Genomic DNA, 144,179 nt, shown 5'->3' with positions numbered 1-144,179 from the left:
CACTCCATCCACCACTGATGCACAGTGGCAGGAGTGTGTCTCATCTGGAAGACAACTTGCCAAGGCTCCTTCGTCAGCCACTTCCAAAGCCGCGACCTCTACCATCCAGAAGGACAAGGGCAAGCAGATGAATGGGAACCCCACTACCTGCAAATTGCCCTCCAAGTTACTCACCATCCAGACTTGGAAATACATTGGCCGTTCATTCAATGCCGCTGGGTCAGAATCCTGGAACTCCCCACCACTAACAGCACTGAGGTTGTACCTACACAACATGGACTGCAACGGTTCAAGAGGGCAGCTTACCTTCTCAAAGGCAATTAGGGATGGGCAATAATGCTGACTTTGGCTTTTCTTCCCCACGAACTGTTCCCTCTCCCCTGACTTCTCTGCCCTCAAGTCCAACATCAATTGTGAGGGGCTCATCGTCTTCTTTCTCATGAAGATTAAGGCCGCACGTTTCACTTCCTTCCCTTAACCGACCAGGATAAATTTCACCCCCTGCCATAACCCTGAACTCACATTCTTGATATTCTTTCTCTCCTTTTTCTTCTCATGTCCTCCCCGAGGGCATTTTGACCATTCGGCCCCTCTTCCCATGACCTTACAATCACTGAACTGCTGTTCACCTAATTTGCCTTGCTGGCATCAGATGCTTTCAGACCATAAAACTGTAAGACCATAAGACATAGGAGCAGAATTAAACCACTCGGCCCATCGAGTCTGCTCCACCATTCAATCATGGCTGATATGTTTCTCATCCCCATTCTCCTGCCTTCTCCCCATAACCCCTGATGCCCTTATTAATCAAAACCTATCTATCTCTGTCTTAAAGACACTCAGGATTTGGCCTCCACAGCCTTTTGCGGCAAAGAATTCTACAGATTCACCACCCTCTGGCTGAAGGAATTCCTCCTCATCTCTGTTTTAAAGGATCGTCCCTTCAATCCGAGATGGTGTCCTCTGGTTCTAATTTTTCCTACTAGTGGAAACATCCTCTCCACATCCACCCTATCCAGGCCTCTCAGTATTCTATGTTTCAATAAGATCCCCCCCTCATACTTCTAAACTCCAACGCGTACAGACCCAGAATCCTCAATCGTTCCTCATACGACAAGCTCTTCATTCCAGGAATTATTTATGTGAGCCTCCTCTGGACCATTTCCAAGGCCAGCACATCCTTCCTTAGATACGGGGCCCACAACTGCTCACAATACTCCAAATGGATCCCCCTCCCCTTTAAGTCTGCCATCACCTTCTCAAAAAAGCAACCTTGATCCCGCTGTTCTTTCAAAATACTGTCTGAGTAGATAGAGGAGACCCAGTCGATGTTGTATATTTGGATTCAAAAGGCATTTGAGAAGGTGCCGCACAAAAGGTCACTACGCAAGCTAGGAGCTCATTTTCTGGGAGGTAATATTCTGGCATGGATAGAGGATTGCTGATGAACAGGAAGCAGCGAGTAGCGCTAAGGGGGTCTTTCTCTGGTTGGAGGGCAGTAACCAGTGGAGTGTCACAGGGATCAGCACTGAGGCCGCAGTTCTCCATAATCTATATTAATGATTTGGAGGAAGAAACAGAGTGAACAGTGGCCAAATCTTTGGATGACACAAAGGTGGGAGGGAAGACAGGATGTGAAGAGGATATAAATAGTTTAGAGAGAGGTAGTGACAGGTTAAGTGAGTGGGCAGAAAATGGCAAATGGAATTCAATGTGGGAAAATGTTGATTTTGGAAGAAAGAATGAGAGAGCAGATTATTATTTAAATAGAGAGAGTCTGCAGCAAGCTGTAACACAAATGGACTTGGGGGCCGTTGTCTATGAAACACACAAAGCCAGCACACAGGAGCAGAATGTGATAGGGAAGGCAAATGGAATGCTGGCTTTTATTTCAAGGGGGCTGGAGTGTAAAAGTAAAGAGGTGTTGCAGCAACTGTACAGGGTACTAGTGAGGCCACATTTAGAATACTGTGCACAGTTCTGGTCTCCTTATTTAAGGAAAGATATATTATCAATGGAGGCAGTACAGAGGAGGTTTATAGAACATAGAACAGTACAGCACAGAACAGGCCCTTCGGCCCTCGATGTTGTGCCGAGCATTGACCGAAACCAAGATCAAGCTATCCCACTCCCTGTCATTCTGGTGTGCTCCATGTGCCTATCCAATAACCGCTTGAAAGTTCCTAAAGTGTCTGACTCCACTATCACAGCAGGCAGCTACCTCGGATATCCCTCCTATATCTCCCACCCTGAATCTTATAGTTATGCCCCCTTGTAACAGCTACATCCACCCGAGGAAATAGTCTCTGAACGTCCCCCTATCTATCCCCCTCATCATCTTATAAACCTCTATTAAGTCGCCTCTCATCCTCCTCTGCTCCAAAGAGAAAAGCCCTAGCTCCCTCAACCTTTCCTCATAAGACCTACCCTCCAAACCAGGCAGCATCCTGGCGAATCTCCTTTGCACCCTTTCCAATGCTTCCACATCCTTCCTATAGTGAGGTGACCAGAACTGCACACGATACTCCAAATGTGGTCTCACCAGTGTCATGTATAGTTGCAGCATAACCCCGCGGCTCAAGTCCCCTGTTAATAAAGGCTAACACACTATAGGCCTTCTTCACGGCTCTATCCACTTGAGTGGCAACCTTCTGTGGACATGAGCCCCAAGATCTCTCTGTTCCTCCACATTCCTTAGAACCCTGCCGTTGACCCTGTAATCCGCATTCAAATTTGCCCTACCAAAATGAATCACCTCGCACTTATCAGGGTTAAACTCCATCTGCCATTTACCAGGATGATCCCGGGTATGGAGGGTCTGCCATATGAGGAAAGACTAAACAGGTTGGGTCTATACTCCTTGAGAGGTGATATGATTGAAACATATAAGATTCTTAGGGGGTTAGACAGGGAAATATTGGGAGGATGTTTCCACTCGTGGGAGAGGGTAGGACCAGAGGGCAGAATAAGGAGGTGCTCATTAAGACAGATTTGAGGAAGAATTTCTTCTCTCAGATAGTGGGGAATCTTCGGAATTCCTTACCCCAGGAAGCTGTGGAGGCAGAGTCCTTGAACATTGTCAAGGCCAAGATCAATAGGTTTTTAATCAATGGGGGATTAAGGGTTACGGAGAGAAGGCAGGAAAGTGGATTTATTGGCTTAGATCAGCTGTGATCTTATTAAATGGTGGAGCAAGCTCACAGAGCTGAATAGCCTACTCCTGTTCCTACCTCTTATGATCTTATGGCCCCGCTCTACAACCCTATGTATTGTCTCCAAAGTACGTGACTGTACCTTCCACCTTCATGGCCATCTTTCCTGAAAGTACATGTCCGAACCTCTCCATTCAGGATATTGCCCTGTGACAGCCCTGAAAAGGTTCTTATCAAAGTCACAACTGACATTCCCTGTGTCTGTGTGAATGGTGCCCCATCACTTTTCATCAACCCTTCACCTGTCTGCGTCCATTGGCACGCTTTAACTGAACATCCTCCTCTAAAGATTCACCATCAGTCACCTGGGTGCCAGAGACCTTTTTCGGCATTGGCTTATTTTCCTACTCCCCAATCTTTGGGTCCCCCAAAGATCTACCCTTGGCCCCCTTCCTAGATCTCAACCATCTACTGGCCCTTGGTGACACCCATAAATAACACAAGATTCCACATATACACTGATGACACCCAACTCGACCTTATCATATTTCTCTCAACCCCTCCATTATTTTGTCAGATTGCTTGATGGACGTGGAGTCCGACATCAGCCACAATTTGCTCCAATTTTTGACATTGACGAGACTAAAATCATCGTCCTCAGTCCCCATCTCAAATTCCATTCTCTCATTGATTCTACTCCCGTCCCTGACTGAACCAAACGGTTCTCAACCTCAGCATTCTATTTGGCCCACAGACTTTGAATCCCTTATCCTCTCCGTCACAAAGTGCGCCTACTTCCTCCTTTGTGACAGCGTCCATTTCTGTCCCCACCTCAGCACATCTGAAAACCTCTTCTGTTAACCCCAGATTCGACAATTCCAACCCCACTCTGGCCACCCTCCCATTGTCCAGCCCCATGACTCCGAGCTCATTCAAAATTCTTTCTGATAGCCTAACTTTTTCATTCACCACCCCATGCAAGGGGAGGCAGTGGCGTGATGGTATGATCACTGATCGAGGAATCTAACGGCACAGGGTAATACTCTGGGGACTACGGTTCAAATCCCACCATGGCAGGCACCGAAATTTGAGCTCAATAATTTTAAAATGTGGAATGCACGGTAGCACAGTGGTTAGCACTGTAGCTTCACAGTCCCTGGTTCGATTCCCGGCTTGGGTCACAGTCTGTGCGGGGTCTGCACATCCTCCCCGTGTCCGCATGGGTTTCCTCCGGGTGCTCTGGTTTCCTCCCACAAGTCCTTGTTAGGTTCACTGGACGATCTGAATTCTCCCTCAGTGTACCCGAACAGGCGCCGGAGTGTGGCGACTAGGGGCTTTTCACAGTAACTTCATTGCAGTGTTAATGTAAGCCTACTCGTGACAATAAAGATTAATATTGTTAGTACAAAACCATTGTCAATTGTTCTAAAAACCTATCACCGACATCCTTTAGGTAGGGAAGGAAATCTGCCAACCGTACATGTGACTACAAGCCCACAGCAGCGTTCAAGGGCAATTAGGGATGGGCAATAAATGCCACTCCCCAGCCCACATCCAATAAATGAATAAACAGAAAGTGCCACATTGGATGCCAATACTTGATTTTAAAATTCTGTTAATTGTTTTTCACGGCGACCGCCGATTCTCCGACCCGGATGGGCCGAGCGGCCTGCCGTTCGTGACCGGTTCACGACGGCGGCAACCACACCTGGTCGCTGCCGTCGTGAAATCGCCATGAGATGCCCGTTTTGGGGCTTGTAGGGGGCCTGATGGGGAATGGGCACCACGACTGTGCTCGGGAGGGGACAGGCCCGCGATCGGTGCCCACCGATCGTCGGGCCGGCATCACAATCAGACGCACTATTTCCCCTCCGCTTGCGGGGCGGCTGAGGGGAAAGACGGCCACCGCGCATGCGCGGGTTCGAGCCGTCAGCCGTCGTGACGTCAGCCGCACATGCGCGGGTTGGAGCCGGCCAACCTGCGCATGCGCGGCTGACGTCACATAGGCGCCGCCGTCGCGTCATTCTCGGCGTGCCACCTTGGCGCCAGCGTCAAGGCCCGGCGGCCGAGAATAACGGAGCTCCGCTCCTAGCCCCTGGGTGGGGGTGAATTCGGTGAGAGGAGCGGGATCCGAGACCGTCGTGAAACTCGGCCGAGTTCACGATGGCCTTCACAATTTTTCCCGGGAGCGGAGAATCGCGCCCTACGTTTTTATGTTACCCAGGTCCAAAATCCAGTGACCCACTCCCTAAACCTCCACCTCCCTCTCCGTCTCAAAAGGTATCAATCAAGCATTTCTTTAACCACCAATTCTAATACCACCTTCTCAGAGTAGTTGAAAACCACAACATAAACACAGGTTCTGACTGATTTGAAGAAAGTCCGTCATGTGTAAATTCAGCAATGTGTTGACTTCCCTCGGGGAGCTTTTTAGTCTTCGGTGAACATAACTCTCGCTTTGCTGACGGCAACATGTGCGGGTTAGGTGGATTGGCCAAGCTAAATTGCCCGTAGTGTCCTAAAAAAGTAAGGTTAAGGGGGGTTCTTGGGTTACGGGTATAGGGTGGATACGTGGGTTTGAGTAGGGTGATCATTGCTCGGCACAACATCGAGGGTCGAAGGGCCTGTTCTGTGTTGTACTGTTCTATGTTCTATGTTCTAACACAAACTAACTTGATTTCGAAAAGGTATTGGACAATCGGCAATCAAAACAAAACCGGCACTTAGGGATCTCCGGGGAAGATGATATTCAGACTTTGAACATGTTCTCCTGAAGGGCTGCAGAGAAACATCCAATGAAACCCTGGCAGCTTAGACCTGCCGCCCACAGGGACAGCACATGTTGCATTGCCGCACTGCACCTCCCACTGTGAAGGTGCAACTTTGTTGGTCGATACATCTTCCTCACAGATTGGAAAATGGCAAAAGAAATGAAACATTTGTGGATATTTTGTCAAGTAAATTGTCACTTGCATTGTTTCAATTTCAGCATCTATCACTTTTTGGGCCAAATGAGGAAGCAAACATAGAACAGAAAAAGAGGCAGATTAAATTTAAAAAGCTGAATTTATTGAGTGCCTTTGGTGACCCCAGGATGTCCCAATGTGTTTTACTGTCAGTTAAGCACTGTTAGGTGTGGTTAGTGTTGTACTGTGAGATACACAAAGAACAAAGAACAAAGAAAATTACAGCACAGGAACAGGCCCTTCAGCCCTCCCAGCCTGCGCCGATCCAGATCCTTTATCTAAACCTGTCTCCTATTTTCCAAGGTCTACTTCCCTCTGTTGCCGCCCGTTCATATATCTGTCCAGATGCATCTTAAATGATGCTATCGTGCCCGCCTCTACCACCTCCGCTGGTAAAGCGTTCCAGGCACCCACCACCCTCTGCGTAAAAATTTTTCCACGCACATCTCCCTTAAACTTTCCCCCTCTCACCTTGAAATCATGACCCCTTGCAACTGATACCCCCACTCTTGGAAAAAGCTTGTTGCTATCCACCCTGTCCATACCTCTCATAATTTTGTATACCTCAATCAGATCCCCCCTCAACCTCCGTCTTTCCAACGAAAACAATCCTAATCTACTCAACCTTTCTTCATAGCTAGCACCCTCCATACCAGGCAACATCCTGGTGAACCTCCTCTGCACCCTCTCCAAAGCATCCACATCCTTCTGGTAATGTGGCGACCAGAACTGCACGCAGTATTCCAAATGTGGCCGAACCAAAGTCCTATACAACTGTAACATGACCTGCCTACTCTTGTACTCAATACCCTTCCCGATGAAGGCAAGCATGCTGTATGCCTTCTTGACCACTCTATCAACCTGCGTTGCCACCTTCAGGGCACAATGGACCTGAACTCCCAGATCTCTCTGTACATCAAGTTTCCCCAAGACCCTTCCATTGACCATATAGTCCGCTCTTGAATTTGGTCTTCCAAAATGCATCACCTCACATTTGCCTGGATCGAACTCCATCTGCCATTTCTCTGCCCAACTCTCCAATCTATCTATATTTTGTTGTATTCTCTGACAGTCCTCCTCACTATCTGCAACTCCACCAATCTTAGTATCACTGCAAACTTGGTAATCAGACCACCTATACCTTCCTCCAGGTCATTTATGTAGATCACAAACAACAGTGGTCCGAGCACAGATCCCTGTGGAACACCACTGGTCACCCTTCTCCATTTTGAGACACGCCCTTCCACCACTACTCTCTGTCTCCTGTTGCCCAGCCAGTTCTTTATCCATCTAGCTAGTACACCCTGAACCCCATACAACTTCACTTTTGCCATCAACCTGCCATGGGAAACCTTATCAAACGCCTTACTAAAGTCCATGTATATGAAATCTACAGCCCTTCCCTCATCAATTAACTTTGTCACTTCCTCAAAGAATTCTATTAGGTTTGTAAGACATGACCTTCCCTGCACAAAACCATGCTGCTTATCACTGATAAGTCTATTTTCTTCCAGATGTGAATAGATCCTATCCCTCAGTATCTTCTCCAACAGTTTGCCTACCACTGACGTCAAGCTCACAGTTCTGTAATTCCCTGGATTTTCCCTGCTACTCTTCTTAAACAAAGGGACAACATTAGCAATTCTCCAGTCCTCCGGGACCTCACCCGTGCTCAAGGATGCTGCAAAGATATCTGTTAAGGCCCCAGCTATTTCGACCCTCGCTTCCCTCAGTAACCTGGGATAAATCCCATCCGGTCCTGGGGACTTGTCCACCTTAATGTCTTTTAGAATACCCAAAACTTCCCCTTTCCGTATGACAACTTGACCTAGAGTATTTAAACACCCATCCCTAGCCTCAACATCGGTCTTGTCCCTCTCCTTTGTGAATACCGATGCAAAGTACTCATTAAGAATCTCACCCATTTCCTCTGAGTCCACGCATAAATTCCCTCTCTTGTCTTTGAGTGGGCCAATCCTTTCCCTAGTTACCCTCTTGCTCCTTACATACGAATAAAAGGCTTTGGGATTTTCCTTAACCCTGTTAGCCAAAGATATTTCATGACCCCTTTTAGCCCTTTTTATTGCGCGTTTGAGATTCGTCCTACTTTCCCGATATTCCTCCAAAGCTTCATCAGTTTTGAGTCGCCTCGATCTTACATATGCTTCCTTTTTCATCTTAGCTAGTCTCACAATTTCACTGGTCATCCATGGTTCCCTAATCTTGCCATTTCTGTCTCTCATTTTCACAAGAACATGTCTGTCCTGCACTCTAATCAACCTTTCCTTAAAAGACTCCCACATTTCAAATGTGGATTTACCTTAAACAGCTGCTCCCAATCCACATTCCCTAGCTCCTGCCGAATTTTATTATACTCTGCCTTTCCCCAATTTAGCATTCTTCCTTTCGGACCCCTCTTGTCCTTGTCTATGAGTTTCTAAAACTTACGGAATTGTGATCGCTATTCCCAAAGTAATCACCGACTGAAACATCAACCACCTGGCCGGGATCATTCCCTAATACCAGGTCCAGTATGGCCCCTTCCCGAGTTGGACTATTTACATACTGCTCTAAAAAACTCTCCTGGATGTTCCTTACAAACTCTGCTCCATCTACGCCTCCAACACTACACGAATCCCATTCAATGTTGGGGAAGTTAAAATCTCCCATCACAACCACCCTATTGCTCCTACATTTTTCTATTATCTGTCTGCATATTTGTACCTCTACTTCATTCTAAGTTTTGGGAGGCCTGTAGTAAAGTCCCAACAATGTTACTGCACCCTTCCTATTTCTTAGCTCCACCCATATTGCCTCAGTGCTCAAATCCTCTATTGTGTCCTCCTTATTCACAGTTGTGATCTCTGACGAGTAATGCAACTCCTCCACCCCTTCTACCTCCCTCTCTATCCCTCCTGAAGCATCTATACCCTGGGATATTAAGTTGCCAGTCCTGCCCTTCCCTCAACCAAGTCTCAGTAATACCAATAACATCATATTCCCAGGTACTGATCCAAGCCCTAAATTAATCTGCCTTACCTGCTACACTTCTCGCATTAAAACAAATGCACCTCAGACCACCTGTCCCTTTGCGTTCATCATCTCTTCCCTGTCGACTCTGCCCCTTAGTCACATGGAGTATATTATCTCGTACCTTACCGGCTTTAGTTGCTGCTTCTTTACTGACCTCTAACTTCCTAATCTGGTTCCCACAACACCCAATGTACACACAGCACAGTGATAATGGTCATTCTGTTTCTTAATGTTGGCTGTGGGCTGCATATTGACCAGGACACTAGGGAGAACCACCCCTCCCCCTCCCTCCAACCAGCCACCATTCTTCTTTGAAATGATGCCATGGGGTTCTTGCATCATCCAGTCCACTATCGACAGTGTCTCTGCTCAACATCTGATCGGAAATATGGCCCCTCCAGCAGCTTGTCACCCTATGAGTACTACTGCACTCAGACATCAGCTTGGGCTTTGTGCTCAGGTCTCTGGAGTGTCAATCCAGGTCTGCCTGACTCTGAGACAAGGGGGGTAATACTGAGCAGTGAGAGAGAGAGAGAGCGAGAGAGAGAGTCTGTAAGAGTGAGGGCACGAGAGAGAGAGCCTGTAAGAGTGAGAGCCAGAGCGAGAGACAAAGAGACTGAAAGAATGAGAGCACGAGAGATAGATAGATAGATAGATAGATAGATAGATAGATAGATAGATAGATAGATAGATAGATAGATAGATAGATAGATAGATAGATAGATAGATAGATAGATAGATAGATAGATAGATAGATAGATAGATAGATAGATAGATAGATAGATAGATAGATAGATAGATAGAATAGATAGATAAGAGAGAGATGGAGACAGACAGACAGACAGACAGAGATATAGACAGAGACAAACTGAGATATATAGGTAGATAGATAGATAGATAGATAGATAGATAGATAGATAGATAGATAAGAGAGAGACGGAGATGGAGACAGACAGACAGACAGAGACATAGACAGAGACAGACTGAGATAGATAGACAGACAGACAGACAGACAGACAGACAGATAGATAGATAGATAGATAGATAGATAGATAGATAGAAACTCAGAACTTTCGGTCAGTGATACATTATGGGTATGTGAGGATACGTTTACCCCATTTACAATTGCAGAAAGTTATGAGTGAAAGGTGATTAAGTATTAAGCACAGAAAACTCACAAATCCAATCCTTCACATTATTATTGTCAGTATCTGAGCTTGTTAAGATCATAGTCGCACCATAGGGTAGACATTGCATTTAGCTCCACTGATTGAACAGGTGCAAAATTGTTGCACATTTAATGACTCAACCTCATTAAAACTCCAGAATGCACATAAAATATTTAAATTAAAGACATAACAAAACATCCCAGCGTCTATGCCAACAGTGTGCATTCTGCGTTTTCGAACATTTTAAGCGCTGCTCCATTGGTGACAAAGTTCTGAAAGGAAATTACACTTTCGATCTTTATTAGTGTGATATTTATAGCACACTTTTAGGATTGTGTTGTGCCTACCGCACATTTCCAATGCTTCTAAAACGATATCGACGCGCAGATTTGGAACAATTTCTATTTTACCCACCGAGAAAGATTCTTTTTTTAACATCTGAAAATGTCATTTGTTGTCGCCCAGTGCCAGCTTTGGCTCCCTCTCATCTCTGAGTCAGACGTCAGGAGTTCAAGTTCCCCTCTGGAGACGTTGGTACATAATCGTGGGTGACACCTCGGTACCGAGGGAGTGCTGTGGGGCTTGGCTTGTTGTCTTCCGCGCTAACGCACATGGAATTTTAAGGAACTGTAAGATGTCGGACCAGAGAATCGAGTAGGCCATTCACTTCCTCAGGGCCCCTCTGCCATTCAGTTGGGCGATGACGGATCTGCCACTTTATTTTGTTGCTTCTGTTCCATATTCTTTAATAATCTCACCTAACAAAAGTCCGTCAATCTGGGATCCAAAAGCTCTAATTCTCCCAACATCCACAGATTTCTTGCTGGGGAGTGGTGGGGGGGAGTTCGTGGTTTCTACAATATCTCCTGCGGCCAAGTGCTTCCTAATTCTGCTCACCGGGGTTCCTTCGGCAGCCCCTTCCCAACCTACCACCGCGACCATCTAGAAGGAGAAGGAGCTGCGGAACCCCACCACCTGGAGGGTCCCCTCCAAGTCACTCACCACCCCGACTTGGAAATATATCGGCCGTTGCCTCCCTGTCGCTGGGTCAAGAAACAAGGATTCACACCCTGACAGCACTGTGGGTGTACCTACACCCCAGGGCTTGCAGCAGGTTCAAGAAGACAACTCACCACCCTCTTCTGAAGGGCAACTAGGGATGGGCAATAAATGCCTGCCTAACTAGCGACAGAATGGCGGACAGCACTCCCAGTGCCCTTAATGTCACCACTGCGTCAATCTTTATGCGTTGGATCCCTTCCTAGGTTATGAGTCTGTTCGCTAGGCGCTTGTAGGTGTCCCAAGGCGATGCACCCATCAGGAAACAGGGTCAGCATGAGAACATAGAACAGTACAGCACAGAACAGGCCCTTCGGCCCTCGATGTTGTGCCGAGCAATGATCACCCTACTCAAACCCACATATCCACCCTATACCCGTAACCCAACAACCCCCCCCTTAACCTTACTTTTTAGGACACTACGGGCAATTTATCATGGGCAATCCACCTAACCCGCACATCTTTGGACTGTGGGAGGAAACCGGAGCACCCGGAGGAAACCCACGCACACAGGGGGAGGACGTGCAGACTCCACACAGACAGTGACCCAGCCGGGAATCGAACCTGGGACCCTGGAGCTGTGAAGCATTTATGCTAACCACCATGCTACCATGCTGCCCTACTAATAACAACAAAGTACGGGGACAACATCATTCTAAAAAAAACCAAGCAGATTCCCAGGCTGTCATCGGGTGTACCCACATTCAATTCAACTCCTGGTGCACAACATTACGGCCCACATGAGCTAAAGAGGGATTGTGTTCGTACAGGTGTCAGCATTGCCTCACTGGGCAAGGTAGAGGATTGGGTCCCACAGATTCTGGGCTGGCACTCCAGTGCAGTACTGAGGAAGTGCCACACTGTCAGCGATGCTGTCGTTCAGATGAGATGTTAGAATCAAAAGACGCACAGAGGAATTCTCATTCGGGGTCCGTGTCAAACCCTCCACCAACAGCACAGTTTGGTTTGTGGGACCTTGGCTCCCATGTTACCGATATAAAAAATGGTAGCCCTGAGAATATTATTATAGAAGTGGTTGTTGTAAAGGGAATACTAGAGCTGGGGCTTTTAGCAATAGGTTATTCTCTCTGTCTATGTCTCTCTGACACCCACTGCAAGGAATTCTCCAGCAGACTGATAGATACAGATAGATTAGGTTTTGTAAGTGAAAGACGCGACTCAAGCACATACCTTGGTAACAGGCATTCTGAAACCTGATAAGGTGGGTTTCATTCCGACATCCTAACAAATTGTCTTGAGTAAGGTTGATTTGATGTTCTAACAAGAGATGTGAAGTAGGGGGACCCCTGTGGGCTAAAGTCTGGGGTTGGGGAAAATGAGACCCTCTGGGAATAAGGTACGTAAAAAGCACTTAGGAGGGAAAAGATATATCAAAGAATGTTCTGCGAGTTGGATACAAGTTGGGGACTTTGGTCTAACCCCCTGGGTTAGTTGGAGAAGGTGGAGGGCAGAATAGACTGAGAGTTGAGGAGATCAGCATCACTGCTTCAAAGGGCAGCACGGTAGCATTGTGGATAGCACAATTGCTTCACAGCTCCAGGGTCCCAGGTTCGATTCCGGCTTGGGTCACTGTCTGTGCGGAATGTAGCTACCTGGGGTGACCACTGCCCAACACAAAATGGAAGATTGCAAGGAATGCAGGGAAAATGGACATGTTGTAAAAAGCAAGCAGCTTGCAAAGCGCTTGTATATTCAGACTACTGCAGAAACCAGTTTTGACTACTGCAGAAACCGGACAGCACTATGAAAAGAAACAAGTTAACATATTAATGAGGCGATACCAGGCGATCCCCAGGCACAATAGAAACAAGTTAACACTAATCGATACATTCAATGGAAGGCCAGACTTTTCGGCGCCAAAGAAGCCCAAATCAATAAGTCCCAAGAACCGCCCCAGTGATCGAGATACTGTCCCGTTATTGGGGAATTCAAATCAATCGATTGGGAAGAGACCCAATCGATCGCGAGAGTATAGAGGGTCCGCCCAGGTGGGCGCAAGACCCTGAGAGGAGTACAAGACAGAGACCCCGACCCCAGCTCACTCTCTCTGTCAGCCTCTCCTTGACCAGCCAGCCCTCCCAACAGAACACCGTTGCAGCAGAAGAACCTTGATAAGGAGAGGTCTGGACAGCAGCTGCCAACAAGTAAGACACAACGCACGCTACGAGAGTAGACACTCCTGACCCCCTGTAGTCCATAACTACTGGAAGCCTGCAGACCCAGGACAAAGCTAGAAGCCGTTGTTCCCTGATCCGGCAGTCCCCTTATCCAGATAAGTATTTGGCCTATTAGTGGTAGGATTAGCCTAGTCTTATAGTTTTATATGCATGATTAGTGGATTACTGTAATAGAATAAACATGTCTTGTTTGAACTTACTAATTGGTGTATGGTTTTATTGCTTTGAACTTGACCTTGAAACTTGTGGCGGTATCTTAACGATACCTTGCGACTCTAGAGCTAAGGAACGAAACAGAGCCAAATTGAGTGTTAAGCACACTCACCCAGAACGAGCAACAGGAGTCTGCACGTTCTCCCCGTGTGTGCGTGGGTTTCCTCCGGGTGCTCTGGTTTCCTCCCACAGTTTGGGTAGGGTGCTCTTTCCAAGAGCCGGTGCAGACTCGATGGGCCGAATGGCCTCCTTCTGCACTTTAAATTGTATGGTAATCTGTCTGAGCTGGCATTGGTAAACTACTTCCACCTGTACGAGCTGTGGGTCGATTCTGCCTATTCTGCTTTGTTAAAAACTGCATTTAAACTTGCTTCTTAACAAACTGCTTCAAACCACTTGTGATCTCAACATCCCTCACGTTCCCAAACAGACACCCCTCTGTGACCCCCAGCTCAAAACACACACCCTAAATTGCAACAAGGATTGACAATGGTGTCGTGGGATTGTTATTGGATCAATAATCCAGAGACCCAGGATAATTCTCTGGTGGACCATGGCTCGAATCCCCACCTGACAGATGGTGAAATTTGAATTCAATAAAAATCTGGACTTAAAAGTCTAACGCTGACCATTGCCATAAAAAGCCATCTGGGACACTAATCGTCCTTTAGGGCAGGAAATCTGCCGTCCTTACCCGGTCTGGCCTACATGTGACTCCAGAGTCACTGCAATGTAGTTGACTCTGATATGTCCTCTGAAGTGGCCCAGCAAACCACCCAGTTCAGGGCAATAAGGGATTGACACCGAATGTTGAACTGCCTGCATCCCGTGCATGAATAAGAAAAACATCCGATGTATACGATTGGCTGTAAAGTGCTTTGCAACATTCTGGAGAGTGTGAATGGGCTCGTACCAACGAATGTTCTTTAATAAACCTTTTTGTTCTCTCAATAACCAATAGAGTGGCAATGAGCAGCTCTCACAATGGATGATTTGAAGTTTGGAAAAGCTGTACAAAGGCTTCAGAAAGTTCAAGGCACTCCTCTGCTGCCCGTAGCTCATAGCAACCATGCACCAATCACCAAACAGGAGCAGAGCGCAGCTAAATCTAGCTCACCCTACACCCAGAATTATTACTCACTCTTTGAATCCTTCCAATCAGGTTTCCACTCCTCGCTGCTGTACCAAAGCAGCTCCCATCAGAGTCACAAATGGTACTCCTTGATGCGACCATCAATTCACTCGAGACATGAGTAGAAGTAAACCGTGGCTTTAATCAACTTAGAACAGTGCCTGCCTGTGACTGATCCCATGCTGAGAACCGCCTACAGGTCGACTGCTCTTTATACCTCCCTTCAAGGGGAGGAGCCATGGGCGGCGCCCATACATGCCCCAACATGTTCCCCTATGGATAATGCCATACAATGGCCCATAGGAGAAGCCCACAAGGGCAACAGCACAGATAGATACAATGGTGGATTATTGGCATAATACATTCACCACACTCCTTGACTGTGACCATGGCAAACCATCATTGCCCACCCTTCTCCGCCTGTCCGCTAGCTGCCTGGCCCCTCCATTGTCGACCAGCTGGGTGGGACTGCATTCATTCTTACCCATCTATGGGGGAGGGGGTGGAGGGGGGGGAGGCATAGATGCGGGCAGGTTGTTTCCACTGGCGGGTGAAAGCAGAACTAGGGGGCACAGCCTCAAAATAAGGGGAAGTAGATTTAGGACTGAGTTTAGGAGGAACGTCTTCACCTGAAGGGTTGTGAATCCATGGAATTCCTTGCCCAGTGAAGCAGTTGAGGCTCCTTCATTAAATGTTTTTAAGGTAAAGATAGATAGTTTTATGAAGAACAAAGGGATTAAGGGTTATGGTGTTCGGGCCGAAAAGTGGAGCTGAGTCCAAAAAAGATCAGCCATGATCTAATTGAATGGTGGAGCAGGCTTGAGGGGCCAAATGGCCTACTCCTGCTCCTCGTTCTTATGTTCTTTTGTCATAGATTTCATAGAATTTACAGTGCAGAAGGAGGAAATTCGGCCCATTGAGTCTGCACCGGCTCTTGGAAAGAGCACCCTACCCAACCCCACACCTTCACCCTGTCCCCATAATCCAGTAACCCCACCCAACACTACGGGCAATTTATCATGGCCAATCCACCAAACCTACACATCTTTTGGACTGTGGGAGGAAACCGGAGTACCCGGAGGAAACCCACGCACACACGGGGAAGATGTGCAGACTCCACACAGACAGTGACACAAGCCAGGAATCGAACCTGGGACTCTGGAGCTGTGAAGAAATTGTGCTAACCACTGTGCTATCGTGCTGCCTGAGGGCTCTATGAGTGAAATATGGCATTTGCATTCACCTCGACCCACGTATAAGATTAAATACATTTAATACACGCCAAATATTTCATAAACAGTTACAGAAGATGCTTGAATAAACATGCATATATTAAGAGAACTGTTATCAACTTCAATTGGCAAAAACAAATGTAATATTTACACTTTGCAATTCAGTGCGTTTGATTGTTTCTTCTTGGTTTTTCAACCCAGCAAATAAAACATCTGCAGGTTCAATGATGAATTATTTCGCTAATTAGCCATCGGAGAATAGAATTCCATTTTTTTGCAGGTAACCAAGCAATTCGAAAGCTCGCCAAAGCCACTGCATCACTCCCAATTATGTTTGTCTAAATATCACCCTCTGTGTTTCCATGGTTTCCTCCAGATTTGAAAGTGTTGGGCACGTTGGGAAGATCTTGCTGGAAACTTTTTCTGCTATTTCTTCCTCGGCAATTTTTGGTTTTGCACTTGACTCTCCTTCCTCACTGCGCCACGTCAACACAAAACCGGCCGCGAGGCAGAAACAAAGTGGAAACGCACAAACAATCAACAACAAGAAGGGCAACCATGCGCATCTGCTTTGACACAGAACATCAACTCATAGCCCCTCATCCTGGCATCAACTCATAGCTCCTCATCCTGGCATCAACTCATAGCGCCTCATCCTGGCATCAACTCATAACAGCGCATCCTGGCATCAACTCATAGCCCCTCATCCTGGCATCAACTCATAGCCCCTCATCCTGGCATCAACTCATAGCCCCTCATCCTGGCATCAACTCATAGCCCCTCATCCTGGCATCAACTCATAGCCCCTCATCCTGGCATCAACTCATAGCTCCTCATCCTGGCATCAACTCATAGCGCCTCATCCTGGCATCAACTCATAACAGCGCATCCTGGCATCAACTCATAGCCCCTCATCCTGGCATCAACTCATAGCCCCTCATCCTGGCATCAACTCATAGCCCCTCATCCTGGCATCAACTCATAGCCCCTCATCCTGGCATCAACTCATAGCCCCTCATCCTGGCATCAACTCATAGCAGCGCATCCTGGCATCAATGCATAGCAGCGCATCCTGGCATCAACGCATAGCAGCGCATCCTGGCATCAACACATAGCAGCACATCCTGGCATCAACTCACAGCAGCGCATCCTGGCATCAACACATAGCCCCTCATCCTGGCATCAACTCATAGCAGCGCATCCTGGCATCAATGCATAGCAGCGCATCCTGGCATCAACGCATAGCAGCGCATCCTGGCATCAACTCATAGCCCCTCATCCTGGCATCAACTCATAGCAGCGCATCCTGGCATCAACTCATAGCCCCTCATCCTGGCATCAACACATAGCAGCGCAGCCTGGCATCAACTCATAGCCCCTCATCCTGGCATCAACACATAGCAGCGCAGCCTGGCATCAACTCATAGCCCCTCATCCTGGCATCAACACATAGCAGTGCATCCTGGCATCAACTCATGAGGAAGTGAGCAAACGAATATGATGGACAGTAGGACCCTGAAGGTAATGAGTTCACAGACAGAGAACAAAGGGATGAGCACAGCATGGCTAGGAAGGGGGAGGGGAGCTTTGCCTCGTGGAGAATAGTGAAAAGGATGCTGGGTAACAAGAGGCCAGGATTGGGAAAATGCAAAGTGAGCCAATTAGGATATATGACCAGGTCAGGAGGTGTGTAAAATGACCAATGGGAAGTTTGTATGCGAATCTTGATGTAATTTGAAGTATATCTCCAGTGTTCCTTTGTCCTGAGGTTCTCATTATCCTGGGCTCTCAGAAGACAGTGTGTGTGTCTTGAGGTCCTATGGATTGAGTCAGCCTTGCATGTTAGTTATAATTAAATGATATGATACCTGCAAATCCATCTCAGATTTTATTGAGTCCAGACCGGCCACAAAGAATCAGGAATTAACATTTGGTGCCGAAACCCGGGAGTCTCTATTGGGAGTGAAGGGGCTAGGTACATACGCCCTCCACCATTGCAGACTATCATACTGTGAGTGGGAATTATCCCGAGGAAGGGGAAGGCGAATAGCTGGTGGGGCCGATCCCGGATCGTAAGGAAGAGTAACTTGCTCGGGCGGTGGCTCGGAACTCTGACAATTAGCCACCGTTTCGGGGAGTTCCCCAAAGTGGTGAGACGGAAAATAACCTAGACACCGATACGGGGTTTGGGTAGCAGACAACCGGATCCTGGCCATTCATGTGGTGGTAGATTTGGTAGAAGAGATTCATGCTGCCCAGGTTCCCTTTGTTCTGGGTCCTAAGTGAAGTAAGTATACCTCCTGATAACCTGCGTTCTGGTGGTGCCTCCCTTCTTACTCGTTCCGTCCTCTTGCTATTCCTCCTCTCTCCCCTACAACCTCCCCCCCCCCCCATTCCCCCCCCCCCCTCCCCCCCCAACACAGTCTGATTTTACCTTTATGGCACGAGTCTTATCACATCCAAAAGCAAATGTACATTTACTCCAAAAACAAGGCAATGTCCATGCAATGTTCCCGTCCCAACGCCGGGACTGATATAAGTGTTTCATGAGCTCTTCATTGTCCTTTAACTTGATAACCTGCCATGAGTCGATACTGTGCCCTCGTACATGGGGGCATCGGAGAACGTCACCTCTGCAAAAGTGAAATGTCCGTGTAGTTTGGTCGGGATTACAGGTACTGACGGTGTTCCAAGTGAGGCGAAGCTGAAGACAGCACAATCCGTCATGCTCCACACCTGTAAAATAGCGCTGGGGAAGGGAGGCAGGTTAGTGACCGACGTTCTTACAGTGGTGGAGGTGGACCCAAGCACTCTGCCCCTCCACTTTAACTGCAGTGGGGGTGGTAAGGAGAACTTGGAAAGGCCCCTTCCATCGTGGCTCTGACCCTTTCCGAGTCCAATTTTTGACCATGACGTAACTACCAGGCTGCACTGAAAGCGAGCTATAAGAACATAAGAACTAGGAGCAGGAGTAGGCCATCTGGCCCCTCGAGCCTGCTCCGCCATTCAATTAGATCATGGCTGATCTTTTGTGGACTCAGCTCCACTTTCCGGCCCAAACACCATAACCCTTAATCCCTTTATTCTTCAAAAAACTATCTATCTTTACCTTAAAAACATTTAATGAAGGAGCCTCAACTGCTTCACTGGGCAAGGAATTCCATAGATTCACAACCCTTTGGATGAAGAAGTTCCTCCTAAACTCAGTCCTAAATCTACTTCCCCTTATTTTGAGGCTATGTCCCCTAGTTCTGCTGTCACCCTCCAGTGGAAACAACCTGCCCGCATCTATCCTATCTATTCCCTTCATAATTTTAAATGTTTCTATAAGATCCCCCTATGTGATAGGGGTGTTGATGGATGAGCTGCTCGGACCTGGCCATGGAGCTCCTTGAGGGCGCTAGTGAGGGCTAGAACATAGTTAGTCCTTTCTTTAGTCAGATGGTGAAACTGGACCAATCTGGGAACATGCAGGTTCTAGGGTGTTCTAATGGGCCTGCCGTAAAAGACTCGGCAGGAGAGAGCCAGGCCGATCCTGCAGGCGTTACCTACAGCTGAATGAGGGCAACAGGGAGCAACTTCAGCCATGTCAGTCCCCTGTCCGCTCTTAATTTAGCCAATTTAGTTTTGAGAGTCTGATTGTGTCTCTCAACCAACCCGGCCGCCTGCGGTCTGTGCGCACAGTCTAACTGCTGGCGTATGCCCAACTGGGAGCAGAACTCCTTGTTAATCTGTCCAATAAAATGAGGCCCGTTATCAGAACTTAACTGAGCCGGTATTCCGTACATAAACACCTCATCACATTTTTACAGCCTCTGGCTCTCCGTCCTCTTCCGTCTGGTGTGATGGTCACCAGTAACGAGATGTCATCTTTGGTGAATAATGATGGGCCAAGCCTATCGGCAGCATCCAAGCCCTAGCCAGCGTACAGCACATATTAAGGCATCCAATGATTATGTAGTATACAATTATAATAACAAGTATTATCAATCCATGCATCAGATAAAACCCAATGACCGAGCCATGAGAGAACACTGAGCTGAATCCGACAAGATAGATAGCCATCCTCAATGCTACCGTGTTGCCCTTAGGATTTATATCCTTCTTATATTTATACGGACTAGCAACTTTCCCTCAGCCTTGTCATTCGTATGTACACTCATAGCTATTCATCCTGGCATCAACTCATAACATCGCATCCTTGCATCAACGCACAGCAGCGCTTCCTGGCATCAACGCATCGCAGCGCATCCTGGCATCAACTCATAACAGCGCATCCTGGCATCAACGCATAACAGCGCATCCTGGCATCAACTCATAACAGCGCCTCCTGGCATCAACGCATAGCAGCGCATCCTGGCATCAACTCATAGCAGCGCATCCTGGCATCAACGCATAGCAGCACATCCTGGCATCAACGCATAGCAGCGCATCCTGGCATCAACGCATAGCCCCTCATCCTGGCATCAACTCATAACAGCGCATCCTGGCATCAACACATAGCAGCTCATCCTAGCATCGACGCATAACAGCGCATCCCGGCATCAACGCATTGCAGCGCATCCTGGCATCAACGCATAACAGCGCATCCTGGCATCAACGCATAACAACGCATCCTGGCATCAAGGCATAGCAGCGCATCCTCCAATCAACGCATAACAGCGCATCCTGGCATCAACGCATAACAACGCATACTGGCATCAACGCATAACAGCGCATCCTCCAATCAACGCATAGCAGCGCATCCTGGCATCAACACAGAACCCCTCATCCTGGCATCAACACATAACAGCGCATCCTCCAATCAACGCACAGCAGCACATACTGGCATCAACGCATAGCAGCGCATCCTGGCATCAACATATAACCCCTCATCCTGGCATCAACACATAACAGCGCATCCTGGCATCAATGCATAACAGCGCATCCTGGCATCAATGCATAACAGCGCATCCCAGCATCAACGCATAACAGCGCATCCTGGCATCAACTCATAGCCCCTCATCCTGGCATCAACTCATAGCAACGCATCCTGGCATCAACTCATAGCCCCTCATCCTGGCATCAACGCATAACAGCGCATCCTGGCATCAACTCATAGCAACGCATCCTGGCATCAACTCATAGCCCCTCATCCTAGCATCAACACATAGCAACACATCCTGGCATCAACACATAGCAGCGCATCCTGGCATCAACACATAGCAGCACACCCTGGCATCAACACATAACAGCGCATCCTGGCATCAACACATAGCAGCTCATCCTGGCATCAACGCATAACAGCGCATCCCGGCATCAACGCATTGCTGCGCATCCTGGCATCAACACATAGCAGCTCATCCTGGCATCAACGCATAACAGCGCATCCTGGCATCAATGCATAACAGCGCATCCCGGCATCAACGCATAACAGCGCATCCTGGCATCAACTCACAGCAGCGCATCCCGGCATCAACGCATTGCAGCGCATCCTGGCATCAACGCATAGCAGCGCATCCTTCAATCAACGCATAACAACGCATCCTGGCATCAACGCATAACAGCGCATCCTGGCATCAACGCATAACAACGCATCCTGGCATCAACGCATAGCAGCGCATCCTTCAATCAACGCATAACAACGCATCCTGGCATCAACGCATAACAGCGCATCCTGGCATCAACACAGAACCCCTCATCCTGGCATCAACACATAACAGCGCATCCTCCAATCAACGCATAGCAGCACATCCTCCAATCAACGCATAACAGCGCATCCTGGCATCAACGCATAGCAGCACATCCTGGCATCAACGCATAACAGCGCATCCTGACATCAACGCATAACAGCGCATCCTGGCATCAATGCATAACAGCGCATCCCAGCATCAACGCATAACAGCGCATCCTGGCATCAACTCCTAGCCCCTCATCCTGGCATCAACGCATAACAGCGCATCCTGGCATCAACTCATAGCAGCGCATCCTGGCATCAACTCATAACAGCGCACCCTGGCATCAACACATAACAGCGCATCCTGGCATCAACACATAGCAGCGCATCCTGGCATCAACACATAACAGCGCATCCTGGCATCAACACATAACAGCTCATCCTGGCATCAACACATAGCAGCTCATCCTGGCATCAACACATAGCAGCGCATCCTGGCATCAACACATAACAGCGCATCCTGGCATCAACACATAACAGCTCATCCTGGCATCAACACATAACAGCTCATCCTGGCATCAACTCCTAACAGCGCATCCTGGCATCAACTCATAGCAGCGCATCCTGGCATCAACTCATAGCCCCTCATCCTAGCATCAACACATAGCAGCTCATCCTGGCATCAACTCATAGCAGCGCATCCTGGCATCAACTCATAGCAGCGCATCCTGGCATCAACACATAGCAGCGCATCCTGGCATCAACACATAGCAGCTCATCCTGGCATCAACTCCTAACAGCACATCCTGGCATCAACACATAGCAGCGCATCCTGGCATCAACTCATAGCAGCGCATCCTGGCATCAACGCATAACAGCGCATCCTGGCATCAATGCATAACAGCGCATCCCAGGCATCAACGCATAACAGCGCATCCTTGCATCAACGCATAACAGCGCATCCTGGCATCAATGCCTAACAACGCATCCCAGCATCAATGCATAACAGCGCATCCTGGCATCAATGCATAACAGCGCATCCTGGCATCAATGCATAACAGCGCATCCTGGCATCAATGCATAACAGCGCATCCCGGCATCAATTAATAACAACGCATCCCAGCATCAATGCGTAACAGCGCATCCTGGCATCAATGCATAACAGCGCATCCCAGCATCAATGCATAACAGCGCATCCCAGCATCAATGCATAACAGCGCATCCTGGCATCAATGCATAACAGCGCATCCCAGCATCAATGCATAACAGCGCATCCCGGCATCAACTCGTAGCAGCACATCCTGGCATCAACTCATAGCAACGCATCCCGGCATCAACACATAGCAGCGCATCCTGGCATCACACATACCAGCGCATCCTGGCATCAACTCACAGGAGCACATCCTGGCATCAACGCATAACAGCACATCCTGGAATCAACGCATAACAGCGCATCCTGCCATCAACTCATAGCAGCGTTTCCTGGCATCAACTCACAGGAGCACATCCTGCCATCAACTCATAGCAGCGCATCCTGGCATCAACACATAACAGCGCATCCTGGCATCAACGCATAACAGCGCATCCTGGCATCAATGCATAACAGTGCATCCCAGCATCAATGCATAACAGCACATCCTGGCATCAATGCATAACAGCGCATCCTGGCATCAACACATAGCAGCGCATCCTGGCATCACACATACCAGCGCATCCTGGCATCAACTCACAGGAGCACATCCTGCCATCAACTCATAGCAGCGCATCCTGGCATCAACGCATAGCAGCGCATCCTGCCATCAACTCACAGGAGCACATCCTGCCATCAACTCATAGCAGCGCATCCTGGCATCAACACATAACAGCGCATCCTGGCATCAACGCATAACAGCGCATCCTGGCATCAATGCATAACAGTGCATCCCAGCATCAATGCATAACAGCGCATCCTGGCATCAATGCATAACAGCGCATCCTGGCATCAACACATAGCAGCGCATCCTGGCATCAACACATACCAGCGCATCCTGGCATCAACTCACAGGAGCACATCCTGCCATCAACTCATAGCAGCGCATCCTGGCATCAACGCATAGCAGCACATCCTGCCATCAACTCATAGCAGCGCATCCTGGCATCAACACATAACAGCGTATCCTGGCATCAACGCATAACAGCGCATCCTGGCATCAATGCATAACAGTGCATCCCAGCATCAATGCATAACAGCGCATCCTGGCATCAATGCATAACAGCGCATCCTGGCATCATTGCATAACAGCGCATCCCGGCATCAATTAATAACAGCGCATCCTGGCATCAATGCATAACAGCGCATCCTGGCATCAACGCATTACAGCGCATCCTGGCATCAATGCATAACAGCGCATCCCAGCATCAATGCATAACAGCGCATCCTGGCATCAATGCATAACAGCGCATCCCAGTATCAATGCATAACAGCGCATCCCAGCATCAATGCATAACAGCGCATCCTGGCATCAATGCATAACAGCGCATCCCAGCATCAATGCATAACAGCGCATCCTGGCATCAATGCATAACAGCGCATCCTGGCATCAATGCATAACAGCGCATCCCAGCATCAATGCATAACAGCGCATCCTGGCATCAACTCATAGCAGCGCATCCTGGCATCAACACATAGCAGCAAATCGTGGCATCAACACACAGCAGCAAATCGTGGCATCAACACACAGCAGCACAGCCTGGCATCAACTCATAGCAGCACATCCTGGCATCAACACATAGCAGCGCATCCTGGCATCAATGCATAACAGCGCATCCCAGCATCAATGCATAACAGCGCATCCTGGCATCAATGCATAACAGCGCATCCCAGCATCCATGCATAACAGCGCATCCCAGCATCAATGCATAACAGCGCATCCTGGCATCAATGCATAACAGCGCATCCCAGCATCCATGCATAACAGCGCATCCCAGCATCAATGCATAACAGCGCATCCTGGCATCAATGCATAACAGCGCATCCCAGCATCAATGCATAACAGCGCATCCTGGCATAAACTCATAGCCCCTCATCCTGGCATCAACACATAGCAGCGCATCCTGGCATCAACACATAGCAGCGCATCCTGGCATCAACACATAGCAGCGCATCCTGGCATCAACACATAGCAGCACAGCCTGGCATCAACACATAACAGCGCATCCTGGCATCAACACATAACAGCTCATCCTGGCATCAACTCCTAACAGCGCATCCTGGCATCAACTCATAGCAGCGCATCCTGGCATCAACACATAGCAGCTCATCCTGGCATCAACTCCTAACAGCACATCCTGGCATCAACTCATAGCAGCGCATCCTGGCATCAACGCATAACAGCGCATCCTGGCATCAATGCATAACAGCGCATCCCAGGCATCAACGCATAGCAGCGCATCCTTGCATCAACGCATAGCAGCGCATCCTTGCATCAACGCATAGCAGCGCATCCTTGCATCAACGCATAACAGCGCATCCTTGCATCAACGCATAACAGCGCATCCTGGCATCAATGCCTAACAACGCATCCTAGCATCAATGCATAACAGCGCATCCTGGCATCAATGCATAACAGCGCATCCTGGCATCAATGCATAACAGCGCATCCTGGCATCAATGCATAACAGCGCATCCCGGCATCAATTAATAACAACGCATCCCAGCATCAATGCGTAACAGCGCATCCTGGCATCAATGCATAACAGCGCATCCCAGCATCAATGCATAACAGCGCATCCCAGCATCAATGCATAACAGCGCATCCTGGCATCAATGCATAACAGCGCATCCCAGCATCAATGCATAACAGCGCATCCCGGCATCAACTCGTAGCAGCACATCCTGGCATCAACACATAGCAGCGCATCCTGGCATCAACTCACAGGAGCACATCCTGCCATCAACTCATAGCAGCACATCCTGGCATCAACGCATAGCAGCTCATCCTGGCATCAACACATAGCAGCGCATCCTGCCATCAACTCATAGCAGCGTTTCCTGGCATCAACTCACAGGAGCACATCCTGCCATCAACTCATAGCAGCGCATCCTGGAATCAACGCATAACAGCGCATCCTGGCATCAACTCATAGCAGCGTTTCCTGGCATCAACTCACAGGAGCACATCCTGCCATCAACTCATAGCAGCGCATCCTGGCATCAACACATAACAGCGCATCCTGGCATCAACGCATAACAGCGCATCCTGGCATCAATGCATAACAGTGCATCCCAGCATCAATGCATAACAGCACATCCTGGCATCAATGCATAACAGCGCATCCTGGCATCAACACATAGCAGCGCATCCTGGCATCACACATACCAGCGCATCCTGGCATCAACTCACAGGAGCACATCCTGCCATCAACTCATAGCAGCGCATCCTGGCATCAACGCATAGCAGCGCATCCTGGCATCACACATACCAGCGCATCCTGGCATCAACACATAGCAGCGCATCCTGGCATCACACATACCAGCGCATCCTGGCATCAACTCACAGGAGCACATCCTGCCATCAACTCATAGCAGCGCATCCTGCCATCAACTCATAGCAGCGCATCCTGGCATCAACGCATAACAGTGCATCCTGGCATCAACACATAACAGCGCATCCTGGCATCAACGCATAACAGCGCATCCTGGCATCAATGCATAACAGTGCATCCCAGCATCAATGCATAACAGCGCATCCTGGCATCAATGCATAACAGCGCATCCTGGCATCAACACATAGCAGCGCATCCTGGCATCAACACATACCAGCGCATCCTGGCATCAACTCACAGGAGCACATCCTGCCATCAACTCATAGCAGCGCATCCTGGCATCAACGCATAGCAGCACATCCTGCCATCAACTCATAGCAGCGCATCCTGGCATCAACACATAACAGCGTATCCTGGCATCAACGCATAACAGCGCATCCTGGCATCAATGCATAACAGTGCATCCCAGCATCAATGCATAACAGCGCATCCTGGCATCAATGCATAACAGCGCATCCTGGCATCATTGCATAACAGCGCATCCCGGCATCAATTAATAACAGCGCATCCTGGCATCAATGCATAACAGCGCATCCTGGCATCAACGCATTACAGCGCATCCTGGCATCAATGCATAACAGCGCATCCCAGCATCAATGCATAACAGCGCATCCTGGCATCAATGCATAACAGCGCATCCCAGTATCAATGCATAACAGCGCATCCCAGCATCAATGCATAACAGCGCATCCTGGCATCAATGCATAACAGCGCATCCCAGCATCAATGCATAACAGCGCATCCTGGCATCAATGCATAACAGCGCATCCTGGCATCAATGCATAACAGCGCATCCCAGCATCAATGCATAACAGCGCATCCTGGCATCAACTCATAGCAGCGCATCCTGGCATCAACACATAGCAGCAAATCGTGGCATCAACACACAGCAGCACAGCCTGGCATCAACTCATAGCAGCGCATCCTGGCATCAACACATAACAGCGCATCCTGGCATCAATGCATAACAGCGCATCCCAGCATCAATGCATAACAGCGCATCCTGGCATCAATGCATAACAGCGCATCCCAGCATCAATGCATAACAGCGCATCCTGGCATCAATGCATAACAGCGCATCCTGGCATCAATGCATAACAGCGCATCCCAGCATCAATGCATAACAGCGCATCCTGGCATCAACTCATAGCAGCGCATCCTGGCATCAACTCATAGCAGCGCATCCTGGCATCAACACATAGCAGCAAATCGTGGCATCAACACACAGCAGCACAGCCTGGCATCAACTCATAGCAGCGCATCCTGGCATCAACACATAACAGCGCATCCTGGCATCAATGCATAACAGCGCATCCCAGCATCAATGCATAACAGCGCATCCTGGCATCAATGCATAACAGCGCATCCCAGCATCAATGCATAACAGCGCATCCCAGCATCAATGCATAACAGCGCATCCTGGCATCAATGCATAACAGCGCATCCCAGCATCAATGCATAACAGCGCATCCTGGCATAAACTCATAGCCCCTCATCCTGGCATCAACACATAGCAGCGCATCCTGGCATCAACACATAGCAGCACAGCCTGGCATCAACACATAGCAGCGCATCCTGGCATCAACACATAGCAGCACAGCCTGGCATCAACTCATAGCAGCGCATCCTGGCATCAACGCATAACAGCGCATCCCAGCATCAATGCATAACAGCGCATCCCAGCATCAATGCATAACAGCGCATCCTGGCATCAATGCATAACAGCGCATCCCAGCATCAATGCATAACAGCGCATCCTGGCATAAACTCATAGCCCCTCATCCTGGCATCAACACATAGCAGCGCATCCTGGCATCAACACATAGCAGCACAGCCTGGCATCAACTCATAGCAGCACAGCCTGGCATCAACACGTAACAGTGCGTCTTGGCCTAAATTCATAGCAGCGGGATCACATACCTGGAATGAACTGAAGCAGCGTGATTTCTCTGCACCATGGGCTCAGTTAATGGGCTGTACTCAGAGCCCTGGTGGGCCACATGTGACCCATGGGTGGCAGAGTGCTCACCATTGGTTTAGACTGGTCCCTAAACAGATAGAAACCCTCATGTAGAGTAAAGGGCAGATAGAGACCAGAAAGTGAAAGGATTACATGGATTGCTGAGTAAAAAGTCTTACAACAGCAGGTTAAAGTCCAAAAGGTTTATTTGGAATCACTAGCATTCAGGTGATGAAGGAGCTGTGCTCCGAAAGCTAGTGATTCCAAATAAACCTGTTGGACTTTAACCTGGTGTTGTAAGGCCTCTTACTGAGCCCACCCCAGTCCATTGCCGGCATCTCCACATCATGGCTACCATTGACACCGGAAGCCGCCGGCTCAAAATGGAGAGGATCTCCAAGAAGATCGCGCATATAGACACTGACATTAAGTTTCTACAAAGATGCAAGAAAGCAGACAAGAACCTGAAAGGACTACAGATCACAAACCCACTCAACACAGACTACGCTGAGAGACTCTGCTGCCGCACCTCTCTCACACTCCGCAACCACCTCGTACACCAGCTCTACAGCACACACCGCAACCTGGAAACCCAGGTAGGGCGGGATTCTCCGAGCCAAAATCGCGATCGGCGAGTGGGCGGAGAATGGGCGTCAAACCCGGGACCGTCCCCGGAGAATCGCCGCCAATCGCGTGTGTGCGGTCGACGCGGCAACAGTCGAGGGCCATTCAAAGAGGCCCCCGCGGCGATTCACCGAGTGCAGCTGGCCGAGTTCCTGACGGCATGGTTCTCTCATGGCTCCACCCACCGGGAACTTGGCGCCCTGGTGGGGGGGGGGGGTCGCGGGGGTCATTCACGGGGGGAGGGGGGAGGCCTCCAGGACAGCCAGGCTACCGATCGGAGGCGACCGATCCGTGGGCGCGCGCGATCTGGGGAGGGGGGCCTATCTTTTTGGTGCCGGTCCACGGTGTGCGTTGGCCGTGTCGCGCTGGGCGGCCGACGCAGGAAGCTGCCGTGTGCTTGCGCGGACTCCCCGACTGGAAATGCAAGGCCTCGTATCGGCAGCAGGACTGCAAGGAGTAGTCCAGGGCCCTGCTAGTCCCCTGCAAATCGGAGAATCACCCTGGACTTTTTCCAGGTAAGTTCAGAGTGATTCGCGCAAGTTTTTTCACGGGCGTGGGGACAAAGCCCCTTTCTTGGAGAATCTCGCCCAGTAATCTCAACTTGCGCTCAGGATGCAGCAGACCAGCTGCGGGACACCGCCAAGCAGATGAGATAACGGCACGACGCCACCTCTATGTACACAAAGAACAGGAAGCTTGAGAAACTCGGCTTCACCACCGGCAGCAACCAAGCCTCTCCCGGTACCAGTGTGGAAAACAATACAGGGAAATCTATTGTCAACTTGTCGGACTTCAACCAGACCAAATCAGAGGGCTCAATTTCTGCACCCCCTCCAAAATGGACGCCATCAGTCTCGCGGCAGACACGGAGGAATTCACTCACTTATGAAGGAGCAGTGCTCCGAAAGCTAGTGATTCCAAACAAACCTGTTGGACTTTAACCTGTTGTTGTAAGACTTCTTACTGAGCCCACCCCAGTCCAACGCTGGCATCTCCACATCATGCATTGCTAAATAAGCAGCTTTGATAATTAAGCCATATCGTAACAAGCTCAATCTAATTTGCTATTATAGATTTTAATGACCATTTGGATAAGATTTTCAGTTTCATTGCACATATCAGTTAATGTGCAGAAACTGAAAAGAATCATAGAGTCCCAGATTAATGTCGTACAGAAGGAGGCTATTCGGCCCCATTTCATCGGGCTATCTAATGAATTCCACTGCCTTCCTCTTTCCTCCTAGTCCTGTAAATGGTTTGCCTTTGATCGAATCCTCTTTTGATCGTTACAACTGAGTCCCTTCAGGCAGTGCATTCACGATCACAACTCTCCATCCCAAAAAAATTGTTTCCGCTTGTCACCGCGTTTTTTTTTTTGCGGAATCACCTTCAACCTGTGACCTCGGTGACCTCTGTTTGCCGACCCCCCCATCACTGGAACACTTTCTGCTTATTTACTCGATCACAAAGCATTCGTAACTTCTAACGACTCTCTCAAATCTCCTCTTTACCTCCCCTGTGCCGTGGAGAACAATCACATCTTCTCCGAGGTGTGCGAGGCTGCAGGATTCTTAAAGTGCATTCTTGAAAATTAATTTTAGCCAGTATGTGGCAAGACAGGGAACGGGCAATTCTGGATTTAGCTGTAGGAAGTGAAACTCGTCAGGGAGAGGCAGCGGTGCAGTGGAATTGCCACTGGGCTACTAATCCAGGGTATTGTAAGGAATAATGGCACCACAGTCCCAGAGGAGTTTAGAATCCTCTCCCCTTTGAGAGCTGACTGGTGGTGATTTAACCTGAGGGTCGCCACACCCCAGGCGAGGGCCAAGGTTCAGAAGCTTCGTGGATGACCTCAGCCGGTACAGGGATCGAACGCGCGCTGTTGGCGTCGCTCTGCATCACCAACCAACCGTCCAGCCCACTGAGCCAGCGACACCGACAACTCATGAATGAAGACAAAAGGTGAAGTGGTGAAAAGGTGGGAAAGCGGTTTGATGATCGTGATCATAATGCAGGTAGCTTTCGTGCTGTTATGCGATGGATTGAAGTTTTAAATGAAGGCGAGATGCAATTTGGCAAAACGGGACTGGGGACAGCTACTTGAAGGTCAGAGCGGTGGGCGGCATTTAACATAGAACATAGAACAGTACAGCACAGAACAGGCCCTTCGGCCCTCGATGTTGTGCCGAGCCATGATCACCCTACTCAAACCCACGTATCCACCCTATACCCGTAACCCAACAACCCCCCCCTTAACCTTACATTTTTTAGGACACTACGGGCAATTTAGCATGGCCAATCCACCTAACCCGCACATCTTTGGACTGTGGGAGGAAACCGGAGCACCCGGAGGAAACCCACGCACACACGGGAAGGACGTGCAGACTCCACACAGACAGTGACCCAGCCGGGAATCGAACCTGGGACCCTGGAGCTGTGAAGCATTTATGCTAACCACCATGCTACCGTGCTGCCCAAAGGAGGAGCCAAGGAGGGTTAAGAACAAATATGTTTCCGCGAAGAAAAAAGAATGGGACTCGTGGATGTCAAAGGGTCGGAGACGGCAAAAAGAAGGCATTTCTCAGATGCCAGCATATCAAAACTGGAAAAAGCTGAGAGTCACATGGAAGGTACAAGGGTGAAATGAATAAGGAGATTGGGGAAGTCGCGAGCGGGCATGAATAAAATATTGGCAAGTAAAATCAAAGAAGACCCAAATCTATTTTATCAATGCATAAAAAGCAAGAGAAAAACTAAATTAAGAAGGAGTAGGGCTGACTAGAGGTCGAAAATATAACTTGTGTGGATCCAGAAGATGGTTGTTAATGAGTAACTTTCATCACTAGTCTCTATATTGTAGATTTAATAGGGTTGGTCTCTATCCTGTATATCCTACATGAATGGCCTCTATACGGTACATTCTATAAGGCGAGTCTTTATACTGTACATTGTAAAGGGCTGGACGTTATACTGTATATCCTACACCACTGGTCAGGGCCGCATAGGGGCACAGTGGTTAGCACTGATGCCTCACAGCTCCAGGGACCCAGGTTCAATTACAGCCTTTGGGTCACTGTCTGTGTGGAGTTTGCACTTGCTCCCCGAGTCTGCGTGGGTTTCCTCCGGGTGCTCCGGTTTCCTCCCACAGTCCAAAGATGTGCAGGTTATGTGCATTGGCCATGTTAAATTGACCCTTAGTGCCCAAGGATGTGCAGGTTAGGTGGTTACAGGGATGGAGTAGGGAAAGTAGGCCTGTGTGGGGTACTCTTTCGGAGGGTTGGTGCAGACTCGATGGGCCAAATAGCCTCCTTCTGCATTGTAGGGAATCTATAAACTGTACATTCTTTCGGGTTGATCTCTATCATGTACATTCAACACATTCTACAAGAGTATGAGGGTCATGGACAGAGTGGATAGTCACAAGCTTTTTCCCAGAGTGGAAGAGTTAATTACTCGGGGACATAGGTTTAAGGTGCGAGGGGCAAAGTTCAGAGGGGATGTGCGAGGGAAGTGTTTTTTTTACACAGAGGGTAGTGGGTGCCTGGAACTCGCTGCCAGAGGAGGTGGTGGAAGCAGGGACGATAGTGACGTTTAATGGGCGTCTTGAAAAATACATCAATAAATGAAATGAATGAAATGAAAATTGCTTATTGTCACGAGTAGGCTTCAAATGAAGTTACTGTGAAAAGCCCCTAGTCGCCACATTCCGGCGCCTGTTCGGGGGGGCAGGCTGGTTCGGGAATATGATGGGAATAGAGGGATACGGACCCCGGAAGTGTAGAAGATTTTAGTTTAGGCGGGCAGCATGGTCGGCGCAGGCTTGGAGGGCCGAAGGGCCTGTTCCTGTGCTGTACTTTTCTTTGTTATTTGTCTTAACAAAAGAAGGGGAACAAAGCAGTGTTGCAGGTAAGGTGGAGGAATGTAGTGATGGCCGGGGGGGGGGGGGGGGGGGGGGGGGGGGGGGGTAGAAGTTTTAAACTGTTTAGTATCAATAAAAGTGGACAAACCTCCAGGCCCAGGTTAAATGTAGCCCAGGCTTCTAAGGAAAGGAAGAAATAGAGACGCTGACCATCATTTTCAATCCTCCCTGGCGGCAAGTAAGATAGCTGGAGGACAGCTGTGATTGCTTAAAAATGTAGGAAGGGCAAGATCGCGTAATTACAGGCCAGCCAGCTTAATGGTGGGCAGGTTATTGGAAACAAAGATTTAAGGGACAGAATTAATCATCATTTAGAAGACATTGCATTAATCAAGGCCAGTCAGTATGGGTTCAGATAGTTTATGACTAACGTGACTGAGTTTTTAAAGCATTAATTCCTGGGATGTAGGCCTCAGTGGCTGAGCCAGCATCTATTGCCCATCCCCTAATTGCCCTTGAACTGAGTGGCTTGCCAGGCCATTTCAGAGAGCCTTTAAGATGTCAACTGCATTGTTGTGGGCCTGGAGTCACATGTAGGCCACACAGGGGGCAATAAAGACGGCAGATTTGTCTGCCCAAGGGACCCAGGTAGGGTTTTATGACAATCGACAATGGTCACCATCAGACTGTCAATTCCAGATTTTTAGCGCATTCAATTTTCACCATCCTCCGTGGTGGGATTCGAACCAGGGTCTGCCAAGGCATTTCTGGATTGCTCGTAAAGTGACAACACCATTGCGCCACCGCCTCCCCATTTTGTGAGAAGGTAACAAGGAGGGTCGACCAGGGTAAGTTGCCTGATGTAATCTACCTGGATTTCAGCAAGGGTTTCGACAAGGTCAAAAAAATTAAAAGTCCATGGGATTCAACGGAAAGTGGGTAATACTGAGGAAGAAAGCTGCAGGCGCCAGAGAACTATTAAAGGCCGGGGCAGTTGGAAAAACAAGTGGCAAATACAGTGAAATGTGTTTGGGAAAGAAAAGCAAGACCAGGGAATACACAATGAATGGCAGAATTCCGGGATATGCAGAGCAACAGAGGGACTTCGGAGGGCATGTCCTCAGATCAGTGAAGGCAGCAGGGCAGGTAGATGAGGCGTGAAGAAGGTTGATGGGATAATTTAAGCCAATATAAATAAAATACTGCAGATGCTGGAATCTGAAGCAAGAACAGAAAATGCTGCAAAAAAAACTCTCTGCAGGTCTGGCGGAATCTGCAGGGAGAGAGAGTTAATGTCTCGAGTCCTTTGGCTCTTCATCAGAACTCAAGAGAGGGAGAAATGTGTTGTGATTGCAACAAAAGGTAGCAACTTTAAAAAAAAGATAGGTGTGTGAGGGGAAGAGGGAAGGGAGGCTTATTGCATTGAGACAATAAATGTATGGTATATTTAATAAAAGATTTAAGATGGAGGAGAAATATCTTAGCCTAAAGTTGTTGAACTCAGTGTTATGGTGTCATGTGAGAGTACCTTGAAGAAATGGGTGCTTAAGAAATGTACCTTTAAGAATTGGGCGTTTATCAGTGATGTCAGAGTGTGGGTGGAGCTGGGCTGTCTATCAGCTTTTTACTTTTGTTTTAGGCTGTTTGCTGCAGGGTGTGTTTTAGTTTCGTTTTCAGTGTTGGAGCTGAAGCCAGACCAAGCAGGTGTACTGCTGTTCTCTCTGCCATCAAAAGACTATCTCTTGATCATTTGGTGAATTAAGAATCATAAATGTTCTCCGTAGTGAATGTAAACCTGATGTGCTTCTGTTAAAAGGTGTTTCTTTTGCCTTCTGGATGTTGTTTTGGAAGTTATTAAGGATTACTTAGTGTTGTATTCTTTGGGGGTTGTATTTGCATTGATGGTTGCTAAGATGTTCACTGAATGTTTTAAAAAGGTTAACTTGAGTTCATAGAATAAACATTGTTTTGCTTTAAAAAATACTTGTCCATTTCTGCTGTACCACATCTGTAGAGTGGGCCGTGTGCTCCCCATACCACAAGCTATTAAAGGTTGTGGGTCAGGTGAACTCCATGATACACTTTGGAGTTCTCTAAACCCTGGCCCATAACAATGGGTAACTTATCGGTCAAGTGCCTGCAAGGGTAGTAGAGACAAATGTCCTCAGAGCATTTGACAAAGGGTTGGATGTGCACTTGAGACACCGAACGGGATTCACCGGATGATTGCTGCCGTTGGGATTCTCCGGTCCCACCAGTGGATCACCTCTGCTAGTGGATTTCCCAGCGGCGTGGAGTGGTTTCAATGGGAAATCCCATTGACAAGCGGTGGGAAGAGAGAATCCCGCCGTTAGCGAACAGCGTGGCCTAATTCTCCATCCTCACTCACAGCGGTAAAGGTGGCGGACCCACAATGGAGTATCCCGGCCACATGATCCCCACAGGGCTACCAATCAAGAACTGGAAGTTGCCATCATCTCTTTGCCACACAACACATACGCAAAGGCATTCTTCCATACCATGAACCTTTCTTCGATGTGTATATACACCCACGGAACCTCCCAGTTCCAGCAGAGGGCAGCAGAGCGGAGCTACTGATTGGCTGTTCCGGGGAGATTTGCATACGTGCAGTGCGGTCAGTGTAACTTGAAGGTGTACCTGTGCAAGAGACCCGAGGTGTTCGAGTGAAGGCAAGCATCCAGCAGAGGGCAGCAGAGCGGAGCTACTGATTGGCTGTTCCGGGGAGATTTGCATACGTGCAGTGCAGTCAGCGTAATTTGAAGGTGTACCTGTGCGAGAGACCCGAGGTGTTTGAGTGAAGGCAAGCATCCAGCAGAGGGCAGCAGAGCGGAGCTACTGATTGGCTGTTCCGGGGAGATTTGCATACGTGCAGTGCAGTCAGCGTAATTTGAAGGTGTACCTGTGCAAGAGACCCGAGGTGTTCGAGTGAAGGCAAGCATCTAGCAGAGGGCAGCAGAGCGGAGCTACTGATTGGCTGTTCCGGGGAGATTTGCATACGTGCAGTGCGGTCAGCGTAATTTGAAGGTGGTTTGTGAAGGGGCTGTTGTCAAGTGACAGTTAAACCCGAAACACTTCCTCAGTGTTTCCCTCCCTACCCCCTCCTCTAACCAAACAAAAACAACCGTGGTTGTCGGGAAGGTACGTTTATCTCTTTAAAAACTTACCTTGAAGGGTGACATCACAGCAAAGCAGTGACCTGATTGGCTGGCAAGGAAAGTGCTCCAATTAGCAGTTGCTGGGAGAAATTTAACTCTTCGTGTGTTGGTAAGTATTGTGATTGGTAAGTAAAATCTTTATTCCTTTCACTTATTAATTATTTGATCCTATATTTGTAATCAGTTAAGGTAAAGGGTAAAAATGGCAGGAGACCCCAGACCCATGTTATGCTCCTCGTGCGCAATGTGGGAGTTCAGGGACGCGGCCGATGCCCCTGACTCCTTCATGTGCAGGAAGTGTCATGTGCAGCTCCTGTGAAACCGCATGACGGCTCTGGAGCTGCGGATGGACTCACTTTGGAGCATCCGCAATGCTGAGGAGGCCGTGGATAGCACGTTTAGTGAGTTGGTCACACCGCAGATTAGAATTGGTGACGGAGACAGGGAAAGGGTGACCAAAAGGCAGAGAAAGAGCAGGAAGGCAGTGCAGATGTCCCCTGCGGTCATCTCCCTCCAAAACAGATATACCGCTTTGGATACTGTTGGGGGAGATGACTCACCAGGGGAAGGCAGTAGTAGCCAGGCTCATGGCACCGTGGCTGGCTCTGCTGCACAGAAGGGCGGGAAAAAGACTGGCAGGGCTATAGTCATAGGGGATTCAATTGTAAGGGGAGTAGACAGGCGTTTCTGTGGTCGAAAACGAGACTCCCGAATGATATAGAACATAGAACATAGAACAGTACAGCACAGAACAGGCCCTTCGGCCCTCGATGTTGTGCCGAGCAACGATCACCCTACTCAAACCCACATATACCCGTAACCCAACAACCCCCCCCCCCCCCAACCTTACTTTTTAGGACACTACGGGCAATTTAGCATGGCCAATCCACCTAACCCGCACATCTTTGGACTGTGGGAGGAAACCGGAGCACCCGGAGGAAACCTACGCACACACGGGGAGGACGTGCAGACTCCGCACAGATAGTGACCCATTCGGGAATCGAACCTGGGACCCTGGAGCTGTGAAGCATTTATGCTAACCACCATGCTACCGTACTGCCCTATGTTGCCTCCCGGGTGCTCGGGATGTCTCCGATCGGCTGCAGGACATACTGAAGGGGGAGGGTGAAAAGCCAGTTGTTGTGGTGCATATAGGCACCAACGATATAGGTAAAAAAAGGGATGAGGTCCTACAATCAGAATTTAGGGAGTTAGGAGATAAGTTAAAAAGTAGAACCTCAAAGGTAGTAATCTCAGGATTGCTACCAGTGCCACGGGGCAGTCAGAGTAGAAATTCAAGAATAGTCAGAATGAATACGTGGCTTGAGAGATGGTGCAGGAGGGAGGGGTTCAGATTTTTGGGACATTGGAACCGGTTCTGGGGTGGTGGGACCATTACAAATCGGATGGTCTACAGCTGGGCAGGACTGGAACCACTATCCTAGGGGGTGCTTTTGCTAACACTTTTGGGGAGGTTTTAAACTAATGTGGCAGGGTGGTGGGAACCAGATTAGGAAGTTAGAGGTCAGTAAAGAGGCAGCAACTAAAGCCAGTAAGGTACTAGATAATAAACTCATTGTGACTCAGGGGAATAGTAGACAGGGAAGAGATGATGAACGCAAAGGGACAGGTGGTCTGAGGTGCATTTGTTTTAATGCAAGAAGTGTAGCAGGTAAGGCAGATGAAATTAGGGCTTGGATCAGTACCTGGGAATATGATTTTATTGGTATTACTGAGACTTGGTTGAGGGAAGGGCAGGACTGACAACTGAATATCCCCAGGGTATAGATGCTTCAGGAGGGATAGAGAGGGAGGTAGAAGGGGTGGAGGAGTTGCATTGCTCGTCAGAGGTGATATCACAGCTGTGATTAAGGAGGGCACGATGGAGGATTCAAGCGCTCAGGCAATATGGGTGGAGCTGAGAAATAGGAAGGGTGCAGTAACATTGTTGGGACTTTACTACAGACCTCCCAAAAGCGAGCATGAAGTAGAGGTACAAATATGCAGACAGATAATAGAAAAATATAGGAGCAATAGGGTGGTTGTGATGGGAGATTTTAACTTCCCCAACATTGAATGGGATTCGTGTAGTGTTGGAGGCGTAGATGGAGCAGAGTTTGTAAGGAGCATCCAGGAGAGTTTTTTTAGAGCAGTATGTAAATAGTCCAACTCGGGAAGGGGCCATACTGGACGTGGTATTGGGGAATGATCCCGGCCAGGTGGTTGATGTTTCAGTCGGTGATTACTTTGGGAATAGCGATCACAATTCCGTAAGTTTTAGAATACTCATGGACAAGGACAAGAGTGGTCCGAAAGGAAGAGTGCTAAATTGGGGAAAGGCAGAGTATAACAAAATTCGTCAGGAGCTAGGGAATGTGGATTGGGAGCAGCTGTTTAAGGGTAAATCCACATTTGAAATGTGGGAGTCTTTTAAGGAAAGGTTGATTAGAGTGCAGGACAGACATGTTCCTGTGAAAATGAAAGATAGAAATGGCAAGATTAGGGAACCATGGATGACGGGTGAAATTGTGAGACTAGCTAAGATGAAAAATGAAGCAACTCAAAACTGATGAAGCTTTGGAGGAACATCGGGAAAGTAGGACGAATCTCAAAAGCGCAATAAAGAGGGCTAAAAGGGGTCATGAAATATCTTTGGCTAACAGGGTTAAGGCCTTTGGTTCGGCCACATTTGGAATACTGCGTGCAGTTCTGGTCACCACATTACCAGAAGGATGTGGATGCTTTGGAGAGGATGCAGAGGAGGTTCACCAGAATGTTGCCTGGAATGGAGCGTGCTAGCGATGAAGAAAGGTTGAGTAGATTAGGATTGTTTTCGTTGGAAAGACGGAGGTTGAGGGGGGACCTGATTGAGGTCTACAAAATTATGAGAGGTATGGACAGGGTGGATAGCAACAAGCTTTTTCCAAGAGTGGGGATGTCAATTACAAGGAGTCACGATTTCAAGGTGAGAGGGGGAAAGTTTAAGGGAGATGTGCGTGGGAAGTTTTTTACGCAGAGGGTGGTGGGTGCCTGGAACGCTTTACCAGCGGAGGTGGTAGAGGCGGGCACGATAGCATCATTTAAGATGCATCTGGACAGGTATATGAACGGGTGGGAACAGAGGGAAGTAGACCTTGGAAAATAGGAGACAGGTTTAGATAAATGATCTGGTTTGGCGCAGGCTGGGAGGGCCGAAGGGCCTGTTCCTGTGCTGTAATTTTTTTTGTTCTTTGTTCTTTATTCAGTTCCCGAATCCCGAATTGTATTTTGAATTTCTATTGCCTCTTTTTATGCTTTTCACCAAAATGCATCTCTTGACACTTCCCTCCGTGTCTGAATTTATTGCCCATCCCGAATTGCCCTTGAACTGAGTGGCTTGCTCGGCCATTTCAGAAGGGCAATCAGGGGCCAACCACATTGCTGTGGGCCTGGAGTCACGTGTAGGCCAGACCGGGGTAAGGAGGGGTAAGTGGGGTTTTACAATGATTATTGGCATGGCTGCCATCACTTTGATTAACCTCATTCACTCGTTGAGTTGCCATGATGGTATGTAAACCCAGTCCTGTGACCTTATCACCTCTCTGTGAATATCCCGCGACAGAATAAACAGTAAAAAGGGGGGAACGGGAATACTTGTCCAAACTGTTTTTTTCCTGTTGGGTCAGCAACAGTTCAGCGAATGGGTATTTTTTAATACAGAAAAGAGCTAAAAAATAACAACTTAGCAAAACATCCAAACCATTACCATATATCAAAAAGAGCAACTGTCCATGTACCAATCCCCATGAAGACATAATTCCAGAGTCGAGGGTTTTGTCTAATGAACGGAGATCGAGCAGTTTAGGTCCATACCCTCTCGAGTTTAGGAGACTGAGAAGGGATCTAATTGAGGTGTATAAGTTGGACAAAGTAGATGTGGAGCAGATCCTTCCTCTTGTGGGGCAATCTAGAATGAGAGGTCATCGTTTTAGGATAAGGGGGAGCAGATTTAGAACAGAGATGAGGGGAAGTTGCCTCTCTCGAAGGGTCTTGAATCGGTGGAATTCACTCCCCCAGAGTGTGGTGGATGCCGGGACAGAGAGTAAATTTAAGGAGGAGGTGGACAGATTTTGAATTAGTAATGGACTGAAGGGTTACGGAGAACGGGCAGGAAAGTGGAGTTGAGGCCGAGAGGAGATCAGCCGTGATAGTATTGAATGGCAGAATGGGCTCGAGCGGCTGAATGGCCCACTCCTGCTCCGATTTCTTCTGATCATTGAGTCTCTTGCCTTCCAAACTGAAAAAAAAACCATTCACCCCTGCTCTTCAACCCCATGGGTTTCAATTCTGGCAACAACTCTATTAAGCGGCACTTGAAAATGAAATGAAAATGAAAATCGCTTATTGTCACAAGTAGGCTTCAATGAAGTTACTGTGAAAAGCCCCTAGTCGCCACATTCCGGTGCCTTTTCGGGGAGGCTGGTACGGGAATTGAACCGTGCTGCTGGCCTGCTTGGTCTACTTTAAAAGCCAACGATTTAGCTGAGTGAGTCCTTTGAAAGGCCATATACACAACATTAAGAGGCACACTGTGTGAAATCCGTTTGAGGGCCGAGATCCAGGCAATGTCTCTGATTGCAGGACCTAGCCTTGTATAGAGCCAGGATTCACCATAACCCTCTCCAGTGAATTTCTGTGGCAGGCGCCATTTGCCCAATGATTGGATGTACTCAATTGAGAAACTTAGAAAATAGGAGCAGGTGGAGGCCATTCAGCCCTTCGAGCCTGGTCCGCCATTCATTGTGATTATGGCTGATCATCCAACTCGATAGAGTGATCCTGCCTCCCCTCCCCTCCCACATCCTCTGATCTCCTTCACCCCATGTGCGATATCGAACTGCTTCGGAGCAACGGGATTCTCCGCTGGTGGGATTCTCCGATGCGCCGGCAGCGAGTTTCCTGGTGGTGTGGGGTGGCCACAATGGGAAATACGATTGGCAGGTGGCAGGAACGGAGAATCCCGATGCCCGTGAGGGTGCGCCGCCCAGGAAAACACAGCTGACGGAGCAGAGAATGCCACCCATGGTATTTTGGCCTCAACTGTTTTCTGTGGTAGCAAATTCAACAGGCCGACTACTCTCTGGGTGAAGAAATCTCTCCTCGTCTCTGTCCTATATGGTCTATCCTGTAGCCTCAGACTGTCACCCGTGGTGCTGGACACCCCCACCGTCAGGAACATCCTTCCTGCATTCATCTAACAACACACATGACAGTTAAACAACCCACACGCTCGACTTGACCCAAAAGCAGTTCGAATCAAATTCAAGGGCATGTTTCGTCTTTGTGTCTTGACAAGACTCCTGCACAACTTATCACCCAGGTTAATTTTCCTCGTGGCTGCTTAATGGGACCCACACCCCCATCCCTTCAACCTTCATTTTGAGTTAATGTGATTGGCTCTTCCCTCTCCTCCTCAAGCCACACACACAAACTTTGCACAAAATACTCAGCCAACTGCCTGAACTGGCCCAGGCTCCTCCTCCCTCGGCGTCCTGCTTTTCCCTGGAATTGGTATAACGGGAGGCAGGGGAGTGCTGGAAAGGATGAGTGTTCACAGTGTCAGGAAACTGACTCAGTGTCCACAGGAATCCAACTGCACCGGGAGCGAGGGATCCATGGCTTCCCCGAATGAATCTGGAGTGACCGACTTGCCCCAACTCACATCCACGGTAGGAATCCAGTCCTCACCTCCCCATGTGGTGTACATTCCACATTCCCTCCCTGCATATTTTCATGTGCATCTGTGCGATTTCACCAGATTTGTCTTTTTCATTTTCACCTCGCGCCTTGTACAGACTTGTTTCCCCCATCCTTTCCCATGTTATTCCCTTCTGTGCCTGCCCCTTATTCAACCCTGACTCCAGCGTGTGCTACTTTTGCAAGTCACCGCAAAATGTTGCAAATGGGGATCAGACACAGAAAATGCTACAGACGCCGCTTATTTAATTGACCCCCTCCTGTCCACAGAAACCCAGGGATCTGATTTGCACTCTCAGCGTTTCCGACTGGATAAATCTAACCCTAGCTAACAACTTTACACTTTAAAACAAAAACGTGACCGCCTGTGACCTCTGAATGTTTCAAACATTGAAATTGACTTACTTGCTCAATGCCTGTTTGTCGTGATCAGTGTATTTTCCATCCAGCGAGTATTTTTCGCCTCTCTTATTTGCTCGCAAGTCCATCTTTGCTCTGTGATTCTCTTAATTTCTGTTTGTCTTCGCCTCAATATCAAGCCCCCCCACCCTACACCGTGAAACACCTTTATTAACCTCAGTACCCTTCCCTGCTCCTCAACGCTCCACAGAGAGCACAATCGATTAGTGTGGATTTACCAGTGCAAAAACCATATCGACTTTCTGCTACTACCAGTCTATCCAGGACTTCACAATTTAGCCTCCGAGACGAGATGCGAATTGGCTCCTGACCTGCTGAGTTCCAACGCACACACACACACACACACACACAGCCCTGAAACCAGCTAAAAGATGAGGCAAACCCATCTCTCCAACTCTGCAGAGTTCAGACACTCTGGATGGACGCAGATGAAATATTCACAGCAATAAGAAGTAAGGGTGCACCGACCATTAAAAGTTTTAAAATCAGACAAACCACACGAGAGACGGGACACTTGATGTTGGTAGTTTTAAAACGCAAAATACATCTTACAAATAAGTTTAAAAGAATCTCGATTTGGAAGTGATAAATGCGTGGAGTAATCGACGAGGTAGAAACGGGGACGAAAATGTTCGTGCATTTGAAACAACGGCGGGAGGGTGTAGCAGAGAGAGAGGCTTGAACGTCAACGAGAGATTTCTCGGTTGGGTTGGCATCGACTGGTAAATGAAGGTACAGGACAGATGTACCTGAACAAAACGCTTAGTGTAACAGAGGGCTAGTGCGGGGGTGTAGGGACAACATTACAGATACTTGTTTCGATGGGAGAGACACTGTTGGAGGAATGGGGATCAATTAGAGAGCTGGGTTTTAATTGAAGTTACAGTCTCAGAGTTGATTTTTTAATTGGAGAGTTACAGGATTAGAGAGATGGGTTTTAGTTGGAAATTAACAGTGTATAGGTTTCATTGAGGAAGTTACTGTATTACAGATGGTTTTCAATGGGAGAGTTACAGTATTAGCAGATACGTAGAAATTAGAAGCAGCAGGAGGCTATTCGGCCCTTTGAACCTGTTCCGCTATTCATTATGATCATAGTAAGGAGTCTTACAACACCAGGTTAAAGTCCAACAGATTTGTTTCAAACACTAGCTTTCGGAGCACTGCTCCTTCCTCTGTCGTCTCCCCCATATCCCTTATTCCCTTTACCCCAAAGAGCTATATCTAATTCATTTTTGTTTTGGCACTCTGATGATACCATTGTATTTTTAATGTGATAAGTTTACACAGGCAGTTTCCATTATAATGGCAAAAGTTGACACAAAAGATTGATAAAACATGCCTAGTTTTGTAGTCAGGGAATGTGCATAGATATGACATGTAAGATGATGCCAATATTTTTTTTTTATCTGTCACAATTATTTATTATTTAAATATGGAGCATACAGTCTTCCAAAAGGTTCCGTGTGGAATTTCTGGAATTCTGTGTGGCTAAAGATCAACTTTTTTTTTTTGTAAATCTTTTTATTGGCTTTTCTCATTTAGAAAGTTATTGTGTACATACATTACATTTTTCTTGCCCGTGCTAATTTGCTTTATTTTACAGAGAGGTTTGTTTTGTCCTTCATTTGACTAACTGTACGTACATTTTGCTGCCCTCTGGATCGGTCTATGATATCTCCCCACCCCGCACCAACTGGTTTCAGCACCCTTCCTCTTCTCTTGTGGTTTCTCCATTCCCCCCAGGGTTATGCAGTCCTTTAGTTCTTTTTAAAAAAAAATCTAATTCTTTTTTGAAATTACACGTTTTGGTCTCGACTACTTTCTGTGGTCGCGAATTTCACAGATTCACCACTCTCTGGGTAAAGAAATTCCTCGTCACCTCAGATAAAAGGTTTATCCCTCACCCTATCCAAACTATGACCCCTAGTTCTGGACACCCCCACTATCGGGAACATTCTTTCTGAATCTACCCTGTCTAATCCTGTTAGAACTTTGCAAGTTTCTATGAGATCCCCTCTCACTCTTCTAAACTCCAATGAATATAATCCTAACCGATATAATGGAAACTGCCTGTGTAAACTTATCACATTAAAAATACAATGGTATCATCAGAGTGGCAAAACAAAAATGAATTAGATATAGCTCTTTGGGGTGACAGTCCCGCCATCCCAGGATTCAGGCTGGTAAAACTTCGCTGCACTCCCTCCATAGCAAGAACATCCTTCCTCAGATAAGGACACCAAAACTGCACACTATACTCCAGGTGTGGCCTCACCAACGCCCTATACAATTGCAGTAAAACATCCCAATTCCTAAACTCAAATCCTCTCGCTGTGAAGGTCAACATACCATATGCCTTCTTTACTGCCTGCTGTACCTGCACGCTTACTTTCAGCGACTGATGCACGAGGACACCAAGGTCTTGCTGATGTACCCCCTGTGGTAGTATGACTAGGGGTATTACGGTACCTGGAAGTAAGCTGCTATTGGTGCAGAGGACTCGCTGCCCATTGGCCTGGATAAGTCATGTGCCTCAGCCGATTGGCTGAGAGGTAGGTAGCTCCGCCTACAAGGCAGGATATAAGAACCCGTGTTCCCCGGCAGTCGGCCATTCTTCTGTACGTCTGCTGCCGGGCACACTTCTTGTGCATTAAAGCCTATCGTTCGGATTTCATCTACGTTTCGTGTCCATTGATTGTGCATCACCCCCTCTCTCAATTTACACCCATTCAAATAATAATCTGCCTTCCTATTTTTGCTACCGAAACAGATAACCTTCGGGGAGGCACAGTGGTTAGCACTGCTGCCTCACAGCGCCAGGGACCCGGATTCAATTCTGGCCTCGGGTGACTGTGTGGAGTTCGCACTTTCTCCCCATGTCTGCGTTGGCTTCCTCCCACAGTACTCCAAAGACTGGTTAAGTGGATTGGCCATGCTAAATTTCCCCTTCATGTCCAAAATGTTAAGTGTGGTTACTGGGATGCGGGGATAGGGTGGGGGTTTGGGCCTAGGTGGTTTGCTCTTTCCAGAGGTTGGTGCAGACTCAATGGGCTGAATGGCCTTATTCTGCGCTGGAGGGATTCTGTGAACCTCACATTTATCCACATTATACTGCAACTATCATACATATGCACACTCACTCAGATGAGTTTCCAATGGGGAAGTTACAGTACTAGAGACAAGGGTTTTAATTGGAGTGTTACAGTATGTAGAGATGGGTACAATGGGAGAGTCACTATATTAGAGAGATCAGTATTGATCGGAGAGTTATGGTATTAGGGAGATAGGTTTCAACAGGTTGGTTAGTGTTGAAGCATTGGTTTTCAATTGGAGAATTACAGCTTGAGAGATGGGTTTGAATTGGAGAGTTACTGTATGTGAGATGGATTTTCATGGGGGAGATTCAGTTGCTGAGAGATGTTGAGAAATCTCAGTGTGATAGTTACCGTATTATGGAGCGTTGGGATTCAATAGGGACATAACAGGATTAGAGACACGGGTTTCAATGGGAGAGATACAAAATTAAAGAAATGGGTTTTAATGGGGAAGTTACAATATTGAAGCATTTGTTTCCAATTGACGAGTTTCTGTATTAGAGAGATGGGTTTCAATGGGAGAGTTACTGTATTAGAGAGATGGGTTTCAATGGGGAATTACTGTATTAGAGAGATGGGTTTCAATGGGGAATTACTGTATTAGGGAGATGGGTTTCAATGGGGAATTACTGTATTAGTGAGATGGGTTTCAATGGGAGAGTTACAGTATTAGAGAGATGGGTTTCAATGGGGAATTACTGTATTAGGGAGATGGGTTTTAATGGGGAATTACTGTATTAGGGAGATGGGTTTCAATGGGGAATTACTGTATTAGGGAGATGGGTTTTAATGGGGAATTACTGTATTAGGGAGATGGGTTTCAATGGGAGAGTTACTGTATTAGGGAGATGGGTTTCAATGGGGAATTACTGTATTAGTGAGATGGAATTCAATGGGAGAGTTACAGTATTGGGAGATGGGTTTCAATGGGGAATTACTGTATTAGGGAGATGGGTTTCAATGGGGAATGACTGTATTAGTGAGATGGGATTCAATGGGAGAGTTACAGTATTGGGAGATGGGTTTCAATGGGCGAGTTACTGTATTGGTGAGATGGGAATGTGGGCTAGGCAGCTGGTTTGTGATGCAGAACAAGGCCAGCAGCACGGGTTCAATTCCTGTACCGGCTTACCCGAACAGGTACCGTACTGTGATGATTAGGGACTTTTCACAGTAACTTCATTCTTGTGACAATAAAAGGTTGTTGTTGTTGTTGTTGTTATTGTTATTATTATTAATGTTATTACTGTATTAGGGAGAGATGGGTTTTGATGGGAGCGTTACTGTATTAGAGAGATGGGTTTTGATGGGAGAGTTACTGTATTAGAGAGATGGGTTTTGATGGGAGGGTTACTGTATTAGAGAGATGGGACTTGATGGGAGAGTTATTGTATTAGAGAGATGGGAGTCGATGGGAGGGCTAATGTATTAGAGAGATGGGAGTCGATGGGAGGGTTACTGTATTAGAGAGATGGGTTTTGATGGGAGAGTTACTGTATTAGAGAGATGGGTTTCGATGGGAGGGTTACTGTATTAGAGAGATGGGACTTGATGGGAGAGTTATTGTATTAGAGAGATGGGAGTCGATGGGAGGGCTAATGTATTAGAGAGATGGGACTCGATGGGAGGGTTACTGTATTAGAGAGATGGGTTTTGATGGGAGTGTTACTGTATTAGAGAGATAGGACTCTGTTGGAGGGCATTCTGTGATACTGGACTATGATATAAGTTATAGGTGGCCATGTAACTATATTTGTGCTCCTATATTACTTTTGAATCGTTCTGATGAGACAAAAGGTACACATTGGCTTAGATGCCTGTTTAGAAGAGGCAATTTGTAGAAATAGATAGTGTATACACAATGCTGTTAATATCAGAAAAGACACAAAATGGCTGAACAAGCCACATTCCCTGTAAACTGTCTGATGAGAACCAACCGTAGGTATGTATAGCGAGTATCCCAACAGCCGCCGATAACAGCTTCACTGAGCAAGACATGCAATCCTTGATAAAGCTCAAGGTCCACAGCTGTAGACAGAACATATCCTTGTGTTAGTTTTGAATGACTTCTGTATGAAGTTAGGGGCAGGTAAGACAACACCTACTTAAACCATGTATGTGATAACTGGGATGCTAAGAAAATTGATTGACTGCATGTAATAAAGTGTGACGCGAATATAATTGATTGATTGTATGTAAATACGAATCCACCCCTTGAATCTGTATATTAACCCGTGTGAGCTTTAGCTCGGTGAGAAAAGGTGCTGTCAAAGGCTACAGAGTCCCAGGCCTTTCCGCCCAGAATTCTGATACAATAAACTGCTTTTTTTGTGTACTTTAATGTAATACTTTTTTACAATTTTACACCAGATCCTGAAATGAATGTAGAACAGTGTGTAATAATTTCACCAGAGTGTGCTCCTTCCTGACTTCCCATTTGCAAGACACCCAAAGCCATGCAAGGAGACATCATCAAAAAACAATGGTTCCCAGTTCCCTATTCTGAGGGTCATCACAAATGCTGCAACAAAATGAAGTTTGATTCCTATCAAGCAACTGCAGTCCCCCAATGAAAGTTAACTGGAATATTATTTTCTTTTGTGGAGACTGATAACTGCATTAACATCCCTCATTTATCTGAACAAGAGGTGAAGAGCAGTGAATGCATGGCACTCAACATTCATTTGTTCAGGCCAGGGCAATAAATGAAGCAGACTACAAATATTCTCCAGGCCATGTTTGAGGACAAGGTTACTTTAGATGGCCAAGTGGTCCCAGGTATTGATTCAACAGGAATTAATGTAGCACCTTTACCCTTCCTTGGATGAGACCATTTTGGGGGAGGGGAGGGGAGGGGGGGGAATCATGTAACATGGGAACACATCGTAGTCACTCCCGAGCAAATTGCCTTCGTACCGATGTTTCTCAGGGATACTCGCTATACATACCTACGGTTGGTTCTCATCAGACACTGGGGCCCAATCTTCAACCATCAACCAAGCAAAAACCCCAATACTAGCTGCACAAACTCCTTGACACCACCGGGGTGAAAAAGGTCCCTTGTATTGATAAACAGCATCATTGCTGCAGTGTCAGAAGGGTTGAACATGAACCTTGCAATGCTGAGCTCAATCCTTTGGAAGTATTCTGGGGAAAAACCTCAAATCTATTGGCAAGATGCCAAGGTCCCTCCCATCAAACAGTATTGCCAGCAACACCAAGTACAGTTACCTTTGTACACCAAAACAAGACAACCACAATCTACCTGTAAGTGATTGTGGCAGGATAACAGACAGGCAATTGCACTGTTGCAATCACAGCCCATGGGCTATCACCAAAAACGAATGCAATATCATTCCCAGATGTACAATCAGCCCCCAGTATAAGCAAGAACACATCACAAAGGAGCAGCATTTTACCGTCTCCAACAACGAATGCCATTCAGCAAACTAACAGCTAAACATTCAGTTCCGAGAACTGCACAGACTACCTATTCAATCCAAAATTCAAACTAGCCCCTATCTTTTTTACATAGAATTTACAGTGCAGAAGGAGGCCATTCGGCCCGTCGAGTCTGCACCGGCTCTTGGAAAGAGCACCCAACCCAAGGTCAACACCACCACCCTATCCCCATAACCCAGTAACCCCACCCAACACTAAGGGCAATTTTGGACACTAAAGGCAATTTATCATGTCCAATCCACCTAACCTGCACATCTTTGGACTGTGGGAGGAAACCGGAGCACCCGGAGGAAACCCACGCACACACGGGGAGGATGTGCAGACTCCGCACAGACAGTGACCCAAGCCGGAATCAAACCTGGGACCCTGGAGCTGTGAAGCGATTGTGCTATCCACAATGCTACCGTGCTGCCCTATCTGCATTATCCCAATGTAAAACCACTTGTTTGCATGGGCAGCAGGGTAGCATGGTGGTTAGCATAAATGCTTCACAGCTCCAGGGTCCCAGGTTCGATTCCCGGCTGGGTCACTGTCTGTGTGGAGTCTGCACGTCCTCCCCCTGTGTGCGTGGGTTTCCTCCAGGTGCTCCGGTTTCCTCCCACAGTCCAAAGATGTGCGGGTTAGGTGGATTGGCCATGCTAAATTGCCCGTAGTGTCCTAATTAAAGTAAGGTTAAGGGGGGGGGGGGTTGTTGGGTTACGGGTATAGGGTGGATACGTGGGTTTGAGTAGGGTGATCATGGCTCGGCACAACATCGAGGGCCGAAGGGCCTGTTCTGTGCTGTACTGTTCAATGTTCAAAAAAAAAAGAACAAAAAGCAACGAGTCCATAAACAAGTTAAGAATAGATGAATTAACAACGTCCCCCCAAAAAACGAACAGATTGATAATGTGAAAAACAGTGCATGAATAGGTAGTAGCTGCCAAGATGTACACTCCAGCTCGATGTACAAAAGATCAATAAAATTTACTTGGTGCAAGACTTCCTCCTGAGTTACCAATGGAATGACACAATATTGAGGAAGCATTTTTCCCAGTACATTGCTTTCAGTTGACTAGTACAAAATACTCTAGGAAATAGTCTGATAAAACCGAAGCATAATACAAAACAAAAAACATAACTCCAGTGCTTGAGGAGCAATGGGGATTTTCCATTTGCACCTCATGCGAATCACAATTGGAAACAGATCTGTTCCAATTTAGCTACGGTTTAATTTATTTTGAAGATTACAGTAAGGGCTTCCCTCCCAGTTGAACTACCCACCCTATTAAACTTTAGAAAATTGAATAAAAACAGTGAATACCACATGTTCCATTTGCACATTTTCACTCCTTAAAAGTCCATACCGTGACAATATCTGTAAAATATGTTATATTAAAAATAAGGTCCCGCTGTCCATTGAAATGAAAATGACAATCGCTTATTGTCGCGAGTAGGCTTCAATGAAGTTACTGTGAAAAGCCCCTAGTCGCCACATTCCGGCGCCTGTCCGGGGAGGCTGGTACGGGAATCGAACCGTGCTGCTGGCCTGCTTGGTCTGCTTTAAAAGACAGCGATTTAGCCGAGTGAGCTAAACCAGCCCCTGTTGATGGAATGAGCATTCTCCAATTAGGCTCTTTCGCCACGTATCCTGCGAGCTAGCTGAATATATTTGATATGATGGTGACTCGCTTGGCATGGATGGCGCACAAGTTTGTATCTTCAAAGAGACCGACCAGGTACGCCTCACTTGCTTCCTGTAGTGCGCCAATCGCTGCATTGTGGAATCTCAGATCAGGCTGGAAATCCTGTTCAATCTCACGCACCAGACGCTGGGGGGGGGGGGGGGGGGTTGGGGGGGCAGTTTGCGAATCAGCAACTTCAATATCGTCTAATTTTTCTCAGAGCAACAGTGCCAGGCCTGTAATGATGAGGCTTCTTCACTCCACTGCACTCTTTCATCCTGCTTTGGTTGCCAGCTGTTTCCTGGGTGCTTATCCTCCTGTAGATTCTGTTTTGTTTGAACCATGTTGCTTTAAGCTCCTCCAACAAACACACTCACCGCTCGAACTCGCTGAAGTCTAGGGACGTTTCACAGTAACTTCATACTTATGACAATAAAAGATTATTGTTATTATTGCATTAGGGAGAGATGGGACTCAATGGGAGAATTACTGTATTAGATATGGGATTCAATGGTATGAGAGAGATGGGTTCATGTATTAGAGAGATGGGATTCAATGGGAGAGTTACTGTATTAGAGATGGGATCCAATGGGCGAGTTACTGTATTAGAGATGGGATCCAATGGGCGAGTTACTGTATGAAAGAGATGGGTTCATGTATTAGAGAGATGGGATCCAATGGGAGAGTTACTGTATGAGAGATGGGATCCAATGGGATAGTTACTGTGTGAGAGAGATGGGTTCATGTATTAGAGAGATGGGATTCAATGGGAGAGTTACTGTATTAGAGATGGGATCCAATGGGAGAGTTACTGTATGAGAGAGATGGGTTCATGTATTAGAGAGATGGGATTCAATGGGAGAGTTACTGTATTAGAGATGGGATTCAATGGGAGAGTTACTGTATTAGAGATGGGATTCAATGGGAGAGTTACTGTATTATAGAGATGGGTTTCGATGGGCGAGTTACTGTATTAGAGATGGGTTTCGATGGGCGAGTTACAGTATTAGAGATGGGATTCAATGGGAGAGTTACTGTATTAGAGAGATGGGTTTCGATGGGCGAGTTACTGTATTAGAGATGGGATTCAATGGGAGAGTTACTGTATTAGAGATGGGATTCAATGGGAGAGTTACAGTATTAGAGATGGGATTCAATGGGAGAGTTACTGTATTAGAGATGGGATTCAATGGGAGAGTTACTGTATTATAGAGATGGGTTTCGATGGGCGAGTTACTGTATTAGAGATGGGATTCAATGGGAGAGTTACTGTATTAGAGATGGGATTCAATGGGAGAGTTACAGTATTAGAGATGGGATTCAATGGGAGAGTTACTGTATTAGAGATGGGATTCAATGGGAGAGTTACTGTATTATAGAGATGGGTTTCGATGGGCGAGTTACTGTATTAGAGATGGGATTCAATGGGAGAGTTACTGTATTAGAGATGGGATTCAATGGGAGAGTTACTGTATTGGAGAGATGGGTTTCGATGGGCGAGTTACAGTATTAGAGAGATGGGATTCAATGGGAGAGTTACTGTATTATAGAGATGGGTTTCGATGGGCGAGTTACAGTATTAGAGATGGGATTCAATGGGAGAGTTACTGTATTAGAGATGGGATCCAATGGGAGAGTTACTGTATGAGAGAGATGGGTTCATGTATTAGAGAGATGGGATTCAATGGGAGAGTTACTGTATTAGAGATGGGATTCAATGGGAGAGTTACTGTATTAGAGATGGGATTCAATGAGAGAGTTACTGTATTAGAGATGGGATTCAATGGGAGAGTTACTGTATTATAGAGATGGGTTTCGATGGGCGAGTTACTGTATTAGAGATGGGATTCAATGGGAGAGTTACTGTATTAGAGATGGGATTCAATGGGAGAGTTACTGTATTATAGAGATGGGTTTCGATGGGCGAGTTACTGTATTAGAGATGGGATTCAATGGGAGAGTTACTGTATTAGAGATGGGATTCAATGGGAGAGTTACTGTATTATAGAGATGGGTTTCGATGGGCGAGTTACAGTATTAGAGAGATGGGATTCAATGGGAGAGTTACTGTATGAGAGAAATGGGTTTCAGTGCGAGAATTACTGTGTTAGAGAGATGGGTTTCAGTGCGAGAGTTACTGTATTAGAAAAATGGGATTCAATTGGAGAGTTCCTGTAGTGATGTTCCTTAGTGCTGGGACCTTTGCTGTTCGTAGTATATAATCAATGATTTGGAGGAAAATGTAACTGGTCTGATTAGTAAGTTTGCAGACGACACAAAGGTTGGTGGAATTGCGGATAGCGATGAGGACTGTCAGAGGATACAGCAGGATTTAGATCGTTTGGAGACTTGGGCGGCGAGATGGCAGATGGAGTTTAATCCGGACAAATGTGAGGTGATGCATTTTGCAAGGTCTAATACAGGTACGGAATATACAGTGAATGGTAGAACCCTCAAGACTATTGACAGAGAGATCTAGGTGTACAGGTCCGCAGGTCACTGAAAGGGGCAACACAGGTGGAGAAGGTAGTCAAGAAGGCATACGGCATGCTTGCCTTTGTGGCCGGGACACTGAGTATAAAAATTGGCTAGTCATGTTGCAGCTGTATAGAACCTTAGTTAGGCCACACTTGGAATATAGTGTTCAATTCTGGTTGCCACACTACCAGAAGGATGTGGAGGCTTTAGAGAGGGCGCAGAAGAGATTTACCAGGATGTTGCCTGGTATGTAGGGCATTAGCTATGAAGAGAGGTTGAATAAACTTGGTTTGTTCTCACTGGAACGAAGGAGGTTGAGGGGCGACCTGATAGAGGTCTACAAAATTATGAGGGGCATAGACAGAGTGGATAGTCAGAGGCTTTTTCCCAGTGTAGAGGGGTCAATTACTAGTGGGCGTGGGTTTAAGGTGTGAGGAGCAAGGTTTAGAGGAGGTGTACGAGGCAGGTTTTCTTTTACAGAGCGGGTACTTTGTGCCTGGAACTCGCTGCCGGAGGTGATGGTGGAAGCAGGGACGATAGTGACGTTTAAGGGGCATTTTGACAAATACATGAATAGGATGGGAATAGAGGGATACGGAACCTGGAAGTGTAATATTTTAGTTTAGACAGGCAGCATGGTCGGCACAGGCTTGGAGGGCCGAAGGGCCTGTTCCTGTGCTGTATTCTTTGTTCTTTGTATTAGAGAGATGGGATTTAGAGAGATGGGTTTTAATGAGAGAGTGACTGTATTAGAGCGATGGGACTCTGGGAGAGTGACTGTATTAGAGAGATGGGATTGTGGGCTAGACAGCTGGTTTGTGATGCAGAACAAGGCCAGCAGCGCAGGTTCAATTCTCGTACCAGCGTACCCGAACAGGCACCAAAATGTGGTGACTAGGGCCTTTTCACAGTAACTTCATACTTGTGACAATAAAAGGTTATTATTATTACTGTATTGGGGAGAGATGGGCTACAATGGGAGAGTTACTGTATTACAGAGATGGGTTTCAATGGGAGAGTTACTGTATTAGGCAGAGATGGGTTACAATGGGAGAGTTACTGTATTGGAGAGATGGGGTTCAATGGGAGGGTTACTGTATTGGAGAGATGGGGTTCAATGGGAGGGTTACTGTATTGGAGATGGGGTTCAATGGGAGAGTTACTGTATTAGGGAGAGATGGGCTACAATGGGAGAGTTACTGTATTAGAGAGATGGGGTTCAATGGGAGAGTTACTGTATTGGGGAGAGATGGGCTACAATGGGAGAGTTACTGTATTACAGAGATGGGTTTCAATGGGAGAGTTACTGTATTAGGCAGAGATGGGTTACAATGGGAGAGTTACTGTATTGGAGAGATGGGTTTCAATGGGAGAGTTACTGTATTGGAGAGATGGGTTTCAATGGGAGAGTTACTGTATTGGAGAGATGGGTTACAATGGGAGAGTTACTGTATTGGAGAGATGGGGTTCAATGGGAGAGTTACTGTATTAGAGAGATGGATTCATGTATTAGATGGGATTCAATGGGAGGGTTACTGTATTGGAGAGATGGGTTTCAATGGGAGAGTTACTGTATTGGAGAGATGGGGTTCAATGGGACAGTTACTGTATTGGAGAGATGCGGTTCAATGGGACAGTTACTGTATTGGAGAGATGGGGTTCAATGGGAGAGTTACTGTATTGGAGAGATGGGTTTCAATGGGAGGGTTACTGTATTGGAGAGATGGGGTTCAATGGGAGGGTTACTGTATTGGAGATGGGGTTCAATGGGAGAGTTACTGTATTGGAGATGGGGTTCAATGGGAGAGTTACTGTATTAGGGAGAGATGGGTTTCAATGGGAGAGTTACTGTATTAGAGAGATGGGGTTCAATGGGAGAGTTACTGTATTGGAGAGATGGGTTACAATGGGAGAGTTACTGTATTGGAGATGGGGTTCAATGGGAGAGTTACTGTATTAGGGAGAGATGGGTTTCAATGGGAGAGCTACTGTATTAGAGAGATGGGGTTCAATGGGAGAGTTACTGTATTAGAGAGATGGGGTTCAATGGGAGAGTTACTGTATTGGAGAGATGGGTTACAATGGGAGAGTTACTGTATTGGAGATGGGGTTCAATGGGAGAGTTACTGTATTAGGGAGAGATGGGTTTCAATGGGAGAGTTACTGTATTAGAGAGATGGGGTTCAATGGGAGAGTTACTGTATTGGAGAGATGGGTTTCAATGGGAGAGTTACTGTATTAGAGAGATGGGGTTCAATGGGAGAGTTACTGTATTGGAGAGATGGGTTACAATGGGAGAGTTACTGTATTGGAGATGGGGTTCAATGGGAGAGTTACTGTATTAGGGAGAGATGGGTTTCAATGGGAGAGTTACTGTATTAGAGAGATGGGGTTCAATGGGAGAGTTACTGTATTGGAGAGATGGGTTTCAATGGGAGAGTTACTGTATTGGAGAGATGGGGTTCAAAGGGAGAGCTACTGTATTGGAGAGATGGGTTTCAATGGGAGGGCTACTGCATTGGAGATGGGTTTTAATTGGGAAAGTTTCAGTTTGAGAGTGATGGATAAATGGGAGAATTACTGTGTTGGAGAGATGTGTTTCAAAGGGAGAGTTACAGAATTAGTGAGATGGGTTTTAATTGGAGAGTTACAGTGATGGAGAGATGAGAAAAATGACAGAGTTACAGTTTTAGAGAGACAAGTACAATGGACGAGTGACTATTAGAAAAATGGGTATCAATGGGATAGTTACAATATCGAGTTGGGTTTCAATGCAAAATTTAGTGTTGAAGCGTTGGTTTTCAATTTGGGAGTTACAGTTTTAGAGGGATGGATATTAATTAAAGAGTTAGTGTTGCAGAGATGGGTACAATGGGAGTGTTTCTGTATTAGAGCAATGGTTACAGTGTTCGAAGGATGGCAATTAGTTGGAGAGATGGGATTCAATGAGAGCGCTACAGAATTAGTGAGATAGGTTTAAGTGTAGAGTTACTGTATTCGACAGAAGGGTTTCAATGGGAAAGGTACAGTATTAGAGAGATGGGATTCAATGGGAAAGTTACAGTATTAGAGAGATGGGTTTCTGTGGGAGAGTCACAATATTAGAGAGATGGGTTTTGATGGGGTATTACAGTATTAGAGAAATGGGACTCAATGAAGAGACACAATGGGTTTCTATGGGAAAGATGGTACTAGAGAGATGGGTACAATAAAAGAGTTACAGTATTAGGTGGGGTTACTGGGTGGAGGCGTGGGTTTAAGTAGGGTGCTGTTTCCAAGGGCTAGTGCAGACTCATTGGGCTGAATTGCCTGTAGGGATTCTATGTAGGGTTTCTATGCCTCGGGAATGAATTCAAATGCACCCTGAATTGCCATTTTTACCTCCTAATCCTTAGACACACCCTCTGACAGGGAAGCATAAACTTCTTGTGCCCAACGCATGAATTTACTTTGCATGGGTAATCTCCACTTTTCTTTTGGCCACTCCATTCGGGAGCCCTAAAAAAAAATGTTTCTACTTACTTTTCTTCAAACTTTGGGAGGGCCTGTGTGTACTTAAACATATTGCCACTGTTTTCCATTCGAGGGCAAAGGTCTATCTCCTGGCAGCTCCATTTTAATTGCCAGTGCAATTACTTATGTAAGGCTGAGGAAACAAGGTTCAGACAGGGCGCTGGAGGGATACAAGATAGCCAGGAGGGAACTGAAGAAAGGGATTAGGAGAGCTAAGAGAGGGCATGAAAAATCTTTGGCAGGTAGGATCAAGGAAAACCCCAAGGCCTTTTACACATATGTGAGAAATATGAGAATGACTAGAGCGAGGGTAGGTCCGATCAAGGACAGTAGCGGGAGATTGTGTATTGAGTCTGAAGAGATAGGCGAGGTCTTGAACGAGTACTTTTCTTCAGTATTTACAAATGAGAGGGGCCATATTGTTGGAGAGGACAGTGTGGAACAGACTGGTAAGCTCGAGGAGATACTTGTTAGGAAGGAAGATGTGTTGGGCGTTTTTAAAAACTTGAGGATAGACAAATCCCCCGGGCCTGACGGGATATATCCAGGGATATATCCAAGGATTCTAAGGGAATAGTGATAACCCTGGGAATTACAGGCCAGTTAGTCTTACTTCGGTGGTAGGCAAAGTAATGGAAAGGGTACTGAGGGATAGGATTTCTGAGCATCTGGAAAGACACTGTTTGATTAGGGATAGTCAGCACGGATTTGTGAGGGGTAGGTCTTGCCTTACAAGTCTTATTGACTTCTTTGAGGAGGTGACCAAGCATGTGGATGATGGTAAAGCAGTGGCTGTAGTGTACATGGATTTTAGTAAGGCGTTTGATAAGGTTCCCCATGGTAGGCTTATGCAGAAACTAAGGAGGCATGGGATAGTGGGAAATCTGGCCAGTTGGATAACAAACTGGCTAACCAATAGAAGTCCGAGAGTGGTGGTGGATGGCAAATATTCAGCCTGGAGCCTAGTTACCAGTGGTGTACCATAGGGATCAGTTCTGGGTCCTCTGCTGTTTGTGATTTTCATTAACGACTTGGATGAGGGAGTTGAAGGGTGGGTCAGTAAATTTGCAGACAATACAAAGATTGGTGGAATTGTGGATAGTGAGGAGGGCTGTTGTCAGCTGCAAAGAGACATAGATAGGATGCAGAGCTGGGCTGAGAAGCGGCAGATGGAGTTTAACCCTGAAAAGTGTGAGATTGTCCATTTTGGAAGGACAAATATGAATGCGGAATACAGGGTTAACGGTAGGGTTCTTGGCAATGTAGAGGAGCAGAGAGACCTTGGGGTCTATGTTCATAGATCTTTGAAAGTTGCCACTCAAGTGGATAGAGCTGTGAAGAAGGCCTATGGTGTGCTAGCGTTCATTAGCAGAGGGATTGAATTTAAGAGTCGTGAGGTGATGATGCAGCTGTACAAAACCTTGGTCAGGCCACATTTGGAGTACTGTGTGCAGTTCTGGTCACCTCATTTTAGGAAGGATGTGGAAGCTTTGGAAAAGGTGCAAAGGAGATTTACCAGGATGTTGCCTGGAATGGAGAGTAGGTCTTATGAGGAAAGATTGAGGGTGCCAGGCCTGTTCTCATTAGAACGGTGAAGGATGAGAGGCAACTTGATAGAGGTTTATAAGATGATCAGGGGAATAGATAGAGTAGACAGTCAGAGACTTTTTCCCCGGGTGGAACAAACCATTACAAGGGGACATAAATTTAAGGTGAATGGTGGAAGATATAGGGGGGATGTCAGAGGTAGGTTCTTTACCCAGAGAGTAGTGGGGGCATGGAATGCACTGCCTGTGGAAGTAGTTGAGTCGGAAACATTAGGGACCTTCAAGCGGCTATTGGATAGGTACATGGATTATGGTAGAATAATGGAGTGTAGATTAATTTGTTCTTAAGGGCAGCACGGTAGCAGATAGCACAATTGCTTCACAGCTCCAGGGTCACAGGTTCGATTCCGGCTTGGGTCACTGTCTGTGCAGAGTCTGCACATTCTCCCCGTGTCTGCGTGGGTTTTCTCCGGGTGCTCCGGTTTCCTCCCACAGTCCAAAGATGTGCAGGTTAGGTGGATTGGCCATGATCAATTGCCGTTAGTGTCCAAAATTGCCCTTAGTGTTGGGTGGGGTTACTGGGTTATGGGGATAGGGTGGAGGTGTGGACCTTGGGTAGGGTGCTCTTTCCAAGAGCCGTTGCAGGCTCGATAAGCCGAATGGCCTCCTTCTGCACTGTAAATTCTATGACCCCCACCCTCTACACATACAAGACAGACAAACACAGAGGGGTGTAAAACAATGATGGAAGTAAAAGGATAAGACTTTGTTTCAGATGGACATCTTCCAGTATACCTTTCTTCAATTTAGGCCTCAGTCGGAGGTTTCTTTGTTTTCAGTCTGTAATTGTTTTCACTGTCGATTTATCCAGGTTTCTCTGCAGGTGCAGCTTGACAGTATTTCTGAAAGAGACAGACTGCTCCTCTCAACATCCAGGATCTGACTGCCACTTCCAGCATCCCACCCGGGTAGGGCCCGATCACCCCCTGTCGCCAGGCAAAATATGGCCTTTGGCCAATTCATTGCCCACCGGCCAGCCAATCGAACTGAATCTCTCTGGTCTCTTGGGCTCCAAAACGCCTGAGTTCTGCTGTTCAATAGGTATATGTTCAATAGCACAGTGCACTTTTGAGTTCCTCTTATCCTCTGCCAAACGTACAGGTAGATGTCCATTAAATATCCATGGATCAAACTGATAACCACAAAGTAAAATAAGTGGGAAATAAGGGAATCAGCAGGAAGGGCCCTTTACAAAAGTTACAGTTTAAGAGATGTGTCTTCAATGGAGAATTAGTGTTAGAGAGGTGGATTTCTCGTACGTCTTTCCCTTCCTTTCCCCTGGCTCCACTTTCCATCTTGCAGGAGAGGATTCTACCCTCGGCTCAGCCTGGCAGAGGGTGTATCTCAGACCGATACGGCCACCTTCTCTCATCTGATCCCTCCGCAGTAATTGGGCTGAGAGTGGACTGGGCCCTACACTGAAAAGCGAGGTTTGGAGATGAGCCAACGGGTGAACGGCACGTCCTCACGTGCCCAGTTGAGCCTAATTCAGTTCAAAGTGCGACGTAGGACACACTTGGCCAAGGCAAGGGTGAGCGGGTTTTTCCTGGATGTTGGAAACGGATGTGACCGCTGTTCGCTTGCCCCCGCAGATCGCACGCAGATGTTCTGGTCCTGCCCCAGACTGGCCAACCTCTTGGCTTCCTTCTTTAACACTAAATGTCTGATGTTCTCTGATTACAATTACAGCTGTGCCCCTGGTGGCCATATTTGGGGTTTTGGACCTATCAGCAGTTCACTCTGGGATAGAGGCAGACGTTATCGCCCCACCCTCATTGCGAGCCCACAGGCAGATACTGCTCGGTTGGAGGTCTCCCGTTCCGCTTAGTCTTTCTGGTTGGTTATGGGACTTTAAATTTGAAGAAAATTAAATTTACTATCCGCACACACTAACCTGCTTTCTTATAATTCCGGAATGGGATTGAGCACGTACTGGTGATCTACCTCCTAAAATGGAGTCCACCAACCTCTGTTGTTCTAATTTCTTCATCGTTAGCACATGTACGCTATCAATTATTGCCCCCCCCCCCCCCCCCCCCCCCCCCCCCCGAGGACGGCCTTACGAGCCTCCCTCAGCATGGAAGGGGGTATGGAGTCGGACCGATTCAGTTTAATGTAGTCGTCAATAGGTGGACAAGCGCTCGCAAATTTTTCTCGGCCACCAAAATAGTATCCAACCCCCAGGGTTGGGCCAGACTCCAGCAACAGATCCACAGAGTGTGGTGTGATGATATGTTGGTGTGATTATATGTCATCTGTGTATATAATATAATAACCAAACCGTATGTAAACATTAGTGCCTGTATGTATAGTGTTCTAGCATCCGACCACAGGGGGTGTGGCGACAGGAGAACATCATTGGAAGACAGGACTTCCGGTGGCAGGAATGCGGAGCTAAGCCGCACGTTCGGCAGCTCCCGCTGAAAACGGACTTTGGGGCTCTTTTCAGGGCCCCCAACGGAACTTTGTCGGCAAATCCCGACGTGGGAAGAGGACAGGAGTCGATCCCTATGGTCCTATGGTCCGGACCAGGAGTGGGGTAAGAAGAAAACGGTGGAAGCGCCCCTGGAAAAGCGGGGGAAGGAAAACAAAATGGCGGCTGGCGGAGGCCCGGAGGACTGGCGGCAGTGGGCGCAGGAGCAGCAGGCGACTCTGCTGCGCTACTTCCAGGAGCTTAAGGTGGAGCTGCTGGAGTCGCTGAAGGTAACCACCAGGGAGCTGATGGAGACCCAGACAGCCCAGGGGGCTGCGATCCGGGAGCTGCAGAAGCAGGCCTCCGAAAGGGAGGATGAGGCCGTGGCCGTCGCGGGGAAGGTGGAGATGCACGAGGCGCTCCATAAAAGGTGGCAGGAGCGGTTCGAGGAGCTGGACAACCGGTCGAGGCGGAAGAATTTGCGGATCCTGGGCCTCACGGAGGGGCTGGAGGGGTCGGACCTGGTGGCCTATGTGGTTGTTATGATGAACTCGCTGATGGGGGCTGGGTCCTTCCAGGGGCCCCTGGAGTTAGAGGGGGCCCACAGAATTCTGGCTAGGAGGCCCAAGCCGAACGAGCCGCCGCGGGCGGTGTTGGTGCGGTTTCATCGGTTCGTAGATCGTGAGTGTGTGCTCCGGTGGGCCAAGAAGGAGCGGAGCAGGAGAACACGGAGGTGCGGATCTTCCAGGACTGGAGTGCGGAGGTGGCGAGGCGGAGGGCCGGGTTTAACCGGACGAAGGCGGTGCTCCACAGACGGAGTGTGAAGTTCGGCATGTTGCAGCCGGCGCGTCTGTGGGTCACTTATAAGGATCGGCACCATTATTTTGAGTCCCCGGAGGAGGCGTGGGCCTTTGTGCAGGCTGAGAAACTGGACTCAAACTGAGGGTCTAAGATGGGGGATGCTGTATAATACTGTACTTGTATTTGCTTGGTTTAATGTAAGATGTGGGTTGGCCTTAGGGTGGGTGGGGTGATGTTGATTTGCCTTTTCTGTATGGGTTTTTCTGTAGGGGTCTGGTGGATGGGTTCGGGCAGGGGGGTAAACGGGGAGTTCGGGGAGCTGGTGGGGGGGGACTGACAATCGGAGTTGCCCTAGAGGAGGCGAGGCCGGGCAGGGCGAAAGCGCGGGCTTTCTGCGGGTTTCCCGCGCTGGGGGATGGTGGGGGCGGAGTCAGGGCTGAGAGGCGCGGGTCGTTGCTGGCTGTTTTCTTTTCCTGCGCAAGAGCGGGGGGGGGGGGGGGGTGGGGGGGTGTGGGGTAGGAGGACCCGCTGATGGGCACGATGGAGGAGGGGTAGTCCCACATGGGGAGGAGTCGGAGGTAGGGCGGGAGTCGCCGGGGTCAGCAGAAGTTAGCTGGCTCACGGGAGTGCTATGGAGGGAGGGGCGCGGCTGGGGGGGGGGGGGGGGGGTACCGGGTTGCTGCTGAAACGGTCAGGAAGGAGCTGGAGGACGCAGGGGTGTGGGGGAGGGCGGGGGGAGTTGCCGCCGTGGGAAACTGGCAGAGAGGGGGACGCTGGCTGGTGGTGGGCAAGGGATGGGTTATGGCTAATCGGCAGGGGAGGGGGGCAGGGAGCCCTCTGATCTGGCTGATAACCTGGAATGTGAGGGGGCTGAATGGGCCGGTCAAACGGGCCCGGGTGTTTGCGCACCTGAAGGGGCTGAAGGCGGATGTGGCCATGCTCCAGGAGACACACCTGAGAGTGGTGGATCAGGTTCGGCTGAGGAAGGGATGGGTGGGCCAAGTATTTCACTCAGGGCTGGATGAGAAGAGTAGGGGGGGTGGCGATTCTGGTGGGGAAGAAGGTGTCGTTTGAGGCGTTAAATGTGGTGGCTGACAGTGGTGGGAGGTATGTGATGGTGAGTGGTAAGCTGCAGGGGGAGCGGGTGGTGTTGGTGAATGTTTACGCCCCAAATTGGGACGATGCGGGGTTTATGCGGCGCATGTTGGGCCGCATTCTGGAGGTGGTGGCCTGATCATTGGGGGGGGGGACTTCAATACGGTGCTGGATCCCCATTGGATCGATCCAAGTCCCGGACGGGTAGGAGGCCGGCGGCGGCTACGGTGTTGAGGGGGTTTATGGACCAGATGGGGGGGGTGGATCCCTGGAGGTTTGCGAGGCCAAGGGCCAGGGAGTACTCGTTTTTCTCCCACGTGCATAAGGCCTATTCGAGGATTGATTTTTTGGTCCTGAGCAGGGGGCTGGTTTCGAGGGTGGAGGATGCTGAATACTCTGCCATAGCCATTTTGGATCATGCCCCGCACTGGGTGGACCTCGGGCTGGGGGAAGAGAGGGACCAACGTCCGCTCTGGCGCTTGGATGTGGGGCTGCTGGCAGACGAGGAGGTGGCCGACAGGGTTCGGGGGTGTATCGAGAGGTATGTTGAGGCCAACGACAACAGGGAGTTTCGAGTGGGGACGGTCTGGGAGGCATTGAAGGCGGTGATTAGAGGGGAGTTGATTTCCATCCAAACCCATAGGGAGAGGGGGGAGCAGAGGGAGAGACATGATAGGGGAGATGGTGAGGGTGGATAGGTGATATGCGGAGGCTCCGTAGGAGGGATTGCTGGGGGAGAGGCGTAGCCTTCAGGCCAGATTTGACCTACTGACGACTAGAAAGGCGGAAGCTCAGTGGAGGAAAGCACAGGGGGCGGTGTATGAATACAGGGAGAAGGCGAGCAGAATGCTGGTACACCAGCTCCGAAAGCGGGACACAGCCAGAGAGATTGGGGGAGTGACGGATAAGGCTGGGAAGGTGGTGCGGAGGGGGGTAGATGTTAATGGGGTCTTCAGGGACTTCTATGGGGAACTGTACCGGTCGGAACCCCCGGTGGAGGGGGGTGGAATGGGGCGCTTCTTGGACAAGCTGCGATTCCCGAGGGTGGAGGAGGGGTAGGTGGAGAGACTGGGGGCGCCGATCGAGCTGGAGGAGGTGGTTAAAGGGATAGGGAGCATGCAGTCGGGGAAGGCGCCGGGGCCGGATGGGTTTCCGGCGGAACTTTATAAAAGGTATGTGGACCTGTTGGGCCCCCTGTTGGTCCGGACCTTTAACGAGGCAAGGGAGGGGGGGGCTTTGCCCCCAACTATGTCACAGGCGCTGATTTCCTTGATCCTGAAGCGGGACAAGGACCCTCTGCAGTGCGGGTCATATAGGCCGATTTCGCTGCTAAATGTTGACACCAAGCTGCTGGCAAAGATCCTGGCAAAGACTAGAATAGAGGATTGCGTGCCCGGGGTCATTCATGAGGACCAGACGGGATTTGTGAAGGGAAGGCATTTGAATACAAATGTACGAAGGCTCCACAATGTCATTATGATGCCGGCTGTGGAAGGGGAGGCGGAGATAATGGTGGCATTAGATGCGGAGAAGGCCTTCGATAGGATTGAGTGGGAGTATCTGTGGGAGGTGTTGGAGAGGTTTAGGTTTGGGGAGGGGTTTATCGGGTGGGTGGGGCTGCTCTATGAGGCCCCAATGGCGAGTGTAGCCACGAATAGGAGGAGGTTGGAGTACTTTCGGCTGTACCGGGGACGAGACAGGGGTGCCCCCTGTCCCCCTTGCTCTTCGCGTTGGCGATTGAGCCCCTGGCCATGGCGTTGAGGGAGTCAGGGAACTGGAGGGGCCTGGTGTGGGGTGGGGAGGAGCATCGAGTGTCGCTTTATGCAGACGACCTGTTGCTGTATGTGGCGGACCCGCTAAAGGAAAGGGGATGTAATGACATGCATAAGCAATTCTGTATGTCCAATATGTTAGACCTCCGACCAGCAGGTGGCAGTAGAACTATACCACGTGACACTGCAACCTCGGAGTCTGGGTGAGGAGTCGTCATGGATAGTCGTGTTTAGTGATGGCTCTCGTATTCTAGTTAACAGTTTACAGTTCGTTAGTCGTATTCGCATTGTTTTCTACCCACGTTATTTAATTTAATAAATCTTAACTATTCGCGAACTAGACAATCTTTGGTGCACTGACTCAGTCATTGCAACGCACTAGAACGTAACAATTCGCATGCAAAAAAATTCCAGGGGTCTACCCCTCCGATCTGAGCAATGAAGGAAGTCAAAGCCTTGACTACCCCCGATGGGACAAAAGATTGGGGTTTAGAAGATCGAAGTCTGGGTCCAGAACACAATTCATGTTGCCTCCTAAGAAAGCTGCTGTGTGTCAAAGCTGGAGAGGGAGGACAACAAAGAGTTGATGAAAATCATATCATCCCAATTAGGGGAATAGACATTGACTAAAACTACAGGTATGTTCAATAGGGAGGCGTATACGATTATGTATCGACCGTTCAGGTCAACCACCATCTGGGATGAGGAGAATTGGACTCTTTTGTTGATTAAAATCGCCAGTCATTGGACAGTAAAAAAACCCCTCCTCACTACCCCATTGATAAAAGGCCACAGGAAGTGGGAAAAGGGCGTGAAGCCAAAGGAAGATAAAAGTAAGCACTCTGCACCCCTCGGCAGCAAAGACTCGGTGTGGGAGGTGACCTTGACCACACCAGAAGAATAGAAGACCAGACCAGACCAAGAAGAAAGGAAGAGACTGCCAACGAGAACCACCTTCGTGAAGACACACCAGAGGAGCGCGGTGATCTCACCCATAGCCTACCAAACCATCTTTGCGGGTAGTATACACTGATCTTGTGTATCACTATAGTATGTTTGTGGGTAATTTAAGGGTTAAGTATCTTCAATAAATATTGCTGAATTTGAACTCGTGTATGAGGTTTGTTCTCCTCCTTAATAAAGACACCCTGGGTATACCTTTGAGTAAGTGAACTGGTCGAAACTATCTGAGGTTTTACAAATACAACAGCAGAGTGTTAATGTCACTGGAATAATAACCAGAGGCCCAGGATAATGCTCTGGGTACATGGGTTCAAATCCCACCACAGCATCTAGTGGAATTTTGGTTCAATTAATAACATCTGGAGTATGAAACCAGTCTCCGTCATGGTGACCACAAAACTATCATCGATCGTTGTAAAAACCCATCTGGTTCACTAATGTCCTGTTAGAGAAGGAAATCTGCCGTCCTTACCCGGTCTGGCCTACATGTGACTCCAGACTCACAGCAACGTGGTTGACTCTTAACTGCTCCCTCAAGGGCAATTAGGGATGGGCAATAAATGCTGGCCCAGCCTGCGACGCCCACATCCCGTCAATGAATAAAAGCGAAACGTGTTATCAGAAGTCGTGCTGGCTTTTCTGTGATACATTTATTTCCATGATGTAGAGATGCCGGCGTAAGAAGTCTTCCAACACCAGGTTAAAGTCCAACAGGTTTGTTTCAAACATGAGCTTTCGGAGCACCGCTCCTTCCTCAGGTGAATCTGATTATTAACCTGGTGTTGGAAGACTTCTTACTGCATTTATTTCCAAGCAGAGGAAAACATTTTCTCATTTTAGTATTAAAAATGGAAACTGGTAACTCACCAAGAAATTATCGACCGGGAGTGAAGAACCTTCTTTGCACTTTTAGGTGACATTTATAAAGGTCCCTGATTATCTCGATCTCCCTGCATTGAAACTTAATTCTCTCTATTTTTTAGGATGTCTGCTTGATTTCTTCTCCTTTTCTCCATTTACAGGGGGCGTCGTTGACTGATGCCCGCTCCTACCATGCCTTTCCGACAGTGAATGTCCCAGATCATGCCCACTACACCATAGGGGCATTCATTCTAGCAGTGGGCATCACTGGCATGGTGGGCAACTTCCTGGTCATTTATGCATTTTGCAGGTACGTGCCCGCATTTCCCCAAGGCCCACGTTCTTCAGCCAGGCGCTCGCGAACCCCCAATGTACTCCAGACTTGGGGAAAGTTTCTGCACTGCCGAAATGTACTCTGAAAATAATGGGTAATGATGGAATATAATGGAGGCAATAGGGGGAGGTGGAATGGGTTTGCACACCAACAGGGGAGCTGCCGAGAGTTCCACATCGCCTATTTTAGGGAAGGACTGCCAAATTAAATGCCGCTTGGATCTTTAACTGGGTCTTACCTGAGACCAAGGACCTGAGGGTGGAGGGTGTATTGTGGATCTCTTCCCCCACCGAGAGCTGCCAGCCAATTTCAGGCCTGTAGCTCTATTGAACAGCAGCCCCAGGGTCCCACACCCACCCGAGGCCTACTCTCACCGCTGGGTTCCAGGCCACAGGTCAATGCTGACGGAAGGATGGTCAAGGGGTGAGGGCAGCAGAGAAGGGGGTCAGCAGCAAGAAGAGAGGGCCGAATCTCAGACAGACCCTCCCGCCTCCCTCTTCCCTGACCCTGAGACCCTCAATCAGGCCCCGATTGCCCACTGAAGGGGCCCCAAATTATTCGTTCCCTTAGTTCCCAAGAATCCATCAATCTCTGTTGTGGACATGATGTGACCATCAATTCACACGACACGTGGTTGGAAGTGAACAGTGGTTTTAATAGTCTCTCAACAGAGCCTGCCTGTGACTAGATGAACTGGCAGGCAGGCTCACGACTGCCAAGCTTTATACTTCCAGTTAGTGGGAGGAGCCATGGGCGGAGCCAAGGGTGGAGCCCAGTACAAACTCGTCATCTCCCCCTATGGGCAGAGCCGCGCAACTGCTCGTATACCGAGCCCACATAGACACAGTACATCATATATAATAACAGTGTGAATTACACGGACTGTGATTCACCACAGAACATTCTCAATGTTCCTGACGTAGTGAATTTTAAAGATTTTGAGCGCTCTGCGTGATGACATCTTTGCTTATTTTAGTCCAAAATGACTGACTTCTTACCCTGACTCTGTCACAAACCATCTAAAGGTTTTATGCATTTCAATGAAATCCTATCTCGCGCTGCCAAACTCAGGGGAATATCCATAGAATTCCGTAAGAAGTCTTACAACACCAGGTTAAAGTCCAACATGATCGTTTCAAACACTAGCTTTCGGAGCACTGCTCCTTCCTCAGGTGCTCCGAAAGCGAGTGTTCGAAACGAACATGTTGGACTTTAACCTGGTGTTGTCAGACTTCCTACTGTGCCCACCCCAGTCCAACGCCGGCATCTCCACACCATAGAATTCCGATAGTGCAGAAGGAGACCATTTGGCCTATCGAGTCTGCATCGACCCTCCGAAAGAACACTCCACCCAGGCCCACTCCCACTACGCCCTTTCACCGTAACCCTGCACATTGATCACGGCCAATTCACCTAACCTGCACATCTTTGGACTGTGGGACGAAACCCACGCAGACACTGGGAGAACGTGCAAACTCCCCACAGACAGCCGAGGTTGCAATCGAACCCGCGTCCCTGGTGCTGTGAAGCAGCAGTGCTAACCACCGTGACATCCCGTTCTATGGTCCGTTCCAATCAATATCTCCCTGTGTAGTCGTCCCATCCCAGGGATCTATCTTGTGGACCTTTGTTACATCCCTCCTCTATCATAACTGTAAAGGTACTACCGTGTGCAGGATATCTGTTGTGGTCTCACTAAATCATTGTATAATTGCAACAAGACTTCCTAATAATTGTAATTAAAGAACTTTGCAATAAACACCAAAATACAAATTCCCTTCCTACCCCTGCTGTACCGGTGTATTCATGTTCATAGAATTTATCATAGAATTTACAGTGCAGAAGGAGGCCATTCGGCCCACCGAGTCTGCACCGGCTCTTGGAAAGAGCCCCCTACCCAAGGTTAACACCGCCCCCATAACCCAACACTAAGGGCAATTTTGCACACTAAGGGCAATTTATCATGTCCAATCCACCTAACCTGCACATCTTTGGACTGTGGGAGGAAACCGGAGCACCCGGAGGAAACCCACGCACACACGGGGAGGACGTGCAGACTCCGCACAGACAGTGACCCAAGCCGGAATCGAACCTGGGACCCTGGAGCTGTGAAGCGAATGCGCTATCCACAATGCTACCGTGCTGCCCACTATGAGTCATGCACAATGACACCCAGACTCCTCTGGATACCCATGTTTACTGCGGGGAGGTGGTGGCAGAGTGGTATTGTCACTGGAAGAGTAAATGCTCTGGGTACCCAGGTTCAAATCCCGCCATTGCAGATCGTGAAATTTTAATTCATAAAAATCTGGAATTAAAATGACCACAAAACCATTGTCGACTGTTGTTAAAAACCCATCTGGTTCACTAATGTCCTTTAGGGAAGGAAATCTACCGTCCTTACCTGGTCTGGCCTACATGTGACTCCAGACCCACAGCAATGTGGTTGCCTCTTAACTGTCCCCTCAAGGGAGATTAGGGATGGGCAATAAACGTTGGCCCAGCCTGCGATGCTCACATCCCATGAACAAACAAAATAAAAACTTGTCTCTGACTTATAAAGAAATATTTTCCTTTTCTGTTCGATCAACCCAAGTTGATTTTCCCACATTATATTCCATCTGTCACTATCGTGTCCAATTACTTAGCATCGTGTCCCTGTGCAGCCTCTTTCCATGCTCCTCACAGCTTACTTTCACATCTAGCTTTGTGGGAAAGTAAGCGGCAATGCGGGCTGGAGGGGGGGGGGGGAGCAGGGAGAGGGGGTGATGGTGCTGGGCGTGTAGGTCGGCGCAACGATAGACCTTAATGTCTGCGAACTATGGCTTCTGTGCCCATTGCTGGGCACCACAGTTCGGCAGAATGACAAGGACATGGGTCGGGTGCAGAGGAGATTTTACTGAAATGGTACCGGCGCCTAGAGCCTTCACTTGGGGAAGAGGGGGAGGGGGGAGGGGGCGAGTCAACGGAATCATTTCAAACTGTGACCTTGGGTGCGTTTGGCGGGTGTCTCGCGACGGCTGCAATGTCGAGCCGGAGAGCGCTAATCGACAGCACTTAGCCGCTTTTTGGGGGTCTTGGGTGTGTTTCTCCCGGGTCTCTGCCATGCATTGAAATTTTTCCAGCACTGGGGAGCCGAGCATGTCTGCGCAAGACTGGCTCCTCCCGAGATCGCAGCGACATTTAGAAAGGCTGCCCCGATTTCTTTGAAATTGAGGGTCCCCCACACCTCGTCTTTCAGGACCGCTAACACCCCCCCCCCCCCCAACATTTTGGCGGCTCCTTCATACCCCTCTCACCGCCCCCCCTTTAATGGGCATGGCTCCCACTTGGCAGTGCCAACTGGACACCCTGGCAGTGCCAGGTTGGCACTGCCAGGGTGCACAGGCTCCAGGGGGAGTATCCGCCTACTCCTGTGCCCTGTCCCCGACCACCCAGGGAGCTTTAATGGCCCCCAAGACCCCCTGAGTTGCCATCACTAATCAGTGCCCAGTTGAGGCAGCGCAGGCTTGGCCGTTCACTCATTTAAATATCATTATCTGGATGATGCCCAGCGAGGGCGTGATCCAGATCACACCGAGCGTGGCGAGTCGCCATCAGCCCAGCGCCCTCCGGGTGTTCTGCCTCTGGCCCCTTTGCCAATGACCTTAAATTTGGGCCATCTGGTTCTCAACCTTTCTGCCCGAGGAAACAGATTTTTATTAATTTACACAATGAAAAAAATGTATGATTTCCGATCATGGAACTGTTAATGGAATCATAGAATTGCTACAGTGCAGAAGGAGGCCATTCAGCCCATTGAGTCTGCACTGACCCTCTGATAAAGCACCCTACCGAGGCCCACTCCACCCTTGACCCGACCTAACCTGCACATCTTTGGACTGTGGGAGGAAACCGGAGCACCCGGAGGAAACCCACGCAGACACGGGGAGAACGTGCAAACGTCAGACAGTCACCCAAGGCGCTGTGAGACTGCCCCATCCTGAGATCGTGAAGGGTGCTATGCAAATGCAGGTCTATTTTTCCTTTTTAAGCCTTGGCAGAACTGGGGTTTGGTGCTGTTGAAAGCAAGAGAAACGGAAGACAGGATTTTTTCGAGGCAGCTTTAGTACTGAAGGAAATGTGAGAGTTCAGCTTGAGGTGAAAGATCATATGGCTACGCAAGTCAATAGACGCAAGGTGAGATCTGTCGTGATATGCAAACATGCAACCAATGAACACTCAGAATAGGACACAACCAATGGGCAGTCAGGACACTCAGAGGTGGCATCACCACAAGGGGGCATGACATAAACACTATAAAAGGGATGAGGCACTCACACCCTGCCTCTTTCTACAGACGGACATCTAGAGAGTTAGACAGGGTTGATCAGCAGCATCACACCCCAGCACGTGACTTAGAGCAAACTGGTACAGTTAGACTGAGTTACTACAGTTAGATTAGCAGAGAGTCGAACTCATTTGAGAACTGTGTTAATAGTTCAATAAACACGTTGACCTCATTTCAGAGTCTGGAGCATCTTTTAGTTAAGACTGCATCAAGTAGCAGCCTGTGTTATCTGAAGCAGCAGAAGACAACATGATACCAGGAGTGACTGTTCAATTTATTTAGTTCAACTCAGCAAGATCCGTGACAACCAGCTACTGAATACAGGCACAATGGACAAGATTCAGGCTCCTCATCAGCTCAGGACCAGCGGCAATCTTAGTGCCAACTGCCAATCATTCATGCAGAAATTTTAACGATACGTGGAAGCATCCAACCTCAATGGCCGGAAGATGGTTCTTCTACTCACCACTGTGGGTGACCATGCGATAGAGATCTTCAACTCCTTTCACTTTTCAGAAGGGCAGGACAAAAGGAGGTACCAAACCATCCTGGACAAATTCGACAGCCACTGCGAGGTGGACACCAATGAAATCTTCGAGTGCTACATCTTCAAGCAGAGGATGCAAGGTAAAGACGAATCCTTCACCTCCTACCTAACTAACCTTAGACTGCTAGCGCGATCCTGCAACTTCGGTGATATCACTGACTCCATGATCAGAGACCAAATCATTTTTGGAGTCCGCTCTGATCCTCTGCGAGAGCAAGTGTTGACAATCAAGCACATGACCCTGCCAGTCGCGATTGAAACGTGGACTGTGCGTGAGCGCTCTAAAAATCGCTATTCACAGTACAAAACGGCAGAAAGTGAAAAACAAGCCTCCCACGAGGTGGAGAATGTTCAGGCCATATCCCGGGTGCAGCGCCTCCACATTGAGGAAAGTGGCCATTTTGCACGCTCTTCCCGGTGCGCGACGCATGCGCAATGCGATCGGAAACACGAAATGGCCAAAAAGTGCCCTGCGCAGTGCAGACGTCCGGGAACCGCACCGCGCATGTGCAGACGTCCAAGAACGCCGACGTCATGACAAGTGCGAACTGCAGCACCGCCCAATTTTTAAAAAAACACTGCCCTGCAAGGGGCAAACACTGTTTCAACTGTGGGAAACCAAACCACGATGCAGCCCTGTGCAGGTCTGCACCACCAATCAGGAGCCAGAGCTCCCAATTCCGACAGCGGCGCATCAGAAGTGTGCAACACCGAATGCATGATTCTGATCCAGGCAGTGCGACGGATCCAGATGATGAATACCTGGACAACACTTACCGAGTGGGCATTATTGCGAAGTGAGAATACACCACATCGGACACATCGCGAGTCCAATCAATCCTGGCCATGGACGAATGGCATGCAGTGATGAAGGTCAACCACTGCCCCACCCAGTTTAAACTGGACACAGGTGCCTCCGCCAACCTGATTTCGCAGGTGGACTTTAAGAGAATCAAGAAACCCCCACACAATCCTTCCAGCTGCCTGCAAACTCCTGGACTACAATAGAAATGCAATCAAGGCACTGGGGTCCTGCCATCTGCAGGTGTCCAGCCGACACACACAAGCAAGCTTACGCTTCGAGATTGTTAAACCAGACGGGGCGTCCCTGCTAGGTGCGCACGCCTGCAAGCAACTGAACCTCATTCAAAGGGTCTACACCACAACGCCATCCCATTTGGATCTTCAAGCCAGCATCAACGACATCCTAACCCAGTACCCAGATGTATTTATCGGGATCGGCACGCTGCCGTACGAGTACAAGATTCTACTGCGGCCTGATGCCAAGCCAGTGGTCCACGCACCACAACGTGTCCCTGATCCACTGAGAGAGCGCCTGAAGGCACAGCTCGTGAGTCTACACCATAAAGGCATCATCTCCAAGGTCACTGAACCAACCGACTGGGTCAGCTCGGTGGTGAGCGTAAAGAAGCCTTCGGGGGACCTACACATCTGCATTGACCCCAAGGATCTAAACAAAAACATTTATGCAAGAACATTACCCCATCCCGAAGAGGGCAGAAATCACGAGTGAGATGGCACACGCGCGCTTCTTCACAAAATTGGACGCATCCCAAGGATTTTGGCAAATCCAACTTGAAGATTCCAGCAGAAGGCTCTGCACCTTCAACACGCCTTTTGGCAGATTCTGCTACAACCATTCGGCATCATCTCGTCATCAGAGATTTTTCATTGCATCATGGAACAGATGATGGAGGTAATAGAAGGGGTTTGTATCTGCGTTGACGATATAATCTGGTCCACAACCCCAGAGGAACATGTGTCGAGACTCAAGAAAGTATCCGACGCATACATGAACACGGCCTCAAGCTAAACGGGTCCAAGTGCTGTTTTGGGACATCCACGCTGAAGTTCCTGGGCGATCAGACTTTGCAACACGGTGTGCGCCCAGACACAGACAAAATTTAAAACCATCGAGGCAATGAAATTCCCCGAGGACAAGAAGGCAGTACTGACAATGGCCCGTGCTTCCACAGTCGAGAATGGTCCACATTTGCCAAGAGCTACAATTTCAGGCATGTCATCTCCAGTTCGCACTATCCGCAGTCCAATGTCAAAGTCGAAAAGGGGTGCACATTGTTAAGCAGCTCATCCTCAAGGCCTCGGACTCCGCTTCCGACATACACCTTGTACTACTTGTGTACCGGGCTACTCCCTTGTCCACTGGCATGTCGCCAGCTCAACTGCTGATGAACAGGGATCTGCGGACAATGCTTCCAGCCATACACCTGCCCAACCTTGATCACCGCCCGGCGCTGCAGAAGATGCAGCAGCTTCACGACAGCCAGAAGCAGGGCTATGAAGCACATACCACCGATCTGGGCGTGCTATCCCCAGCAGACACGGTCAGGATGAAGATACCGGATGGTGGATGGTCTGCTCCGGCTGTCATTGTTTGACAGGCCGCTCCCAGATCCTATGTCATACGTATGGCTGATGGCTCCATTGTGCGAAGGAATCGAAGGACACTGCGAAAAGTTGCTTGCCCACAACCACTTTCCCCTCCATTTCCACGTGTCCAATTGCCACCTCCAGACACCTTGAACCACGAGGCCACCAGTCGTGCCTCCCACTCGCCTGTCAAGACACCGTCATCCCCTCCAGCGATCAGATTGGCGATGAGGATCAGACGTAAGCCTCAGAGACTTATGAGCATTTGTTTTGTTTGTTCTGTATTCCTCATTCAGTCACATTAGACAGACACATTCACATGTATATACATCTTTTAAAAATAAAATAAGGGGAGATGTCATGATATGCAAACATGCAACCAATGAACACTCTGAATAGGACACAACCAATGGGCAGTCAGGACAGTCAGAGGTGGCATCACCACAAGGGGGCATGACATAAACACTATAAAAGGGATGAGGCACTCACACCCTGCTTCTGTCCACAGACAGACATCCAGAGAGTTAGACAGGGTTGATCGGCAGCATCGTGGCTTAGAGCAAGCTGGTACAGTTAGACTGAGTTACTACAGTTAGATCAGCAGAGTCGAACTCATTTGAGAACTGTGTTAATAGTTCAATAAACACGTTTTTAATTATTTCACAGGATGCGGGAGTCCATGGCAAAGCCCTGCATTTATTACCCCTCCTAATTGCACTTGAACTGGGTGGCTTGCTGAGCCATTTGAGAGGGGCATTTAAGAGTGAAGAACGTTGCTGTCGGCCTGGAGTCACATGTAGGCCAGACTGGGCAAGGGTGGCAGATTTCCTTCCCTAAAGGACATTAGTCCTGCTCACCTTATTTCAAAAAAGGAAACCAAAAAATGGGGAGAACATTTGCAAGGATGGTTCCAGGATTGAGTGGGTCTACATATCAGGAAAGGCAGGACAGGCAGGGCCCCGAAAAAGAGGCGAGGGCGACCCAACAGCCGTCTTTAAAATTAGGAAAAAGAGTGAATTCAGAGGGAATGTTTCCTTTGGTGAGGGAAGAGCGATCAATAGCAAGAAATCCGATTGGGAATTCAAAAGAATGGTGAGAATGTGGAACTCACTCCCACAGGGAGCGATGCAAGCGAATAGTGTTGATATACTGAAGGGGACATTAAGGGATAAGGGAACAGAGGTTTAAGATGGTGGATTCCGATGAGGGAAGATGGGAAGTGGCTGGAGTGGATCATAGACACCGTCACAGATCGAATGGGCGGAATGGCCTGTTTCTATCCCATATCGAACCATAGAATTTCTACGGTGCGGAAGGAGGCCATTCGGCCCATCGTGTCTGCACCAACCCCCTGAAAGAGCACCCTACCTAGGTCCACCCTCTCACCCTATCCTCGCAACCTCCCCTAACCCGCACATTTTTGGACACGAAGGGGCAATTGTAGCACGGCCAATCCACCTAACACGCACATCTTTGGACTGTGGGAGGAAACCGGAGCACCCGGAGGAAACCCACGTAGACACGTGGAGAATGTGCAAACTCCACACAGACAGTCACCCAAGGCCGGAATCGAACCCGCGTCCCTGGAGCTGTGAGGCAGCAGCGCTAACCATTTTGCCGCAATATCCTGTATGCAATCACACCTAATCCTATGATGCGTAAACCACCTGTACGAATACATAAGAGAAGGTTTTTAGGCACCAGACTGGCCAGTTTAGAACGAGTTAATCAGCCGGTGATAATGTGGCCAATTAGAGCACATAATAGAGCTGTAATTGTATGGCAGGAATTTCCATCACACAATGGGCAGCAGGGTAGCATAGTGGTTAGCACAATTGCTTCACAGCTCCAGGGTCCCAGGTTCGATTCCGGCTTGGGTCACTATCTGTGCGGAGTCTGCACATCCTCCCCGTGTGTGCGTGGGTTTCCTCTGGGTGCTCCGGTTTCCTCCCACAGTCCAAAGATGTGCAGGTTAGGTGGATTGGCCATGATAAATTGCCCTTAGTGTCCAAAATTGCCCTTAGTGTTGGGTGGGGTTACTGGGTTATGGGGATAGGGTGGAGGTGTTAACCTTGGGTAGGGTGCTCTTTCCAGGAGCCGGTGCAGACTCGATGGGCCGAATGGCCTCCTTCTGCACTGTAAATTCTATGATTCTATGATTCAGCGCTGGAAAATTATATTTTGTCGCCTGAGCTTTGAACTACATTGAAAGTTGAGAAAAAGAGACTAGTTTGAAATATGATGTTCGTTTTTATTTCTTGATCTCTCATCTTCTCTCCCACCTCTTCCCCACCTCCCGCCCACTTTCCCACAGAAGTAAGAGTCTACGGAGTCCGTCCAACATTTTCATTATCAACCTGGCCATCAGCGACTTCCTCATGTCGGTTACGCAATCGCCAATCTTCTTTGTCGCAAGTCTGCACAAACGCTGGATCTTTGGCGAAAAAGGTGAACTTCCTTCTTTCCTTCTTTCCTTCCTTCCTTCCTTCCTTCCTTTTCCCTTTTCCTTACCTTTCTTTGCTTTCCTTTCTTTGCCTTCCAGATTGCCCTTGGGGGTCCTCCTGCCTGTCCAGGCATCTGCCTGCGTGCCCAAATTGTCCGTTCCCACTCAGTGAACGCCCAGGCAAACTCCAGTTCACCGCAAGGGGTCTTGGCGGGTGGGTGGGGAGCTTTGATGTTTTATTGATTACTTCACTGGCTCAACTGATGCCACGGCAGATTGGATCCTGTTCTTATAAAAAGCAATCGCACTCGCATTGTGCTTTATCTTTGTGCTTACGCCAAAGCACTTCATGACTGAACAACAAATTAATCCATTACTTTTGAAGTGCCGTCCTGTTGCGAAATCCAGCTTGTGCTCAGCAAGGTTCTGGAAAACAGCAGATGAGATGGACGTAAGAGAGAGGGGCTGGAAGAGGCCATCCTACCCTGAGGCCACTCTGCTATTCAATGAGAGCCTGTACTCCGACACCGTTTTCTTGCATTCTGCCCAGATCTAGCAATCTCAGTCTTGAACGTACTCAATGACTGCGCTTCTACAGCCCTCTGGGCCAGAGAAGTACAGAGGTGCCCCCGTGCCATCTCTCTGAATCAATTGGCAGGATTCTCCGAAGCTGCCCTCCCGGGGTAATCGGCACAAGTGGGGCAGTAAATGCGATGGACCGGCAAAAGGTTGCTTAATGGTTGCTTCACAGCTCCAGGGACCCAGGTTCGATTCCTGGTCGGGTCACTGTCTGTGCGGAGTCTGCATGTCCTCCCCGTGTGTGCCTGGGTTTCCTCCGGGTGCTCCGGTTTCCTCCCACAGTCCAAAGACGTGCAGGTTAGGTGGATTAGCCATGCTAAACTGCCCTTGGTGACCAAAAAGGTTAGATGGGGTTACAGGGATAGGGTGGAAGTGTAGGGCTAAGTTTTCCAAGGATTGGTGCATACTCGATGGGCCGAATGGCCTCCTACGCTGTAAATTCTGTCATCTATGAGGTCAATTCACTTCGGATGGGAGTACCCAGTCCCATGCAGATGGAACTGGAAGGTCCCACGTTGAATCCTGCAGCATAGAAGAAGGTCCAATGAGATTAGAACAGATGCTTGATGACCGGCATAGAAACGATGGGCCGAGTGGCCTCTTTCTGTGCTGTAAAACTCTATGGTGTCTGTGTCAGCGCATTGAGCAATGAGTCTCTAATTATCGAGCCCCTTGATAATATTTTTTTTAACTTCTGCCCGATCACAGCTCAGTCTTCTGGCTGTCCTCCGAGGGCCTTTTCTGTGTTGTATGACTCTATTGGGAAATAGGATTAGAATAGTTAGGTGGTTATTTTTGGCCGGAGCAGAGTCGATGGGCCAAAGGGCCTTTTCTGTGCTGTGTGACTCTATGACTGAAAGAGTGACCAGCCTGAGTTGCCCAGTCCTTATTGGGATGGACAATACATGTCGGTCTTGTCAATGATACCCAGATTCCGAGAATGAGCAGAAAAGAGTTGGCCATTTTTTTCCACCTCGAAATTGATGTGCTATCCCTCACTTGTCATTGTGTCCACCTTGCCTAGTCCCGAATCCTATGCCATTGGCCTATTCCAAGCCTTGAGGGCGCACAGGAGCTGCTCTCCACCTACCCTGCCGCTCAACATGGATCACGGAGGGTCTCTGTAAGTGAGGATTGTGATTACTCATTCGCAGAGGCTGGAGGAGAGAAGTCACTCTGGACACTGGTAGATGGATAAGAATGAATCCGGGCAAGAGCAGCCCCACCCCAGCTGGATAACAGCAGAGGGGCGGCGGAGGAGGATGGAGGGCTCGGCCATGTCACGGGCTGCAGGCAGGCCGTGAAAGATGAGGAGGGATAATTTATTTTGATCACTGCATCGGTAACTGCAGAACTAAATGTACCTTCATATGGTGTGTTGGCAATTAAATGAATCAGTCTTTCAAATGATTTGCCGAACCATGCAAATCTGGTGAATATAAAAGATTCTGTGGCACTATTTCACAGAAGAGCAGGGAAGTTATCCCTGGTGTCCTGGACAACATTCCTCCCTCAACGAACCAAACAAATAAACATTGTCACATTGCTGTTTGTGCCCAATTTGGCTGCTGCATTCCCCACACGTCAACAGAATTTTTAGTTAGTCCGCGGTAGACACCACTCACTCGGGAGGAAGTGGCTCCTCAGCGGGCTGCTGGCCAATCGGATTGCCCAACAGCTCTCTGGTCCCAACAGCGCAGGGAGGGGGGAGGGGGCATGTTGAGCCTAATGTTGAAAGGAGGCTGCTCTGACAGAGTTTCTCTCCCCCTGACCAGCACTCCCAGCTCGAGGCCTGAACCAGGTGCCATGCCAGGCCCCTTTCCCCAGACCTCCTCCTGTCAGCCGGCAAATTGAGGTTGTGATGGGAAACGGTCAATGATTGGCCACTTAAGGGCCTCAACTGGGCCAAGGCAGGCGGGCCTGACCCACGCAAGCATAAAATTGCAAAGAGCGGGAGGGAAGGCCACCGGAGAAATGATAAGCTCATCCCTGCCGACAAATCCATCAGCGGGGGGCGGGGGGGGGGGGAAATCATAAAATTCTGCCCAACATTTCAAAAATTCAGACGCACCCCATTGGCTATTAAAAACCACAGTCACCCGGTGATGGTGGCAGGCGCTATTTAAATGCGAGACCTCCTTTCTGATAAACTAGCTGCCAATTTATCTTGCTTTATGTTTTTAAAAAAAAGTTACAACTTGTGACTTTTACACTAAGGGGTGGGGCCAATCACCCGGCCCCACCCGCCCCAGTAATCGTCGTGGGCGGGATGGAAACTCTGATGGACCATTGAAAGGTCCGGGAATTTTCAGTCTCCGAGTGGGCAGGACCAGAATATCCGAGCCTAAATCTCGAGATTGTTCTCTCCTGATTCCCGAGACGGTTGGGCTGGCATTACTGAATTCGGACCCTCCCACTACCTGTAACAGCAAAAACCAAATTGATCCCGATTGTACCTGTACGGTTTAGACAGTAAACTCGGCCCAAACTTTGTTTCACTTTTCTTTCCGTCTTGGTTTTACTTTTTTATTATCCTCTTTCGCTTTTGGACAATCAATGTTCATCATCCTGCCATTCACACTGACTCCAAGCACCTCTATTCTTTCTGGTCCCATTACCACTCCCTCTGACCCTGCACCACGAGTTTGTTTATCAATTCCCCCCCCCCCCCCCCCATCCTTATTGGTCACATCCTTTCCCTGTTGTCCTATCTCTCACCCATTCCCACTTTTCCTTGCTCAAAACCTATTCCGTTTCCCGGTTCTGCTGCCAGACCATCGACCTTGGAACGTTAATTCTGTTTCTCTCTCCCCGGATGCTGGCAGACCCGCGGAGTATTTCCGACACTTTCCTTTTTTGATTTCCGATTTCCAGCGCGTGCTCCTGTTATCCGTTGTAACCGGCGGCCACCACGACCCCAGAGGGTCGGAATTTTGCAGTCCCGGCTAGAAAATACGGCGGCGAGCTGTTCAAAAGTCCAGCGGAAAACCTCGCTTGGGGGGGGGGGGATGGGGGAGGGGGTGGGGGGGAGGGGGAGGGCTGGAAAATTCCTGCCTTTCAGTGGGAGATTCACCAACCGAACCTTTGCTGATGTTCGTTGTAATATTCCAAGCACTCGCACCATTAAATTATCCCAATGTGAATGAGCTCTAAGACTAGACATTAACCCTTAAATAGACGTTATTACTTTCAGTACCTGATGCCTCTCTTTCTACCCCTCCCGCTCTTCTCGCAGGCTGTGAGCTGTACGCTTTCTGTGGCGCCCTCTTTGGAATCTCCTCGATGATTACGCTGGTTGTCATTGCGGCCGACAGATATTTTGTGATCACCCGACCCCTGGCTTCCATTGGAATGTTGTCCAAGAAGCGAGCTGTCTCCATCCTGATGGGAGTCTGGTTGTACTCGTTGGCTTGGAGCCTCCCTCCTTTCTTTGGCTGGAGTAAGTCTGACTGAAAGATGCTGTGTGGGAAATGCCGATATTGGATTGTTTGGGAGGATACACGACGACATAGAACATAGAACATTACAGCGCAGTATAGGCCCTTCGGCCCTCGATGTTGCGCCGACCTGTGAAACCCCTCTAAAGCCCATCTACACTATTCCCTTATCGTCCATATGTCTATCCAATGACCATTTGAATGCGTTTAGTGTTGGCGAGTCCACTACTGTTGCAGGCAGGGCATTCCACGCCCTTACTACTCTGAGTAAAGAACCTACCTCTGACATCTGTCCTATATCTATCTACCCTCAATTTAAAGCTATGTCCCCTTGTGCTAGACATCACCATCCGAGGAAAAAGGCTCTCACTGTCCACCCTATCTAACCCTCTGATCATCTTGTATGCCTCTATTAAGTCACCTCTCAACCTTCTTCTCCCTAACAAAAACAGCCTCAAGTCCCTCAGCCTTCCCTCATAAGATCTTCCCTCCATACCAGGCAACATCCTGGTAAATCTCCTCTGAACCCTTTCCAAAGCTTCCACATCCTTCCTATAATGCGGTGACCAGAACTGCACGCAATACTCCAAATGCGGCCGCACCAGAGATTTGTACAACTGCAACATGACCTCAGACATTCCCGTGCTCGGTTGCACTCTGGCACGTTAAGCCTCTGCACTTGACAGATACCTCGGCAATCAGCTGAGAATGACCCTCTTTGAATCAGACAGAACTTGTCGGATTCTCTTTCCCACTCTCCGAGGCTGGACTTTCAGACTGGGGGGTGGGAATCGGGAGCCACAACTCTTTCCGGGTCTTCAATGCAACCACGTGGAGTGGGACGGGGGAAGCAATCACTCTTTGGGATTTGATCTGCCCTCACTCCCTGGCCTTGATTGGCCTGGAGGTAGTTTCCCTGTTCAATCCAGGGATGTGGGTTGGCTCTCAAAGCTTGGGGGGGGGGGGGGGGGGGGGGGGGCCGCAATCAAAGGCCTCCCAGCTTCAATGGACCAGCCTGTCGCAGTATTGATTCTTTAATATAAAGATACCAGCTCACCATCCTTTTAAATGAAATAACTTGAACAATATAAACCGGGCAATCACAGTGGTTAGCACTGCTGCCTCACAGCACAGGGTTGAATTCCGACCTCGGGTGACTGCCTGTGTGGAGTCTGCACGTTCTCCCCCGCGCCTGCGTGGATTTCCTCCGGGTGCTCCGGTTTCCTCCCACAGTCGACAGATGTGCGGGTTAGGTGGATTGGGCACGCCAAGGAAGGGGTTACGTGGATAGGGCAGGGCGAGTGAGATGCCCTTTCAGAGGGTCGATGCAGACTTGATGGGCCGTATTGCCTCCTTCTGCACCGTGGAGATATGGGCTGTATTGCCTCCTTCTACACCGTGGAGATTCTATGATTCTATAGAACGTTGATTAGACCATGCAGTGTGTTGACAGACTCGTGTCAGATGCTCAATTCACATCACTACAAACAGCAAGTTGACTGCAGAGTGCAAACAGACTGTGGTCAGGTTTGTAATCTTGACCACTTGGATTGGCCATCCTCCAGTCAGAGTTTCACAGCGGGCTGCAGAATTAAAGAGAAAATGTTGTCGATGCAGCGCCTGTCATTTCCTCAGTTGTTGCAAAGTCTTTCACTATTAATGAATCATTTTGAAGAATAAAGAACAGTACAGCACAGGAACAGGCCCCTCGGCCCTCTAAGCCTGCGCCGATCACATGTCCTATCTAGATCAACCGCCTGTATCCTTCTATATCGTGTCTGTTCGTGTGTCTATTCAGACAAGTCTTAAAGGTCACAAAGAATAATCATTCTCGTTGCGTAGGGAAAGTAAGAATCATTTTTGCACAGCAAGGTTCGATAAACAGTGTTGCAATGATGTTGGGTTCCGTTAACATTTTAAAGGGAAATCCAACCACCTTATTTATTTTTAATTCTTTAATGGGATATGGGCAAGGTCAACATTTGTTGCCCATCCCTAATTGCCTTTGAACTAAGTGGCTTACTTGGCCATTTTAGAGGGCAGTTAAGAATTAGCCACATTACTCTTATCTGGAGTCACGTGTAGGCCAGGACAGATAAAGATGGCAGATTTGCTTTTCTGAAGGACATTAGCAAACCAGACAGGTTTTCATGATAGTTCCATGCTCGCCATTACTGAGGCTAGCTTTCAATTCCAGAATTAGTAATTGAATTTCAGTTGTACCAGCTGCCTTGGTGGGAGTTGAACCAGTGTCTCCAGAGCATTATTCTGCGACTCAGGGTTACGAGTCTCGTGACGTCTCCCATTGTCAGCAGCACGGTAGCCTTGTGGATAGTACAATTGCTTCACAGCTCCAGGGTCCCAGGTTCGATTCCCGGCTTGGGCCACTGTCTATGCGGAGGCTGCACATCCTCCCCGTGTCTGCGTGGGTTTCCTCCGGGTGCTCCGGTTTCCTCCCACAGTCCAAAGATGTGCAGGTTAGGTGGATTGGCCATGCTAAATTGCCCTTAGTGTCCAAAATTGCCCTTAGTGTTGGGTGGGGTTACTGGGTTATGGGGATAGGGTGGAGGTGTTGACCTTGGGTAGGGTGCTCTTTCCAAGAGCCGGTGCAGACTCGATGGGCCAAGTGGCCTCCTTCTACACTGTAAATCCTATGACCTCGCCCCTGATTTTAACCATGAGAACTATGCCACATGATTGTAGGTTTTTAAACAAAAACCAACCTAATTGTACATAAAAGTCTTAAACAAGACAAGCACAATTAACTTAACAACACGATTAATCATGAGATTGAACTCTACCGACATTTCACGTGATATATGATGAAGAGTTTGTTATGGGCCAGGCTTTAAATACTGAGTATTATGGAGTCCAACTGACCTACACCTATATGTTGAATTTGGCTAGGATGAGCATGGGAGCCTTCATTTCAGGTGTTATTCAACAGACTTCTTAGGCGCGTTTAATCAAGAAAATAAACTTTATTCTAAAATTTTAGTTAACATTTGTATAAACACACACAGCAAGATTTTTTATCAACTACAAACATAAAGACCCCACGCAGCTACAGTAATCTATGTATAACCCTTAATGAATTCCTCCTTAACTGTTCCAATTCAATAACAAAATCCAAGTAAAACCAGAAGCCCCTTTTCAAAGGCGTGGCTCAACACACACCTTTCTCACTTGAGTAAGACTGTTGTTACTAATACTCTGTTCCACTTTTCAAGCAGCAGATTTGAATTCCTTCCAGAAAGCAATTATCTCTTTTAAGTTACCAAGCTGTAAAGAAAACAGTTTTTAAAATGAAGAGAGAGAGGCAGGCCAAAAAAAATCTGTTCTCTGTCTGAGTCCACAGCAGCCAAATGTGAAAGCGAAACGAAAAAAAAGCTCCCAGAACCACAGCCCAGCTCCACCCACTGAACAACATTACTGATGCCATGTGATAAGACAAAAACCTTTCTTTAAGGGACACTCACATGACAATGGCTTTACTCTGCTCACAGTGACGGCCTAACGAACTATTTTGGTTATCTTCTCTGTGAGCTCACCACACATACATTCCAAACTGCAGCTAAGGGTCTCACTCGGCAAACATCCAAATAAATTGAAACCATAAAATCTCTCTAAATTCCACTAATGTCCATGGCAACGTGGCACGCTCGAGGATGTCCTCAAACGTTCCTTTAGGTTAGGATCCTCATTTAAAGCTCCTTTGATTTGAAGGAATGCATTGACTTTACAACCCTTCAGGATTTTCTGCATGCTTTTAAACTAATTAAGCTATAACTCCGAAAAGGAAAACATCTTTCTGGATTTCTCTCACTACAAGAGTTGTTGATGTCATGTCTCTCGTTCTTGAATGAAGTAAGCCTACTTGCTGGTTTATGATTTACCTTTCTAAATGTTAACCTCTTAAATCAACACAGTGCCAACCTTTTAAGTGTCATAAACTTCAAGCTTGTTTAAACTGCATTTGCCACATGGTGACTCATCGGTTCCCCAATTAAATGCCCCATTCCCACAATCGAAACTTAAATTCCCAAAACTAAAAGTAGAATTCTAAAACACACGAACCGTGAATTAAACTGTCACGTACTTGATCTGTTTCAATGGTGATAGCTGAAGGCAATATACTGACCAGGGCACCGAAGAACTCCCAGCAGTGCTTCATAACTGAACGGCCAGAGGCGACATCAACTCAGAATTTCATCACAATACAGAACCTTTCACAATATACCAATCCCACAGCATTGGACTAAGATATCCATCTAGATTATATGCTCAAGTGTCTGAGGTTAAGCTTGAACCAACAACTTTCTGACTTCGAGCTGGGCTGTGGTTGCTTAGAGCTGGGCTGTGGCTGCTTAGAGCTGGGCTGTGGTTGCTTAGATAGTTTGGACAGAGTGTTTGACGCCATATTTTAGGAAGACCGGATTGATGGTGGTAGGAGCTACCTGCTAACAGGCAGTAGGTAAATTAATGGCCTGCTAAAACCAATTGTCAGAGGCTGGCCGTTTTCCCCCTCTGTGGTGCCCTCTTTAGAATTGCCTCAATAACCACACCACTTGTAATAGTGGCCTCTGGGATCCCCCCCCCCCCCCCCCCGCGCCCAGAACTAGCTAGCTGGAAAGGTGCTGCTTGCCTCCACAACACGTGATTATCAGGGATTCGGCCCGTTTCCTGGAGGCAACCTCCCAGCAGCCAGTGCTTCAGGCAAGCTTCAAAAACTTCCCCACCTGCCTGTCCACTGCTCCTGTGGAGGGATTCCTCCTCCGGGCGGCCCTGCTGTTCGGGCCAGCTTTAAAATGTGAAACGTTGAAAATTTCCACAGGAGATGTTCGAAACCTTAAATCCTGTCCTTTGTTTCTAATGAATAGCTTAGGGGAACGCGAGGTCACGCAATCTGAAGTTATGTAAGGTTAGATATAAGGATGTGATTCTTTTCCAAGTTAATAATGGATTCGCTGTCTTGTGCATCGAACACTGACTCACTGAATTTTTCTCCATGCGAAAGCTGGTGCGGTTTCTGAGTCTCGAGGAGATCAAACGGACAAGGGGTAGATGACATTAATTAGGGCAGGGTATTCTCCTCAGCTAGTTTAAGTGGCTCCAAGGGGATTAGCGAGGGATTCACAGCACCAGGGGAAATGGGTTCAATTCCGACTTTGGTGTGTGGAGTTTACACGTTCTCCCCGTGTCTGCGTGAATTTCCTTCGGTTGCTCCGGTTTCCTGCCACAGTCCAAAGGTGTGCAAGTTAGATGGGTTAACCATGCTAAATTGCCCCTTAGTGTCCAAAGATTAGGCAGTGTTATAGGTATGGGATAGGGGAGTGGGTATGGGAGGCCAAATGGCTTCCTTCTGTTGGGTTTTTATAAATTTACCAAGAGCAGAATCAGGTGGTTAAAAGACTGTAAGAAAGAGCGGAGTGCAAGTTTACATCTCCTAAGTAAACTTAAACATCTGCTTGGTGCTTGGGTGAGTATAGTTGGGTAGGTACTTACTACTATGATTAGATATAATTGTTAAGATATTCTGTGATTCATCGCTTGAAAGAAATGTTACAACCCTGGGGCGAGTGTGTGGTCAATTCCAGTCCCACAGGCCCCGGAGTCCCAACGCAAGTTGATTAAATAATAAATCATATAAAGTTGTTTGGCCCTTGACTGTTTCAATGACTTGCAGGCACCAGATTTGTAATTGAAACACACAACTTTATTTATAACAAAAATAGAGATAATACATGCAAAAATTGGGAGGTTAGGGAGGTTATGCTACAACTGTATCAGGTGTTAATGAGGCCACAACTGGAGTAATGTGTTCAGTTTTGGTCTCCTTACCTGAGAAAGGACGTACTGGCCCTGGAGGGTGTGCAGAGGAGGTTCACCAGGTTAATCCCAGAGTTGAAGGGGTTGGATTACGAGGAGAGGTTGAGTAGACTGGGACTGTACTCATTGGAATTTAGAAGGATGAGGGGGAGGGAATCTTATAGAAACATATATAAAATTATGAAGGGAATAGATAGGATAGATGCGGGCAGGTTGTTTCCACTGGCGGGCGAAAGTAGAACTAGGGGACATAGCCTCAAAATAAGGGGAAGTAGATTTAGGACTGAGCTCAGGAGGAATATCTTCACCCAAAGGGTTGTGAATCTATGGAATTCCCTGCCCAGTGAAGCAGTTGAGGCTCCTTCATTACATGCTTTCAAGATAAAGATAGATAGTTTTTTGAAGAATAAAGGGATTAAGGGTTATGGTGTTCAGGCCGGAAAGTGGAGCTGAGTCCACAAAAGATCAGCCATGATTCACATTGAATGGCGGAGCAGGCTCGAGGGGCCAGATGGCCTACTCCTGCTCCTAGTTCTTATGTTCTTATGTTAATTATAATAGTATAATGGCTAGCTATGACTCCCCAAGCTACGACTACTCCCCCACTTTCACTGTCTCACCTTTACCCAAATGCCCACAAGACAGACACACAGGGCGAAATTCTCCGCACCCGCGGAAAGTCGGCAAACGGTCGTAAAAATCGGGACCGTTTTACGACGGTCGCGAAGGCTTCATTTCCCGACCGATTCACTTCCTGGAAATGGGCTAGCAGCGCGGCCGCGTCAATTACGTGCGTGATGACGACGGAACGCGACGACGACACGAACCCGCCCATGTGACGCCACCCGACGCCGTAAAAAGGCGCGGGCGACCACAGAATCTGTCGGGCAGGATGTCGGAGCCTAGGCGAGCTGCACCTCGCTTTATTGATGCAGACGTCGAGGCGCTGCTCGATGCCGTGGAGCAGAGGAGGGGCATCATCCGCCCGCGGAGAGGGCATCGCCAACCTGCCAGCACGGTACGCCAGGCCTGGCGTGACGTGGCTGCTGCCGTCAGTGCTGTGGGGCAGACCCCTTGCTCAGCAGAGCAGTGCCGAAAGAAGCTACACGACCTCACCAGGTCTGCCAGGGTAAGTGCCATGAGGGTGCCCCCTAGTCACAACCATCCCTCCCCCTTAACTGCCCGGGGGGGGGGGGGGGGGGGGGGAGAGGGATTGGGGCAGAGTTATTTGAGGGTGGTTCACAAAGTTGTCACAGACCCAGCGCTCTGGCCCCGAGGAGAGATGCAATCATCTGATGACAACTTGCCCCCCCCCCCCAAACTGTGCCAGTATCAGAACGGACTTCTGATACCTACCGTTTTGTAATGATCTACCTATGTTTCCTCCCCCAACAGGCCAAGGCCGGTCATAACCACCGTGAGCGGCACAAGACTGGAGGGGGTTCGCCCAACATGCACCCCCTCAGCACCTTTGAACAGAGGGCACTGGACCTTGTTGGGGGGTCTGCCAACCGCGATATCGCGCAATGCGAGGTTGGCGGAACTGCAGCAAGTGAGACAACCCTCCCTGACAAACACCCTCCCCCCCCCCCATCCTCTGTCCCTTCACACACCCTGCCCACTGGGACACCTCCCCATCCTCTGTCCCTTCACACACCCTGCCCACTGGGACACCTCCCCATCCTCTGTCCCTTCACACACCCTGCCCACTGGGACCGTCCAGCGGCCTGCCGAGCAAATCGAAATAACCCGTCTCATTCTCTTCCCTAGGACGTGATGCCGAACGACCAGGGCCGTCTGGCTGCAGACGGAGACAGGAATCTGCCGCCACCTCACCCGGGGCCTCACAACAGAGGGTGCCCGATCAGCGGGCAGCCCAATCTGCCCCAACCCAATCTGCGGACCAGGACGCACAGAGGGTTCGAGGTCCACCACCACCACCAGAAATGGCCAGGGACAACCCTCCTGTCGCTGAGCGGCCCCACACCCTGGACGAGGACCTAACCATTGAGAGCGTCGGGCTTGCGGCACTGCTTTCTCCTACCACTTCCATCATCCCAGAGATACACACCCCGGCGGGCCTATTTAGTGATGAGTCTCCTGGGGCACAGTCTGGTTGGCACATCACAGATGAGCAGGTACAGCAGGTGGAGGTCGGAGCAACAGAGGGCCCGGACTCGCGGAGGCCAGACCAGGCCCAGGATGCAGCTGGCTCCCAGACGTTTTCGGAGTTCCTGGAGTTTCTCAACCCACCCGCACAGCCGATGCCTCAGGAAACCCAGGGAAACAATGACGGGATGAGGGCTTCCTTCCAGACTCTGCAGACGCTGTTAGAGGAGTCGATCCGCGTCCAAGAGCAGGGAGTGGTGCCGCTCATGGCAGAGACCCAGTCCGACACCGCACGGGTGGCATCCGCGGTGGAGGCAATGGGTCAGGTTATGCAAGACGTTGGGATTAATGTGCACGCGTCATCCTCGGCCCTGGACAGGGTTGCCCTCTCACAGGCAGCAATGTGCCAGAGCCAAACCGACATTGCCGGCGCCCTGCGGGCCATGGCCGAGTCTCAGCAGGTCATTGGCCAGTCGCAGCAGTCAGTCGCCGAGAGCATCAACCGCCTGACACATGTGCTGGATGGCGTCGTGCACAATCAGGTTGAGATCGCACAGTCCCTGGCGGGAATGTCTAACTCCCTGGACTCCGTTTCTGCAAACCTTCGGATCCTGGTGGATACCGTTGCAGGCCTCCAGGACTGGCAGCGCCAGGTGTCGGTGGTGCGACGGGGAACCTCCCCGCTCGCACCTCTGTCCCAAAGTGAGGCCCGGGGGCCACCGGGCTCCCCGAGGGAGGAGGAGGTTTCGGGGCCCGTCCCATTAACTCCATCACGGGACGTCCCGGAATTCTCGGCCTCCCCCCGTCCCATCCCTGGTGCATCGGGTGGGCAGCAGGCAGAGCAGGGTGGCACAATGTCACCCGAGACGCCCGCAGAGCAGCCTGGCCCATCAAGGCCGGGTCGCCCCAGGAAACGCTTGGCCAAGGAGAAACGAGTCGAGGGGGGCGATTCGCAGCAATCCTCCTCCACTCCTGCTGTATCATCTGGGGATTCACTTAGACGTAGTGGTAGGGCCCGTAAGGCAACTAAGATAGACACTGAGTAAGTTGGCACGGGTGAAGGGCACAGTTTAGTTGTAGGGGCTAGGGCACCTGTAAATAATTGTTAATATTAAACGCACTGTTCCACCTTACTTGTAATACCGTGTGATTGTTCCACAGCCACAGGAATCGTGATGGTGACCGAGTGTCGCTGGGGGTGACGGGTGGTGAAACCTCGGTGCCGGGTGTGCAGTCCCTGCCCCTACCCCCCTCCCACAGCTAGCCCACGCGGGCACGTGATGGAGTGTCAGTGACGAACTCAGCGGCCACCAAGGTGGATGGTTCAGCTATTGCCATGGATCAGACTCTCTCTAACGATTCTGAGCTCACAGCTCTTCGCAGAGCGGGCTGTCATCATTCCACATGGCACTGATCACACCCGCTGACACAGCCATCAATGTTGTGCCATTCCGTCTGGACCCAGTGATAAGCGTCATGTCGAAGTGGAGCAGTGTACACTGAGGGGGGGGGGGGGGGGGGGGGGGTTGTGGTGGTGGCAGTTGTGTGGTGACCCTCTGCATGACTAGCGATGCAGGTGGTGGTTTGGTGTTCATCGGGGACGTCACATGCGATGCGTGAACCATGCTGCCACCATGGCGTCGCGTGCCCGCCGTCCTTGCCGGGTCCGTCGTGCCGCCTCCTGGACATCACCAGCACCTGGGTCGTGTCTGCGTGCTGCGCCCGCCACTCCGCCAGCGTCCTCCTCCTCCTCCTCCTCCTCCTCCTCCTCCTCCTCCTCCTCCTCCTCCTCCTCCTCTGTGCTGGCACCACTGCCACTAGCTTCTCCCTCCGCCTCCTGCAACAGGTCATCTCCCCTCTGCATCGCGATGTTGTGCAGCGCACAGCAGACCACTACAATGCGAGCGACCCTGTCGGCCTGGTACTGCAGGGCCCCTCCGGAGCGGTCCAGGCACCTGAATCTCATCTTCAGGAGGCCAAGGCAGCGCTCCACCACACCCCTGGTTGCTGCATGGGCCTCGTTGTATCGTGTTTCCGCATTGGTCTGAGGCCTCCGTATCGGCGTCATCAGCCAAGACCTCAGCGGATAACCCCTGTCACCTAGCAACCGGCCCCTCAGCCGGGGGGGACGTCCCTCAAACATCGCAGGGATGAACGACTGCGCTAGTATGTAGGAGTCATGCACACTCCCTGGGAACCTTGCACAGACGTTCATGAACCTCATGTGGGGGTCGCATACCACCTGGACATTAATGGAGTATGTCCCCCTCCTGTTTGTGAACACGTCCCTGTCCACAGCAGGCGGGCGCATGGGGATGTGAACACAGTCGATTGACCCCTGAACCCTCGGTATCCCGGCCACACTGGCAAATCCACGGGCTCGTGAGTCTTGACTTGCTCGGTCCTCGGGAAAGGTGATGTAGCGATCGGCGATGGCATAGAGGGCGTCGGTCACATCCCGGATGCACCTGTGCACCGATGACTGGGAGATCCCAGAGACGTCCCCGCTCGGAGACTGGAAGGAGCCGGTAGCATAGAAGTTCAGAGCGACCGTCACCTTGATGGCTACCGGGATCGCGTGTCCTCCCCCCGTTCCACGTGGGGCGAGGTGCGACAGGAGTTCGCAGATATGTATCACCGTCTGCCTACTCAGCCGGAGTCTTCTCCTGCAGGTGATATCCGTCGTTGTTAGGAAAGAGACCCGGACACGGTACACCCTCGGCTTTGGTCGTCGCCTCTGACGCCGTGGCTGCACCCTCACTCTCTCCTCTTCCTCTTCCTCCTCGTCCTCCTCCTCCCCCCCCCATGCTGCTCGACGACTGGCAACTCCTCGGCCCTTCCCTCTGCTGCTGCAGCTGGCCCTGCAGCCACTGCGGGTTGTGGGTGTGGATGCTGCTGCATCTCCAAATCCAGTAGAGCTGCCCCAACCACTGCGCAGAACATAGGCGTTCTGTTCCCATACATCGTGCTAACCTACAGAAGGGTGGTGGGGGGCAGAGAAACGGAACATGTTAGACGGACGTTAGTCGACACCTCGGCAGCCGCCAGCCATTGGATACCAGTGTGTCCCGGTGGCCTGGTCGCGCTGCTGACACGCGGTCAGCCTAACCCCTGGTCACTTTCTGCATCCAACGGCCAGTAAACTATGGCCTCCTCACGGGTGCGTCAGTGGCCTGTGGCCGGAAGCCACAGGGGAACCAGCGGCCGTGTCCTCGTCACCTGCACACCATGGCATGGTGGCAGACATTTTGTTACGGGGTTGGACGGCTCACTCTCTACCTAACCCCCCCCCCTCCGTCGCCCCCCACTGCCCCCTCCGTCTCCCCCACTGCCACCTCCGTCTCCCCCACTGCCTCCCCCGTCTCCCCCCCACTGCCCCCTCCGTCTCCCCCACTGCCACCTCCGTCTCCCCCACTGCTCCCTCCGTCTTCCCCACTGCCCCCTCCGTCTCCCCCACTGCCACCTCCGTCTCCCCCACTGCCTCCCCCGTCTCCCCCCCACTGCCCCCTCCGTCTCCCCCACTGCCCCCTCCGTCTCCCCCACTGCCACCTCCGTCTCCCCCACTGCCTCCCCCGTCTCCCCCACTGCCACCTCCGTCTCCCCCACTGCCTCCCCCGTCTCCCCCCACTGCCCCCGTTCTGGACCCCCTCCCGTTCCCAGGGATGCCTTCCCCGTTGTGGCCAGACTCGAGCGGTGCGCTGAGCGGTGCGCAGAGTGGTGCCCTGACCTCCTCCAAGCAGTCGTCAGCCAGGCCGACTGGTTGACGAATTTAAAAAGCAGGTGTGTTTCACGACGTCCAAACAGGGCGCCATGACGTCGGGACTTCGGCCCATCCGGGCCAGTGAATAGCGGGGGGGCTCTCAGTGGCGATTCTGGTCGTGTCAGGGGCGGGAAGGAGGCGTTTGTCAGGAAACGCGACTCCGACAATTTGCGGGGTTCGGAGAATAGCGGGAGGGCGTCGGAACAGCGTCGCCGTAAAAATTTCCGACGCCCGCTATTCTTCGACCCGTCGTGAGTCCGGAGAATCTCGCCCACAGAGAGGGAGTGGATGGGATAAAATAAAGACGATTGATATGAAATGGGGGATGAGTGTCTTTGCTTTGGATGTTGAGGCCGTTCTACCAGCTGGCTGCCCTTCCAGGATGTGGACTGATTGGAACCACTGGTTGGGTTGTTAACGAGGATCTTCTGGCAGCAGCATTCAGTCAGAACCCCGAGGCTGTAGGGTTTCCTCTGGGGAAGTCACTTTGCCTTTTATTAACCTGGTTCTTCACTCAAATGAACAGCCTCAAGCCTGTGTATTTCTTACCTGTTTCTAACTCCACCAGAATGGACAACAGCTGTTCTGAGACAAGGTCAAAGTTCCCGACATGAGAGTTTAAAAGGGTTGCTAAACTATTAACCCTGCCTGCAGCTGGTGGCTTGCCTCAATGTCCTTAAGATTTTCTTTGTTTCCCCTCAAACCACTGAGAGCTATCTCAGCCTGGGTTTTACTCTTAATTGGTCTCCAGTCATAGAATTTACAGTGCAGAAGGAGGCCATTTGGCCCATCGTGTCTGCACTGGCCTTTGGAAAGAGCACCCCCTAAGCCCACACCCCTGCCCCATACTTGTAACCCAATAACTCCTCTCAGGCCCTTTGGACACTAAGGGCAATTTATCACGGCCAAATCACCTAACCCACATGTCTTTGGATTGTGGGAGGAAACCGGCGCATCCGGAGGAAACCCACGCAGACATGAGGCGAACATGCAGACTCCGCACAGAATGCCCTCCAGCTGTGCCCAGGAGAAAACAGGGTCTCCAATTGGGTGTCTGACAGAGACTTACACTTACAGGGAGAGAGAAGCTAACAAAAGCCACCTTCAGCTCTGAGTTCAAAACAATACTAAATCACGATGAAGCCTTTCAGCTTTTGCAGAACATTCCAGAATAGTCTGCACCAATCAGCATCGACTATCACCTAAGCCCCTGGCAAGGTAAAACAGCGAATTGTCCGACTACCAAGTCTATCAAGATGAATCATCATTGATGTAAAGCCAAACAGCACATGCTTCTGTAGATTTCTATTTTTTACACTACCAGAGGGATGTGGAGGCTTTAGAGAGTGTGCAGAAGAGATTTACCAGGATGCTGCCTGTTTTGGAGGGCATTAGCTATGATGAGTGGTTGAATAAACTCGGTTTGTTCTCACTGAAACGATGGAGGTTGAAGGACGACCTGATAGAGGTCTACAAAATTATGAGGGGCAGAGACAGCTTTTTCCCAGGGTAGAGGGGTCAGAGGCTTTTTCCCAGGGTAAAGGGGTCAATTACTAGGGGCCAAAGGTTGAAGGTGTGAGGGACAAGGTTTAGAGGAGATGTACGAGGCAAGTTTTTTTACACAGAGGGTAGTGGGTGCCTGGAACTCGCTGCCGGAGGAAGTGGTGGAAGCAGGGACGATAGTGACATTTAAGGGGCATCTTAACAAATACATGAATAGGATGGGAATAGAGGGATACAGACCCCGGAAGTGTAGAAGATTTTAGTTTAGACGGGCAGCATGGTCGGCACAGGCTTGGAGGGCCGAAGGGCCTGTTCCTGTGCTGTACTTTTCTTTGTTCTTTAAATTAAAGGTGAAGTTCATCTATAAGGTATAGGTCCCGTTAATTGTGCAAGTACATAAACTGAAATAGCAGAATAATGAAAATTAAAAGAAAAAATAATTGAAAGACAGGGTTTAATAGGAGGATCCTTACAGAGATATATTCTATAACAACAGAGAAGAAGGGCCCAAGTTGTTACTGATTGATATTAAAAGGATTAATTTAACTTACAAGTGTAAGACATGGCAGGAGAGCTCCAAGCCATGGTCTGCTCTTCCTGCTCCATGTGGGAGACAAGGAACACTTCCAGTTTCCAGGATCAGCATGTGTGCAGGAAGTGTTTCCAGCAGCAGCTCCCGAAAGTCCAAGTTTTGGAGCATGAGCGGCGTCTGGGGCCACTGTCGGATGCCCAGGAGGTGGGGAATATCACGGATAGCAGTTATAGAGATGTGATAACACCGCAGGCCCAGACTCCGTCGGCAGAAAGGGAATGGTGAGCAATAGGACGAGGCAGGCAATACAGATATCTCCTGTGGCTATTCCCCTGCAAAACAGATATACCGTTTTGGATACTATTGAAGGGAACGACCTCTCAGGGAATAACGGCAGCAACCGAATGTGTAGCACCACGGCTGGCTCTACTGCAGAGGGGAGGAGCAAAAGTTGCAGAAATGCAATAGTCAGAGGGGATTCAATGGTGAGGGGAATAGATAGATGTCTCTGAGGCCACAAAAGAGACTCCCGGATGGTATGTTGCCTCCATGGTCCTAGGGTCAAAGACCGGGACGGTCTTTGCTAGGGGGTACTTGCTAGAGTGGTTGGGAGAGTTTAAACTAACATGGCAGGGGGAATGGGAACCTATGTAAGGATTCAGAGCAGGGATGAAATCAAGAACAAGAATAAAAGACAGTAAGAAGTCTTACAACACCAGGTTAAAGTCCAACAGGTTTGTTTCAAACACGAGCTTTCGGAGCGCAGCTCCTTCCCGGAAGGAGCTGCGCTCCGAAAGCTCGTGTTTGAAACAAACCTGTTGGACTTTAACCTGGTGTTGTAAGACTTCTTACTGTGCTCACCCCAGTCCAACGCCGGCATCTCCACATCAAGAATAAAAGACAGCAAGGAGAATAAGAAAAGTGATAGGCAGAAAAATCAAGGTCCAGTCAGATAAGGAGACAGTAAAAAATAGTAGGAACGGGGCAAGGAAAGTTGAAAAAAACTACTCGTAAAGTGTTCCACCTGAATGCTCGGAGCATTCAAAATAAAATGAATGAATTAGTTGCGTAGATAGATGTAAAGGGGTATGATATAGTTGGGATGATGGAGACATGGCTCCAGGGTGACCAAGGATAGGAAATACACATTGAGGGCTATTCAGTTTTTAGGAAGGACAGACAGAAAGGAAAATGTGGTGAAGATGCATTGTTGATTAAAGAAGGTATCGATACAATATTGAGGAAGGATATTAGCACAGATGATGTGGAATCAGTATGGGTCGAATTAAGAAACACTAAGGGGCAAAAAATATTCATAGGAGTGGTATACAGGCAATGGCAGCATTCAAGGAACAAATAGGTGAACTCCAAAAGTTGTTTATTCCTATTTGGTGCAAGAGCAGAAAGAAAACTGTGGCCAAACCATGGCTTAGAAAGGGAAATAGAGATAGTATTAGATTCAAAGAAGAGGCTTACAAATTAGCGCAAGAAAACAATCGACTTGAGGATTGGGAACAGTTTAAAATTCAGCAAAGGCGGACCAAGGGATTGATTAAGAAGAGGAAAATACAATTTGAAAGGAGGGAACATAAAGACTGACTGCAAAAGTTTCTACAGGTATGTAAAGAGAACAAGATTGATGAAAACGAATGAAGGCCCCTTACACTCAGAAACCTGGGAATTCATAACAGGGAACAAAATGGCCGACAAACTAAATTGGTACTTTGCTTCTGTCTTCACACAGGAAGACATGAATTATGTACCGGGAGTTATGAGAAACACAAGTTTTATTGAGGAGCTGACGGAAATCAGTATTAGTAGAGAAATTAATGGTATTGAAGGCGGATAAATCTCCAGGGTCTGATAATCTGCATCCCAGAGAACTTAAGGAAGTGGCCCTAGAAATAGTACATACCTTGGTGGTCATTTTCCAACACTCTTTGGACTCTGAAATGGTTCCTACAGATTGAAGGGTAGCTAATATATGCCCGCTATTCAAAAAGGGGGGGTAGAGAGAAAACAGGGAACTATAGACTAGTGAGCCTAACGTCAGTTGCTGGGGTCCATTATCAAGGATTTTGTAGCACTGGAAAGCAGTGGTATAATCAGGCAAAGTTAGCATGGATTTACGAGAAGGGAAATCAAGCTTGACAAATCTACTGGAATTCTTTGAAGATGGAATTAGTCGAATTGACCAGGGAGAACCGGTGGATGCAGTTTATTTAGACTTTCAGAAGGCTTTCGACAAGATCTCACCTAGTATTTTTTTTTATTATAAATTTAGAGTACCCAATTATTTTTTCCAATTAAGGGGCAATTTAGAGTGGCCAATCTACCTATCCTGCACTTGAGGAGGTGTGGTGCATTGGGCAATGGGAGGTTGGCGGGGAGGTAGTATTTTCACCCTACCCAGCTAGATTGGAATTGATGGGGGCAGAGTGCAAGTTGTGCGGTTCGAGGGGCTAAATGTAATTTACTGCTGTTCCCAAGTCTTTCACAAACCATTGGTTGCAAACATAATTCCAAAGACTTGATTACCCTACTATCAAGTGTCAATGTGTACATATCATTGGTGTCCTTTCTGAGGGAACAAAAATTAAATCCTGCTTGCAGTGTCCCTGTTCTTGGAGTATCTGAACAACAGGTCAACCTTAGCGAAAGCTCGAATGCACTTTCTGCAGTATTCAAACCCTACAGCCTCATGGGTGGTTTTTAATGCTCCCCGGGTCCTTGGACATGGTTGAACCTCTTTTCAAAGCTCTTTATTTACAAGTACAGCATATCAGCCACTGTGCTCAAGTAGTTTGCTGCACGGCCGATTTGTTCAACTTTTACATGTCAACGACTCAGACTCGGCACGTTCGTGTAGAAATTCACCTCACTTTGAGATGCATTTGGTCACTCTTGGAGTCAGTTTCGAGTCAGTGATGGCCTTGCGTACCATCCACAAGTTGGCACCTAGCAACTTACCAAGGTTCATTAGGCAGCACCTTCCAAACCCACGACCACTACCATCTAGGAGGACAAGAGCAGCAGATACTTGGGAACAGGGGATGGGTCGGCAGCACAGTGGTTAGCACTGCTGCCTCACAGCGCCAGGGACCCAAGTTAGATTCCGACCTTGGGCGTCTGTCTGTGTGGACTTTGCACGTTCTCCACGTGTCTGCGTGGGTTTCCTCCGGGTGCTCCAGTTTCCTCCCACAGTCCAAAGATGTGCAGGTTAGGTGGATTGGCCATGCTAAATTCCCCTTGGTGTCCAAAATTGCCCTTAGTGTTGGGTGGGGTTACTGAGTTATGGGGATAGGGTGGTGTTGACTTTGGGTAGGGGGTAGGGTGCTCTTTACAAGAGCCGGTGCAGACTCGATGGGCCGAATGGCCTCCTTCTGCACTGTAAATTCTATGATAAATTGCCCCTTAGCGTCTAAAGGTTAGGTGGGGTCACGGGGATAGGGCAGGGGTGCTTTTTTGGAGGTTTGGTACAGACTTGATGGGCTGAATAGCCTCCTTCAGCATTGGAGGGATTCTATGAACACCACCACCACTTGGAGGTTCCCCTCCAAGTCACTCACCATCCTGATTTGGAAATATATCACTGTTCCTTCACTGTCACTGAGTCAAAATCCCCCAAATGAATAAATAAAATGTTTCTAAGTTACAGAGAACTATGAGTTACTGACATGATCGATTGATTGAAGGAGAGAGGGAGTAGTGCTAAATGAATGCCCATAAGTTAGTAGGGGGGAATGTGCAACAAGATCTGTGTCTCCTTGTACACCAGTCGCTGAAGGTAAGCATGTATGTGAAGAAGACAAATGATATGTTGGCCTTCATTGCGAGAGGTTTCGAGTACAGTAGCAGAGATGCCTTGCTGCAATTATACAGGGCCTTGGTGAGGCCACACCTGGAGTATTGTGCGCAGTTTTGGTCTCCTTATCTGAGGAAGGATGTTCTTGCTCTCGAGGGAGTGCAGTGAAGGTATACCAGACTGATTCCTGGGATGGTGGGACTGATGTATGAGGGGAGATGGAGCTGGTTAGAAATGTATTCGCTGGAATTCAGAAGAATGAGGGAGGATTTCACACAAACCTACAAAATTCTAACAGGAGTGGACAGGGTAAGAAAAATGTTCGCAATGGCGGAAGTTTCCAAAACCAGGGGTCACAGTCTGATGTTGCGGGGCAGACCATTTAGAACTGAAATGAGGAAACATTTCTCACCAAGAGTGAGTTCGTTACCACAGGAAGTAGTTGAGGCCAAAACATTGCATGTTTTCGAGAAGCAGTTAGATATAGCTCTTGGGGCGAAGGGAATCAAAGGATAGGGAGCGAAGGTGGGATCAGGCTATTGAGTTGGATGATCAGCCATGATCATAATGAATGGTGAAGCAGCCTCGAATGGCCGCATACTGCTTCTTTTTTCTATGTTTCCATGTAAAATTATTGGTCCTATCTGAATTGATGCTCCTCTTGGCTAATAATAGTCCTAATAGAACATAGAACATAGAACGATACAGCGCAGTACAGGCCCTTCGGCCCTCGATGTTGCACCGACATGGAAAAAGTCTAAAGGCCATCTAACCTACACTATGCCCTTATCATCCATATGCTTATCCAATAAATTTTTAAATGCCCTCAATGTTGGCGTGTTCACTACTGTTGCAGGTAGGGCATTCCACGGCCTCACCACTCTTTGCGTAAAAAACCCACCTCTGACCTCTGTCCTATATCTATTACCCCTCAATTTAAGGCTATGTCCCCTCGTGCTAGCCACCTCCATCCGCGGGAGAAGGCTCTCGCTGTCCACCCTATCTAACCCTCTGATCATTTTGTATGCCTCTATTAAGTCACCTCTTAACCTTCTTCTCTCTAACGAAAACAACCTCAAGTCCATCAGCCTTTCCTCATAAGATTTTCCCTCCATACCAGGCAACATCCTGGTAAATCTCCTCTGCACCCGTTCCAAAGCTTCCACGTCCTTCCTATAATGAGGCAACCAGAACTGTACGCAATACTCCAAATGCGGCCGTACTAGAGTTTTGTACAACTGCAACATGACCTCATGGCTCCGGAACTCAATCCCTCTACCAATAAAGGCCAACACACCATAGGCCTTCTTCACAACCCTATCAACCTGGGTGGCAACTTTCAGGGATCTATGTACATGGACACCGAGATCCCTCTGCTCATCCACACTACCAAGAATTTTACCATTAGCCAAATATTCCGCATTTCTGTTATTCTTTCCAAAGTGAATCACCTCACACTTCTCCACATTAAACTCCATTTGCCACCTCTCAGCCCAGCTCTGCAGCTTATCTATGTCCCTCTGTAACCTGTAATGGCAAAGTCTGTAGCCTAGTTGATCGAACTCATTGTTGGAGGACATTTCTGGCAGTAATTATTGAAACATGAATTCATTCCAGCACAGAAGGAGACCATTTGGAGTTGGCCTGAATTCTTCTGGAGATCAACCCAGTTAGTTGCACTTCCCTCACACTTTCCTCATACCCCAGTAATTATCTCTCCTCCTAGCATCTCTCCAATTCTCTCTTCAGCTCCTCAATCTGTTTTCACGCCCCAGGCAGTGCATTCCAAATCCTAATGAATCATTGCATATCAAACTTCTTCCTCATGCTGCCTCAACTCCAAGTTCCACATCCTCTCATAATTGACCGTTCAAAGATCAGAAACAGTTTAGTTTTATTTACTCTCTATAAACCCAGTGTTGGCAGAGTATTGAATCACGCGGTCGACACACTCGAGCATGGCTTCGCCCACAGACTTCATCCAAACACAGCCGCCCAGTGATTATTAAGAAGCATCTAAAAACCGTTCCTGTGAGAGTGAAAAAAACCCCACTAAAATCATCAAACATAAGTGAGGATACCACCAGTCAGCTGACATATAGTTATGGCAAAACATTTTTTCAGACACAAATTATAGATTGTAAACCACAAATAGACAATTACCCATTGATCGAATGTGTGGTTGAGCATTTAAAGTCAAGTCAAAATATAAAAAGCATTGGGTGTTCCTTGAACAGAGGTGGACTGTCACTGAATAAAGAACTGTGGGGCCGTCCTTTGGAAAGTGTTTACAAATATATATATAGGATCATACATCACAGAAGATGGTTATTCAGTCCAGTGTGTCAGTGCTAGAATCACATAACTACGATCTTATTTAGAGGCCGTTTTAATACCGTTAATTGAGGTCACTTCTGGTTCTAAATGCAGGTAGATCACACACTACCTTCATTAATAACGCCATGGCCACTTTGACTGGACACTGCTTCATGAGCAAGGCCACCAACGCATGTTCCATTGCCGTACCGGCTGTAGTTATTCAGGAAGGCCCTGCCTTCTCAACCATGAGGTGGTGTGACCCTCAGGTTAAATCACCACCAGTCACCTTTTGAGGGGGAGAGCATCCTTTGGTCATCTGGGACTATGGTGTCTTTACTAATGGGTGGTGCATTTTGTAGAAGGTTCTGTGGATCCTGCTTCTAAGCTTGAAGGGATCAAGAACAACAACAGGACTCACATCTATCACAGAATTCCGACAGTGCAGAAGGGGGCCATTCGGCCCATCGCGTCTAACTGATCCTTGGAAAGAGCACCCTTCCTAGGTCCACACCTCCAGCCTATCCCCATAAGCTAGTAACCCCACCTAACATTTTGGACACTAAGGGGCAATTTAGCGTGACCAATCCACCTAACCTGCACATCCTCGGACTGTGGGAGGAAACCGGAGCACCCGGAGGAAACCCACGGGGACAACATGCAGACTCCACGCAGGCAGTCACCCAAGGCTGGAATTGAACCCGGGTCCCTGGCATTGGGGGGCAACAGTGCTAACCACTGTGCCACCATGCCATCCTTGCTGTTAATCTGCACGTGACGCTTTCCAATACTTTACAGTATTCTCCCAGAGCAAAAATGTCTGAAGATGTGGAATAAACAAACTCGTATTGCACATCACTGTTCCCACCCAACAACCTCAGCCATGAATTTTCTTCACTCCATTTAATACAGTTCAATATATATATAAGTGGGTGGGGAGGTACATCAAAGGGTTTGATAACAGATATGTACACCAGTGATAAAGGAGTAAAACACATCTCGGAGCCAGACTCGAACCCGATTGGATTATCACAGCCTTACTAGGTGAGTGAAACGTTGAAACTTAGAGCAATATTCCTCCTCCATTGATTAGGATTCAAACTGCAGTGAGAGGGCCAATCTGCTCATTCTCTCCCTGCACCCCAGCCCAGCGCCTCAAGCCAAATGGACACAATATTGCACCATGGCAAAATAACGTACTAGTCTGCTGTTAAAGTGCGATTGAGTGTCCCTTTTAGTGTACCAAGTGCAATTGCAGTTAGAACTTCGACTGCAGCTCGAGAATCGTGCTTTTTTTGTGGAGCAAACAATTAAAGAGCTGATGGAACCATCAATTCACGAGACACGTGCTTTCAGATATGAACAGTGGTTTTAATCTACTTCAGAGCCAGCCTGTTACCCGTTGAACTCTCGATGAACTCAGGCTGGCTCTGGACATGGTTATTTATACAGCAGTCTAGGGGGAGGAGCCAAGGGTGGAGCCCTGTACAAACTCCTGAGCATTCCCAGAGCTACTCCCCCTAGTGGTCGGATAACGCTACTGCACTTACAATAGTATTGGTAAATACAGTGTGAATTACTAAGTGACATTCACCACAAGAGCTGAGACTTTTTCCAGCACGGAGTGTGAAATTAGCATTTCGACCACATGTGGCATCGAGAATTTTGGAATTTGTTTTTAGACCGATAGAATGACAGACAGACAGATAGATATGGAGACAGGAATATAGATAGACAGGCAGGTGGGTACATAGATAGATTGATAGATAGATATGGAGATAGATAGATATGGAGACAAGCAGGCAGCAGGCAGACAAGCTCATAGGCAGGCAGATAGACATCAGATATGGAGACAGACAGGCAGACAGACACATACATAGAACAGTACAGCACAGAACAGGCCCTTCGGCCCTCGATGTTGTGCCGAACAATGATCACCCTACTCAAACCCACGTATCCACCCTATACCCGTAACCCAACAACCCCCCCCCTTAACCTTACTTTTTAGGACACTACGGGCAATTTAGCATGGCCAATCCACCTAACCCGCACATCTTTGGACTGTGGGAGGAAACCGGAGCACCCGGAGGAAATACACAGACAGATAGGCAGCCAGCCAGCCAGATAGACAGAGGTAGATGGACAGACAGGCAGGTAGACAGACAGAAATGGAGACAGGTGAGCAGACAGAATTACGGACAGATGCACACATATAGACAGGCAGACAAACAGACAGGCAGACAGCTAGACACAGTCATACAAATAGATAGATAGATAGACAATCAGACAGACATAGAAACAGGCAGACAGCTAGACATACAAACAGACAGGTAGACAGACAGGAGACATAGACAGATTGTCAGCCAGATATACAGACCGAGAGATATGGAAAGAGGCAGGCAGACAGACAGACGAGCGAATATGAGTAGGCAAAAAGCACTTTACCATTGATAAGGAGAAATGAATCACTGTTAATATTGTTAACACTGTTTGCATTGTTCAACAATGTTTTATTTATGCCAGACATTTGAAATGCAAGATAAATATAAATTTGTGTTCTTTACTCCTTTGTATTACATCTTTGCTCCTGAGGGAACTCATTTTTGCTGGAGTAATATTGCCAATTATTCCCCTTTTACATCATTCAAGCCGCCGTTCTTTTTCTGTTTATGCTCGGCAATAAATGTTGGCCAGTTAATTCCTCAAAATGCTGGCTGCGTCAGTTCAATAGCTCCACCTGGAAGGACAAGGGCAGCATACTCATGGGAACATCACCCCTGTGAGTCCCCCCTCCAAGTCACTCACCCTCCTGACTTGGAAATATGTCGGCCGATCCTTCACTGCCGCTGGGTCTAAATCCTGCAGCTCCCGGCCTAACAGCACAGTGGGTGTACCTACACCACGTGGACTGCAGCGGCTCAAGAAGGCGGCTCACCACCACCACCTTCTCAAGGGGCAATTAGGGATGGGCAACAAACGCTGGCCCAGCCAGCGACACCCAAAGCCAAGAATGGATAAAAGAGATTGGCTGAAAGACAGATTACCGACCGTGTTTTTTTTTTTGCTTGCTGTAACTAGGTGCCTACGTGCCTGAAGGATTGATGACCTCCTGTACGTGGGATTACACCACATTCACCCCATCTGTCCGAGCGTACACCATGCTCCTCTTCTGCTGTGTCTTCCTAATTCCTTTGGGAATCATCATCTACTGCTACGTCTTCATCTTCCGGGCTATTCTTTCCACCAACAGGTCAGGCATTCTTCATAATGAACCGCCTCTCAATATGTTTTGAATCCGTGTTGGGGGAAGTATTTAACGTAACGCAAGGTGCCATTTTGTTTTTGCCATTTAACTGTATAGCAGCTTTGGGATTTATTTTGGGGGGGGGATCCGTACTCTCTACGTTCTCTCCGGAGTGCAGCCACCCAGTCTCCACTATAAACAATGCTTTCAAGTTCCCATTCGTTTGATTCGCAGCTGGATTTAGGTTTGCCTAACGTGTGGCTCTGCCGAAGAGAATGTGACGAACGCAAGTTTAATGTCCACAACGAGAGGCGTAAAGAAACTCATCTTTATTAACAAACAATTATTTACACAATATATCCCAGGTTCCGGCCGGGACTATTCCACTAGACTTCTGTTCGGGTGGAGCTTTCATTGACAGAGTCCGTTACTCTGCTGATGGGCCCCCGCTCCTCAGCGGGGAAGCTCATATTCTACAATATTAGCTAGGGAGGCTAATTGGTCTGTTTCCATAGGTCTCGTGTGGGTTATAAAAGCAAGAAATAGGCACAGACCCTCCAGCCTGCTGCAATATTCAAATAAGATTCAATGCGTGGGAGGAGCTGAAAGGGAGCGGTAAGATTCCCTACTTTTAAAAAAACTTAACTTGCAGTTTTGCAGTGAGTGGGAGGAGCCGAATTGCGCTCTGGGAAGGTGAGTGAACTGATATATTTGGGCAGCGGCTAAACCCGAGACACTACACGTGTAGTGTCTCCCACCCGCCCTCCTCCTCTAACCAAAAAAAAAGACTGTGTTGAAAAGGAGCAGCGGACATCAGATTCTCGGCGGGAGCAGTGGCGAGGGGTCTTTGCGAAGGTAAGTTTACCTCTTTAAAACTTAAAAAACTTACCTGGAAGAGCGACATCACAGCAAAGCAGAGATCTGATTGGCTGGTAAGGAAAGTGCTCCAATTAGCAGTTGCTGAGAGAAATGTAACTCTTTGTGTGTTGGTAAGTATTGTGATTGGTAAGTAAAATCTTTGTTCCTTTCACTTATTAATTATTTGATCCTATATTTGTAATCAGTTAAGGTAAAGGGTAAAAATGGCAGGAGATCCCATACCCGTGTTATGCTCCTCGTGCTCAATGTGGGAGCACGAGGAGCAGAACACGGGTCTGGGATCCGATGCCCCTGACTCCTTCATGTGCGGGAAGTGTGTCCAGCTGCAGCGCCTGTTAGACCGCATGACGGCTCTGGAGCTGCGGGTTGACTCACTTTGGAGCATCCGCGATGCTGAGGAGGTCGTGGATAGCACGTTCAGTGAGTTGGTCACACCGCAGATTAGAATTGGTGATGGAGACAGGGAATGGGTGACCAAAAGGCAGAGAAAGAGAAGGAAGGCAGTGCAGGTGTCCCCTGCGGTTATCTCCCTCCAAAACAGGTATGCCGTTTTGGACACTGTTGGGGAAGATGACTCTCCAGCGGAAGGCAGTAGTAGCCAGGCTCATGGCACCGTGGCTGGCTCTGCTGCACAGAAGGCCGGGAAAAAGACTGGCAGGGCTATAGTCATAGGGGATTCAATTGTAAGGGGAGTAGACAGGCGTTTCTGTGGTCGAAAACGAGACTCCCGAATGGTATGTTGCCTCCCAGGTGCTCGATTTGTCTCCGATCGGCTGAAGGACATACTGAAGGGGGAGGGTGAACAGCCAGTTGTCGTGGTGCATACAGGCACCAACGATATAGGTAAAAAAAAGGGTGAGGTCCTACAATCCGAATTTAGGGAGTTAGGAGATAAGTTAAAAAGTAGGACCTCAAAGGTAGTAATCTCAGGATTGCTACCAGTGCCACGGGACAGTCAGAGTAGAAATTCAAGAATAGTCAGAATGAATACGTGGCTTGAGAGATGGTGCAGGAGGGAGTGGTTCAGATTTTGGGACATTGGAACCGGTTCTGGGGGCGGTGGGACCATTGCAAACCGGGTGGTCTACACCTGGGCAGGACTGGAACCAATGTCCTAGGGGGTGCTTTTGCTAACACTGTTGGGGAGGTTTTAAACTAATGTGGCAGGGGGATGGGAACCAGATTAGGAAGTTGGAGGTCAGTAAAGAAGCAACAACTAAAGCCGGTAAGGTATGAGAGAATAAACTCCATGTGACTAAGGGGCAGAGTCGACAGGGAAGAGATGATGAACGCAAAGGGACAGGTGGTCTGTTGTGCATTTTGTTTTAATGCGAGAAGTGTAGAAGGTAAGGCAGATGAACTTAGGGCTTGGATCAGTACCTGGGAATATGATGTTATTGGTATTACTGAGAATTGGTTGAGGGAAGGGCAGGATTGGCAACTGAATATCCCAGGGTATAGATGCTTCAGGAGGGATAGAGAGGGAGGTAGAAGGGGTGGAGGAGTTGCATTACTCGTCAGAGATTATATCACAGCTGTGATTAAGGAGGGCACGATAGAGGATTCGAGCATTGAGGCAATATGGGTGGAGCTAAGAAATAGGAAGGGTGCAGTAACATTGTTGGGACTTTACTACAGGCCTCCTAAAAGTGAGCATGAAGTAGAGGTACAAATATGCAGACAGATTATAGAAAAATGTAGGAGCAATAGGGGTGTTGTGATGGGAGATTTTAACTTCCCCAACATTGAATGGGATTCGTGTAGTGTTGGAGGCGTAGGTGGAGCAGAGTTTGTAAGGAACATCCAGGAGAGTTTTTTAGAGCAGTATGTAAATAGTCCAACTCGGGAAGGGGCCATACTGGACCTGGTATTGGGGAATGATCCCGGCCAGGTGGTTGATGTTTCAGTCGGTGATTACTTTGGGAATAGCGATCACAATTCCGTAAGTTTTAGAATACTCATGGACAAGGACAAGAGTGGTCCGAAAGGAAGAGTGCTAAATTTGGGAAAGGCAGAGTATAACAAAATTCGGCAGGAGCTAGGGAATGTGGATTGGGAGCAGCTGTTTAAGGGTAAATCCACATTTGAAATGTGGGAGTCTTTTAAGGAAAGGTTGATTAGAGAGCAGGACAGACATGTTCCTGTGAAAATGAGAGATAGAAATGGTAAGATTAGGGAACCATGGATGACCAGTGAAATTGTGAGACTAGCTCAGATGAAAAAGGAAGCATACATAGGATCGAGGCAACTCAAAACTGATGAAGCTTTGGAGGAATATCGGGAAAGTAGGACGAATCTCAAACGCGCAATAAAGAGGGCTAAAAGGGGTCATGAAATATCATTGGCTAACAGGGTTAAGGAAAATCCCAAAGCCTTTTATTCGTATGTAAGGAGCAAGAGGGTAACTAGGGAAAGGATTGGCCCACTCAAAGACAAGAGAGGGAATTTATGCGTGGGCTCAGAGGAAATGGGTGAGATTCTTAATGAGTACTTTGCATCGGTATTCACAAAGGAGAGGGACAAGACGGATGTTGAGGCTAGGGATGGATGTTTAAATACTCTAGGTCAAGTTGTCATACGGAAAGGGGACGTTTTGGGTATTCTAAAAGATATTAAGGTGGACAAGTCCCCAGGACCGGATGGGATCTATCCCAGGTTACTGAGGGAAGCGAGGGTCGAAATAGCTGGGGCCTTAACAGATATCTGAAGGGTAGCAGGGTAGCATGGTGGTTAGCATAAATGCTTCACAGCTCCAGGGTCCCAGGTTCGATTCCCGGCTGGGTCACTGTCTGTGTGGAGTCTGCACGTCCTCCCCCTGTGTGCGTGGGTTTCTTCCAGGTGCTCCGGTTTCCTCCCACAGTCCAAAGATGTGCGGGTTAGGTGGATTGGCCATGCTAAATTGCCCGTAGTGTCCTAATAAAAGTAAGGTTAAGGGGGGGGGGGTTGTTGGGTTATGGGTATTGGGTGGATACGTGGGTTTGAGTAGGGTGATCATGGCTCGGCACAACATTGAGGGCCGAAGGGCCTGTTCTGTGCTGTACTGTTCTATGTTCTATGTTCTATCTTTGCAGCATCCTTGAGCACGGGTGAGTTCCCGGAGGACTGGAGAATTGCTAATGTTGTCCCTTTGTTTAAGAAGGGTAGCAGGGAAAATCCAGGGAATTACAGACCTGTGAGCTTGACGTCAGTGGTAGGCAAACTGTTGGAGAAGATACTGAGGGATAGGATCTATTCACATCTGGAAGAAAATAGACTTATCAGTGATAGGCAGCATGGTTTTGTGCAGGGAAGGTCATGTCTTACAAACCTAATAGAATTCTTTGAGGAAGTGACAAAGTTAATTGATGAGGGAAGGGCTGTAGATGTCATATACATGGACTTTAGTAAGGCGTTTGATAAGATTTCCCATGGCAGGTTGATGGCAAAAGTGAAGTCGTATGGGGTTCAGGGTGTACTAGCTAGATGGATAAAGAACTGGCTGGGCAACAGGAGACAGAGAGTAGTGGTGGAAGGGAGTGTCTCAAAATGTAGATGGGTGACTAGTGGTGTTCCACAGGGATCCGTGCTCGGACCACTGTTGTTTGTGATCTGCATGAATGACCTGGAGGAAGGTATAGGTGGTCTGATTAGCAAGTTTGCAGATGATACTAAGATTGGTGGAGTTGCAGATAATGAGGAGGACTGTCAGAGAATACAACAAAATATATATAGATTGGAGAGTTGGGCAGAGAAATGGCAGATGGAGTTCAATCCAGGCGAGTTGATGCATTTTGGAAGATCAAATTCAAGAGCGGACTATATGGTCAATGGAATGGTCCTGGGGAAAATTGATGTACAGAGAGATCTGGGAGTTCAGGTCCATTGTACCCTGAAGGTGGCAACGCAGGTTGATAGAGTGGTCAAGAAGGCATACAGCATGCTTGCCTTCATCGGACGGGGAATTGAGTACAAGAGTAGGCAGGTCATGTTACAGTTGTATAGGACTTTGGTTCGGCCACATTTGGAATACTGCGTGCAGTTCTGGTCGCTACATTACCAGAAGGATGTGGATGCTTTGGAGAGGGTGCAGAGGAGGTTCACCAGGATGTTGCCTGGTATGGAGGGTGCTAGCTATGAAGAAAGGTTGAGTAGATTAGGATTGTTTTCGTTGGAAAAACGGAGGTTGAGGGGGGACCTGATTGAGGTCTACAAAATTATGAGACGTATGGACAGGGTGGATAGCAACAAGCTTTTTCCGAGAGTGGGGGTGTCAGTTACAAGGGGTCACGATTTCAAGGTGAGAGGGGGAAAGTTTAAGGGAGATGTGCATGGAAAGTTTTTTACGCAGAGGGTGGTGGGTGCCTGGAACGCTTTGCCAGCGGAGGTGGTAGAGGCGGGCACGATAGCATCATTTAAGAGGCATCTAGACAGGTATATGAACGGGCAGCAACAGAGGGAAGTAGACCTTGGAAAATAGGAGACAGGTTTAGATAAAGGATCTGGATCGGCGCAGGCTGGGAGGGCCGAAGGGCCTATTCCTCTGCTGTATTTTTCTTTGTCCTTTGTTCTAATATGGCCTTAACGCAATCTTCTTGCCTGGCTCTGTAGCCCTTGACTCCCTTTTGAAACAGAAATCTGTCAAACTTACCCTTGAAAATATTCAGTGACCCAGCCTTCACTGCTTTCTGGGGATGAGATCCCAAAGATCCAACTCCACTTTTCCGGCTGCTCCCCACAATCCTTGACTCCCCTCTAATTTGAGAATCTATCTATCTGAATCGTGAATATGTCCTAGCCCCCCACCATTCGCTAGAGTGGAGAATTCCAGTGATTCATGCCCTTTAGAGAGAAAGAAAATTCCTTCTCATCTCCGTCACAACTGGAGTATTGTGCGTAGTTCTGGACACCACATTACAGGAAGGACGTTATTGCTCTGGAGAGAGGGCAGAGGAGGTTTACAAGAATGTTGCCAGGGCTGGAATAGTGCAGCTATGAGGAGAGATTGGAGAGGTTGGGATTATTTTCCTTGGAACGGAGAAGGTTGAGGAGTAACATGATTGAGGTGTACAAAATTGTAAGGGGTAAAGTAGACAGGAGGAACTAGTTTTCCTTGGCAGAGAGTTCAAAAACCAGGGGTCATAGATTCAAGTGGCAGAAGGATTAGAGAGAACGTGAGGAAAAATCTTTTACGCAGAGGGCGGTGGGAGTCTGGAATTCGCTGCCCAGGTTGGTGGTGGAGGCAGAGGCCCTAAACTCTTAAAAAAAATACCTGGATCTGCACCAGGGCTGTGGGCCGTGCGCAGGAAGGTGGGATGTGAAAGAACACCTAGGGGCGGCACGGTAGCGGAGTGGTTTTAAAAAAAATAATTTTTATTCAAATTTTTCAACAACAAATTTTCTCCCAACAATAAAATAAACAAGGTATAGAAATAAACAGAAAGAAGAACCCCCCCCCCCCCCATACAAAGCAATAAATTAATAACAACACAAAAAAAAGAAAGTAGCAAACAGTCGCAAAAACAAACCCCCTTTACAGACCCATAGCCTTACCCCCCCCCCCCCCCCAACCGGGTTGCTGCTGAGATTGACCACCCTCTAACCCTCCGCCAGAAAATCGACAAAGGGCTGCCACCGCCGGAAGAACCCTTGTACCGACCCCCTCAGGGCAAACTTGACCTTCTCCAGCCTGATGAACCCGGCCATGTCGTTAATCCAGGCCTACAGGCTCGGGGGCTTCGCGTCCCTCCACTGTAAGAGAATCCGACGCCGGGCTACTAGGGACGCAAAGGCCAGGGTACTGGCCTCTCTCTCGCCTCCACTCCCGGCTCCGATGCTACCCCAAAGATCGCGAGCCCCAACCCGGTTCCACCCTGGAACCGACCACCTTGGACAAGGTCCCCGCCACCCCCTTCTAAAACCCCTCCAACGCCGGACATGCCCAGAACATGTGGGTGTGGTTCGCCGGGCCTCCCGAACACCTCCCACAGCTGTCTTCTCCCCCAAAGAGGGGCTGAGCCGTGCGCAAGAAGAGGACGAGTTCACCCTCCCCAGGGCGTCCTCCCACGTCCCCTTGTCGATCTCCTCCCCAGCTCCTCCTCCCACTTCGCTTTCAGCTCTTCCACCAAGGCCTCCTCCTCTTCCTGCATCATCTGATAAATTGCCGAGATCCTACCCTCACCGACCCACGCCCCCGAGAGCACCCTATCCTGCACCCCCCTAGGCAGCAACAGTGGGAACTCCGCCACCTGCCGTTTAACATCGCTTAACCGCCTAATCTGCATATATCTGAAAGTATTCCCAGGGGGGAGGCCCCACTTCCCCTCCAACTCCTCTAAAGTCGCAAACTTCCCATCGAGGAAAAGGTCCCCCATCCTCCTGATGCCTGCCCTATGCCAACTCAAAAATCCACCATCTATTCTCCCTGGTGCAAACCGATGATTGCCCCATATTAGGGTCCACACTGAGGCCTTCACTTTCCCCCTATGCCGCCTCCACTGCCCCCACATTTTTGAGGGAAGCCACCACTACCGGACTCGTAGAGTACCTTGCCGGGGGGGGAGTGGGAGCGGGGCTGTCACCAATGCCTCCAAACTCGTACCCACACAGGACGCCACCTCCAACCTCCAATCTCTAACCTCAGGGGCTGGTTTAGCTCACTCGGCTAAATCGCTGGCTTTTACAGCAGACCAAGCAGGCCAGCAGCACGGTTCGATTCCCGTACCAGCCTCCCCAGACAGGCGCCGGAATGTGGCGACTAGGGGCTTTTCACAGTAATTTCATTGAAGCCTACTCGTGACAATAAGCGATTTTCATTTCATTTTTCATTTTCCATGCGGCACCTCCCCCTCCATCACCCACCTACGAATCATTGCCACATTTGCAGTCCAGTAATACCCACACAAGTTGGGCAACGCCAAACCACCTACCTCCCTGCCTCGCTCCAGGAATACCCTCCTCACTCTCGGGGTCTTCCGCGCCCACACGAACCCCAGAATACTCTTATTAACCCTCCTAAAAAAAGCCTTTGGAATCAATATGGGGAGGCACTGGAAGAGAAACAAAAACCTCGGGAGCACCGTCATCTTAACTGACTGGACCCTGCCTGCCAAGGAGAGTGGCAGCGCATCCCACCTCTTAAACTCCTGCTCCATCTGTTCCACCAGCCCCGAAAAGTTTAGCCTATGCAGGACCTCCCAGCTCCTAGCTATCTGGACACCGATATCTAAAGCTCCTCTCCTCCCTCTTCAACGGGAGCTCTCTCGCTGCCACCTCCTAAAGCCCCGCGCAGGCCCCCCCGAGCGAACCAGTGATTATCACAGATCGGTGACCACACCGACGCCCCCTCCAGTCTCATATGCTGCCTCCATTGCCCCCACACCCTCAGGACTGTCACTACCACTGAACTTGTGGAGTACTGAGCCTGCGAGAACGGCAGAGGTGCAGTTAACAGAGCCTCCAGATTCGTGCCCTTGCAAGATGCCGCCTCTACCCACTCCCACACCGACACCTCCTACACTACCCACTTCCTAACCATCGAAATATTAGCCGCCCAGTAGGCATTAATAAAGTTTGGGGGTGGGCCAAGCCTCCCTCCATTCGCCCCCGCTCAAGAAGGACCTTCTTCATCCTCGGGGCTTTCCCAGCCCATATAAAACCCAAGATCGGCGCATTCATTTTCCTAAAAAATGTCTTTGGGATTTGTCAAAAGATTGGGAGGCACCGACACACAAACAGCAATAGAACAGTACAGCACAGAACAGGCCCTTCGGCCCTCAATGTTGTGCCGAACAATGATCACCCTACTAATCCACCCTATACCCGTAACCCAACAATCCCCCCCTTAACCTTACTTTTATTAGGACACTACGGGCAATTTAGCATGGCCAATCCACCTAACCCGCACATCTTTGGACTGTGGGAGGAAACCGGAGCACCCGGAGGAAACCCACGCACACAAGGGGAGGACGTGCAGACTCCACACAGACAGTGACCCAGCCGGGAATCGAACCTGAGACCCTGGAGCTGTGAAGCATTTATGCTAACCACCATGCTACCCTGCTGCCCCTAAAGCAATCTTGGGAGAACTGTGCCTTATGGTCTTATATAACCACCACTGCGCCCCCGCCCACCAGTCCCTTGTTGTTCTTTGCTTCTTTTTTTTCTGTCATTGTCATTTTTTGTTCCCAGCCGTTATTTTAGTGAAATGCAATGAGTAGAATTTGGATCAGGCTGTGTGAGGTGGCCTTTACTTGACTGGATGGAATCCGGCATTTAGATTGTTGACTGCTTCCCCTTCCAATCTGCAATTGACTGTGAAGCAAAAACATTTTATTCGTAACAGGGATGAGGCGAAGCCTCTGAATTTCTCCCGCTCTGTCAATCTTGAACAGCTCCTTGCATTCACTTCCACCCAATCAATTTAATTCTAATACTCTGTAAGGCTCGTTAACTTCTTCCAACTCATTAGCTGCTCAATTTCCAAAGTCCAGCTCCTTGTGCTCCCTTTCCAGGGAGGACGCTCAGTTATATTCAGTATAGATTGTCTGGGCCGTTCGCTCGCACCGAATTCTCCTGCATGTTTTTCATGATCAACTTCCACCTCACTTGCAGGTTCATGTCACAGCGCTATGTCTCGATTGGCGTTGCCTGAAAATGTGGTGTGAGGATTTCATGATCTCCCTGTTCATTACAAATTAACCTGCTGCTGGAGCACGTCACGGATTATTGATCAGAGGCCCAGTATTTGCTGCTGCTGATTTTGGTATAGAACAATTTACAATGTCCAGAATTACTTCCGTTTCAGAAATGGTCCGATTCACATATCGTATTTCTTCAACCTGTGACCCGTGCGGTGGCACAGTGGTTAGCACTGTTGCCTCACAGCGTCAGGGTGCCCGCTTCAATTCCAGCCTTGGGTGGTCACTGTCTGTGTGGCGTTTGCATGTTTTTCTCCGGTTTCCTCCCGCAGTCCAAAGATGTGCAGGTTAGGTGAATTGGCCAGGCTAAATTGCCCTTCGTGTCCAAAAAGGTTGTGTGGGGTTACTGGGTTATGGGGATAGGTTGGAAGTGTGGACTTAAGTGGGGTGCTCTTTCCAAGGGCCGCTGCAGACCCAATGGGCCCAATGGCCTCCTTCTGCACTGTAAATTCTATGAACCTATGAAGGTTGAGGTGGACTGACGATGATAAATTGACCCTTTGTGTCCAAAGATGTGCCGGTTAGGTGGATTGGTCACGATCAATGCATGGGGTTACTGGGTTGGGGCGGGGGAGTGGGCCTAGGTAGAGTGGCTTATCGGAGGGTCGGTGTGTGGTCATCACCACAAACTGTATATTAGATGTAGTACGGTAAGGCTCCTGTACTAGAGGTACATAGGTAAATCCCTGCCTGCTGGCTCCGCCCAGTAGGCGGAGTATAAATGTGTGTGCACGCCCGAGCTGCTCCCATTATGGTAGCAGCTACAGGAGGCCACACATCTCTGCTCAATAAAGCCTTGATTATTTACTACTCTCATCTTTGTAGTAATTGAGAGTGCATCACGGTGCAGACTCAATGGGCAGAATGGCCTCCTTCTGCACTGTGGGATTGCAGTTTAGCACGGTAGCATTGTGGATAGCACAATCGCTTCACAGCTTCAGGGTCCCAGGTTCGATTCCCGGCTGGGTCACTGTCTGTGGGGAGTCTGCACATCCTCCCCGTGTGTGCGTGGGTTTCCTCCGTGTGCTCCGGTTTCCTCCCACAGTCCAAAGATGTGCAATTTAGGTGGATTGGACATGATAAATTACCCTCAGTGCTGGGTGGGGTTACTGGGTTATGGGGATAGGGTGCTCTTTCCAGGAGCCGGTGCAGACTCGATGGGCCGAATGGCCTCCTTCTGCACTGTAAATTCTATGATCTATATGAATGAGTACAACATAGGAATCGGAGTTGGCCATTTCCCCCTCATAACCTCTACCATTAAATGGCTGATGTGTTACCTAATTCTACACAGCCACCTTTTCCCCATGTTCTTTAGTACATTAGAATAACAAAATTCTATCCATCTCGGACTTAAAATAAACGATCTACCGAGCTCCAATTGCCGTTTGCGGAAGAGAATTCCAACATTCTACTGCCCTGTGTGTGTGGCAGAGCTTCCTAATATCACTCCGAAAAGGACTGACTCTAATCTTTAGGCTACCCCCCATAGTCCCAGATTCCTGCCAAGGTGTGTTTTTTGGAACTGTTCATAGTCCTCCGGGTGTGGTACAACCAGGGCCTTGTGCAGCCTGACGTCTATCCCTTGTATTCAGGTTTTCTGAATATAAATCCAAACATTCCACTCACTTTTTGGATTATTTTCGATATTTGTTCATGACCTTTCAAACCTAATGCAGGTCACACTTGGCGTTTCTCCCCCACCTTTCCCCCTTAGTATCGCGAGAAATTTGATTTTCACCTCAGTGTCTTCACCGTTCCAGGGACTAAAACCGTGGTTTATTTAATCTGTCCCTGCAGCTTAATCCTGGTGTTTTCTTCTTGTAGATCTATGCTGCACTCCCTCAATGGCCAGTACAGACAATCATCGAATTTACAGTGCAGAAGGAGGCCATTCGGCCCATCGCGTCTGCACCGGCCCTTGGAAAGAGGACCCTACTTAAACTCGCGCCTCCACCCTATCCCCATAAACCCAGGAACCCCACCTAACCTTTTGGACACGAAGGGGCAATTTATCACAGCCAATCCACTCAACCTGCACATCTTTGGACTGTGGGAGGAAACCGGAGCACCCGGAGGAAACCCACGCAGGCACGGGGAGAACGTGCAGACTCCGCACAGTCACCCGAGGCTGGAATTGATCCCCGGGCCCTGACGCTGTGAGGCAGCAATGCTAACCACTCTGCCACCATGCCGCCTACAAATAGACCTACAACATGCTTAATTGGATAGATGGGGTAGATGTAGGTGAGATATATCCATTGGTTGGGGAGTTTGGAACCAGGGAGCACAATTCCAAAATAAGGGAGAAACCACTTGGAATCAAGATGAGGAGAAAATTCTTTACAGAGCGTTGTGAATCTTTGGAATTCTCCAGAGGGTTGTGGAAGTTCAGTCATTGCGTATGTTTAAAGCAGAGGTTGATAGATTTCTGATTAACAATAATGTAAAGGGTTATGGGGAGAGTGGGTGTAACAGGCATTGACATGTCCGATCAGCCATGATCGAATTGATTGAGGGGTCAGGCTCGATGGGCTGAATGGCCTACTCCGGTTCCTCTACCTTTTCTAAAGTGTGGTCAGAACTGCTCACAGGTGTGGCCGAACCAGGCTCTTGCACGTGGGTGAAGCATGGACAGGCACCCCACGTTGCAATTCTGCGCACGTTCGATCTTGGCGGTGTTTGGCTGGAACAAAACGAACAACTTGTTTTCAACAGGGACGTGCAGAAGATTGGAGGAAACTGCAGCAAGGAGTCCAAGAAACGATTTCAGAGGATATCGAACGAGTGGAAGATGGCCAAAATTGCTTTGATAGTGATCCTGCTTTACGTCATCTCCTGGTCCCCATATTCCACAGTGGCCCTCACCTCGTTTGCTGGGTATGTACACTCGTTACTGGGTTTTATTCCTGCTAACTGCTGGATCTTTTCCAGGGCTGTATTTTCACTCCAACTTTAGTATCCACCTGAAGTGATTTCAGCTCAATCTCAATGTTTGACTGGCATTTGATTACTCTCTGTGTTTACAGGTATGCCACTATGCTTACTCCTTACATGAACTCTGTTCCAGCTGTGATTGCTAAGGCCTCGGCCATTCACAATCCAATCATCTACGCCATCACTCACCCCAAGTACAGGTCTGTTTCTCTTTAAATAAAAGCAAACTGCTGCGGATACCGGAAACCTGAAATAGAAACAGAAAACGCTGGGAAAAAGGCAGGTCGGCCAGCATCTGTGGAAAGAGAAGGGCAGCACAGTAGCATTGTGGATCGCACAATTGCTTCACAGCTCCAGGGTCCCAGGTTCGATTCCGGCTTGGGTCAATGTCTGTGCGGAGTCTGGACATCCTCCCCGTGTGTGTGTGGGTTTCCTCCGGGTGCTCCGGTTTCCTCCCACAGTCCAAAGATGTGCAGGTTAGGTGGATTGGCCATGATAAATTGCCGTTAGTGTCCAAAATTGCCCTTAGTGTTGGGTGGGGTTACTGGGTTATGGGGATAGGGTGGAGGTGTTGACCTTGGGTAGGGTGCTCTTTCCAAGAGCCGGTGCAGACTCGATGGGCCGAATGGCCTCCTTCTGCACTGTAAATTCTATGAGTCTATGAGTTAACATTTCGAGTCTCTCTGATTTTTCTTCAGCGCAGAGTAGCTGGGGATGTGGAATCCTGAGACGCAATCAGATCGGCCATGATCTTGTTGAATGGTGGAGCAGGCTCGAGGGGCCGAGTGGCCTACTCCAGCTCCTGTTTTGTGTGTTCATATGTTGTCATAATGACGCGAAACATTAACCGAAGCCGGGATTTGTCGTTGCTGCCACAGGGCTGGGAAATTAAAATTGAAACTCCGAAATTAAAATTAAAATTCCCACCCAAAGTTAATGGACCTGTGGCTGATCCGTGTAATTTTCCGATCCCGCCTGTGGTAGGTAGGACTGGAAAACCTTGCCCTCTGTATCTCCCACAGAGGCTGCCAGACCTGCTGAACCTTTCCAGCAATTGTAGGTTTAGTGTTTAGTAAATAATTTTTTGTAACGATGGTCGTGCTCAACCCAACGGGAACGGTAGCATAATCATTTCGCTCCCAGACTCGCGGTCCTGAACGAATAATTGATGCAGCACGGTAGCACAGTGGTTAGCACAGTTGCTTCACAGCTCCAGGGTCCCAGGTTCGATTCCCGGCCGGGTCACTGTCTGTGTGGAGTCAGCACGTTCTCCCCGTGTCTGCGTGGGTTTCCTCCGGGTGCTCCGGTTTCCTCCCACAGTCCAAGGATGTGCAGGGTTAGGTGGATTGGGCGTGATAAATTGGCCCTTAGTGTCCAAAATCGTGAGGTGGGGTTACAGAGTTATGGGGATAGTGTGAACCCCATTAAAAATGGGGTGCTCTTTCCAAGAGCCGGAGCAGACTCGATGGGCCGAACGGCTTCCTTCTGCACTGTAAATGCTGTGAAATGTGAGTTCAAACCTCACCGTGGAAATCTGAAAATTTTAATTCAGACTTTTTTTTAAATGTAATATTTGGAAAGTAGAAAGGCAGACAGATTTAAAACAATTTGCAAAAGAAGCAAAGATGCTGTATGATTTTTTATTCCCCCACCCAATGATTGTTTGGGGTCTGGAATACATCGTCTGGAAGTGTGGTGGAGGCGGGTTCAATCGAGGCACCGAGTACAATCGATGATTATTTGAATAGACACTAATGGTGCAGGGGTTTGGGGAAGAGGCAGGAGAAAGGCACTGAGTCACGATGCTCGTTTGGAGAGAGCCGGCGCAGAGACGATGGGCCGAATGGCCTCCTCCTGCACCAGGAACTATTCTGTGGACAAAACCCAACTGGTTCACAAACGTCCTTTAGATATGGAAACCTATGTTCATTACCTGGTGTGGCACTGTGGTTAGCTCTGCTGCCTCACAGCGCCAGGGACCCAGGTTCAATTCTTGGGGACCTGGGTTCAAATCCCACCAGGGCATATGGGTGGAATTTGAATTCAATAAAAAAATCTAGAATTAAAATTCTCATAATGACCATGAAATCATTGTCAATTGTCGAAAAAGCCCATCTGCTTCACTTTACGGAAGAAAATCTACCAGTCTGGCCTGCAGGTGATTCCAGACCCACACAGCAATGTGGTTGACACTTAAATGCCCTCATTTATGGACTGCAGATTGAGTGACACCCACATTCCACGAATGAATAAAGAAAATAAAGAAAATAAAACCTGAACGAGCCTGACTCCAAACATCACATCAGTGGTGTTGCCTCTGAAGTGGCCCGAGGAAGCCACATTGTTACATCAAACCATTACACAGGATAACCACTCATACTACCATCTTTGGGGCAATAAATTCAGGAGTTTCCGGAGAGGGTCAGGGAATTTCTCTTTGAAAAATGCAATTTGGATGGTCCAACCCCAAAAAAAATGGTTCGGGAGGTTTGGATTCAAGAAGTTAGTTCCGAATTTTCAATTCAAGTTGCTTACCGTATTGTTCCTCAATTTCAGGATGGCGATCGGGAAATACATACCTTTCCTGGGCTGTTTACTGCGGTTGTCTCCTAAGGATTACAAGTTAGCGAGCAGCAACGTTTCTACCAGACAATCCACCTTGACCAGCCAAACTTCGAAGTCAAATGGCATTCCCCGGTCCAAGAGTCGCATGTCTGCCTCAGAGAGTGAGTCGGTAAGGAAACATTACTGAACTGACACTAGGTTTTTTGAGAGTCAGAGGAGCTGGCCTCCTCTACCTGGATCATGGCTGAACTGTGCCTCACCTCCATTTACCTGTCTCGGCCTCAGATCCTCTAATATCCTAGCCTACAAAAAAAAATAAGAGAATTGAACACCGTGCGTTGAGCGCCTTGTTAATTTATTCTTCAAGGGTACAATCCGCCAGCCCTTCCCATCCTCCAATCCTGCCAAAGTCGAATCTGCCGTCGAGAGAGGCATGCAAGTCACCATTGACTTCAACAGGATCGGAAAATCCCGACGACATCCAGTGGCGAGCCACCACTGTCGCAGGAACGCCTGCTACGGTTAGGGGGTGTGGGGGGGGGGGGGGGGGGGGGGGGGGGGGGGGGGGGGGGGGGAGATGCGAGGGGGGGGGTGCATCTGGAGAATTCCGCACGAGGTGCCTTCTTTGGTTGAGTCAAAGGGTCATGAGTTCAAGTCTTACGAGAGAGAGTTGAGCCAATAATCTTTTTTTTTTTCTTTTTTTTTTATAAATTTAGATTAGCCAATTATTTTTTCCAATTAAGGGGCAATTTAGCGTGGCCAATCCACCTACTCTGCACATTTTTGGGTTGTGGGGGCGAAACCCACGCAGACACGGGGAGAACGTGCAAACTCCACACGGACAGTGACCCAGAGCCGGGATCGAACCTGGGACCTCAGCGCCGTGAGGCGGTTGTGCTAACCACTAGGCCACCGTGCTGCCCTAATTGAGCCAATAATCTAGGCTGACACTTCGCTGAGAGAGTGCCACATTGTTGGATGTGCTGTCATTTGGATGATACATTCAATCGAGGCCTTATTTGGTCCCTTAGGTGGATGCACAAGGTCCCATAGTACTATTTCAAAAAAGAGGTTGTCCCCCAATGCCCTCAACGTACTTATCGATTAATCAACAACACTAAAAAAAGGATTATCGGGCTATTATATCCGTGTTGTTTGTTGTGACCCAACAAACAACACAGATATAATACCCCGATAATCCTTGTCTTTGTTACATTAGTGCTTAGATTACACTTTTAAAAAAACTATCTCATTGGCTGGGATGACTTGGGATTGAAGAATGCACTTTATGAATGAAGTTAGCACAAATTAAAAACATTCAGTTGGCAGTACAGAACTTGAATATTGCTGGAAAGAAAGACGTGTTGGTGACTTTATTGAGGTGTACAAAATGATGAGGGAAAGTGATAAAGCAATAAAAGGATAAAATTGTTTCCCTTGGCGGGGAATTCTAGAACCAGGAGACATAGATTCAAGATAAGCGGCAGAAGGTGTAGAGGGGACGTGAGGAAGAACCTTTTTACGAAGAGGGCAGTGGGAGTAAAGTTAAAATCCACCCGCAAAATGTTTTTCTTTCTTAATAAGAGAAAGGACGTACTGGAGCTGGAGGGTGTGCAGAGGAGATTCACTAGGTTAATCCCAGAGCTGAAGGGGTTGGATTACGAGGAGAGGTTGAGTAGACTGGGACTGTACTCGTTGGAATTTAGAAGGATGAGGGGGGATCTTTTAGAAACATTTAAAATTATGAAGGGAATAGATAGGATAGATGCGGGCAGGTTGTTTCCACTGGCGGGTGAAAGCAGAACTCGGGGGCATAGCCTCAAAATAAGGGGAAGTAGATTTAGGACTGAGTTTAGGAGGAACTTCTTCACCCAAAGGGTTGTGAATCTATGGCATTCCTTGCCCAGTGAAGCAGTTGAGGCTCCTTCATTAAATGTTTTTAAGGTAAAGATAGATAGTTTTTTGAAGAATAAAGGGATTAAGGGTTATGGTGTTCGGGCCGGAAAGTGGAGCTGAGTCCACAAAAGATCAGCCATGATCTAATTGAATGGCGGAGCAGGCTCGAGGGGCCAGATGGCCTACTCCTGCTCCTAGTTCTTATGTTCTTATTAAGAGTAAAAATTGCATTCACTGAAATGGACTGAGCTCCTCAATGGAGGAATTAGATTCTGGAAAAATATCCCTGATCTCAATAAGAGAAACGTTCCACTGACAGATACGGGGTAGAGGGTAAAGCAAACTTAATCAGATATGATAGTTGACGCTGAGTGATTGTAGGAGGATTTCGAACAGCCAGCAAGTACCTTTTCGTTGCCTTTGTAGGGACGTTTCACATTCCCAACAACCCGGCTGCTAAAATACAGCACATCGCAGTGATCTGAAAATCACAGGACAAAGGGGGAAAGTTCAATGAGCTGTGCAAAGTGCAGTTCGTCAAATCATCTACAAAGCCTGGGACTTACTTTTACTTGAAAAGAGGCGATATTCAAGTAAAGCAATCAAGAAAAGCGTTTTATTTGCCAAATAATTGAGTAAATTCACGTCAGGAATGCTTGTCAGCATGATTTTAGCAGAAAGAAATGGTTATAATCCACGTTAAGCACTCGCTACTGGGGTTTGCAAGAAAACTATTGTTTCCTTAAATGGAGTTCTTAGAATTTGCAACCTGGTGGGGCATCACATGTGGAGCAGCTACCCTGTGCCAACATGTTAAATATCAATGACCCACACCGTTGCCTGTCACATGTATCTGTACAAGCGACGCATTATCAAACCGCAACACAAATTGAAAAAGAACTCCCTTTGTCTTTCTTGCTCGTCTGGACAGAGGAACCCTTTCAAGAATGCAGACAGCGGAAGTCATCTTTTGAAAACAATTCACAATATGTTGGTTTATGTGAGGGGAATTTTCAACTTCAGCACCCCCAGTAACACAGCGAGACATTACAGGAGATTGGATTTATGCTCCCATGACTCTCTGTCCAATAAAATTAATGGATAAAAATGATGGGAGCATGTAATTGAATTCCTAATATGCACTCCCAGCGTGTGAAAGACAACTCTGTGAGGAGAGCAGTTAAACCTCGGAAAGCTTCATCGGCGTAAGGTAGAAGCCAGAAATATTGCGTGTGGGTGCACTGCCCTCTATTACCCATAGTTCCTCACTCCGGGGCATCAACCCTCCTTGTCCGGTATCTTTCCCAGAATTCAACGCAGTTGACCTTGCTATCCTCCAGCAGTGCCTCTCCGAGGATATGCATCTCCGAGAATGGCTTCTCCCCCATTCCCCACCACAGCCACTCCCCCTCCCCCGCCAACCCCCCCACCCCCACAAAGGGGGATCAATTATCTTCTTTGGAAATATTTTTATTGAACATTTTTGAATATATAAATACAAAATTGCAAAACAAATAAACAACCCCCCCCCCCAACCACCCTCCACATCCCACCCCCCCCCCCTCCAGCTTTTGATGGGGACCAGTTCCTTGAAATACATGACAAACGGCCGCCATCTTGTGTAAAACCTCCCAAACGAACCCCTCCACGTGTAGTTTATTTTCTCAAGGTATAAAAGCTCCATGAGATCCCCGCCCCAGCCACACCGAAGCACTGGGCGGAGAAGCTGACCTCCACTGCCAACAGAACGCCCCTGCGAGCGAGCAGTGGGGTGAAGGTTAAAACGTCTGCCCCTGTACCTGTCTCCAGCTCCGATCTGACACCCCAGGCTCCAATTCCCTTTGTAAGATCGCCGACATGGTGCTGAAGAAGGAACCCCAGAAGTTTGCTAACTTAGGGCATGCCCAGAACATATGCATATGATTCGCTGCCCGCCCCACCCCCTCCCCCCACGCTGCTTGCACCCATCCTCTACCCCCTCAAACACCCAGCTCATCCTAGCCCTTGTTAAGTGTGCCCGATGTACCACCTTTAATTGTGTGGACCCGAGCCTTGCGATGTGGCATTCACCCTCCGTAGGGCTTCACACAACACTCCCCCCCCCCCCCCCCCCCCCCCCCCCACTTGGCCTGACTTCTCTCCAGCGTCGCTCTGTCCTCCGCGAGAATTCTCCTATAAATTCCGGAAATACTCCCCTCTTCCACTCCCGCCAACTACAGTACCCTCTCCACCAACGATGATGGCGGCAACAACGGGAAGGTCGGAAAAATCCTCCGAGCAAATTTCCGAACCTGCAAGGAAGGGCAGGGGATTAATATCTTGACATCTTTCTCTCGTGTGTCTACATTCCACCCCTTGGTAATACTCTCAGTCAGAGAGCCAGTTGCCCCGATGTACTCCATTTCTACCTCTTTGTGGCATCCTCACATCCTCGACATCTTCTATGTTGTCAGGGTGCTTGTTGGACATCCTGAGCTGGGCAAGGACAGAACCTCTTTTAGCCCAACATTGGGAAGAGCGTAGCCATGTGGCCATTCGGCACAAATTCTGTCCCTTTGCCATTCACTCTATGCCATCCTCCCCAGCCTTCATTTCAAGATGAACCGCACTGGCATTCTGTTTGCCCAGCAGCTGGATTTCAGACCCCACAAAACCTTCCAAGGCAGAGAGAGACCATCTCCTCCCGCCCTGCTTCACCGTGTCAAAGCCTCCATGCATCCCTTCATCACCTCCACTCGACTGGTCCATCTTTACTTTACTGGCCACCTAACATTCACCTTCCCCACTTTGCCGCGTGCACTCTGTGCCACTCCCCTATCCTCACTCAATTAGGTTGGCGTCCAGTCTCCAACATACTGAGCTGAACATCCCCATGGCTCAATGCCACTTTACCCTAAGCTCATTCGCTCGCTGTCATTTCCACCGGTGCTGTAATCCTGCCCTCTCCCAGACGCTCTGTTCGTCTGACCCTGGTGTTGTGTGTGACCCCTTCCTTCACCTTTATTTTCGGGCCGTCAGCCCCTTTCATCTTGTCCTCTGTGACCCCCTGCTTAAATTTCTTCACCCCTTCTCTAAAGAACCTCCTCAAAACCTGTGCCTACTCTGCCCTTCCTCCTGACCTCTCTTCTTCCGGATCAGCATCTGTTGTCCTTACGTTAATTCTGTGAAGTGCTTTGGGATTCTCTGCACATTAGAATTGCTACACGAATGGAAAGTGTTGATGTTGTAAGTGATTTGTCCTTCCTTCGCCCTCTGGGGAAGCATCTAACTTTCACTGGCTGTTTTCCCTCGATGACATGGGTAGAACTGAGCACAGTGAGGACAGTCTGTCTCGCTCTTGTTTGCTCAACTTCAAAAAGCAAAACATTGAGGGCTGAGAAAATGTGTTTGCAATTTGCTTCCGCTGAGGCCGGCAGCGCACCAACTTTGTGCCGCCCCCTCCTTTTCCCCACTGCTGGCTGGCTGAACACTCAACAGGGGCTTGCAGTATGGGAGGCCAGCGCACGGTGATACATGGTGGCACAGTGGTTAGCTCCGCTGCCTCACAGCGCCAGGAACCTGGAATCGATTCTGGCCTTGGTGTGGAGTTTGGACGTTCGCCCCGTGTCTGCGTGGGTTTCCTCCGGGTGCTCCGGTTTCCTCCCACAAAGGTGTGCAGGTTAGGTGGATTGGCCACGCTAATTTGCCTCTTCGTGTCATGAGCAATACGCTGGATTGTGGGGATAGGGCAGGGGAGTGGGCCGAGGTAAAGAGCTCTTTCGGAGGGTCAGTGGTGACTTGAGGGGCAGCAAGGCCTCCTTCTGCATTGCAGGAATTCCATGGATTCTATGCTTGAGCTAGCCTCCAGCTCTTAAAGGCAGGCTGTCCCTCTTAAAGGGGAGCTGCACTGATTGAAAGGAAGCTGATTGAATCTGATTGCTGGTACCACAATTGTATGCAATTAGAAAGAAATGATATCCACCCCCAGGGCATAGAGAGAGATTCCAGGATCACAGATATAGAGCTGGAGATCTTGGTCGTGGAGGTAGAGAAAAGGAGAGAGGCCATATTTCCGGGTACCGGAAGGCCATAAGGGTACATGCAATGCTCGATGTGATGCAGTGATCGATGTTGCAGCTTCTATTGCAGCCCAGGCAGAAGCTATCAACGTCTGCGTGCCTGAGCGGAAGCTCAGAGGGTGGTCATGAAATCCACGCTCACTGAGTGCTGTCGGTATGGCTGCAGCTCTCAATGTTCAAAGGGGCATTTCAGCACCCTGCCCTCCAACAGCTTACTACTATTGCTGAGGTGCCGCGGTGTGGGAGTGACAATGGCTCCATGGAGCACGAACCTGCGGTTCTCTCTCTCAGGATAACTATTCGAGCTCCCACCGCTGCTGCTCAGCCAGGGCCCTTGCTATTGTCTCCCACTGGCTGCAGAATAGTCAGTGGAAGGTTGCTGACTTTCAGTGTGGTAGACTGCACGCAGCCTTGTAGGACGCCCTCGAGCGGCTCAGGGCCCTAAGGTGGCATGAGTGGCTAACAACCTGGCTTGGCCCAGCAAAGGCACCCACAAGACTGGTACTCGGAGAATTCACAAAGGTCAATAGTACAATTTTGCTTGTACAATTAGATTTGCTCTTGGATAAAAAGATTACGGTAAGTTGATGGTTAGTGGCTTAAATTGTAGAACCTTAGCCAAATGGAAGTTGCGATGAGACATCCCAGATGGATGGTAAGTTGGCAAATGTGCCACGATGTTGAAAGAGGCTTTGCAATGGGAAGCAGAGTCTGACCAGACACACTCGGGTAAGCTGTCCAGAGCAAACAAATCCAGGATGTATCCTCCATGCGTCCTCCTCCATCTCCTTCTCCTCTTTATCCTCCTCCCGAGGTGCCCTCGAGGTGCTTGGTGGCACTAACTGTAGGTCCATGATAGTGATGCTGAGGGGGAGAAGGAGGAGGTGCTGGAGGACCCGTGTTTTGAGCAGTCAGAAGATCAGAGGCGTTTCCTTGGCCCGCCGGTGGTCTTCTCTATAATGTTCCATTGACCTTGTGTGATCGGGGAGGGGATGCAGAGAGTGGGTCATCAATCAGGTATAGATGGACAAGCCGTTGTCTGCGAGCTAACGCCCTTTGAGGACCCCAGAAATGGCTGCCTGCCTCCCTATGAAGGGGCAGGATGGCTTCTGCCAAGCAAACAGGCACCAACCAACATTACAGTCTGTGCATGGTTGCCAATCAACTGTACATTAATGGAGGGTTAGTTTCCATGGCACCTGTCCCTGTTAACAAGGTGGGGGTGGGGGTGGCCTGTCGAGCCATGAACATGCAGCCATTGCCTCCTGCACCTTGGGGAATCCCACTCCCCTGCCAAGAAAGAAATTGTCTCTCTTCACTAATCTAATCTCCGTCACCTCCTGGATGCAGTGATGGACGGAGAAATGTCGGATATGTTGCTTGCTCCCAGCTGGCATGATTAGGTCACACAGCTGTTTAATGCAACTGTGACCATTGTGTCCACTGACAGCATCGCCCATTGCGTTCGGTGCGAAGCCCCAAGCCTTTATTTAGGAGGTGTTGCAGTTCAGTGATTTCACCCTTGTTGAATCGGAGTCACCTCACACATTGTTCCTGGGTAAATGGAGGTATGAGTGCTCTCTGAAAATCCGTGGTAGTCAGGGCCTTCTGTGGAGGGCCTCGAGGCACAGTTATAACAGTCTCTCACAGCCTGGGTGACCAGATCTCTGCTCACTAACAGACCTCCAAAAACTAGTATTTCCACTAACTTTCCCCACAGCCATAATGTGGAGATGCCGGCGTTGGACTGGGGTGAGCACAGTAAGAAGTCTTACAACACCAGGTTAAAGTCCAACAGGTTTGTTTCAAACACTAGCTTTCGGAGCACTGCTCCTTCCTCAGCTGAATGAAGAGGTTTGTTCCAGAAACATATATATAGACAAATTCAAAGATGCCAGACAATGCTTAGAATGCGAGCATTTGGGGGTAATTAAGTATTTACAGGTGCAGAGATAGAGGTAACCCCAGGTTAAAGAGGTGTGAATTGTCTCAAGCCAGGACAGTTGGTAGGATTTCGCAAGCCCAGGCCAGATGGTGGGGGGTGAATGTAATGCGACATGAATCCCAGGTCCCGGTTGAGGCCGCACTCATGTGTGCAGAACTTGGCTATAAGTTTCTGCTCGGCGATTCTGCGTTGTCGCGCGTCCTGAAGGCTGCCTTGGAGAATGCTTACCCGGAGATCAGCGGCTGAATGCCCTTGACTGCTGAAGTGTTCCCCGACTGGAAGGGAACATTCCTGCCTGGTGATTGTCGTGCAATGTCCGTTCATCCGTTGTCGCAGAGTCTGCATGCTCTCGCCAATGTATTACACTTCGGGACATATTTTCCTGCAGCGTATGAGGTAGACAACGTTGGCCGAGTCGCTCGACTATGTACCGCGTACCTGGTGGGTGGTGTTCTCACGTGTAATGGTGGTATCCATGTCGATGATGTGGCACGTCTTTCAGAGATTGCCATGGCAGGGTTGTGTGGTGTTGTGGTCGCTGTTCTGAAGGCTGGGTAGTTTGCTGCAAACAATGGTTTGTTTGAGGTTGCGCGGTTGTTTGAAGGCCAGTAGTGGGGGTGTGGGGATGACCTTGGCAAGATGTTCACCTTCATCGATGACGTATTGGAGGCTACGAAGAAGATGTCATAGGAGCGGAGAAACTACGACTTCTTCTTCGCAGCCTTCAACACATCATCAATGAAGGTGAACATCTTGCCAAGATCATCCCCACACCCCCACTACTTGCCTTCAAACAACCGCGCAACCTCAAACAAACCAAGGCGGCCTTCAGGACGCGGGGCAACACAGAATCGCTGAGCAGAAACTTGTAGCCAAGTTCTGCACACGTGAGTGCGGCCTCAACCGGGACCTGGGATTCATGTCGCATTACATTCACCCCCCCACCATCTGGCCTGGGCTTGCAAAATCCTACCAACTGTCCTGGCTTGAGACAATTCACACCTCTTTAACCTGGGGTTCCTCCTCTCTCTGGCTCTGTAAAGATTCAATTACCTGCAAATGCTCGCATTCTAAGCATTGTCTGGCATCGTTGACTTTGTCTATATATATGTTTCTGGAACATACCTCTTCATTCACCTGAGGAAGGAGCAGTGCTCCGAAAGCTAGTGTTTGAAACAAACCTGTTGGACTTTAACCTGGTGTTGTAACACTTCTTACTGTGCTTTCCCCACAGCAGAAGTAAGAATTGACCTTTAAACGATGTCAGTGGGGGCGCCCTCGTGCAGCCGGGCGCACGTTCAGCTCTGACTGATTAGCACCGGGTTTGAGAGATGTGCTTCAAATAAATCACCCAGGTGACCAACGTCATGATCCAACCACTTCTGGCTCCAGCGGTGTGCGCCAGGGGGGTGTGGAGTGTGCGCGTTCTCCCAGTGTCTGCGTGGGTTTCCTCCGGGGGCTCCGGTTTTCTCCCACAGTCCAAAGACGTGCTGGCTAAGTGGATTGGCCGTGCTTAATTGCCCCTAAGAGTCCAAAGGTTGGGTGGGGTTACAGGGATACGGTACGCAATTGGGCCTAGGTGGGGAGGACTATCAAAGGGTCAAATGGGCCGAATGGCCTTCCTCTGCACTGTAGGGATTCTATGATTCTATGATTCAGTGGGAACTGTGCCAATTTGATGTCTTCTGGTCTTCCACAAAGCCATGGAGCCTAATATCACAGCCTGCAGATTTCTGGTGGTGGAGAGAATCCTTGTGGTGAGACTATCAGTGTCATTATATTCAGGATTTTACTACAGCCCCTAACTTTAATCTATGTTCCTTGCTCTAGGGCTGGACTGACGAGGTTGATATCACCAGTATAAATTCCAGGCCTGACAGCAGAGCGGTTTCCTGTGAGTTCAACAAAGATACAATTGAACCAAGTGACATCAAGGAGAAATCAACCCTGAAAAGCTATGATTCGGGCATCTTTGAGAAGGTAATAATAATAATAGCTTATTGTCACGAGTAGGCTTCAATTAAGTTACTGTGAAAAGCCCCTAGTCGCCACATTCCGGTGCCTGTTCGGGGAGGCTGGTACGGGAATTGAACCTGCACTGGTGGCCTTGTTCTGCATTACATGCCAGCTGCTTAGCCCACTGTGCTAAACCAGCCCCAATCACTCACTTTGAACAGGAACAGCTAAGTATAGTGACATGAACGATTCGGACCTTTAGGAAAGGCCTCACGTGGAGTATTTGACTCACCAGTGAAAGCGGGTCTTCGTCAGCAACTTGAGGCAGGCTCATGGTGGATCTTTCACTAGGCCCGGTCTTCCTTCCACTGGAGTTTAGACAATGACAACCAGGGTTCACACTCTTCATGTCCTCGTCTCACTGCCACTCCTGATCGGTTCACAATCTTTCTCAAGCCTACCGAAACCAAAAAAATGGCAGAGTGAGAAACCGCTGATGATGAAATGAAAATGAAAATCGCTTATTGTCACGAGTAGGCTTCAATGAAGTTACTGTGAAAAGCCCCTAGTCACCACGTTCCGGCACCTGTCCGGGGAGGCTGGTACGGGAATCGAACCGTGCTGCTGGCCTGCCTTGGTCTGCTTTAAAAGCCAGCGATTTAGCCCAGTGAGCTAAACCAGCCCCATGATTGGTTATGAGCCGCTTTTCCACGGTTTACGAAGACCAATTTCACCCCCACTGGGTTGTATAATTTGTTTTTCGTTCATTCACGAGATGTGGACGTTGTTAGTAGGGCCAGAACTTGTTGCCCATTCCTAATTGCTCTTGAACTGAGTGGCTTGCTACGGCCATTTCAGAGAGGGGCAGTTAAGAGTCGACCACATTGCTGGAGTCACATGTCGGCCAGGCCGGGTGAGGATGGCAGATTTCCTTCCCTAAAGGGTATTAGTGACCCAGATGGACTTTTACAACAATCGACAATGGTCATCATTAGACTTTAAATTCCAGATTTATTCATTGAATTTAAATTCCACCATCTGCCGTGGTGAGATTTGAATTCAGGACGCGGAGCTTTACCCGGGTCTCTGGATTACTAGCCTAGTGACAATGCCACCATCGCCTTCCTAAATATAACAAAGTGGGCAATTCAGACTTTGGACAACAGTGTAAACCGGCAACATCACATCAACCCATCTCCATCTCTCGCAATGTTGAGGAGCAGTGTACAATGGACTGATCCAATAAACCGGAAAGCTTATTTTATACCATTGACCAAAGACAAAAGTACATCCAAAGAGTGACAGCTGTAAATGGACATCTTGAGGAAACTCTGTAGCTCAGTGAACAGCACAAGAATCTTGAGCACTGCCGGGAGGGATAGCTGATGACTATCTCAGCTTGCAAAGTTGAAAAGTACATTTGGCTAATTTGGCTTATGCCAAAGGCTCTCTACGGGCCCTGGCATCTCTCAAGGGTTCTGCCAGTTTCCTACCATAACCCTGGCATCTAATGCCATGGGAAATAGGAGGACCTATGTTTGTACCAAGGCTTTGATATGGACCGTCCACATTACAGCCAGAGTCATCCAGTCAGTCAGTCACTTAAGCCAAATGGTTCGGATAGAATTAATTGGAGCTTCACTGGTACAGAGAACCTCCTGGGACCACGCTGCACCATTTCATCTCTTGGAATCCATAGAATTGCGGCAGTGCAGAATGAGGTAATTTGGCTCCTCCTGAAGAAAGGTACTGCATGGTGATTGCAGTAAGGAATTATAGAGATTTTATGGAGAACAAACTTTAAGGTTTGATTTGGATCATTGAGTGATTTGCAACAAAACCTCGAAGGATCAAAAATCTCTTCCAGTTCATGGTCCCAACATTTAGGAATTTCACTAACCTACATTGCTTCCATTTCAGGCATCGTCTGACATCTCGATGGTTGAAGTGAGTCCAAGAGATGATTGTAGACTCTCTGCCAAGGTATAGACCAACCTACTCCATTAAAACTTTAGGTCTGTGTGTGTACTTAATGGTGAACATGTTCTCGAGTATTCTGGAGGACAGAGTCCTGTTGCACAGTCAGGCAGAAGTATGCATGAGGCCATACTTTTGCTGCCATGGAAATCATAGAATCCCTAGAGTGCAGAAGGTGGTCATTCGGCCCATCGAGTCTGCACCCTACCTAGGCCCAATCCCGCACCCTATCCTCATAACCCCACCTAACCTTTGGACACTGAGGCACAATTTATCATGGCCAATCCACCTAAATTTTTTTGACTGTGGGAGGAAACTGGAGCACCCGAAGGAAAGCCACGCAGACACGGGGAGAACGTGCAAACTCCACACAGACAGTCATTTGAGGTCGGAATTGAACTTGGGTGCCTGGCGCTGTAAGGCAGGAGTGTTAACCAATGTGCCACCATGCCACCCAATCATTTTAAAAATTTGATTAAAAGTCTTATGAGCGTTGGTCTTTATTGATTTGCATCAAAAAAGCTGACAGACTTCAAGTGTATAGGTGTATAACCTATATCATACATGCACATACATACAGACACGCACAAAAATGCACATACGCAAACATCCACAGGCATGGCACACGCACACACATACACACACACTTTCACATACACAGACATGCACACACAATTACACACATCCACATACACACATAGAGACACATGTGAACACATCCACATACACAGACATACATATACACACATATACCCACACATGTACACACATCCACAGACATACGTACACCACACATACACATATGCACGCACACACACACATACACAGACAGAAATACCCACGCAGAAACATACATGTACACATGCACACACATCCACATATACACATGCATATATACATAAACATGTACACACATATACACACACATATACACAGACATACATATGCAGACACATATACACACACACGTACGCACACAGACAGTTTCACATACACACACACCCCTTAAACATTCGCTCCCTCCACCACAAATACACAGTGTCACCATCTACAAAATGCACTGCAGTAACCCACTAAGGCTCCTTCAACACCACCTTTCAAACTCTCGCCCTCTACCACCCAGAAGGACAAGTGCAGCAGACACACTTGACTCGGTTGAACCTGGTTCTCCTCTTGGCCAGCTCTGCACCCAGGTCCTTGTCCACATTACCTTCCAGGTGTACCTCCTCATCTGCCTGGCCCACTGCAAGATCTTCTCTCTGTCTAGGAACCGATGAAGCCTCACCACTATTGCTCTTGGCGGCTTGTTTGCCTGCGGCTTCCTCATCAGCGCCCTATGCGCCCTGTCGACCTCCAGGGGCTAGTCGAAGGCCCCATCCCCCATCAGCAGCTCCAGCATTTTGACTATATATGAACCAGCGTCCGCTCCGTCGGTGACCTCTGGCTTCCTCCACCTTCTCCTTCAGCCGCTTCTGGGTCGCTCTCACCATCCCGATCTCGACCACCAAGAGGTAAGCTGCTCCTCATGCTCCCCTACCGTCTCCTCCACTTTCTGGATCGCCTGGTTCAGAGCCTCCAGCCTCTGCCCCACCCCATCGACCCCCACATTTAGCGGGTCTACCACCTTGGCCAGGTCCTCCCGTGCCTCCATTCTCTGCTGGCTAAGCGTCTCATTCAAGAAGTCCAGGTGCTCTGTCGACCATTTGGCTGATAGGGACGACCCTGTACCCTCCGCCATCTTCCCCTGTGTCGCACAAAGTGTTTCTTGCTTTGGTAGCTCCTTCCTTCTCAACCCACTTCTGGTCCACAAATTCATCCATCGACACCACCAGTGGAGTATAACTTTCCGACACATTTTTCCACCAAAACGCCCGCCCACAAAACATGGCTGGCACCAGAAGCCATCGACATTTCACATCAGAAATTCCCTGGTGTAAACTTCAGCCTAGGAAAAAAAAGAGAAGTTGCCCAACTGGGTTCAGATCAAGAAACAAGGACAAAAACATTGCAATGGAGGCAAAAGATACACACCCTGTAACACCTCAGTCAGGTAACTCAGTTGGCATTACCTCTGCTGCCCAGACTGCTTACTTTCAATATCCCTCTAACACTTAACACTGACGGCGTTGAACCTAAAATGTTTTACATCCGTGCTCTTTTATTCTTATGTCTATTAATTTGGAACTTTCAAATCGCAACATGTTAAGATGGGATGGTAGTGCTAAAACAGTATTTTACATCATCAACAGCTGGTGTCATGGGATTTGTGGGAGCTTTACTAACTGATTATTCATAAGAACATCATAGGTGGTTATTCTACCACATGACGTGTAAAGTAGACTAATGGCGAGTTATTAATCCAGAAACTAGCGTTGAAGATCCCTGATGAGATCCCAACCATTTGCAATTTGTAAAACAGGACTGATAACACTGCTCAATCGGTATCTTTTATGTTAAAACAAACTTTAATTTTAACACAGAATTAACCACATTAACTACAGAGACATATCTTTACAATTAACAGTTACAACTGTTCTTAATTGAAAGAAGTAAACCTTAACTTACTTTCTAAATCTGCCACTGTAGGTCAATTGAGCAAACCAGTATAGTTCAAATACCACTCATGAATAAAGTTAAAAATCAGATTTCTATTTGCTTTTCTTTGTACAGAATCTTTGAAGAGACAACCTTCCAGGACCAAAGCTGAAACGTTTCTGTTCGGATTAAAATCCTTGGAAGAACTAACTTTTCAGACAGACCTGGCTCCTCCCTTTAATTACATCATCTGTACCCAAAGCATAAGGCATTGTTCTGCTCCGCCCGCAAGATGTCCCATGATATGTTTAAACAGGACCAAAGACAATAGCCCTCATACATTATCTACACCCCAATTGTCCTTCAAACATAAACAATATTCCATTAGCTAGCTATCTGTAAACAAGTAAATGGTTCTCAAATCTATTAGCAGAACACTTCACCTGGATAATCAATGATTACCTCACTTTTGTGACCCTTTAATCACAGCTTTAGCAGGTCTGTATGCATCTTAACCCAGGTTTTAATAATGTCACTGCAAAAAATCTAAAATATGGCAATTTCTTACAATCATCACATTAACAACAAATACATAACACATTTGGCTGAACACATTTGTTTTAACACAGCACTTAACCCATTTACAGGACCTATATAGACCACTCACTTTACCGCTCGCTGGGATGAGGAGGCACACACATATACACACATCCACACACATCCACATATACAGACATGCATACACACATGTATACACATGTGCACAAATTCACATACATAGACATACACATTACACATGTACATACATGAACACACTCGTATGCACACACATACATACACACATATACAGACACATGCACACAGATCCACATATACAGACATGCATATACATACATATACACACATGCACACATCTACAGACATACATACACACACATACTTGTATATATATGTGTGTGCATGTATGTGTCAGTGATGCACGACTCACAATATGGGGCACATTGCAGTGCACAAGCTATTGGCTGAAATATTCTACAATTTGGTAAATCCCCAACAGTGACATTAACTTGAACCAGACTGCTTGTTGCTGTTTTTATGTACTTAATGTATGTGCAGGTCATTGCCCCAATTTTGTATTCAGGGGATATTGCAGTGGTACAGTGGAGGTTACAGGCCGCCTTGTTGCTTTGATAAATAAGTTGAATTTGATGTACGTTATTGGTGACTTGGTCACTTTCAGATTTCTACTTTAGTTAAACTTGACGCAGAAATGAAAACATTTTACATTGAATATAACGAGTGGAACATCATCAGAGTTGTGTAACTGTAGACCATACTATTTAAAAATATGGCATTTTTTAAAAAACATCAAACTTGGGATCTGGGCATCATTGGCATTTATCGCCCACCCTTGTTGCTTTTGAGAAGACCACCTGCTTGCACCGCTGCAGTCTGTACGGGGGACAGTGTTATTCGGTAGGGATTACACGTTTTCGACACAGTGGCGATGAAAGAACAGTGATAAATGTCCGGGCCATTATTGTGTGTGACGTGGAGGGGAACGGAGAGGTGAGGATTCTCTCAGACACTTTAGAACCTTGACCATGTGTTCTGAAGGGGCTCGATGGGTAGATACTCGGAGCTTTGTTTCCCCTGGCTGGGGAATCTAGATCACAGGGATCATTCTCAGGGCAAGAGGTCAATAGCTTGGGCCTGCGATGAGGAACAAATTCTGCACCTGGAAGAATTCTTTGCCCTCAGAGGGTTGTGAACCGTTGGAATTCTCTAACTCTGAGAATTGTGTATGCTCCACCTTGAATATAGTTAAGACTGAGGTAGACAGATAATTGACCTCTCCAGGAATCAAGAGCGAGGAGGAGTGGGTGGGAAATTCGAGTTGGAAAAGTTCAGCCACGATCGTATTGGATGGCAGAGAGACTTAAGGAGCTGTATGGTGTACTCCAGCCATACAGCTGGAGTATGTTTGTATGGTGGAGGTTCTGCAAAGAAGTTTTGGTGAATTTTTGAAGTGCAACCTTTAACTAGTAAACACTGCTTCATGATGTGCCAGTATTGGAGGGAGTGAATATCTAGGCTGCCCCAAATTGTCTCAAAAAGCCCTCGATCTAATATTGTCTGTCCAACTAACCCCTATTACACCTTCTAATCCCAACTCCTCAGGTACTAAAGCAGTCCATGTCCAAATACAATAAGATCCAGGCTTGGGTTGAAAAATGGCAAGTAACATTCATGCCACACAAGTGCCAGGCACTGAACATCTCCAACAGGAGAGAATCTAATCATTGCCCCTTTACATTCAATGGCATTACTATCGCTGAATCCCTCACTATCAACATCCTGGGGGTTATCATTGACCAGAAACTGAATTGGCCCAGCCAAATAAATACTGTGGCTACAAGAGCAGGTGTGAGGCTAGGAATCCTGCCACGAGGAACTCACTTCCTGACATCGCAAATCCTGTCCACCATCTACAAGACACAAGTCAGGAATGTGATGGAATATCCTCTACTTGCCTGGATGAGTGCAGCTCCAACAATACTCAAGAAACTTGACACCATCCAGGACAACGCAGCATGCTTGATTGACACCCCATCTACAAAATCTCACTCCCTCCACCGACACATAGTGGCAGCCATGTGTACCCTCTACAAGATGTACAGCAGCAGCAACTTTCCAACGTTCCTTAGGCAGCACCACCCAAACCCATGTCCGCTACCATCTAGAGGGACAAGGGCAGCAGATACCTGGGAACACCACAACGTGAAAGTTTCCCTCCAGGCGAGTCACCATCCTGACTTGGAAATATATTGGCCGTTCCTTCACCCCATCGCTGGGTCAAAATCCTGGAACTCCCTCCCTAACAGCACAGTGGGTATACCTACAACACATGGACTGCAGCGGTTCAGGAATGTGCCTCATCACTACTTTCTCAAGAGGCAATGAGGGAAGGGCAATAAATACTAGACGAGTCAGCGATGCCAAATCCTGTAAAAAATTAATTTCTAATAATATTTATGGAGGGAATGAGGAACCTACAGAGGTTCCTCAGAGCAGGAAGTATTTTAAGGCTGGATTTGAATTGTCAACTGACTTGCAATGAAACATTGACCAAATTCTCTCGCTTGATTCAAGGTGGTCGGAAATCTGGATGGTGTTGGGCCGATGAAAGTAGATGCTGCTTTGGCGAAGGCTGGCCGGATCCCCAGCATTGTAATTACTCACACTAGCAGCCCTGGCAGCGGCCAGACCTCAGCCGCCAGTTTCAATCCCATGTATGAAGCAAGCCAGCGGCCCTCTCTCCCAAATCAGTAACAGCAAAGTTGCTGCAGTTGTTGTTGAAAGTGTCACGCTCTCCACGCCTCCATTCAAGTTAGCAGTACCTGGCAACACGTATAATCAGAGCAGTCACGGTAGTGCAGTTTCATAGACGTTCAACGTATAGCTTTGAGCCTATTAGTGACATTCCAACGATCACACCACTGATTCAATGGTGCCTGAACCTTTGCACAAAAACCCAAACAGTTTATCTTCTAAAGTGTCAACAAAGAATGACGTGCCCTCATGGTCATAATGTCCTGAATCAGTAGACGCATGACTTAAGTGGGAACCCAGGTGAAGGAGCCAGATTGAAGGTTCACAAGGCCAGGGAAAGAAGAGACGAGTACGATTAGAGGAGGCCAAGTCTGGGTTTTGTAGATTGTGGAAGGAAGGCCTAATTTAGAGAACTCTGAAGTCCCATTTTGTTTGGAGAAGGAGTGGGAGTAGGAAATGGTGTGGTGAGTGTTGATTTGAGCATAGTGAGGTTGCTGGGAGGGAGCGCACACAATGGTGTATTTGGAATGTCGGACAATGATAGCAGTGCCCTGCTCTCAAACTACCCACCCCTAATGATCAACCGTCAGGTCTCCTGGTCCAATTGCAAAAGGATCATGAGCATTCATCCATCCAGCGTGCAAACAATAAATTACTGATGCAATCATCAGTGAGGATCTTAAACACTGAAGGTTTGGCAACAGATCTGAAAGAATGATTCAGCAGCCAGCCGACATTTTAAAATATTGAACCCATTTTAGGAAACGTGGGATCGATCCACTTGGGAAATGAAAAAGGCCAAGCGATCTTCCTTTCCCCCCCCCCCCCCCCCAAGTACAGGTAACTCCATTGTCAAACGAGTATTATACTCTGTGCCAATGCTTGATTCGAATGAGTCAGGCGTCAATGTGAAATGCTCATCAAGGTGATCGCAGTAGGGTGCTGCAATACATGAGAGCAGTCTTAGTGGGGCGGTGGAGTGGTTCATTTTCCCTGCACCACTGAGCTCCTGACGGCACTGTGGTGACCTTAGTGAGGGATTTTTGAAGTGATCCGGCTTTTGCATGGCCTCGGTTATTCATTTTGTTTTTGCAGATCTTTGAAGTGTGTAGCGATGCGTTGACTTATTTTGTTTCTTCTTTCTTACTGCTTACTATTCTGGAACCCCCCACTCCTGGTACCATGTGGTGATCTTTGTCAGGGATCTCCAGAATGGAAGGCATAGTGATCACAAAGGCACATAAAGCTCTTTTGAAAAACTAAATTAATTTTATTAACATTACTAAATTTGAGTTTGACACTTATTCTAAATAGCAAACATATATATAAGAATTAAACTACACTTACTAACACTATCTCTATCTATTAACTATAACTATAGTATCTTAAATAGCTCTGCAGTACACTTTGAAACCTGACTCCTTCAGCTCTGATCTAATCTCATCCCAAAAGTCCAAGAGCCAGTGTAATATATAGTACTGTCCTTTAGCTCCCTCTAGTGACTAGGCTTGGCATTCCATTAACTCTACACATGCTGTACATTTGTGTAATGTTACAGGCAGCTCTGCAATGTAAGAGAGAGATTAAACTCTTTTTTTCATGTCAGAGTCATGAATAGCACAGACAGCAAGAAACTGGCCCTCTTTTTTCGGATATCAGTGCTGCAGAATGTGACCATTGACGAGGAAGTTTGGTGGGGGTGGGGAGAGGGAGACACACCCTTACTGAAACCTCTGTGTTAGAGAAGGAAACTTTAGGATTAATAATGTCTAGCCGCTCCCTGAACAATCTGAATCAAGCCAGTCGCTGCTTTCAATCGCAGGGGAAACTATTTTCCTTTCTGTCCTCATTCGAGCTGCTGTTGAGTATCACGTCCAACCCAACATGTGTTTAGGAAGTTTTCTGTTAACATCTTGAGGGGCAGATAGCTGGTGAAACATTACGGGTTTATTCCATTATGGGAAGTACCTGCGTGTTGACCCAGATGTGGATCAATAAATGTCACTAGAAGAACTGGTAAACAACTAGAGAGAGTTCCATTTCCAATTCTCTTCCCACATCTAGTGGTCCATCAAGGCAGATCTCCGTCTGTTGACATAGCCAGTAATTCGTGGAACAGGTCGCTAGCCTGCCGCCAGAGACTTACAGCTTGAGGGGGTCCACTCCACATCAAGCGTGGGTGACCAGTTATCTCTCCCGCTCTTGCCACCAGCCATTAGCCCGTAAGGAAGGATTTTGTGGGTTGACACCCAACCTTTTTGGCCGCGTTATGAACGCACCTTGCTTGGCCGTGGAGTCCTGGGGTGGGACTCGAACCCGGAGCTTAGGGCTCAGAAGCAGGGGTGCTACACACAGCGCCACAGGACCGTTAAAGCCCTTACACTCTGAGAATCCCTCTGCCGGCAGGAGAGCGCCGCTCCGGAAATCGCGACTGGCTGAGCGGAGAATCCGCCCATTGTATTCCGCAGCGCTTGAGGGGGTCAGGGGTTATGGGGAGAAGGCAGGAGAATGGGGATGAGAAAATATCAGCCATGATTGAATGGTGGAGCATACATGATGGGCCGAGTGGCCTAATTCTGCTCCTTTGTCTTTATGGTCTTGTACTTCAAGAAGTAACCGATGGCCATTGCGGAAAGAGAACCATCAACCACCGTTAAATCCAATGAGCTTGCATCAGTGGTTTATTCCATATCCACTCTCCGTATAGCACTCATTTCATCTGCACTTATGAACTTGTCCTCAAGGTCATTGTGATAATCCTTTGTGCTGTTCCCTTTAGGCTTATTGTACACAAGAGATATTGAACATTCCAGCCGAATGTCTACCCATATTAGCTCAACCGCCACACATACTCGTACGCAACATGTACCCGACTATCTGAGAACTACCCGGCCACCAGTCCCATCTGTGTGTCGTACTAACTCTTGGGATCATGAATGCGTTTCAAATGTTGTGTTTCAGCTGTGAAGAGTTCCTGTTGAGCTCTAATTAGAAGTCGTGTACGTATTATTACAAGCTTTAGCCTGCCGGTGTTTGGGCTGAAGCCTCAGTTCGATGTTTGTTTAATAAATTGTACCAGTGAAACGTTCCCTGAATTCATGATTGCTACATGTTCAACTATCGGGTATTGATGGGATTTTCGTTACATCAATGTGGGTGCCAGGCAGTCTGAGCATCCCTTCATTGGCACTTGGAACTTGTTAAAAGATTTTTTAAAATTCCAACGAAGGGGCAATTTAGCATCGCCAATCCACCTACCCTGCACATCTTTTGGGTTGTGGGGGCGAGACTCATGCTGACACGGGGAGAACGTGCAAACTCCACACGGACAGTGACCTGGGGCTGGGATCGAATGTGGGTCCTCGGCACCATGAGCCACTGGGCCACTGTGCCACTCCTTGGCACTTGGAATGTAATCATTAACAAACTACACAATTTGTTTTCATGCTTACTTTCTTTTTCCTTATTCTTTCATGGTCATTGCTGGTAAGGTTCATCGCTAATTGCCCTTGAACTGAGTGGCTTGCAGGGCCATTGCTGAGGGGCTGTTATGTGTCATCCACATTGCTGTGGGTCTGGTGTCACATGTAGGATGTCAGTGAACCAGATGGGTTTTTACCACACTCAATGATAGTTGTCATGGTTACCATATTCCAGATTTTATCAACTGAATTTAAATTTCACTAGCTGCCATGGTGGGATTTGAACCTGTGTCCCCAGAGCATTCGCTCTAATGGTGGTATCCCACCACCATTACACGTTAGACCACCACCCACCAGGTATGCGGCACATACTCATGCGACTCGGCCAATGTTGTCTACCTCATACGCTGCAGGAAAGAATGTCCCGAAGCGTGGTACATTGGCGAGACCATGCAGACGCTGCGACAACGGATGAACGGACATCACGCGACAATCGCCAGGCAGGAATGTTCCCTTCCAGTCGGGGAACACTTCAGCAGTCAAGGGCATTCAGCCTCTGATCTTCGGGTAAGCGTTCTCCCAAGGCAGCCTTCAGGACGCACGACAACGCAGAATCACCGAGCAGAAACTTATAGCCAAGTTCCACACACGTGAGTACGGCCTCAATCGGGACCTGGGATTCATGTCGTATTATATTCACCCCCCACCATCTGGCCTGGGCTTGCGAAATCCTACCAATTGACCTGGCTTGAGACAATTCACACCTCTTTAACCTGTGATTATCCCTCTCTCCAGTTGTTCCGTCTGGACCTGTAAAGACTTAATTACCTGCAAAGACTCACATTCAAATTATCACCTTGCATCATTGACTATGTCTATATATGTGTTTCTGGAACCCACCTCTTCATTCACCTGAGGAAGGAGCAGTGCTCCGAAAGCTAGTGATTCGAAACAATCCTGTTGGACTTTAAACTGGTTTTGTAAGACTTCTTACTGTTCAATAATAGTGGCATAGAGTACAAACAAGGAAGGTATGCTGTACTTGACACTAGTTAGCACTCAACAGTTCTGGGCTCCACACTATAGGGAGGATGTGAACACATTGGAGAGAGAGCAGAAGAGGTTCACAAGAATGGTTCCAGGGATGGGAAACTTCAGTTATGAGGATAGATCGGAGAGGTTGGGACTGTTCCACTTGGAGAGAAGAAAGCTCAGAGAAGATTTGATAGAGATATTCAAAATCATGAGGGGGCTGGGCAGAGTAGATAGGGAGAAATTGTTCCCATTCATAAAAGGATCAAGAATGAGAGGGCACAGATTTAAAGTGATTTGCAAAAGAAGCAAATGTGATGAGAGAAAAAGCTTTTTCACGCAGCGAGTGGTTGGGTTCAGGGAAATGGCACTAAGCCACAATGTTCACTTGGAGAACCAGTCCAGACTCGATGGGCCAAATGGCCTCCTTCTGCACCGTACCAATTCTGTGCTTCTGTGATTACTGCAAATTCGGCGTACTGCATTGGCATTGGAGGGTGAGGGGATTGACTTTGGTCCATTGACAAAGCAAATTACTGCGTCCTGCATGGGGTTGAGCTTCCTCGCTGTTTTTGAGGCTGCACCCAGCTAAGTGAGCAACGAGTATTCCATCACACCCTTGACTTCAGATTGTAGATGGGGGGAGGCTCTAAGGGGAATAAAGGAAAGCGACTACACAGACTAGCCGATCTCTGCCCTGCTCTTCTTACAGTTGAGGCAGCACGGTAGCATGGTGGTTAGCATAAATGCTTCACAGCTCCAGGGTCCCAGGTTCGATTCCCGGCTGGGTCACTGTCTGTGCGGAGTCTGCACGTCCTCCCCGTGTGTGCGTGGGTTTCCTCCGGGTGCTCCGGTTTCCTCCCACAGTCCAAAGATGTGCGGGTTAGGTGGATTGGCCATGATAAATTGCCTGTAGTGTCCTTAAAAAAAAAGTAAGGTTAAGGAGGGGGGTTGTTGGGTTACGGGTATAGGGTGGATACGTGGGTTTGAGTAGGGTGATCATGGCTCGGCACAACATCGAGGGCCGAAGGGCCTGTTCTGTGCTGTACTGTTCTATGTTCTATGGTGATTATATGTTTGATCCAGCAACGCTCCTGGTCCAGATTTCTACTCTCGGGGCTAAAGGGATCAAAGGATATGGGGGGAAGGCAGAATCAGGGTATTGAACTTGATGATCAGCCCTGATCATAATGAATGGCGGGGCAGGCTCGAGGGCCGAATGGCCTCCTCCTGCTTTTATTTTCTATGTATGTTTCTATGTATGGTCGAGGATGAACCACACAATGTCGATGGTGGAGAGTCCAGTTGACGGTCGAGGGCTTTGATGGACCCAGGTGAGTGCAACTGCAATAATACTGAATAAACTCAACACCATCCAGGGTGCAATACGCCAATCCACCAGCTTAAACATCCCTTCCCTCCACCGTGGATAATAATGTGTACCTTCTACAGGAAGCACTGCAATAACTCCCGGACTTCCACCGGGAGCTGGGGCCTCGGCAGCTGAAGACACGGCCTCAAGTGGTGGAGCAATTAAGATCGAGAATGCTCAAGGTACCAGATATGTCAGAGAGTGGGGCAGGAGGTGGTTACAAAGGTAGGGAGGGAGTGTCAAAACTCTGAAAAGCTCTGTCTAACAACAGTATGGGAGAATGTCAATCCCACTAAATGTTAGAATTCAACCGGAACTAAGCAGTATCTTTCCAAGAGCAACTCGTGTTGGAAAATAAATGTTGGCCTTACCAGCATTGATCATGAATTCTGAAGATTTCGTAACTCCTGTCTCTCCCCCTTTAATGCTTTCTCTCTTATTCCCACTCTCTGCCTCTTTACTACCCTGCCTCCCTGTCCTCTATTATTTCCAACCACTCTCTCCACCTCACTCTAGGGTCACCTCTCATAGAACAGTACAGCACAGAACAGGCCCTTCGGCCCTCGATGTTGTGCCGAGCAATGATCACCCCACTTAAACCCACGTAACCCGTATACCCGTAACCCAACAATCCCCCCATTAACCTTACACTATGGGCAATTTAGCATGGCCAATCCACCTAACCCGCACATCTTTGGACTGTGGGAGGAAACCGGAGCACCCGGAGGAAACCCACGCACACACGGGGAGGACGTGCAGACTCCACACAGACAGTGACCCAGCCGGGAATCGAACCTGGGACCCTGGAGCTGTGAAGCATTGATGCTAACCACCATGCTACCGTGAGGCCCTTTCATCTTGTCCCCTTTTCCTCCTCTTTTTTCCCCTGTCCACTTCTTCACTATCTCTTCCTCTCCCCCTTCTCTTTCTCTTCACTCCCTTTCACACTCCCTCCTTGCCTGGTATGAGCCTGATAGGGTGTTCCCACTGAGTTTAAGAAAGTGGATGGCTCGTTTTATGATATGATGTGGAGATGCCGGCGTTGGACTGGGGCGAGCACAGTAAGAAGTCTTACAACACCAGGTTCAAGTCCAACATGTTTGTTTCAAACACTAGCTTTCGGAGCACTGCTCCTTCCTCAGGTGAATGTCATCATTTTATGACGAGAGAGTTTATTGGTTCAGTTAAAAACATTTTTTTTTCACATGACCAGTCTTCCTCTTGGGACTTGTCTACGACCTGGTCTTGGATAGGATTTGGACAACGCTCTATGGGGATGGAGGGGAATGGCCTTGACTTTCGGAGACCTCCTGTCCACCCAAACACCAGTGGCCCAAACAAATTCTTCAAAATACATCCACATAAAGGAATGAAATAATCAAATCACAGCATTGGGTTCTGTGCTCAATCGTTAACCATTAATTATTGTAACAGGTTGTGACAGGGTGGATTAAGGTTGGATATTTCCCAGGCCAGTGAGCCTAAAACCAGCGGACATGATCTCAGAATCAGGGGAAGGCCATTTAAGAGTGAGGTGCGGAAGAATTTCTTCACTCAGGTGGAGTTGAATCTTTGGAATTCTCTGCCCCAGGACGGCTCTGGCCCGCCGTGCCACATTTCTGCCTCACTCCGTCGGCGATATTCTCCGTCACGCCGGCCGGTCAATGGGGTTTACCATTGAGGGGCAGCCCCACGCCATCGGGAAAACCCTGGGCTGCCGGCATAACAGAGAATCCTGCCGGCGGAGAATCCCACCGCCAGAGGGCTGTAGAAGCTCAATCATTGAGCTTCCTCAAGACAGATTCAATATATTTCTGATGTCACCAAGGAGATAGTGCGATGGGAAAATGGCGTTCAGCAAGATGAAAATGAAATGAAAATCGCTTATTGTCACGAGTAGGCTTCAATGAAGTTACTGTGAAAAGCCCCTAGTCGCCACATTCCGGCGCCTGTCCGGGGATGCTGGTACGGGAATCGAACCGTGCTGCTGGCCTGCTTGGTCTGCTTTAAAAGCCAGCGATTTAGCCTGGTGAGCTAAACCAGCCCCATGATGGTCAGCCAGATGGTCAGCCATAATCTAACTGAATGGTAGAGAAGGCTTGATGGGCTGAATGGCCTGCTCCTGTTCCTACGTTACCTATTAACCATGCCTGTCTCAGTAAATGAGGCAAAGACTTCCATAAATATATATATATAACTTACAAATATCTATAAAACACAACCTCAAAAGCACTTAATAGCCAATTAAATTATTTTGCAGTGTAATCATTGTTATGATGTAGGAACGTTAACTTTCAGCTTTTGCCTGTTGAGTAAGTCTCTTCTGAAAGAATGGAAGTGTCATCATCAAACGGGCTTCTATGAATGCAGTGGAAACCAGTGCTCAGTTTAGCTAATTAAAATATATTCCAGTCAGACAGCTTTTGTTGGTGAAAAGTATTGTGCAGATGCAGAACAGACTCCCTTAGTTTGGACTCCTTTAAGATAAATACCTGCCTGAGAAAGCTCTGACGATGAAGAA

General features: G+C 48.4%; 1 protein-coding gene across 5 annotated transcripts; it reads left to right on the top strand.

Annotated features, from left to right (window-relative positions):
* Positions 1 to 41,560: 41,560 nt before the first annotated feature.
* On the top strand, positions 41,561 to 138,920 carry opn4a (opsin 4a (melanopsin)). Of its 5 annotated transcripts, none has more exons than XM_038783085.1 (11): positions 41,561 to 41,721; positions 66,058 to 66,206; positions 75,837 to 75,967; positions 79,777 to 79,980; positions 102,911 to 103,082; positions 115,349 to 115,510; positions 115,660 to 115,767; positions 118,124 to 118,301; positions 127,862 to 128,011; positions 129,908 to 129,970; positions 135,653 to 138,920. In XM_038783085.1, the coding sequence occupies exons 1-11, from the start codon at positions 41,596 to 41,598 to the stop codon at positions 135,830 to 135,832; spliced, it is 1,623 nt and encodes a 540-aa protein (XP_038639013.1). In that variant the 5' UTR covers positions 41,561 to 41,595; the 3' UTR covers positions 135,833 to 138,920. The 5 variants fall into 5 exon arrangements, with proteins under 5 accessions (XP_038639013.1, XP_038639012.1, XP_038639016.1 ...); XM_038783084.1 differs by having other exon boundaries at positions 75,834 to 75,967; XM_038783087.1 differs by lacking the exon at positions 41,561 to 41,721 and adding an exon at positions 42,552 to 42,621 and having other exon boundaries at positions 75,834 to 75,967.
* Positions 138,921 to 144,179: the final 5,259 nt, after the last annotated feature.

The sequence above is a fragment of the Scyliorhinus canicula genome, chromosome 22 (assembly GCF_902713615.1).
Source record: "Scyliorhinus canicula chromosome 22, sScyCan1.1, whole genome shotgun sequence".
NCBI lineage: Eukaryota > Metazoa > Chordata > Chondrichthyes > Carcharhiniformes > Scyliorhinidae > Scyliorhinus > Scyliorhinus canicula.
The sequence above is the reverse complement of the archived record's forward strand: the minus strand, read 5'-3'. Positions and strand labels throughout refer to the sequence as shown.

What these genes read in the sequence shown, in the direction of transcription:
- opn4a (XM_038783084.1), top strand. Translation starts at nt 41,596, where the DNA reads ATGAGTGTTCACAGTGTCAGGAAACTGACTCAGTGTCCACAGGAATCC. An exon ending in TGCCCCAACTCACATCCACG is followed by an intron (nt 41,722 to 66,057) that starts GTAGGAATCCAG and finishes CTCCATTTACAG; the next exon opens with GGGGCGTCGTTGACTGATGC. An exon ending in GCTATTCTTTCCACCAACAG is followed by an intron (nt 103,083 to 115,348) that starts GTCAGGCATTCT and finishes TGTTTTCAACAG; the next exon opens with GGACGTGCAGAAGATTGGAG.